Source organism: Loxodonta africana, chromosome 1, assembly GCF_030014295.1.
Source record: "Loxodonta africana isolate mLoxAfr1 chromosome 1, mLoxAfr1.hap2, whole genome shotgun sequence".
Taxonomy (NCBI): domain Eukaryota; kingdom Metazoa; phylum Chordata; class Mammalia; order Proboscidea; family Elephantidae; genus Loxodonta; species Loxodonta africana.
In genome coordinates, this window is record NC_087342.1 from 101,946,410 (window position 1) to 102,090,588 (window position 144,179).

A 144,179-nucleotide genomic window follows, 5' to 3' on the forward strand; every position below is an offset into this window, starting at 1 on the left:
ACTGCTCAGCTAAGTAACATTGAGCTCCTCACGCAGGCTATGGAGAGCCACTGAAGGGTTTACGCATGTAGGTGGTGGCTGAGTGGTGACTAGGGTCATGGAAGGGCACAGGAGCAGAGGTGGGGGGGCCAGTCTAGGCCGGGCACACATTACATGAGGGGTCTGCTAGGTGTACACTGTGAGAAAAGATATGGGGAGAACAAGAAGGAACAGTGTTCACAAAATTTTGTGAGAAAACATATCTTATTAGTTGAAACATCAGCTTATCAAATGTTATCAATTATTAGAAAATATCACCTCAATTAAAAAAAATCTCTAGTTTAAAAGCAGTTAATCAAAATTTACATATCTAACTACTTCTGCAGTACGTCAAACTCAGTTTGATCAAAATTGAGCTTATTATTTTCCTCTCAAATATATTTCTCCTCCTTCATTCTCTAGGGAATCTCTTCTGAGACTTCTCTCTATTATTCTCAATTTACAGATGAGTAAACAGGGCCTTAGAGAAGTTAACTAGATCAAAGTCACACATAGGAAGTGATAAGATTAAAGCAAGGTGTATCTAATTCCAAATACAATATTCTGTCTACTACGTTATGAAGTGGTGAAATAAACCTGACAATATTTTTTTAAAGCTCATAATCTAGTATATTCGTTAGAATCCTATCCAGTTAAACAGCAGAGTCAAAGCTTCTCTCCCCAGAAGTTGATAGGAAAAAAATAACATAAAAGTCTTTAAGTTTGCTTGCTTCGTTTTTTTTTTTTTTTAATGTGAAGGTTAATAAGAATAAACAACAGTGTTAGACTGTTGTATACAAGTAAACTAGCCATTTCAATACTGACCATTAATTCTTTTAAAATCATACATTTGTTGCTGATACTACATGTAGTAAGCATGTAGAATGTAATGCAGATTTACAATACTTTCATCTGGTACCTTGTTTTTCACTAATTATTTAGTAAAATCCTGCAACATACTGTTTTATGACATATACCACTAACTTGGATGGTTCCCAATGGCACACAACAGCAGGATGGTTAAAGGTAGGATAGAAAATTAACAACAAAAATCTGTGTCACCTATTGAGAAAGACGCAAAGGATGTGCCTTCATCGTCAACATGTTAATAATAGAATTCATAGCACAGAAAACAGAAAAGAATGGCTAATCTCTTGAGGGTTCTCCTCCTGGAGGCAGATATCAAAGGGAGAAAGTACCAGGGACTTTGGGGACAGACTCTAGAAAAGTCACAAGATTTAGAGCAGGCAAAGAAAAGACTCAGATGTTTTCATCAATTTCCTTTGATGCCTGACATCTAAAAATCCTTTTCAATTCTCTATCTGGAATTGCAAAGGCATTGCAACTGGTAATGAGTGGCTAAATATATTTTCCATAAAAAGGTGAGGTCAGGCTGCTGGAAGGCTCTTAAAGTCCTAGGGAGAGGAAACTGCCAGAGCTGTCCTCCTTCCCTTGTCTCTAACTTCACAGTTAGAGGACTGTGAAAAGAGGAACAACAGAGGGCTTTGTGGGGCTTGGACAAAAGAAATTCCATCGAATGGAGGGAGAGGGGCAGGGTGCTTTCATAGATGTCTCTGGGCAGAAAGCTGGGAACATGGTCCTCTGAATGCATAACTCCTTGCCGTTGAGTGGATTCCAACTCATAGTGACCTTGTAGGATACAGCAGAATTGCTCCATCTGGTTTTCAAGGCTGTAAATCATCATGGAAGTAAACATCCACATTTTTCTCCCATGGAGCGGGTGGTGAGTTCGAACCTCCCACCTGCCAGTTAGCAATGGAGTGCTTAACCACTGGGCCACCAAGGTTCCTCTGAATGCATGAAACAAACAAAAACCAAGCTCACTGCTGTCGAGTTGACTCCTACTCATAGCAACCCTAAAGGACAGAGTAGAACTGCCACAGAGGGTTTCCAAGGAGTGACTGGTGGGTGGAACTGCTAACCTTTTGGTTGGCAGCTGAGCTCTTAACCACTGTGCCACCAGGGCTCCCTAAATACATAAGAAACAGAAAAACTCTATTGAGTACAAAATAGGGAACACTAGAATTAAGGCAAGCTCATTTGACAGCAACTCCCAAGGAGCTTTCAGACATTAGGAATTGGTTCATTGGTATGAGCCAAGTACGACCTTGTTGTTTTCATGGCAGCACTGCAGAACTTGTGGGAGTACATGTGTCTTAGTCACCTGGTGCTGCTATAACAGAAATACCACAAGTGGATGACTTTAACAAAGAGGAATTTATTTCTTCACAGCAAAGTAGGCTCAAAGTCCAAATTCAGGGCATCAGCTCCCTGGGAAGGCTTTTTCTCTCTGTCTGCTCTGGGGGAAGGTCCTTGTCATCAATCTTCCCCTGGACTAGGAGCTTCTTGGCACAGGCACCCCAGGTCCAAAGGATGCATTCTACCATCTCGGTGCTTCTTTCTTGGTGGTATGAGGTCCCCAACTCTCTGCTTGCCTCCCTTTCCTTTTATCTCTTGTAAGATAAAAGGTGGTGCAGGTCACACCCCAGGGAAACTCCCTTTACATTGGATCAGAGATGTGACCTGAGCGATGGTTGTTACATCCCACCCTAATCCTCTTTAACCACAGGCAGAGATTATGATTTATGGCACACAGAAAAATCACAAAATGGAGGAGAGCCACAGAATACTGGGAATCATGGCCTAATCAAGTTGACACGTATTTTGGGGGACACAATTCAATCCATGACAATATGCAATGGCAGTAGCAAGCTATTCTTTATAGACGGAAAAGAGCTTGGCAGTAAGGAGATATTAATAACATTAAATGTGCTTGAGATGAACAGGTGAGAAGCCAGCCAGTCACATCTACTAATATCCATAGTAAAGAGAACAGAATGCATAGGTGGTTAGGACCCACACTATTTCCCTCAAGCCATTACTTCAAAGAGGAAATAGAGATCAGACAGGTAATTCCTCGGCTCCTCTCTCCAATGCCACCCCCACCCCCAAGTAGAAATTCATCTCCATTAGCCTCATCTCTTCCTCCTTCTCTGTGGCCCTAAATAATTTGATTCCTACTCCTGTTCAAAGCTAATGTCTTCCAACTGAGTTCTAGACTGCATTCTCTCTGACCTCTCCAAGGACATCTCCATCAATTAACTCCTCTCCAGTATTTTCAACTTCTCCCTTTCTATTGATGGCTTCCTCTTTAGAACAAAAGCAGGCTCAGATTTCTTCCATCTCTGAAAATGTTTTTATTTGGTTTTGATTATACAGGTAATTCATAAATGCATGCAAATGTAAAACTCACTTACCCAGTCCCCTACAGATGAACAATTGGATTCTTTCCTCTTTCTTGCCATCGCCAACAACTCTGGAAGGAACAAAAGCCTTTACCCTTTCCCTAAAGTACGTGTTACAAAGTGGAACTGCTGGATCATGGAGTAGGCATATCTTCAGTTTTGATAGATACTGACAATAATCTCTTCTAAAGTGGTTGTATCAATATATATTTACACCTGTATTGTAAGAGTGCCTATTTTCCTGTACCCTTTAATAATATTAATATAATTTATATTAATATATAATATATATTATATAATTATTATATATGATATATAATTATATATAAATATGTATAATTATATAATAATATATTAATATAAAAAAGCAGTATATAATATATATAATAACAATATATAATATCACTAACTCTTGATATCAAATTTTTATTTTGCTAATTTATTGAAGAATAAATAAATAAATTTGCCAATTTATTGGAGAATAAATATAGTATCTAGTATTTTTAATTTTTATTTATTTGATTGCTAATGTTATTTCCTATGTTTATTGACCAATTGCATTTCCTCTTCTGGGACTCGTCTGTGTCGCCTTCTACTAATTTTCTTTTTTTTATTGCGCTTAAGTGAAAGTTCACAAATCAAGTTGGACTCTCATACAAAAAATTATAAACACCTTGCTATATACTCCTAATTGCTGTCCCCCTAATGAGACAGCACACTCCTTCCCTCCTCTATTTCGAGTCCATTCGGCCAGCTTCTCACCCTCTCTACCCTTCAGACAGGAGATGCCAACAGAGTCTCATGTGTCTACTTGATCCGAGAAGCTCACTCTTGACCAGTATCATTTTCTATCCCATAGTCTACTCCAGTCACTGCCTGAAGAGTTAGCTTTAGGAATGGTTCCTGTCTTGAAACAGAAGGTCTGGGGACCATGACCTCTGGGGTCATTTTAGTCTCAGTCAGACCATTAAGTCTGGTCTTTTTACGAGAATCTGGGGTCTGCATCCCACTGCTCTCCTGCTCCCTCAGGGGTTCTCTGTTGTGTTCCCTGTCAGGGCAGTCATCAGTTGTAGCTGGGCACCATCTAGTGCTTTTGCTCTCAGACTGATGTAGTCTCTGGTTTATGTGGACTTTTCTGTCTCTTGGGCTCATAATTACCCTGTGTCTTTGGTGTTCTCATTATCCTTTCGTCCAGGTGGGTTGAGACCAATTGATGCATCTTAGATGGCCACTTGCTAGCATTTAATACCCCAGACGCCACACTCCAAAGTGGGATGCAGAATGTTTTCTTAATAGATTTTATTATGCCAATTGACTTAGATGGCCCCTGAAACCATGGTCCCCAAACCCCCGCCTCTGCTACACTGGCCTTCAAAGCATTCAGTTGATTCAGGAAACTTCTTTGTTTTTGGTTTAGTCCAGTTGTGCTGACCTCCCCTGTATTGCATGTTCTCTTTCTCTTCACCTAAAATAGTTCTTATCTACTATCTAATTAGTGAAAGCTCCTCTTCCTTCTTTCCTCCCTCCCTCCTCTTGTAACCATCAAAGAATATGCTCTTCTCTGTTTAAACTGTTTCTTGAGTTCTTATAATAGTGGTCTTCTACAGTATTTGTCCTTTTGCAACTGACTAATTTCACTCAGCATAATGCCTTCTAGATTCCTCCATGTTATGAAATGTTTCACAGATTCATCATTGCTCTTTATCGACGTGTAATATTCCATATTTATCCGTTCACCCGTTGATGGGCACCTTGGTTGCTTCCATCTTTTTGCTACTGTAAACAGTGGTACAATGAACACGGGTGTGCATCTATCTGTGTGATGGCTCTTCTCTAGGATATGTTCTAAGGAGTGGGATTGCTAGATTGTATGGTAGTTCTATTTCTAGCTTTTTAAGGAAGTGTCAGATCGACTTCCAAAGTGGTTGTACTAATTTATAGTCCTACCAGCAGTGTATAACTGTTCCAGTCTCTCCACGACCTCTCCAAAATTTATTATTATGTGTTTTTTGGATTAAAGCCAGCCTTGTTGGAGTGAGATGGAATCTCACTGTAGTTTTGATTTGCATTTCTCTAATGGCTGATGATCGTGAGCATTTCCTTATATATCTGTCTTCTTTAGTGAAGTGCCTGTTCATATACTTTGCCCATTTTTTAATTGAGTTATTTGTCTTCTTGTAGTTGAGTTTTTGCAGTATCATGTAGATTTTAGAGATCAGACACTGATTGGAAACGTCATAGCTAAAAAGTTTTTCCCAGCTTGTAGGTAATCTTTTTACTCTTTTACTGAAGTCTTTGGATGAGCATAGGTGTTTGATTTTTAGAAGCTCCCAGTTATCTAGTTTCTCTTATGCATTGTTAGTAATGTTTTGTATACTATTTATGTCATGTATTAGGGCTCCTAGCATTGTCCCTGTTTTTTCTTCCGTGATCTTTATCGTTTTAGATTTTATATGTAGGTCTCTGATCCATTTTGAGTTCGTTTTTGTGCATGGTGAGAGGTATGGTTCTTGTTTCATTTTTTTCCCCAGATGGATATCCAGTTATGCCAGCACCATTTATTAAAAAGACTGTCTTTTCCCCACTTAACTGACTTTGGGCCTTTGTCAAATATCAGCTGCTCATATGTGGATGGATTTATGTCCGGATTCTCAATTCTGTCCCATTGGTCTATGTATCTGTTGTTGTACCAGTACCAGGCTGTTTTGACTACTGTGGCAGTATAATAGGTTCTAAAATCAGGTAGAGTGAGGCCTCCCACTCTATTCTTCTTTTCAGTAATGCTTTACTTATCTGGGGCCTCTTTCCCTTCCATATGAAGTTGGTGATTTGTTTCTCCATCTCATTAAAAAATGTTGGAATTTGGATGGGAATTGCATTGTATCTATAGGTGGCTTTTGGCATAACAGACATTTTTACAATGTTAAGCCTTCCTATCCATGAGCAAGGTATGTTTTTCCACTTATGTAGGTGTCTTTTGGTTTCTTGCAGTAGTGTCATACAGTTTTCTTTGTATAGGTCTTTTACATCTCTGGTAAGATTTATTCCTAAGTATTTTATCTTCTTGGCGGCTACTGTAAATGGTATTGATTTGGTGATCTCCTCCTGGATGTTCTTTTTGCCGGTGTAAAGGAATCCAACTGACTTTTGTATATTTATCTTGTATCCTGATAGTCTGATGAACTCTTCTATTAGTTTCAGTAGTTTTCTTGAGGATTCCTTAGGGTTTTCTGTGTATAAAATCATGTCATCTGCAAATAGAGATACTTTTACTTCTTCCTGACCAATCTGGATGCCCTTTATTTCTTTATCTAGCCTAATTGCTCTGGCTAGGACCTCCAGCACAATGTTCAATAAGAGTGGTGATAAAGGGCATCCTTGTCTGGTTCCCAATCTCAAGGGGAATGCTTTCAGACTCTCTCCATTTAGAATGATGTTGGCTGTTGGCTTTGTATAAATGCCCTTTTTTATGTTGAGGAATTTTCCTTCTATTCCTATTTTGCTGAGAGTTTTTTTTATCATGAATGGGTGTTGAACTTTGTCCAGGGCCTTTTCTGTATCAATTGATAAAATCGTATGGTTCTTGTCTTTTATTTTATTTATATGATGGATTACATTGATTGTTTTTCTAATGTTGAACCATCCCTGCAAAGCTGGTATGAAACCAACTTGGTCAGGGTGAATTATTTTTTTGATATGTTGTTGAAGTCTATTGGCTAGAATTTTGTTGAGGATTTTTGTGTCTAAGTTCATAACGGATATAGGTCTGTAAGTTTCTTTTTTGTAGTGTCTTTACCTGGTTTTGGTATCAGGGATATGCTGGCTTCATAAAATGAGTTTGGAAGCATTCTGTCCTTTTCTACGCTGTAAAATACCTTCAGTAGTAGTGGTGTTAATTCTTCTCTGAAAGTTTCGTAGAAATCTGCAGTGAAGCTGGTTTTTTTTTGTTGTTGTTGGGAGTTTTTTGATTACCTTTTTAATCTCTTCTTTTGTTATGGGTCTATTTAGTTGTTCTACCTCTGTTTGTGTTAGTTTAGGTAGTTTGTGTGTTTCTAGGAATTCATCCATTTCTTCTAGGTTTTCAAATTTGTTAGAGTATAATTTTTTGGGTCTGTTGTAATATCGCCCATGTCATTTCTTATTCGGGTTATTTGCTTCCTCTCCTGTTTTTCATTTGTCAGTTTGGCCAATGGTTTATCAATTTTGTTAATTTTTTCAGAGAACCGGCTTTTGGTCTTGTTAACTCTTTCAATTGTTTTTCTGTGTTCTATGTCATTTAGTTCTGCTCTAATTTTTATTATTTCCTTTCTTCTAGTGCCTGAGGGTTTCTTTTGTTGCTTTCTATTTGTTTAAGTTGTGGGGCTAATTCCTTGATTTTGGCCCTTTCTTCTTTTTGGATGTGTGCATTTATTGATATAAATTCACCTCTGAGCACTGCTTTTGCTGTGTCCCAAAGGTTCTGATAGGAAGTGTTTTCATTCTCATTGGATTCTATGAATTTCTTTATTCCATCAGTAATGTCTTCTATAACCCAGGGTATTGTTCAGTTTCCAAGTGTTTGATTTCTTTTCTCTGCTTTTTTTGTTGTTGATTTCTACTTTTACTGCCTTATGATCAGAGAAGATGCTTCATAATATTTTGATGTTTTGGATTCTGCTAAGGCTTGCTTTATGACCTAATATGTGGTCTATTCTAGAGAATGTTCCATGTGCACTAGAAAAGAAAGTATACTTGGCTACTGTTGGGCGGAATGTTCTGTATATGTCCATAAGGTCGAACTGGTTGACTGTGGCATTTAGATCTTCTGTGTCTTTATTGAGCTTCTTTCTGGACGTCCTGTCCTTCACCAAAAGTGGTATGTTGAAGTCTCCTACTATAATTGTGGAGCTGTCTATCTCACTTTTCAATGCTGTTAGAATTTGTTTTATGTATCTTGCAACCCTGTCATTGGGTACATAAATATTTAATATGGTTATATCCTCCTGGTATATTTTGACTAATTTTCTAATGGATCGTTTGTCTCAATTCTATTGATTGGGTGGACTTACTTACATGTTATAGATATTAAGCCTTGTTTATTATATATTTGCATATTTTCTCCCAGATGGTAAACCCAAAAAAAACCCAAACCCATTGTCATCAGACCCATTCCAACTCATGGCAACTGTATAGCACAGCATAGAACTGCACCATAGGGTTGTCAAGGCTGTAATCTTTACAGAAGCAGACTGCCACATCTTTCTCCTGTGGAGCAGCTGGTGGGTTTGAACCACCAACCTTTTGGTTAGCAGTCAAACACTTTAACCACTGTGCTACCAGGGCTCCTTTCCGAGATGATAGTTTACCTCTCAACTTTGTTTATGGTGGTCCTTTTTTCTCTAAAATTTCTGAATTTTGATCAAGTCAAATCTGTTCACTTTTTTCTTCATATTTTTTACATTTTATTTCTTATTTAAGAGGGCCTTCCCTCCGCCAACATGATAAACATGTTTTTCCCATCTCCCTCTAATGTGTAGTTTTATTTCTTACAATTAGTTATTTAATTCATCTGATATTTACCTTTTGTTAATGGCATGAGCTAGAATCTAACTTTGTCCTTTCTTCAGGTAGCTAATTTCCCCCAAAAAATGTATTAAATGATCTATCCTCCTGCTCATTTGAAATGCCACCTTATTATATAGTAAAGCCGCATATATACATGAGTCTGTTTCTTAATTATCCATTCTGTCCTATTAATTTATTTGTCTATTCCTGTTCCAATACCACACTATTTTAATTATCAGATATTTATGACATAGTTTGACATCTGGTAGGGCAAGTCTTCCTATCTTTGTTCTTTTAAAAAATTGTCTTGGCTCTCCTTGAGCATTTTCTTTTCCTTGTGAATTTTAAAATCAGTTTTGTCAAGTTCCAATTGCTGCTAATTTATTTGACCACAGAACTCATTTTTCAAAGATCAGTGTTCAAAAGAACACTCTTCAGTGATACATTGGATTAGGTTGTATCTGGCCCAAAGATTTATTTTGTTTGGTCAGCATAGTATTGACCCATTCATGCTTTTAAACACTTTTGACACCCATCTGAGAGCCAAACATAAATAATGAATGTGCAAGAGGGTGTGTGTATGTGTGTGGTGGGGTGTCTTTGCCTTCCCAAATGACAACAACTGGCTGGAACCAAGTGGTAACTGTTCCTTTTATTTATACAGGCCTTAAGCCCAAGTTTTCCATTTTTTGAACTTGGCCAATTTCACTTATTTGTGTTACCTGCCCAGACCCTAGAAGGCCTTTGCCTTTGACAGCCCTGCATTATTGTAATACCATCCTAAATACTCTTGTACCCATCCAATTCATCCTCTTATCTATATTGCCACCGGTATGATTTTTCTGTAATATAACTGACTGAGCCACCAGTCTGATTTCAATTATTTGGCTACTTGTGGCTGCTTTCAGGATAAGATCCAACTTCTTCCTTAGGCCATATGAGGCCTTTCATAATCAGGAATACTATTCATGTGCCATTTCCCAATATTGCCACATTTTCCTTTCTCTAGCCATTTTGACCAGTGTATGGTTGCCAATAGGTTGTTCACATATTCATTCATATTAAATTCATGGTGTTATCTCTGTGTGGAATGCCAAGTCACCCCACCACCACAAGCCTCACCCACGCCCCCAGCTCTTGGCCCCAACCAAATTTCTTTTTTCCTCACATTCATTCTCTCGCATAACGCCTTTACCTCCAAGTCTCATATTCAATTCCATTGCCACCTACTCTCTAAAACTCCTTCTGACCACTTCCCTAAAATTACTCACCTTCCCAATACCATCTCAAGAAAGGACTGGGGCTCTTCTTCTGTGTTCCTCTTTCACTTATTACACCTTCCACTGAATCCATAATGACTGATTTCCTTGTCTATTTGATCCATAAGAATCTCCTTGAAGACAGAGAGTCTATCTTAACCAATTCAGTACCTCCTAAGCCTGGGGCAGAGTAACTTGAAGTCTGTAGGCATTCAGTAAAACCCATGGAATGAAGGAAGAGAAGCTTGGAGGGAGGAGCTGAGGGAGGAAGGGTTTAATGAATCAATCACTTCCTCTATTCTTTGGGAGCTTAGAGCTAGAGAGAACTCCGCTTGTTATTTAAAATAGTAACAGCCAACATGACCAAAAACTAAATTCCTAAGGACAGAGTAGAATCAACTTTGTCCTACATTTTAACAAATACCGTGGACATAATTTCTCTAACAAACTTAAAGAGTTGTCCATGGAAAGTAAATCCCATAAAGAAATTCCCTCTAAACTGAAATGCAAGATTCTTAAGGTTATTTTGTCTTATAGCCAAAACAGTTTTAATTTTCTTAAGGATATTTATAATTACAAAAAACATTTGTAATTTTCTTCATTTACAAAACAGTAAAGAAATGTAATGCGAATCAGTGACTAAATATACAAATATTTGCTATGCATATAGTTATTCAGCAGTCTTTAAAGTTACCCACATAAGACTAAAAGATGTTCTTGGGCAGATAAGAACATTCTTTTCATATACTAAAGAACAATCAGCTTTATATCAGCTTTGTTAAAAAACAAAGAAACAAAAAATAGGGGATCTCAACAAAATGCCTAAACCCTGTAATCACATTTATAGCATGTTCTTAGGTTCTGATTGATTGATCCCATTTTAGCATCTGTCTAGGAGACTTGTGCATATACATATATAACACAAAATTCCATTAATACAACATTAGGGTTTCAAATGTAAACGTTTGAAACTGAGAAGTTATGGCCCTTGTAACAACTTTAATATACTATGTGTATTATGATTTGATACTAAAAGGTTAAGCATCGAGCTAGAACACAAAAAAGGATACATATATAAACAGTCCAAATTTTCTCATCTTGCTAAGGATGTCTACTTTTATTTTAAATGGACTACGGGAAACCCTGGTTGCCTAGTGGTTAAGTGCTACGGCTATTAATCAAAGGGTTGCCAGTTTGAATCCGCCCGGCACTCCTTGGAAACTCTATGGGGCAGTTCTGCTCTGTCCTATAGGGTCGCTAGGAGTTGGAATCGACTCAACGGCACTGGGTTTGTTTTTTTTATGTAATGATATCGTTTTCCCTATACGTAACAGATACAGAGAGAGAGAATGTCAGAATTGGACTTATCTCGTTTAAATATTCAGATTGTTTGAAGTTGAATATTCACACTGCATTTAAAAACAACCTACACTCCATTAAAAAATGATACCCATTTTCAGGACATTTTTAGTTCACAAAATTAAAAGTAAAATAAAGCACCTATTTCCCAAATAAGAAAAGTATATGATCTCATTAGGTATCTTGAAAATTCTGTAATTGGTTGAAAAAGGAAAAAAAAAAAAATTATACCTAGCAGTCTTACAACATCTTTTCAGTTCTATTTATTATTTAATTTCTCCCTAAACTCTTTTAATGCAGATATAAGAAGAAATTAGGCCTAAACATAGAGAATTCCACATCTGAGTTCTGTCAGCTTGGAAATCGGCACCCACCTCTCCTGAAGAGCATAATTTGCTTCATACATAAGAAGAAAAAATGTTTATTTTGTTCTACCACTACTTAGCTCAGAATATTAAGTGCAGAGTTATACATTAAATAATTTCCCTGTGAGCTGAGCCCAAGCACACATATTTTCACCCAAGGGAATAAGTTTAGAGTGAATGAAAACAAGACTCGATAATGAAAGTCTTCACGCGGGGGGCAATCAGCCAAACAAGGGCTTAAAAGTCCAACATGGTGTGTGGCTCCTATGTGAACATACAAAAAAAAAAAAAAGAACTACTAAACTGCTTAAGCACTGGGGCTTTCTTTTGGGTTATAACGAGTCACACAAACTTTGGGCTAGAAAGATCAGTCTGGTTTGTCCTTCTGGTTTCAGGTAGGCCTACTCAAACTATCCTGGACAGAGGAGAAATTGAACTGTGTTTAGAGGCTGCCAAAAGGATCCACAATTGCTCCTAATAATTAATTCCAGCTTTAAATAGCTCCGTCAAGAAATCTTCCCAGTAAATCCTTTGTGCTAAAACTTAAACTGGAAAACTGCCCCCAAAGTGACTTGAACGTGTGGTCCTCTAACCTGAAGGTTATATTGTACCATAAAACCTCATACAATAAGACCAATTCTCTATGTGTTTTATGGCAATTTCCTAACAGTTACTTAAGAGTATCTGGGCCAAGAAAGTGCTACTTATAGAAAATATATGTCCTATTTTGTTACTGTATTTGGAAATCATCTCATTAATCTGGTTTTCTTTCTTCATAGTGACCATAATTCTAAGGCCAGCAAAAGCAGCAGATTATAGAACAAGAACAGTTCCACATATTGCCACTGCTCTGGCTAGTTGGCAGTCAAGCTGGCTTCGTCACTGTATTAATAGCTGATCAAGTCATGGTTGATCAATTCAGTTACACAATGATCTGAATCAGTGCAGTTGTATCTTATATGATCTACTCAGTCTCAAATGTCTTAAATACTGCAATGTTGAAAACTGGACAACTTAAACCAAAACTAATCCCACTGTCATCGAGCTAATTCCAACTTACAGCAACCCTACAGGACAGGGTAGAGCTGCCCCATAGGGTTTCCCAGGCCGTAAATCTTTACGGAGGCAGACTGCCACATCTTTCTCCCTCAGAGTGGCTGGTGGATTCAAACCCCTGATGTTTTGGTTAACAGCTGAACACTTTAACCACTGTACCACCAGGGCTCCTGTCACATTGTATTTACCCATATGTTCTCGTACATAGAATAAATGTAAAGTGTTTCATTAAAACCTCCATCAAAAATGATCTGTTGAAGGCCTATTATTTATTCCCTCATTCATCCATTCATTCATGAATTCATTCCAACAAACATTTATGGCAACTCTCTTCCTGAGTATCGATCTAGGTACAATATAGTACAAATAAGTAAAATGTATGTCTTACACCAGCCCATAAGGAGTATACAACCTAGTCTATACCCGGATGAGAAGTCCTATCCACTGGGTCCACAGTTCTAGCCACTTGGGGTTCCAATAACTCAGGCCAGAAAACTGGGTGAGTAGTTACCTATGAGCGTACAAGCTGTCAAGTTGTGCTTTCAGTGTCTCTTTGGAGGCTTTCAAAGTGCGGTTGCTAAGTTCAGGTATACAGGATACTCACATAACTTTGCCAGAAAAACTTTGCTTCAACACCAGAAACTTGGACTTTTTTTTCTTTAGGCCATCAAATATAGGCTTTAAAGAGCTAAATTTTTTTGAGCTAAGGAGCCTCAGTACTCCATTTATTCTATTCAGTGATCTGAACGTCATCAGCCTAAACACAATCAGCATTGTGTCCCACCTAAAAGAACTTTACAGCAACTTCAAAATACTAACAGCATGAGAAAATAACATTGTCTAAGTAGGCTGATGAAATGACATATGATGCGAAAGCTTCCGTTTTCTTTCCAAATAAGTAAAAAGTTAGAATTGTTTAATACAACTATTCTGATTAACAAATGTATTATGAATAATTCTATAATTACATTAACTTTTCTAAGGCAAGTGATATTAGCCTTTTCACTCCCTGAAAGCCCCTATGATAGCACCTTGTGCTGCTTCACATAAAAAGTTGGTGCTTACGTAAGAATTGCTTACTGTACTGCTGCTCTCTGGTGAGAACTGCAAAATTCAAACTGGCCTTACTTCTACTGCAATGACTGCACTACAGAATCAATCAGCCCAGAAAAGCTAACATACATAGGAACCGACACAGTGACTATCACAATCAGGATTAAAACAGACATCGAATTCTGCTATTTCAAAAGTTATTCTTACTCTACAATTATGTATCGACAGAAGATTTAAGAATAATGATAAATTTTTAAACAATTAGGCTCAATTCTTTATCATGATTCACATCTACCATCTTCATAAAGCCTTTTCTGATTCTACTGATTACTAATATCCTTCATCTACATTTATTTTCACTTATTCAGTTTTTTAGAAATTTCTCTGATTATAGAAATAAAATATGGTCCTTGTCAAAACACAAAGTGGCACAGAGTCATCCATAATCTCATCCCCCCAAAATAACCCAGATTAATATATGCTGTATATACTTCCAGATTTTTGTTTATGTGAATGTAGCAAGAATGTTCTCTTTCTTTTTTTACCCTCGCCTAAGCCTACTCCCATCCCATTCTCTTCATGGGGCCATATTCTCCTTCAGCCCCAGATCTATAGCATCTCAACCCACCTCCAGCAGTAGAACTGGAGGAAAATGAAAATCAAGGAACCAGAAAAGAAGTTAAAAGGGCATCTAGTAGGGGTAGGAACAGATGAGGGATGCAAGAGGGAGTGGAGTCTCTTGGTAGCTAAAAAGGAATACCCTGAGAGCACCAAACAGAACAGAGGAGTCACTGCCAGATCGCTACCTTCTCAGCCCCCTCAATCCATCTCCACCCAGCAACCAGGAGTGGTCTTTCAAACACATAAATGAGTCCGATCTGTGACCAGTAATTCACCATAGTGAAGTTTTCATTTTTAAACCTTGTAACCTCAGCCATCCAAAGATGGTAGAACTACTTATCTTAATTGTATTGGTGAATTTACCACCCCAGGAAAGTTAAAGGGGCAAAGTATTTCAAACCTATAATCTCAATACTTTTGTGGAGTATGTTTAAGAGTAATTTTTTTAATCATTGGGATATTCTGGGTGTGTTTATTAAAAGAGTTTGGAATACTTACGAGATTATAATTTCATTTTAAAATATGTAATTGATTTCACACTTGTGACATTAAAGCAAAAGATGTAAGAATATTTTATTTAATTTTTGAAAAAGTACTGAAATGTTTACGAGAAGGTGATTGCACGATGGAATTTGGCAGGACCAATGACTTATTTATTGTCAATGCCTTTTTTCAACGACATAAACAGTCACTCTACTGTGGACCTTACCAAATAGAAAACACAGGAATCAAAGAGACTGCATCTGTGGAAGAAGACATTGGAAAAGCTCGATATCATCAGTCAGAAAAAGGCCACGGGCCAACTGTGGAACAGACTATCAATTGCTCATATACAAGTTCAAGTTGAAGCTGAAGAAAATTAGAACAAGTTCTCGAAAGCCAAAGTACCACTTAAGTATATTTCACCTGAATTTAGAGGCCATCTCAAAAACAGATTTGACGTATTGAACACTAATGACCGAAGACTAGACAAGGTGTGGGATGACATCAAGGACATCATACATGAAGAAAGCGAAAGATCATTAAAGAGACAGGAAAGAAAAAAAAGACCAAAATGGATGTCAGAAGAGACTCAAACTTGCTCTTGAACATAGCGTAGCTAAGGTGAACAGAAGAAATGATGAAGTAAAAGAGCAGAGCTGAAGATGACAAAGGGCGACTTGAGAAGACAAAGTATTACAATGAAATGTGGACAGACCTGGAGTTAGACAACCAAAGAGAAGAACACGCTCAGCATTTCTCAAACTAAAAGAACTGAAGAAAAAATTCAAGCTTCGAGAGTTGCAATTTTGAAGAATTCTACGGGCAAAATATTGAACTACCCAGGAAGCATCAAAAGAAAACGGAAGGAATATACAGAGTCACTGTACCAAAAATAATTGATGGACATTCAGCCATTTCAAGAGATAGCATATGATGAAGAACCAATGGCACTGAAGGAAGAAGTTCAAGGTGCAATGAAGGCACTGGTGAAAAGCAAGTCTCCAGGAATCAGCGGAATACCAACTGAGATGTTTCAATAAATGGATGCAGCACTGGAGGTGCTCACTCGTCTATGCCAAGAAATTTGGAAGATAGCTACCCAGCCAACCAACAGGAAGAGATTTATAGCTGTGCCCATTCCAAAGAAATGTGATCCAACAGAATGCAGAAATTATCAAACAATATCATTAATATCACACGCAAGTAAAATTTTGCTGAAGATCATTCAAAGCAGTTGCAGCAGAACCTCAACGGGGAACTGCCAGAAATTTAAGCCAGATTCAGAAAAGGAAATGGAATGAGGGATATCATTGATGCTGTCAGATGGATCATAGCTGAAAGCAGAGAATACCAGAAAGATGTTTACCTGTGTTTTATTGACTATGTAAGAGCATTCTACTTTGCATAACAAATTATGGACAACGTTGTGAAGAAGGGAAATTCCAGAACACTTAATTGTGCTCACGTGGAACCTGGACACAGACGAAGAGGCAGTCATTTCAACAGAACAGGATACTACTGCGTGGTTCAAAATCAGGAAAGGCGTGCATCAGAGTTGTATCCTTTCACCATGCTTATTCAATCTGTATGCTGAGCAAATAATCTGAGAAGCTGGACTATATGAAGAATAACATGGCATCAGGATTAGTGGAAGACTCATTAACAATCTGCATTACGCCAATGACACAACTTTGCTTGCTGAAAGCAAAGAGGACTTGAAGCATTTACTGATAAAGATCAAAGACTACAGCCTTCAGTATGGATTTACACCTCAACATAAAAAAAACAAAAATTCTCACAACTGGACCAATGAGCAACATCATGACAAATGGAGAAAAGATTGAAGTTGTCAAAGATTTCATTTTACTTGGATCCACAATCAACACCCATTAAAGCAGCAAGTCAAGAAATCAAACAACATATTGCATTGGGCAAATCTGCTGCAAAACACCTCTTTAAAGTGTTAGAAATCAAATATGTCAGTTTGAGGACTAAGGTGCACCTAACCCAAGCCGTGGTATTTTCGATTGCCACATATGCATGGGAAAGCTGGACAATGAATAAAGAAGACCGAGGAAGAATTGATGCCTTTGAATTATGGTGTCAGAGAAGAATATTGAATATACCATGGACTGCCAGAAGAATGAACAAATTTGTCTTGGAAGAAGTATAGCCAGAATGCTCCTTGGAAGCGAGGATGGCGAGACTTCCTCTCATTTACTTTGGACATGTTATCAGGAGGGACCAGACCCTGGAGAAGGACATCATGCCTGGTAAGGTAGAGGGTCAGTGAAAAAGAGGAAGACCCTCAACGATATGGATTGACACAGTGGCTTCAACAACGGGCTGGAACATAGTAGCAATGATTGTGAAGATGTCGCAGGACCGGACAATGTTTAGTTCTGTTGTACATAGGGTATCTATGAGTCAGAACTGACTGGAACAGCACCTAACAACAACAACAAAATATTGTGATTATTGTTATTTTTTAAGTTGTTTATGTGCTTGAAATGATTTTCTTATTAGGGTTTGTAATTCTGCCCCACTAGGCATTCGAGGTGTTAGAGAAATTTAGATAAATTAAATATATAAATGAGGTTTAAAATGTTTAAGGGAATTGAATTACCTAAATTGGGATCAGAACTAATTGCTTAGGGAAATTTAATCTGTTAAATTTGAATTAAGTGAACGTTAATAAAAGAATAAATGAAAAAGACTGTTCTTATTTTTATATAATAATGACTAGATTCAAGAATAGAATCATAAGATTTGTAGGTTGATGTACATACATTTCAGAATGCACAGCTTTAATAGATTCAATACTAGTTTAAAAGCCAATTAAATGTAGAAGTTCTTTTAAAAATTCCCTTTGGACAATACTCAAACTGAAAGTAAGCTCCAAGGGTCTTTCCCTTCCTTGTTTACTCTGTTGTCCTCAAAGCCTCAAACAATGTCTGCACACAGCAGGCTCTCAAAAATGCTTGTCAGATGAATACATCGCTGTAGGGCTTTGAGCTGGGAATTCTTTTGGAGCAGCCTCTTCAACTTCAACTTGATACCATTCTGAAGATCAAGATCGAATGCAGCAACCAGTTACACCAATGTTTATGGAAAAATGTGTGTTCTAGAGTATTTTCAGATTCAAGGAAATTTAAATTTTGGAGCAAGATTTCCAAGGGACACTGTGGATAGTAAATACTGTAAGTATGGGACTGTAAGGATTTGTTCCTTGGGTGGTGATTGTAGATGGATCATAGGAAGAATGAAAGTAGGGAGTTAGGCTGTAAATTGCAGGATGGGAAATAAAACCAGCCCCAGGTTCCCTCAGGAAGATGTCCCACATGCTACTGAAACCAAAGCCAAAAGCACAGCCAGTCTCATAGTGTTGGACACTTGGGAAAAATCTGAATGAGATGAGAAGTTTTACAAAAAAGTATGTGGACGGGGGAAATTTATGAAATACGAATATAGCACATATCAAACTGCAGAGCATTTTAGAGGGATTGGGGCCAAGACAGAGTGGGCAGTCACTTCTATGACATAAGCTGAGAAGGGAAGAAATTACAAGGGGTAGGAAGTAAAAAATAAAGACAAGTCTGAAGAAGTAATTGCCTTTTTCTCCCTCCTTACAGGTATGAGATCTGGCTTCCCTTAAAGAAAACAGACTGAAGAGAAGACTATACAATAACAGCAAAAGAGAGAATGAGGGGACATCAGACAACAGAGTGGAGTTTTAAGGAAGAAATGTAAATCAGTTCAACGACCACTACTAGACACTTAAGCAGATAAATGAGCCAATAATTATGTTGAAAGATTTATCCCAAGTATCTAGTACGTGCCAAGCACTACTCTGGGAGCTGAGGATACGGCAGTGAACAAGGCAAACACGTTTCCTGTCCACCTGGGGCTTACATTTTAGTGGACCTGTGGCGTTACCAGCGTTGGGGCCACCCAGTGTGGTAACTCACGGTGTCACGCCTCCCATGGACCTCCTCCCGCATGAGATCATGCAGATCCCTTAGCAGTGTTCATTATCAATTTTAATCATAGAATAATACGTGATATAGTTGTAAATTGATTAAGTGTAATATTTCTTAGATTATATGAATACTAACAACAAAACTGCTTTGTAAAACCTTTCTGCACTGAATTACAACATTATTAGTTACATTATTAGTAACTGAGCAGAAGCCTTTTTTGATTTTTCTCCTTCTTGTCTTATTTACTATTTCGTTCTCAAAAAAGTTATTGATATTGGTTCACAAATACTAATTACCACAATGTTATAGCTAAAACACCAGAAAATATGACAAAATCAGAGGCTATAAAAACGCAGTCAGCAATGGAAACAACAGCCTGTGCCTGTAGCACCTGCAGGCAAAACCATGTGATTCGAAATATCCTTTTAATTGCGTAATCATGACAGCTCTGACCTGAGGGCATTAGAAGGTTCAAAAAGTAAATTAGCAGAGTTTTAACCTTGTAGATATATTGATACATGTAAGCTAGGCTTATGAAAAATGTTTTTGTTGTTAGAACTATAGGAATATTTTTATTAAAATAATAAACTGCTGAAACACTGCACAAAAATTTTATGGACAGTCATTTTGATGTCACTCCCTCTGACAGTGTCACCCAGTGTGGTCCACACCCTTCATGCCCTCTTAGTGATGCCACTGAGTGAAACTCGTTAGGATTGGAACAAATCTCGATAAAAAAGTAAATACTGTGTATAATTTCATATGGTTATACCTGTTATAAAGAATAATAACAAAGCAGAAGGAGAAGGACAGAGAATGAAAGAATTTTATTGGATTGTCCAGGACATTGGAAGGATCCTTGGTGGTTTGAACCCACCAGCCGCTCCACAGGAGAAAGACGTATCAGTCTGTTTCCGTAAGGATTACAGCCTTGGAAACCCTACGGGGCACTTCTACTCTGTCCTACAGGGTCACTGAGTCGGAATCAACTTGAGGGCGATGGCTTTGGGTTTTTGATCAGGGCACTGAGGAGTAAATCTGAGTTCACGCTTAGAGTCTTGAGGGTGAGACAGTATAGAAAAAGATGAAGAGATCAAAAATAAGGTACCCTGAGAATCACTATCTTCAGAAATACCACTCAGCTTTAGACAATGGTGTGACAATTACCTCTAATTTCCCCCACATGATGGCAGCCTTGATTCTGAGAGTGAAAACCGATTTTTTTTTTCTTACCCCTTAAAATCACACTGACAGATAGGTGCATGTGGATGGAGCTGTCATTATGGGCCCTTTCAAGCTAGTTCTAAATAAATTCAGATCTTCTGGACCCAAAATATCCAGTATTTTTCATGACAGTTGACCTGATGTAAAAATATGTGAATTATGTTTGGTTGTGAATCAGATACGTAAAAGAAGGAAGATGAGCTGGCTATGAGCAAGAGTCAATTACTTGAAGCACAGGAGATGTGGAGGAAAAAGTATTTTAAAACATGTTTATTTTCCTCCTCTCCAGTCTAAGTTTTGAGAGTAAGAAGAGTTAGGGGGCTTTTTTTTTTTTTTAATGACTTCCAAAATTCGAATAAATTCTTCGTCCCCATGTTATTTATATTAGCCTTAGTAAATTAGACAAAGTATGTGTTAAGCTGCATATTAATTAACAGCAATTCCTTTCACTGGTTCTGTTTTCAAAAGAAGAAAAGTGACAATGGGAAGAGTTCAATCATTGCCTCAAGCCAACAAAAAAACTACACACTTACCACAAACTGAACCACTTCGAATTTTTGTCCTAGAATCTAAAACAACCTCAGAAGTTATCTCCATACTGAATACCTCCCCACTGGATGTAGAAACCTGCCCAGTATCCCTGATGTGAAGTCATTCAGTTTTTGTTTGAGTTTGATTGTTTCCAGTGATGAGAAGCTCATAACCTCACAAAACTACCATTTCTCTTTTGGTCAAACTTAACTGCTGCACAGGCCTTCCCTCTGTACCCAGAATGCCATGCGTAGCTCATGGTAGTTTTCCCTGATTGATTTTGTTCTGACTTGCCAGGTCCTCCAAATTAAATTAATTCTCTGAATCCCTCAAATAAGGGAGACTCAAATATAAGTTCAAACCCTCCTCCATTCTAATTTTAAGTAACATGAAATATTGGTCTCAGGAACCCTGGTGACACGGTGGTTCATGCGTTCAGCTGCTCTGAAAGGTTGGCCGTTTGAACCCACCAGTAGATCCATGGGAGAAAGATGTGGCAGTGTGCTTCCTTAAAGATTTCAGTCGTGGAAACCCTATGGGGCAGTTCTACTCTGTCCTACAGGGTCACTGTGAGTCGGAATCAAATCGATGGCAACGAGTTTGGTTTTAATGCTGGTTTCAACATAATAACACAATTCTGTGGATAATATTATTTAAGCCCTTTTCCAGGAACGGACTGTACTAAAAATGAAATTTATCTTGAAAAAAAAAATCTAAAATTCTGGAAGTTATTAACGTATTTATTCCTAAGACTAAATATTTATCAAATTTGACTATACCATAAAAGGGAAGGGGCCCTGGATACGTAAAGCACTATTGAAGAAGAAAAATAAAGTAGGAGGACTCTCACACTACATGACATCACAGCACAGCTACAGTAGTCAAAACAGCCTGGTACTGGTACAAAGACAGGCACGTTGACCAATGGAACAGAATTGAGACCCCAGATGTAAATATATTCACCTAAGGTCACCTGATCTTCAACAAAGGCCCAAAGTCCATAGAATGGGGAAAAGACAGTCTTTTTAATAAATGGTGCTGGCAAAACTGGATGTTCATCTGCAAAAAAATGAAATATGACCCATACCTCACACCATACATACAAACTAATTCAAAAATGGATCAAAGACCTAAATATAAATCCAAAAACTATAAAGATTATAGAGGAAAAAACAGGGTCAATGCTACAGGCCCTAATACACGGCATAAACAGGATACAAACCATAACTAACAATACACAAACACTAGAAGATAACCTAGATAACTGGGATGTTCTAAAAATTAAACACTTATGCTCATCAAAAGACTTCACCAAAAGAGTAAAAAGGGAGCCTACAGACTGTGAAAAAAAATTTGGCTATGACGAATCTGACAAAGGCCTAATGTTTAAAATCTACAGGAAAATCTAACACCTCTGCAACAAAAAGACAAATAATTCAATTAAAAAATGGGCAAAGGAAATGAACAGACATTTCCCCAAAGAAGACATTCAGGCAGCTAACAGACACTCGAGGAAATGCTTGTGATCAGTAGCCATTCCCAGAAGCCCGTGCCCACGAGTATGCAAATCAAAACCACAATAAGACACCATCTGACCCTGACATTACTGGCAGGAATCAAAAAAAACAATAGAAAATAACAAATGTTGGCAATTGGAATTCTTATGCACCGCTGGTGGGAATGGAATATGGTACGACCATTTTGGAAAACGATAAGGCGCTTCCTTAAAAAGTTAGAAATAGAAATACCATATGATCCAGCAATCCCACTCCTAGGAATATATTCCAGAGAAATTAGAGCCATCACGCAAATAGATGTATGCACACTCATGTTCACTACAGCATTATTCACAATAGCAAAATGATGGAAACAACCTAAGTGCCCAACAATAGATGAATGGATAAACAAATTATGGTATATTCACACAATGGAATGCTATGCAACAATAAAAACAATGATGAATCTGAGAAACATCTCACAACATGGATGAATCTGGAGGGCATTACGCTGTGTGAAATAAGTCAATCACAAAAGGACAAATATTGTATTAGACCACTACTGTAAAAACTCATGAAAAAGTTTATACACAAAAAGAAACAGTCTTTGATGGTTACGAGGGAGGGGAGGGGTAGAGAGGGAAAAACCCTAAGTAGACAATAGATAAATGGTAACTATGGTGAAGGGTAAGAATTTACCCAACACTGGGGAAGCCAGCACAACTTGACCAAGGCAAAGTCATGGAAGCTCCACAGACACATCCAAACTCTCTGACGGACTAGCTTACAGGGTTGAGGCTGGGGACCATGGTCTCAGGGAACATCTAGCTCAATTGACATAACATAGTTTATAAAGAAAATGCTCTACATCCTTGTTTTGTGACTAGTGTCTGGGGTCTTAAAAGCTTGCAAGTAGCCATCTAAGATATTCCACTGGTCTCACCCTGTCTGTAGCAAGAGAGAATGAAGAAAACCAAAGACACAAGCGAAAGACTGATTAGTCCAAATGACTAATGGACCACAACTACCATAGCCTCCACCAGACCAAGTCCAGCACAACTAGATATACCTGGCTACTACCACCGACTACTCTGACAGAGATCACAATAGAGGGTCTGGGATAGAGCTGGAGAAAAATGTAGAAAAAAAATTCTAACCGACCAAAAAATAAAGACCAGGCTTACTGGTCTGACAGAGACTGGAGAAACCCTGAGAGTATTGCCCCAGGACTCCCTTTTACTCAGTACTGAAGTCACTTCTGAGATCCACCCTTCAGCCAAACCATTAGACAGGACCATAAAACAAAATGAGATTAAATGGGCATACCAGCCTAGGGGCAAGGATGAGAAGGCAGAAGGGGACAGGAAAACTGGTAGTGGGGAACCGAAGGTTGAAAACAGAGTTTTGGCATGTAATGGGGGTAGCAATCAATGTCACGAAACAAAATGTATATTGTTTAATGAGAAACTAATTTGCTCTGTTAAATCCTCATCTAAAATATAATTTTAAAAAAGCTTGAAAGACAAAAAAAAACTGACTATACCACAAAGTCCTTACTTTGGTTAATGACCAAAAAATAACTTGAATAAATATCCTTTTCAAAATTATTTACTTATTTTTACTTAACTTCTGTATAACCATTTGATTCATGAAATACAAGATCAAATATATTCTCTTAAAACTTTCATTTAGATGTCATGAGAAGTTGCAAGAGCCTGAGGAAAAAAAGAAAATAAATGAGTAAATCTAACAAACAAACCAACTTAAATGTTTCAAAAGTCATTTCAATTACTTCAGAAAGCATCCACACATCAACAAATCTCTGCTCCACTAGTCATGCTAGCACCTTACTCTGATTCTTAGAGGAAAAGGTTAACCTAATTCAAAGGGGCTCCTTTCTGTCAGAATACTACTATTAAATAATCTTTCATGAGTGTTACGCAAAGAACACAGAAGGATTTACACAAGACATAGAGGCTCTCCACAGAAGTTACAAACTGACCTGCATAATTCATCTAAGTTCCACGTCTTTGAGGTGGTGAATCATTTCCTTTGCTTTAAAATATTTTCCAGATCTCACACAGGTCCATTCTCAGTTTATTTTCATTTGAAAATGTTACTGTTCTTTCATAGCCAGCTACTTTAAAAACTTTAATTGTAATAATAAACTCACAGGCTTATTCTGCAGCGTTCCTGATCTCGGACGGGGTATTTGGGCTTTGAACTGCAAACGAGATGTTAAGAAGTACAGCTCCCAGGAGAAGATGCATGTAGAACCTTCTGCAGGACAGCAGGACAGCATGTGGCACACTGGCCCTTGGTGAAGATGGGGCCTGCAATCACTGCTCCCCAGGGACAGGTGAGCAGATGCTGCCGAACTACTCCTGTACATCTGGGCCTGACACCACCACACTCAGACTTCGGGAAACATAACCGGTAATGGCAAACTACATGTTGCATCTGCTTCTTTTCCCTTAAACTGCCTATCTGAGTAGGCCCAGCCAGAGTGAATGAAAAGCAGATGGCCAGCTCTCTCCCAGGAGCCACTGGGGAAGAGTTTTCTAGTAGAAAAAGCTATGCTGGGCCTCAGATGGGTCAGAATGCCCCCATGCCACATAGATGCTCTAAGGAGTCCATGTGGCTCTGCCTCACTCTCTCCATGACAGTGTATGGCTGCCGTGGAGAAGGAAGAAAGAACGGAAGGCCCATCTTCAAAGCAGGCTTGCTGAGCATCCAAACAGAATAGCCTGGTCTCTACAGTAATCATTTGGTGGCTAGATCATACCTAACATCATAATGCCTTTTTATATTACAGATATTAAGGTGGTGTGTTTCCACACAACAGTTTATTCACTTTAGGACCTGGCTCACTCACAAGAGTGTGGTGGGTGTTACCTTTAGTGAATCCCTTTTCTGTAGAAGTACTACATCACTATGAAGCAAACCTGTATTATCTTCTGACTCTGGCCCTTTAAATGAAGCTGGGCCTTGAGCATCTCCCCAAACCAACCATAAGAGTGCACTATGGGGAGCAGTGCCTTTCACACCTAAGTTGGTCCACTTTAGGAAACAGATGTTACCTGCAAGTCACCCTGACCACGTGCACAACGGAATGAAATGCTACCTGGTCCTGCTCCATGCCCATAATCAGTTGCAGATTGGACCCTTGTGATCCCCAGGATTTTCACTGACGAATTTTCAGAGGTAGGTCAGCAAGCCTTTCTTCCTAGTACTTCTTAGCTTGGAAGCTCCGCTGAAACCTGTGCAGCATCATAACCCAGAGGTTTCCCGCACGGAAGGCAAGAATGCTACCAATGACCCAGCACTGCCCCAGGGATACATCATCAACCACAATTACCACACCATTATCTACAAAATCACTAATTTGATTTTTTGTTCTACATGCAGGTGCACAATGCAAACAAAGCACTTTGCTAATTACTGTGGGGTTATATCAATGAATAGGGCAGGACCTCTGTTTTCAAGGAGTTTATAATCTACTTTGGGAAAAAAAAAAAAAAAAAGACCCACCAAATACGATAACCCCCATGTGTCTTGTCAGTATGTCGTACTGTGGGGGCTTCCGTGTTGCTGTGATGCTGGAAGCTATGCCACCGGTATTCAGATACTAGCAGGGTCACCCATGGAGGACAGGTTTCAGCTGAGCTTCCAGACTAAGACAGGCTAGAAGGAAGGACCCGGTAGTCTACTTCTGAAAAGCATTACCAGTGAAAACCTTATGAACAGCCACGGAACATTGTCTGATATAGTGCTGGAAGATGAGCCCCCCAGGTTGGAAAGCACTCAAAAGATGACTGGGGAAGAGCTGCCTCCTCAAAGTAGAGTCGACCTTAAAGACATGGATAGAGTAAAGCTTTTGAGACCTTCATTTCCTGACGTGGCACGGCTGAAAATGAGAAGAAACAGCTGCAAACATCCATTAATAATCGGAACCTGGAACATATGAAGTATGAATCTAGGAAATTTGGAAATCATCAAAAATGAAATGGAACGCATAAACATCGATATCCTAGGTATTAGTGAGCTGAAATGGACTGGTATGGGCCATTTTGAATCGGACAATTATATAGTCTACTATGCTGGGAATGACAACTTGAAGAGGAATGGTGTTGCATTTATCGTCAAAAAGAACGTTTCAAGAACTACCCTGAAGTACAACACTGTCAGTGAAAGGATAATATCCATATGCCTAGAAGGACCCACCACTGAAGACCAGTTAATATGACTATTATTCAAATTTATGCACCATGCACTAGGGCCAAAGATGAAGAAATAGATTTTTATCACTTGCTGCAGTCTGAAATTGATAGAACATGCAATCAAGATGCATTGATCATTACTGGCGATTGGAATGAGAAAGTTGGAAACGAAGAAGGAATAGTAGTTGGAAAATATTGTCTTGGTGATAGAGATAATGCCGGAGATCGAACGATAGAATTTTGCAAGACCAACGACTTCTTCACTGCAAATACATTCTTTCACCAACATCAATGGCGACTATACACATGGACCTCACCTGATGGAATGCACAGAAATCAAACTGACTACATTGTGGAAACACATGACAGAAAAGCTCAGTATCAGTCAGAACAAGGCCAGGGACTGGCTGTAGAACAGATCATCGAGTGCTCATATGCAAGTGCAAGCTGAAACGGAAGAAAATCAGAGCAAGTCCACGAGAGCCAAAATATGATCTGGAGTACATCTCACCTCAATTTAGAGACCATCTCAAGAATAGATTTGATGCATTGAACACTAGTGACAGAAGACCAGACGAGTTGTGGAATGACATCAAGGACATCATACCTGAAGAAAGAGGTTGTTGAAAAGGCAGGAAAGAAAGAAAAGACCCAGATGGATGTCAGAAGAGGCTCTGAAACTTGCTCTTGAGCATCGAGCAGCTAAAGCAAAAGGAAGAATGGATGAAGTCAAAGAACTGAGCAGAAGATTTCAAAGGGCAGCTCGAGAAGACAAAGTAAAGTATTATAATGACATGTGCAAAAAGCTGGAGATGGAAAACCAAAAGGGAAGAACACACTCGGCATTTCTCAAGCTGAAAGAACTGAAGAAAAAATTCAAGCCTCAAGTTGCAATAGTGAAGGATTCTATGGGGAAAATATTAAACGATGCAGGAAGCATCAAAAGAAGATGGAAGGAATACAGAGAGTCGTTATACCAAAAAGAATTTGTCGATGTTCAACCATTTCAAGAGATGGCATATGATCAGGAACCGATAGTACTGAAGGAAGAAGTCCAAGCTGCTCTGAAGGCATTGGCGAAAAAGAAGGCTCTGGGAATTGATGGAATATCAATTGAGATGTTTCAACAAACAGATGCAGCGCTGGAGGTACTCACTTGCCTATGCCAAGAAATATGGAGCACAGCTTCCTGGCCAACTGACTGGAAGAGATCCATATTTATGCCTATTCCCAAGAAAGATGATCCAACTGAAGGTGGAAATTATAGAACAATATCATTAATATCACACGCCAGCAAAATTCTGCTGAAGATCATTCAAAAATGGCTGCAGCAGTATATTGACAGGGAACTGCCAGAAATTCAGGCTGGTTTCAGAAGAGGACATGGAACCAGGGATATCATTGCTGATGTCAGACAGATCCTGGCTGAAAGCAGAGAATACCAGAAGGATGTTTACCTGTGTTTTATTGACTATGCAAAGGCATTCGACTCTGTGGATCATAACAAATTATGGATAACACTGCAAAGAATGGGAATTCCAGAAGACTTAATTATGCTCATGAGGAACCTTTACATAGATCAAGAGGCAGTTGTTCGAACAGAACAAGGGGATGCTGATTGGTTTAAAGTTAGGAAAGGTGTGCGTCAGGGTTGTATTCTCTCACCATACCTATCCAATTTGTATGCTGAGCAAATAATCCAAGAAGCTGGACTATATGAAGAAGAACGGGGCATCAGGATTGGAGAAAGACTCATTAACAACCTGCGCACGTTATGCAGATGACACAACCTTGCTTGCTGAAAGTGAAGAGGACTTGAAGCACTTACTAATGAAGATTAAAGACCACAGCCTTCAGTATGGATTGCACCCCAACATAAAGAAAACAAAAATCCTCACAACTGGACCAATGAGCACCATCATGATAAACAGAGAAAAGAATGAAGTTGACAAGGATTTCATTTTACTTGGATCCACAATCAACAACCAGGGAAGCAGCAGTCGAGAAATCAAAAGCATTGAATTGGGTACATCTACTGCAAAGGACCTTTTTGAAGTGTTGAAGAGCAAGGATGTCACCTTGAAGACTAAGGTGATCCTGATCCAAGCCATGGTATTTTCAAACGCATCATTTGCATGTGAAAGCTGGACAATGAATAAGGAAGACGAAAGAAGAATTGACACCTTTGAATTGTGGTATTGGTGAAGAATATTGAACACACCATGGACTGCCAAAAGAATGAACAAATCTATCCTGGAAGAAGTACAGCCAGAATGCTCCTTAGAAGCAAGGATGGCGAGACTGCATCCTTTGGACATGTTGTCAGGAGGGATCAGTCCCTGGAGAAGGACATCATGCTTGGCAGAGTACAGGGTCAGCAGAAAAGAGGAAGACCTCAACGAGGCAGATTGACACAGTGTCTGCAACAATGAGCTCAAGCATAACAATGATTGTAAGGATGGCTCAGGACCAGGCAGTGTTTCTTTCGTTCTGTTGTGCATGGGGTCACTATAAGTCAGAACCGACTCGACAGCACCTAACAACAACAACAACAACATATACAACAGAAGTTACAATAGAGGTCCCAAATCAAATGCTGAGAAAGCATGAAGGTAGGAGTGATTTATTGCAGTTATGGTGACTGAAGATTTCACCTAGGAAATGTCCTTTGGGCAGGATCTGAGAGGATTTATAGAACTTACATATTCACTATTTGTAACAAACACCCAATTGCCAGCTGCCTCGCCCCTCCCTGAAGCCAGGCATTGCCTTTTGCTGTTCTTCACAGGACTGTAATACCTGGAGATCCACAGACTTCTCTAGGCTCCAGTGATAATACCCAACAGCAGCTTCCTAGATGTCTCAGTGGGGAATACCGGTGAGAGAGCATTATCCTAGGTGTAAGTGCCTGGGCATGGCAGAGGGAAAGGAGCCCTGCCCTATAGCCCCAATGGTCAGCTGAGGCCTACATACCACCATCATTCCTATCAGGCTCGTTATCCCGGCACTCCCCTACTCGTGAGCTTTCTCACTTCAACCCAGACATCTCAAGCTGACTCCCCTGAATGACCTTACACTGAATGTGATGCTCCCACATTTTTGTTCTGTCCTTCTAAAGCTGTGCCTTCCTTTGTTCCTAATAACAATATAGTAATCATAATATAAGCAATCATTTGTTCAAAATTTACCACATGACAGGTAAGGTGCATGATTTTATTTAATCTTTATAACGACCCTATGAAATTTTCAGACTTCTTCCGACGGCACTGGGTTTCTGGGTAGATGCAAGTAACAGATACCAGTATCTATAGGCAGAGCTTCCCAAAGGGCATTCCAGGTTAAAGAAAGGTAATGAGAAAAATATAGCTGGAATGTAACCAATACATGTGTAACGAGATATGGATGGAGGTAGAAAGTAGCAAAAATTGAAGCTGCAAATGAAGATGGTAGTACATCATACCCACAAAAAAAAAAAATTTCTACTCTAGGTGAGATGGAAAGCCATTGGAAGGTACAGAGCAGAAGAGTGACAAGATATGGCATATTGTTGTAAAGTCTCTCTGACTGCTGTCTGGGGAATAGTCTATTGGGGGCCAAGACTAAATGAGGAGAGACCAGAGAAGCAGCTATCTCAGTAATCTATGGGTAAATTAATGTTATCTTGGCGTAAGATAGTAGTGGTGGGGTTTGTAAGAAGTGGTTGGATCTGGGAAGTTATTTGAAGGTAGAACAGATAAGTTATACTCATGGTGTAGAAATGAGATGAGACCAACGGAATTGTGCACGGTGTTTAGGTTTTGACTGAGCATCTGAATAAACGGAGATTTCACTTACTGAGCCAGAAAACATAGGAGGTTAGACATATTCAAGTACATCATAAAAAAAAAAAGACCTTAAATGCCAGGAAAAGTAAAATGTGTGTCTTAGTCATCTAGTGCTGCCATAACAGAAATACCACAAGTAGATGGCTTTAACAAAGAGAAATTTATTTCCTTATGGTAAAGTAGGCTAACAGTCCAAATTCAGAGTGTCAGCTCCAGGGGAAGGCTTTCTCTCTCTGTTGGCTCTGGAAGAAGGTCCTTGTTCTCAATCTTCCCATGGTCGAGGAGCTTCTCAGGCACAGGGACCCTGGGTCTAAAGGACGCCCTCTGCTCCTGGTGCTGCTTTCTTGGTGGTATGAGGTCCCCAACTCTCTGCTTGCTTCCCTTTCCTTTTATCTCTTGGGAGATAAAAGGTGGTGCAGGGCACACCCTAGGAAAACTCCTTTTACCTTGGATCAGGGAGGTGACCTGAGTGAGGGTGGTGTGACAGTCCCACCCTAATCCTCTCAACATAAAATTTCAATCAAAAAATGTAGGACAACCATACAATACTGGCACTCAAGGCCTAACCAAGATGAAACATATTTTTCGGGGTACGCAATTCAATCCATGCCAACGTGCTTTAGGAGATTACACTAAAAAGATAGTGGATAGACTCGAATGTTGTTCTTCAAACATTTTGACCACCACCCACAGTATGAAATGCGTTTTACATATACATTAATAATTAAAAGTTTCATGAACTTTCATTATATGCCATGGACTCAAATATTACATATCTCAAAAAAAAATTTTTTTTTTCTTCTATTTTATGTCATTAAAAACTATGATCTTACACAAGTAAATTCATGTCATAACCTGCTAGATCATGAATCACAATTTGAAAAACACAGGACTGAGACTGAAGCAAGGAAAAATGGAAAACATTTGGAAGGTTTTTCCATTTTCTGGGCATAAGGGGATGGACTAGGTCCCTAAATGTGGGAATAAACCATTGGGAACAGAACTTTAGATTCAAGTCACCAGATAAAAATTATACAATACATATGCTTAAAATTATTAAAGACTTAAGAATCAAAAAAATAAGAAAATTGCAATACATTATGTAAAATAAGAAAATAAGAAAACGACCAAATACTCCTAAAAATGAAGATATAGTTAGTTATAAAAAAAAAAAAAAAAACTCAATGTAAAGGTTAAATAGATAGAAAAAAATGACCAAATAGAATTTCTTAAAATGAACATATAGTACTGAAATAAAAAAAAAAAAACTCAAAGTAAGGGTTAAACAGAACATTAGACTCACGTAAGGAAAGAACTACCGAACTGAAACAAATCTGAAGAAATTATCTGAAATGCAACAAAGAACCATAAAATGATAGAAAATACACATTTAAAAGTCTAAGAGATAGCACTGAATAAAAAGGAAAATGTAAGTTAAATATGAATTAAAGAAGCTGGCACTAAAGAGAATGAGGGAGAAGAAATAATCAGAGAAGCAACAGCTGAGAATTTTCCAGAATTAATAATAGACATGAATCCTCAGATTTAGGAAGCACAATGAGGCCCAAGTAGAATAAACAAAAAGAAATTCACATATGAAATCACAGAACATATAAACAAGTAAAAAAAACTCTTAATAACAATGCTAGAAAAGGCACTGCCTGCAAAAGACCAATTAGACTAACAGTAGATTTCTCAAAAGCAAATTAAAAGAAGATGGTATAATATCTTCAAAGTATTAAGAAGACATAACTCTCAACTAAGAATTCCATAAGCAGCTAATATGTAAATCAAATGAAATAAATACTGAAAGAGTTAACTGCTAGCAGACCTTCTCTGAAGCCCAAACCCATTGCCCTGGAGTAGCGACCCTATAGGACACAGTAGAACTGCCCCACAGAGTTTCCAAGGAGTGCCTGGTGGCTTCTGGTTAGCAGCCATAGCACTTAACCACTACACCACCACGGTTTCTACCTTCTCTGAAGGAGCTACAAAAGCATGAACTTCAGGAAGAAGGAAACTGAAAACAGACACGAAAAAAGCAATACAGAGCAAAGAAACTACAAAAAATATGTGGAAAAATGTAAACAAACATTGATTTTTACAAAATAACAACAATAATGATAACTAATTTGGTTTCAAAAAAACAGGGTGGAATTAAAACATTTAACAGTGGGAAGAGCTTGATTAAAGTGAATCATATTGATCAGGAGAGAGATTAGAGATATTAATTTCAGACTCCATGAAGATAAGTACGCACATAAATTTTTTATGGTAACCACTAACAAAAGGAATAGAAAATAAGATTTCCAAATAAGTAGTGCAGAAAACAAATAAAATGTTGTTCAGCAAAAGAGAAAGTAAGAAGTGAATTCCTTTATGTACCCTTTTGCATTGGTTCTGTGGGGATAAAAAAAAAAAAAAGGCCTAGCTTGGGAGATTTTCTGAATAAACACCAAGGAGTTGTTAAATTGCCCTAGTGTTTTGGAGAAGGTTGTTACTTTAGCCGAGCAAGAAGCCAGTGCCTGCTGGCTGAAAATGTCAGTTATCACACAAATACGGAGCTACTGTCGGTCTAGAGGGGGCATTAGTCAGTTATTATGCAAATAGTGACTTGAAAATACACCCAATAGGATTGAGCCACTTGCCTATATGAGAAGCCGACTCCACAGAGATGGTCAGAGACAAGGAGAAGAGGCAAGGGAAAAAGAGAAGCAGAGAAAGAGAGCTGAGCGCCTTTGGGTAGAAAGCTTGCCAGTGGAGCTAAAAGTGCTGTAATATGGATCAAGGGCTGTAACACTGAAGATGGCTAGAGGCCTGAGAGAGAGAGCTCAGTGGCTTGCGAGGCTAAGAGGAGGCCTGTGCTGGGGGGGCCAAGAAGAGCCCTGTCTGGAGGGGGTGTAAATGGCCGAGAGTGGGTGCGTACAGCTGAGAGAGTGCTGTCCTACAATGAAGAAGGGAGGGATATGCTCTTCGCTTTGGGGGAGCCTTCCAGACCTTGCCTGTGTGCTTTCTGACACTGAGTTACAGCCTCTTACTTCCAAGCTGATCCTGATCCTAGGTTGTGGCCTGCTACTTCTCTAATAAACCATATAATTCTAAGTGCAGTTCATGAGTTCTATGAGATGTTGCAGCAAATTACTGAAACAGAAAAGAAGAGAGCTGAGGGGAGGGAGAGTGGTGTGTTAGTCATCTAGTGATGCTGTAAGAGAAATACCACAAATGGATGGCTTTACCAAAGAGAAGTTTATTCTCCATCGATCTTCACCTGAACTAGGAGCTTCTCTGCACAGGGACCCTGGGTCCAAAGGACACGCTCTGCTCCTGATACTGCTTTCTTGGTGGTATGAGGTCCCTAACTCTCCCTTCCCTTTCTTTTTGTCTCTTGTAAGATAAAAGGTGGTGCACACCATACCCAAGGGCAACTCCCTTTACATTGGATGAGGGATGTGACCTGACAAAGGGTGTTATATCCCACCCTAATCCTCTTTAACCACAGGCAAGGATTGTGATTTATAACACACGGGAAAATCACAAAATGGAGGACAACCACACAATACTGGGAATCATGGCCTAACCGTGTTCATTGACACATATTTTTGGGGGCACAATTCAATCCATGACAAGCAGTCAATGTCGGAGATGATGGAGTGGTATAGCTACTTGGAGAGACTGGAAATCTGGGACACTTTTAACCTCTGTCTGCCTCAGAAAAACCAGCTTCGTGCTGATTCTTATTAACGAAATAATACATTTAAAAGAAGAGGGAAATTTCTAAAAAGGTACAGAAAAAGCAGGGTAAGTAGAATATAAAGATGACAGAAACAAATATCAGAAATCACTAAAAAGATTAAAACTTGGATAAAAAGTAAAAATCATCCATGTGTCATTTACAAAGAGGCACAACTGAGGCATACAAATATAGAAATATTCAAAGTAAAAAGATGGAAAAATATATTTTTATATATAATACTTAGTATGAATCTTGACACATTCCTTTGCAATAATATCCATTTTTTCCCCCTTTGGTGCTGTTTTGTAATATTCTGTATATGTACTGTGGAGTTTAGATAAGATAATGTTGTTAGTTGACATCTAGTCAGCTCTGACTCACGGCGACCCCATGCACAACAGAACAAAATCTTGCCCCCCGGTCCTACGCCACCTTCACCATTGTTGGTATGTTTGAGTCCATTATTGTATCCACTGTGTATTGAGTGTCTTCCAACCTAGTGGGCTCATCTTTCAGCACTATATAGGACAATATTCTGTTGTGATCCATAGGGTTTTCACTGGCTAATTTTCAGAAGTAGGTCACCAGGCCTTTCTTCCTAGTCTTAGTCTGTCAGTTCCACTGAAATCTGTCTGCCATGGGTGGCCCTAGCGTATTTGAAACAACAGTGGCACAGCTGTCAGCATCATACCAACACACAAGTCATCATAGTACAACAAACTGATAGACAAGTGGTAGAGATAAGATACAGTGGACCTATATTTAAAAAAAAAATAGACTTTAAGATATAAAGAATGGTTACAGACAAAATCAATCACTACATAAGAATAAAAGGAACAATTCTCAGGAAGATGAACCAATTCTAAATTAATAACCTCAAAAACTATAGTATAAACTGACAATTACAAGTAGGAGTATATACATATATGAAACTTCTAACATATTTCTCTTGGTTCTTAATAAACGATTTAAAAAATTCATAAGGATTTAGAAAACTTGGACCGCAAAACCAACAAGCTTGATCCAAAGGACAAATGTGGAATCCTGGATGGAAGCTAAAGAGCTATTTATAAGACTTTAAACAATCTGAAATTGGTCTATGGAATCATGCATCAGGTGGAGGGTTTGGTCAAATGACCTCTAAACCTCAGCTATCACTGAGATTGTTTAGTCTCGTTTTAATAACTATTTCACTTAAAGAATTAAAATCTAGGCTGGGTTGTTTTTTTCTTTTCTTTCCAAAACTGAATACAGTTCTAGGATGAGTTATAGCTTGAGGTATAAACCTCAGCATTCCCACTGTATTCCACTTTGAGTTTGGTGTCGGGTGGGGATCACCAAACTAAACCCCAAGAAAATTTCATGGTGTAGTCCAAAGGGAACCAAATCAAACGAACCAACAATTTTGCACAAATTCCCAGGAGCCAAAACCACTGAATTTCACTCAGCAACAAAGACCTATATTAGACCCCTTCATCAGCTTGAGCCAAATTTTCCTAAACCTCAGACATGTCAGGACACTGTTAAGTTTGAAGGATGAGCAAAAGGCTAGATTTTTAAAAACTAAATTTGAATATCCTAGTTCTATAACATATTGGAGTCTGTACAGTGGAATAAAATTAGTAGAAATAAATCACACACGGTCCCAATACCCCTTGCCAGGCAGCAAATATTCCTCCCACATATTCACTATGGGGGGAGGGGGAGAAGAATTTGTGTACCGACGTTCAACAAACAAATGACAGCAGAATTGTAAAAGGAAAAAATAAATAACAAAGCGCATGTTGAAATAATGTAATGGGCTAAATTTACAAGTAACATCTTTGTCAAGACAGACTGGGTCCAAACATCAGTTTGTATATACAACTAGAGTTCTACTGTTGTAAAGACAGAGACAAAAGGAAGTCATCATTTAATTGGTTCATACAGCTCCTACTTGTGTGTTAAACAGTGCTATGTGTACAGATGTATGATTTTACATTTGCAAATTTATGATTTCTCAGTGTCCCTTTTTAGAGAGTCCAATTCATTTACCTTAGATCATTTTTAAGGTAAGCATTAGGGAGGTATTATCTTCACTGATGCTTATCTCAACAACAGGGGTGGGTGTCTGGGAATGGCAATGGTGGAGAGACGGCAAAGAAGTAGGAGAAAAGCTAACAGAAGAGTCACCTGTCCTATGAGCTTTCGGATCCTTTGTTTTTTTTTCTTCAAATTCCTTTAGGCTCCTGGATGGGTCATTCCATCTCCCCTGACACCACCCAGAATGCCCATGCTTCTGAATTAGAAATTAATCTTACAATCAAGGCATACATGTCACGTGGGTGGGTTTCTTTTCTTACATGAAAGCTATTAATGATGTATCTTACAAGTTCTGGCATCTCAAATAAAGCAAATCCAGCTAGCTTTGACTCCCCAAGCAAACTATCAGCTCTTTGACAGCAGACATGGCATGTAATCTTAATACTGGTCAGTACTTCCATAGTACCTATCTCAGTGCTGGTCTTCAGTCCTTCAAACAAGTTATTGTTGACTGTCCCTCAAACAAGTTATTGTTGAATAAGATGAACAAAACAAAACCAGCACAAAATGCACTGAAGCATATATACAAGCACAGAAGGGAGATGGGTCAGGTACTTCTTAGTGAACATATTAGGCCTACCGGTGGAGGACGACAGGATGGGCTTATCAATAAAGATCTTAATCTAAGACCTAAAAGAGGAAGAAGAATGCAACATAACAGGCAAAACAAAACGAAATAAAAACCACTGCCATCAAGTTGATTTTGACTCATAGTGACCCTATAAGACAGAGTAGAACTGCCCTATAGGGTTTCCAAGGCTATAAATCTTTACAGAAACAGCCTGCTGCATCCTTCTGCCAGCGAGCAGCTGGTGAGTTCAAACCACCAACCCTTCAGTTTGCAGCCAAGTGCTGAAACACTGCACCATCAGGCCTCCTCATAACAAGCAGGGAACAAGCAAATACCCCGCCCTACCTCGACAGCTTGACAAAGACTAGGAATAGGAGGCCCTTAAGCAAGCAGCTTTGCTACCAGGGCAGGATGAGATGTAGTGGATGATACAAGTAAATGTAATAGACTAAGGTGATATAGAAATACACTTACTACAATTCCGTAAATATGTACTTAAAACCTCTTCTGTCCCAGGTCCCTTTATATTAGTTAGGTAAGATGTAGAGTGGAAAGAAGAGTGCAAAAAATGAATAAAACACAGTCCTTGTCCTCAGTGTGTTCACGGTAAAGGATGCAGATAGACAAATACAACTACAATATGATAAGGGCCATATATCCAGTATTATGGGCACAGGGAGTAGGCTATAAATATGTCTGTCCAGGAGTGTCAGGAAAAGTTCTTAATAAATGACTTAAAGTAATGCAAGCCATTTTTACACCACAACACTTGAGACATCAAACACAAATCTGATGATCTGATTCACTGACACAATTACCGTTAACAATGAAAGAAAGATCTTCATAATATAACAAAGCTGTTGCCACATTTCAGAAGAGTATCCAATCAAAGACAAAACAGAACAAAAACCTTCACTGCTCTGTTTACAACAAACTGTCAGCACCAAATATTTCAGAAGAGTGACTACTGTGCTCTGTTTTGCGTTGCTTCCTTTTCTGGCCCTTGTTCATGTCATTCTCCTGCATAGAAACAGCACCTGATGTTGTATCTTTCTATGCGACACAAAGTGGAAGAGAACACTGTTTACCTCAACTCCTTTTAAAATAACTATAGAATCTTGTCACCAAATAATAATTACCTTTTCGTTTTTCTCTCTCCCTCAACTACTCCTTTTTGTTCCAATACTCAAATCATTCATCAAGAAACACACAAAAAAAACCAAAGCCCACATCCCATGCAAACTGTCGGGGCGCTCGGAGAAATGGAGGCAGAAGGCTCAATAGATCTCACTTCTCATTTCAGAGTCAGAGCTTTTCCTTTTCCAGTTCACAGAGAAATGGAGAATTGGCTGTTCCATATCTAGTTTCTGTGGACTGGAAAGGCGATTTCTGGCTTTGTGACAAATTCCACTATAACAAAGCCAACTGCATGCCCAATGGAATTTACTATAATGGGATTTTAACGGTACTGACATCATGTATAAACTCAAGGAAAAGTACATCTTTGGGCATGATGAATACAGAGGAAGAGATACAAGTTTAGAAAGGATAGAGTTTAAAAAATTAATTTTTTTCTTTCTTTCACAGAAAAAAAAAATATGTTCATGGGGGTGAAGTATTGTGTTTCCTTCAATTCTCACATTCTACAAATGTTTGTTCTACTCTGTCCTATACGGTTGCTATGAGTCGGAATCAACTCGACAGCAATGGGTACTATATACCAGGTACTGGTCTAGGTCCTGGGAAGGCAGCAATGAACAAGACAGAAAGGAGCCCTGTTCTCATGAGGCTTATATTCTAGTTGGGGAAGACAGATAATAAGCAAACAAGAAAAAGATCGGAAAGTATAAGTGCTATTCAGAGAACGAAATACATGCTAGAAAGCGACTAGATACATTAGTCTGGGAGGTCAGAGAAGGTCTGTCTGAGAAGATAACATATAAGCTGAGATCTGAGTGACAAGGGGGAAGAATACCTAGGGACCAGGTAATAGCTAGGTTTAAGGCAAAAACGGAGCAGTGGTTTAAGTGTTTGGCATTAACCAAAAGGTCAGCAGTTTGAATTCACCAGCCACTACTTGGAAACCCTATGGGGTAGTTCTACTCTGTCCTATAGGGTTACTATGAGTCAGGTTCAACTTCACAGCAATAGGTTTCAACGGGCAAAGCAAAAATAACCTTGGATTATTCTTGGAACAGAAAGGTCACTGTGGCTGGCGCAATGGGATAATGTCGTAGGTCTGAGAAGCCAATAGAGGCTAGATTATGTAGGGCTTTGTAAAAAGGGAAGGATTCTGGGATTTATTTGATGTTCAGTGAGGAACCATTATAGTACTTTAAATAAGGGAACGATCTGATTTTCATTTTTTAAAGCTCATTTTGGTTACTGGGTGGTGAATGGCCTATAGATGGACAAAAGAGCTAGGGGTTGAAGGGTTGCTTCAACTTGATTAGGGTGGCAGTAGTGAAGATGGAGAAAAATAGATCTATTTGAGAAATACGTGAATGTTCAGTCAATAGCACTTGCTGATGTGAGATGAGGAAAAGGGAGCAATCACGAATGACTGCAACCAATTACGAAGATAAGGACAACCGAGAGAGGAAAGACTTGGGGGGAAGATCAAGGTTATCTTTTAGGTGACCAGTAAATATCCAAGTGCAGATGTCAAGAACATGATTAGACAAAGAAGTCTGAGTTCTGAGGAGAGATCAAAGTTAGATGTACAGATTTTTGAGTCAATGACACAAAAGTTGTAGTTAAAGCCATGGAACTGAATGAGATCACAAAGGCATCAAGAAGAGAAGAGTTGGCCCAAGGACAGAGCTGCCAGTGTGAACAGCTCATTGAAGGGGGAAGAATAAGCAAAGTCTGAGAAGGAACAGCCAAGCAAGTAAGAGAACAGAATATTGTATGAGTGAATTTGGGTCCTCTGGGATTAGGTGTACAAAAGATGTATTAGGGAAAATACCTGTGAAGGATAAAGGAGGAGGGAACAGGAATACATGAGGAGAGCTTCAACCTGATGCAGGTCTGACACCTGTGAAAGGGGAGAGGGATGGAAGAACTGGATAGGAAAAGTCTTAGACCACAGCTCAGTTCTAAGAAAGACTTGGCCAGGTTGATGAGGATTTTCAGATCAACACTGCCCATTAGAGGAATCTCATATAGGACAAGAATGTCTACCACCATGCCTGCATTTCCACCACGATGGATTTAAAGATTTGGTAGCTGAAGGCTGTCAGTCAGATATCTTCCCAGAGCATACTCCCTTGAAGAGAGACTTGCATGGGGCAGCTCTATAGCTACCACAGTGTGATACTCACAGAAGCCAAGAGAAAAAGTGTATTTCATAGAGGAGGAGGAAGTTAGTTCTCTCAGATGCTGCAAGTAGATCAAATAAGACAAAAATGGGCACATGACCATTGCTTTTGACAACACAGAGGTCACTGGTGACTTAACAAGAACAATCTCAAGAGGGCAGAGAAGACAGAAGTCTAATTGTAAAGGGACAAACAATGAATGGGAATAGAAGAAGTGAAGACAAGACTATAGGCAACTCTGCCAGAAGTTTGCTAAGAAAAGGAAGCACAGAAATGGGGGAATAGTTGGACCGGGATGTGTGTCAATGAAGACTTTGTTTTACTTTAAGATTGAAGATATTAGAATGCAGTGATAGGAAGGATCCCACAGATTTGGAAAAATCAGTGATGCAGAAGAGGAAACCTCAAGCCCTGGTAGCACAGTGGTTAAGAGCTTGGCTGCTAACCAAAAGGTCAGCAGTTTGAATCCATCAGCTGCTGTGCGATATAGTTGAGAAAGCATCAAGAAACAAACGAAGGATTGGCCTTTGGCAGAAACAGGGAGCTCTGTCTATTCATAATGGGAAGAAAGCCACAGAGTTAGACACAGTCGAAGACTGGTAGATTTGGTGGTGGGAGGATGAGGTAGTACTTGTCTAATTGTGCCTATTTACTCAGTGAAATATGAGCTGAGAGCGAGGAGAAAGGGACAGAACATAGGAAGTTGGAGAAGAATTAACTCGGGAAATAATGGTAGAATGAGCATACCAGAGAAACATATTAGAACCTTAAGGCAATATTCAGCACTTGTTTGAGATGTGTGGACATAAATTTAGATTGAGACCAATTAGTACAGTTGGGTTTTTCACTAGCAACATTCAGTGGCCCACGTATAGGCACAGAGTAGGTGGATGATGAGGTTTAACCCCAGAAGAGATTTTGCTGAGTACATGGCAAGGAAGGAAGACGGAGGATTAATGGTGTTTCTTGGCCGCAGGGTCAATCCCACCTGGGGCACAGCAGCTGCCAGTAGACAGGACTGATGGCAGTTATGGTGGTTGAAAGGTTATAGCTCCTTGACTTTCCAAATCCCTAAAAAAATTTTACTCCTATTCTCCTACCAGTTGGACAATTGCTATACTTACTCTTCCTTTGTTGCAAACTGAATTCACAGATATTGCAGCTTATAATGATGCAAGGCAAAAATATACTGCATGGATTTTTTTTTTTTTAACTTTTAACAATTATTTTTTGAAATTTTGTTCTTTTATAATGAGGGCTGGATTATCAAAACATCCTTGTACTTAAATATCTCTTATTTGGATGACAGATTAGTTTCTTGATTAAAATAAACAAAATAGTTCAACATGACATCTTCTTAAATCTTTGCTAGGAAAGTGGAATAAATCATATTTTAATGTGGTTAGCTTTAAATACACATAAAACGATAATGTTTTTTTAACAAAAATGCTACCACATTGATTTCCTCTTGGCAACTTGCCCTAAAAAGTAGATACAACCGAAATTTTCCCCTTTTATTTGAGATGACTTTGGAAAATGCACTTAAAATATACTCTCTTCATACAAAAATATTTGATCTAAAAGATGCCATTTACACCAAACAAATGGAAAAACTAAAATCTTTTAAGAAGCAGCTTTCTCTTACAGTCTTAAAACTACAGTTTATTTCAGAATAAATCTTAAACTTAATACACAAGGTTAGTGGTTTGAGAAAACATAAACGATTGTTTGTGTTCAAGATTTGAATTTCTGGTCAAATTTCCTAGTTTGACAGTACTAGTCCATGGTAATATCGAATGGGATTCTAGTCAAGGAGAAGAGTGAACTGCAAGGAAATACTGGCCTTCTCCCATGACCCAGCCGCCCACATTAGAAAAAATGATTGTGAAGCAAATTTGTCAAGAACAGAACCTTTGCCATGGAATAACCACCCAAAATCCAAACTATAAACAGCCACTCATCCAAATGTACTATTTTTAACAACAAGAACACCTGAATCATAAATTATGTTTTTCTTCTTTGAGCTCCTAAAAATCAACTACATTTTTAAAGTTTATGTATACTTGAGTCCAGTATAATTACAGGCTATACAGTTCTATGAAGTTTTAATGATCCAAAGATCCCAAAGGGACTGTAACAAGGCTGCTTCTTTATTTTCAGGATTTTAGCATGAAGAAATGAAGTTTTACTTTAGGAAGCTGCCGTGTTGGAAAAAATTTCAGCTGCCAAATAAGTCATCCAGAGGCAGCATACTGTGGCAACCCAGGGTTCCTGGAGTCCAGAATCAACACACTGCAGCTGTATTCAATAGCAGCACCACAACACAAACCCAAGAGGATGGAAAATGTGAACAGGTTACACCACAGAGGAATTGTAAAGACAATGAACAATGAATAATGAGTGGTGAATGCAGGGGGCAGGGCAGAAGAAGACTTGTCCCCAACACAAAAGAGACAACAAAATGATGACTACATCAGTTCTGGGAACAAACTGACAGGACTGAAATTATGTAAAAACTAGGTCATTGTGAGAAATGAATACTAACCCCTAATGTTGGGCTCTCAAGAAAAGAAGCTAAATTTGAGCCTTTTGATGAGTTCATATTTTAAAGAGAATAGTTAGTTGCTGGCAAATAATTGCTTTCTAGTAGGACTGAGGATAATAAGTAAAATTTGAATTTCTGACTCCATAAAATCAAAGAATATTGTTCTTTTATCCTGAGTAGAAGAAAAAAAAAATCACTATCTTTTAAACTATTCAGGTGAAAGTGCTAGGTGGGGAGGGAGTACTGAAATGATAATTCGGCTTATCAACCCTTATTTGTCATCAATCAACATGACTAATTTGAGTCTATTTTGTTATGGTGAATGTTTCTAATGCAGTGATGAAATCACCATATTACTCATATTATCATACTTGGGTATGCACGGTGGTTAGAACATATACCTGGAGCCAGACTTCCTGGGGTTTGAACTCTGGCTCCATCACCTGTTAGGCCACTTGGTGTTTCTGTGCTCCATTTTCCTTTTCTACAAAATGAGGATACTATTTGTACTTACTTCATAGCAGAGTTGAGGGGATTAAATTAGTCCATGTAATGCGCTATGTCAATAAGGATTGCAGCAGGAAATAGATGACACACTAGTTTCAAGGAGGGCCCTTTTTTTTTTTTTTTCACAAAAGCGTAAGTAGTATATAGGAGGAATAGTGTAAGAACTTGAGGCTAGCTGTAGCAGATCTGTTACCACCTCTAGGACTGAAGATACAAGGGGGAGATATTACTGGAACTCAGAAGGAAAGAGAGTTGTATGTAGAGAGTGGGTTGCCTTGAGAAGGAAATAAGCTTTAGTAGACAGGAAACAGCCAGTTCAAGGTGACCTGGCAGGAAGAAAGCCAGGGAAAAACTACTTTTACCTCACTGTCCTCTTCCCCTCTGATCTGCTGAGCCTCTCCAATGGGTGAACCCACAAGGAAGCCAGAGGGCAGGGAACCGGTTGATGAGCTCACACAATTCAGCTTGCCAGGACAGAGCGCACGGGTGGAAAAGGACAGACAGTGGATCTGGAGGGGCAATTGGAAGAGATCCAGTTCAAGCACTTAGATGGTACTGAAACCATCTGATGATTTTAAACCTCTTAACTTTGACAAATACACATCACTCTAATTAGATCAGACCATTTAGAACCAATCATGAAGATCGGCTGAGCTATACTGCAATTCAAGATTAATATAATCCTATTTCCATTTTGACAGATAAGACCAGGAATCAGGAACTCTTTATTTACTCAATTTGTTATGACCCAAGGGAAAAGAAGGAGAAAAGGCATATTACGAGAGCCAGTGGTAGCCTTTCTTTCCCCCAAAGAAGCAGCTGCAGTGTTTTGTAACAGTATTTTGAATACATAAAGAGAAGTATGGTAAGGGACACATCTCAGATATATTCTCCAGAGCCTTGGACTCCTACCACAGAACAAATGGAGAGTCATGAGGAGAAGGGGGGAGGATGGTAAACAATCTGGCTTTTTATCTATTGTGAATAAAGACAATCTAATTCTGAAATATGTTTACTAGAAAATGCTTGGAAATGGCAACCTGAAACTTACTTTCTTATGTCATCTTTAGGAATACAATGTAAGAAAATATCAAAGTACTAATTCACATCACAATAAACATTTGGTCCAAAAGCCAAACAGAACGCAAGGTGTCACCTTCGTTTTTTGATAAATCATATTTTATTTCCTAATTAATTCAAAATACAAGAAAGTGTGTGTCACTTGTTAAATGGAAAAAAGTCAAAACATTTCTTTGTATTTATATAACTTGAATATTAAATTTTTGTTAGAATAAACTTTATAATATAGCACTTAATAATACAGTGATATAAACTAAGATAATACTTCCTTTTAATATACCATGCCAAAATAATTATATAATTTAAAATATGCCCAGGACATTTTTAATGTTATAGGTGATGGTGAAAAGTACGTGGACCTGAAAAGTTGATAAACACTGATACAAGGTAATGATGTGAGACTTGAGAAATAGGCAGAGGCCAGTTCTGAAAAGTCTTGCATGCAAGGTCTTCAATATGGAGCTTAAACTTTATTCTGTAGGTAACAGTGAGTCATTGAAGGTTTTCAGTAGAGAAGGAATAAAATTGGTGTCATGTTTTACAAAGATTAATCAGGTAGTGCAAATGGCCTGGGGTAGGAAAAGCCTAGAGGTTGAGGCTGGCTGGAGAAGCAGGTGGGTAAGGACCACTTGTGAGCAACGACCTAAAGACAGTATGGTCTCAGGAACGGATGGGATGGGGCAAGCAAGAGAGAGGGTAAGAGGGGGAGAAAGACAAAAGGAGAGAGGGAAAAAAGGACTGTGAAGGAAGAATAAACAGGACTTGTTATTGACTAAAGACAGAGAACAAGGCTAAAGGAGGACTCAAAGTAAACTCCGAATTTTAAACATAAACACTGCCATGCTGCTAACAGGAGAGAGATCAGGAGGAGTGGCAGACGGGTCACCGCAGTTAAGCTCATGAACTAGCAAAGGGAGAGCAGAATACTACCCAGATGGAAATAGCCAAAGGGACATAAAAATGCAGAGGCAGAAGAGGGTGGTCTGCTTAGTTCAGTTCACTAATGGGGAACTTCGACACGAAAAGTCTACAGACAAAGATCATAGGGGCAAGGGTTAGAAGTAGGGTTGCCAGGTAAAATATAGGCTCCCCAGCTAATTTTAAATTTTAGGTAAACAAAGAATAATTCTTTAGTATAAGTATGCCCCCATGCAATACTTGAGACATATTTACACTAAAAAATTATTCATTGTTTATCTGAAATTCAAATTTAGCTGAACGTCCTTATATTAATTTGCTAAATTTGGCAATTCTAGTTGGAAATAAATTAGAAGATAAACTTCTGAAAGACGCAGACTGAGCTAGAGACAAAGGCCCAAGTGGTAGAGGCAATGAAGAAAAATACTTTTGAGAGAAGAGGAAAGTAAGAGAGTCTGGGAGAAAAGACAGATATATGTAGGGGAGGCTGAAAGGGAAGGGTTCATGTCTGATAACCTCCTCTCTGATAACTTTTCTTAATAAAGTCAGTGTCAAAAATGTTCCATATAGGATAAAATTAAGCACCTACTCTCAAAAAACTCATTGCCATAGAGTCAATTCTGACTCATAGTGACCCTTCAGGGCAGAGTAGAACTGTCCCGCAGGGTTTCCAAGGAGAACCTGGCAGATTCAAACTGCCAACCTTCTGGTTAGCAGCCATAGCACTTAAGCACTATGCCACCAGGGCGTAAGCACCTAAGGACAGGTTAATACATATACATTCTTGTTCACTTTTGTAAATTCTAGTCATCAGAGGAAGGCTGAACCCTTGGAGTTCCTTTCAACTCTACACTGTTGTGATTCAGACTTTTCCCGTATGAGTGCTTCAGTATTCTTGGTTACATAATTTTCTGTATTAATACAATGTCTTCATCTAACAGTGTAACTATATTCTTTAATGTAGCAATGCAAAAGATAACCCTGCAAAGACTGCTTGGTAATAATTCCATTAATAAAAAAGAAAATGACTGTTTGGGCTCTTAGGAGAAAAACATGCTTACGTGAGTAAAACACATCGTTAAGAGAAAAGCTGTTGTCCGAAAAAAATATTAGCATCAAATGGAAACACTGAAAATAAGCCACAGTTTAAAACCATGCCACTTCTAGAGGGAAAAAAATACTATTCATCTGGCCTGGTGCCTCATTCTGAAGGCCTTGGGAACCTCGGACTTGCTGGGCTGATCCAGTTCCTGTAAGACTGTGATAGAAAATGAGATATGAACCCTCACTTCTTACAGTTACTGTGTGACACTGCAGTCAGTATAGTAGAAGGCAGACTGAATTTCTATTACAAAGATAAAACTAAGGTTAAACTGCATTCGTCAACAACACATGTTGCCGTCTTTTTTGAAAACATGGGCGTGTCAATAATTTGGAAGACACTACCCCACAAAAAAACACTGATTCCTCAACATTTGGGGATTAACTCCTTTGTTGGCGGAGAAAAACTGTAAGTCGCTGTCCTCAGAGCGCCTCAATTTGGGCTCTAAAGAACTTAAAGAGCAACCTGTTTCGCCTCCGTAGATTACTCACTTCTCCCTTCCAGTATTTCAGTAAAGTAAAAAAACAAACAAAAATCCAAACTTAAAACCAAAGATAATGGGTCTATGCTTAATCTCTTTTAAATCACCTAAACAGTACTATCCCCAAAGTAACTGCTGCCATTCTTTTCATAACATGATGGCCATACAGAGACACCATACATTTTGGATTAGTTTAAGGTCTCCATAATACCTCATTCAGAATCATGCTCAAGAATTTTATTGAGGAAGTTTCTCATTCACTTTTTCACCCATACTTCTAATCTTAGAGAGGTTGATACCATCAGGAAAATTGCCCAACAACTTTTTCAATGTACCAAAAGCTGATATAGGACTCATCACTGTGAGGTCTTAAACATATTTGAACATGTTTACAATTAAAATAAAATATCTTATGTATTTTTATATGTCTAACAAAGAAGAATGATGGCTATATCACCGAGATGTTTCCGAACCTCTGTTCATCAAGGAATCTCTAACGGGAAATATTTTTACCATAATAGGTACACTTTAATAAGTTTACCCGAGGCTATTTAATACACAAACCTCTTGTATTCTCACTGCTTTTCAAAAGATTTACAATAAGTGAGACAAAATAGGAGAGTTATACTCAATACATTTTTTTCATGAGAGAAGAGTACACTGTACTTAGTATATATAAACCTCACTTTTAAAAGTGACCCTACAACGCACCAGCTAGTTAGAACAGAAATGAAGAGGCTTTCAGCATCAGACGATAACTATCATAAACAACTCTCATCCATCCACCCACTTAGGGAAGAAGAGCAATAGTAACAGAAGGGCATATGAAGAAGCAGTTGTCAAACATGGTGTTAGTGTAGAGCTACACAGCCCAGATCAACATACACATAAAAAAAAAAAATTTTTTTTTTTTTTTTATACACATAAAAAAGCTACCAATAAATGTGGCATATCTTCTAGGACCCACTTTTTATACTGTGTCTATAGTTCTGGTTTACTGGGTTTATAGTCTTAGGCGAGGGAAGGAAAGAAGCTGTTAATGGCACAAATCCAGCGATATTAAGAGTTTCCTAACTTGGATCATGGAAACCCTAGTGGCATAGTAGTTAAGAGCTACCACTGCTAACCAAAAGGTTGACAGTTTGAAAACACCAGGCACTCCTTGGAAACTCTATAGGGCAGGTCTACTCTATCCTAAACAGTCGCTATGAGTTGGAATCGACTTGATGGCAATGGGTATGGATGGTAACTTGGATCATATAAGCTCCATGACCAAGAGTTGGTATACATCTTAGAAGATTAAGTATGTCTTATATCTTAGGCAATAAAGTATGAGGCAGAGGAGGTGGGACCAATATGGTGGAATAGACAGACACTTCCATCAAGCCCTCTTAAAACAAAGACCAAAAAATAAAAGAGGAACAAGCACATTTATGACAAGCTAAGAGCCCTGAACATCAAAGGCAAGCTTAGAAAATGAACTGAGGGGCAGGGGAGGAAGAGACGGTTCAGAAGCGGAGAGGAGTTACTGGACCTGAATCCCGGACAGCCCTCAGGCACCATTCCCAGGAGCAGTGGCGACGGGCTGGTACTAGCATTCAGCCACAGTTTCCTCAGGAAGAAGCAGCCAGCCACATAGCCTACTCACACCTCCGGAATCAGAGAAGAACGACACTCTCGACAAAAGTTAAGTACTTGCATATATTTTACTGCGCCACCCCACTCCCAAGCCAGCTTTAGCAGCTGATTTCCCCGGGCCTGAGATAGGCCCTATTGAACACCTAAAGCCAACTTCCCAGCTTTGGAGATGGAATAAATTTGAAATTGGGGGAAAAGATAATTTGCCAGCTCCACTAACTGAGGAAGCTCAGGACAGAAGCGGCTCCTGTCCAGGCATAAGCAGTCCATGGACTTTGAGTACCTTTCCCCTCTGCATGGACCTGTGTGGGCCTATTTCAGGAGAAGAGGCCCTTGTTGGCAGACTCCAACCATTTCAGCTGTGCGGTGGAGAGGTGGGTGTTTGATGTTCATCCTTGCTTTGCCTATTAAATAGGGTCCTCACCTACCCATATCAGGGGCCTAAGGACTGGTGGCTCCACTCAGGTTACCCAGCCACCTGCAACAGAGGTCCAAGGATAACTGGTATCTCCCAGTTCTTACAACCAAAAACACTGGGTGCCCGTGGTCCGTGTGCAGAACCCACCCATCTGTACGTTCTAGGGAACAGGGACACATTTTCCTCAGAGACATGGGGGGGATGATTCTAAACCTCCTGTCTTGTTCAGAGTGTGACCCCCTGCTACAGCCAGATGCCGGTACCTACACCAATCACCCCTGCCCCTCTAAGACTGTAGGACAAGGCCTGTACCACACACTTGATGATCAGCTACCTGGACACCTAAGCAAAATCCATACAAGAAAAGTGAATGGACTCCTAGACTGATACACCTGATAACAGCTCTAGCCAGCTGGGGACAGGACACCAGAGCTCCAAAGGCGAAAATAATCAAGTTAGCTCACTCAAGCAGCCTATTTGGGCATATCAAAACAAAACAAAGCAAAAAGCTATGACACAGTAAACAAATATAAACTAATACGATAACTTATAGATGGCTCGGAGACAACAGTCAAGTCAGGTCACAAAGAAACAGACCATGATCGCCTCAACAGACTCTCAAAACAAAGAAGCAAGGGAGCTTCTAGATGAAAGTGCATTCCTGGAATTACCAGAGGCAGAAAACAAAGATTAATATACAGAACCCTTCAAGACATCAGGAAGGAAATGAGACAATATGCAGAACAAGTCAAGGAACACACAGATAAAGCAACTGAAGAAATTAAAAAGATTATTTAGGAACATAATGAAAAATTTAATAAGCTGGAAAAATCCATAGACAGACAGCAATCAGAAATTCAGAAGATTAACAATAAAATTACAGAATTAGACAACTCAGTAGAAAGTCAGAGGAGCAGAATTGAGCAAGTGGAAGGCAGAATTTCTGAACTTGAAGATAAATAAATCACTTGGCACTAACATATTTGAAGAAAAATCAGATAAAAGAATTTAAAAAAATGAAGAAACCTTAAGAATCATGTGGGACTCTATCAAGAGAAATAACCTACGAGTGATTGGAGTACCAGAACAGGGAGGGACATCAGAAAATACAGAGAGAATTGTTCAAGATTTGTTGGCAGAAAACTTTCCTGATATTGTGAAAGATGAGAAGATATCTATCCAAGATGCTCATTGAACTCCACATAAGGTAGATTTTAAAAAGAAAGTCACCAAGACATATTAAAATCAAACTTGCCAAAACCAAAGATAGAGAAATTTTTTTAAATTTTTATTGTACTTTAAGTGAAAGTTTATAAATCAAGTCAGTCTGTCACACAGAAACTTACATACACCTTGCTACGTACTCTCAATTGCTCTCCCCCTAGTGAGACAGCCCGCTCCCTCCCTCTACTCTCTCTTTTCATGTCCATTTTGTCAGCTTCTAACCCCCTCTACCCTCTCATCTCCCCTCCAGGCAGGAGATGCCAACATAGTCTCAAGTGTCCACCTGATCCAAGAAGTTTACTCCTTACCAGCAGAAGAAAATATTCTTTGATGGTTACGAGAGGGGGGAGGGAGGGTGGGAGATGGGTATCCACTAATTAGATAGCAGATTAGAACTACTTTAGGTAACGGGAAAGACAACACACAATACAGGCGAGGTCAGCACAACTGGACTAAACCCAAAACAAAGAAGTTTCCTGAATAAACTGAATGCTTTGAAGGCCAACGTAGCAGGGCAGGAGTTTGGGGACCATGGTTTCAGGGGACATCTAAGTCAATTGGCATAATAAAATCTATTAAGAAAACATTCTGCATCCCACTTTGGAGAGTGGCTTCTGGGGCCTTAAATGCTAGCAAGCGGCCATCTAAGATGTATCAATTGGTCTCAGCCTACCTGGACCAAAGGAGAATGAAAAACACCAAGGACACAAGGTAATTATGAGCCCAAGAGAGAGAAAGGACCACAGAAACCAGAGACTGTATCAGCCTGAGACCAGAAGAACTAGATGGTACCTGGCTACAACCAATGACTGCCCTGAGAGGAACACAACAGAGAACCCCTGAGGGAGCAGGAGAGCAGCGGGATGCAGACCCCAAATTCTTGTAAAAAGACCAGACTTAATGGTCTGACTGAGGCTAGAAGGACCCCGATGGTCTTGGCCCCCAGACCTTCTGTTAGCCCAGGACAGGAACCATTCCCAAAGCCAACTCTTCAGACAGGGATTGGACTGGACAATGAGATAGAAAAAGATGCTGGTGAAGAATGAGCTTCTTGGATCAAGTAGACACTTGAGACTATGTTGGCATCCCCTATCTGGAGGGGAGATGAGAGGGCAAAGGGAGTTAGAAGCTGGTGGAATGGACACAAAAAGAGAGAGTGGAGGGAAGGAGTCGGCTGTCTCATTAGGGGGAGAGCAATTAGGAGTATATAGCAAGGTGTATATAAATTTTTGTCTGAGATACTGACTTGATTTGTAAACTTTCACTTAAAGCACAATAAAAATTAAAAAAAAAATTCATACCGATTATGTGTTGAGATGACTATATGTTGAACATATTGACCTAAATAAAACATATTCTTAAAATTAAAAAAAAAAAGTATGAGACAGAGACTGTAGTTACTTCTTAGAGACTCCTAGTGTCCTAGAAGCTCTTAGCTGCCTTCTAACTTAGTCACAGAATCCCAGCTTTTAGCTGAACGCATTACCACTCAACTAAAAGAATTGCATTTCCTTGCCACACACTGCTTGATGTGGTCATGCAACTAAGTTATGACTAATGAGAACTAGTAGAAGTGTTGTATCAATAATTCTCTTTAAAAGGGAGGGGCTGTAACCTTCTGCTTCGTCCTTCCTGTTCCCTAGAAGGTGCATGTGAATGCTAGAGTTCAAGCAACCATTTTGTGCCACATGTTGATGTGATGTGGAACAGTAAGAAAGAGGAGCCTGATGATGACGGAGCTGTCAACATAGCCCTGGACTGCCTACCTCCAGTTTCTTTTCATGTGATATAATAAATGCTTATGTGCTTAAGCTACTATTATTTTGAGTTTTTCTGTCACTCACAGATGAACACTGTTGTTGTTAGGTGCTGCCTAGTCGGTTTCAACTCAGAGGGACTCCATGTACAATAGAATGAAACATTGCCCAGTCCTGCACCATTCTCCTGATCGTTGTTATGCTTGAGCCCATTGTTGCGGCCACTGCGTCAATCCATCTCCCTGAAGGCCTTCCTCTTTTTCACTGACCCTCTACTTTACCAAGCATGATGTCTTTCTCCAGTCACTGATCCCTCCTAATAACAGGTCCAAAGTATGTGAGACGGAGTCTCGCCATCCTTGCTTCTAAGGAGCATTCTGGCTGCACTCTTACAAGACCGATTTGTTTGTTCTTTTGGCAGTTCATGGTATATTCAATATTCTTCATCAACACCATAATTCAAAGGCATCAGCTCTTATTCAGTCTTCCTTATTCATTGTCCAGCTTTTGCACGCATATGAGGTGACTGAAAATACCGTGGTTTGGGTCAGGTGCTCTTTAGTCCTTAAAGTGACGCCTTTGCTTTTCAACACTTGAAAGAGTTCTTTTGCAGTAGATTTGTCCAATGCAATGTGTTCTTTGATTTCTTGATTGCTGCTTCCATGGGTGTTAGTTATGAATCCAAGTAAAATAAAATCCTGGACAACATCAATCTTTTCTCCATTTATCATGATGTTGCTTATTGGTCCAGTTGTGAGGATATTGAAGGCTGTGATCTTTGATCATCAGTAAGTGCTTTGAGTCCTCTTCACTTTCAGCAAGCAAGGTTGTGTCACCTGCATAACACAGGTTGTTAATGAGTCTTCCTCCAACCCTGATGCCCTGTTCTTCATACAGTCCAGCTTCTTGGGTTATTTGCTCAGGATACAAATTGAATAAGTATAGTGAAAGGATACAACCCTGACACACATCATTCCTGACTTTAAACCACACAGTATCCCCCTGTTCTGTTCAAATGGCTGCCTCTTGATCTATGTATAGGTTCCTCATGAGCACAATTAAGTGTTCTGCAATTCTCATTCTTCGCAATGTTATCCATAATTTGTTATGATCCACACAGTTGAATGCCCTTGCAGACCCATGTGTCAGTTTGTCGTACTATGGGGGCTTGCGTGTTGCTGTGATGCTGGAAGCTATGCCACTGGTGTTCAAATACCAGCAGGGTAACCCATGGTAGATAGGTTTCAGCAGAGCTTCCAGACTAAGACAGACTAGGAAGAAGGACCTGACGGTCCACTTCTGAAAAAAATTAGCCAGTGAAAACCTTATGAATAGCAGGAACACAGATGAACATAATCCTTACTAATTCAACAAGTATGTATGCATATGTATATAAAATATCTCAGGGTGTTTACAGCCTGACACATAATGCGCACCCAATGAATATAGGTTCTTCTCTATTTGGTGTAACTGCAATCAACTCAAAACATATTGATATCTGTAAACCTCCTATTGTTAGATAGTTGAGCTAATTGTTGCCACAGCAGGGCACAGCCAAAATTAACAAACCCTGCTCTTTCCCCCCCACCCCCCATGGTCAACCTTGAAAGTCTCCAAATCTAAACATCACATAGGTATCTTCTAATTGATTTGGCTTTGTTTACTTTGCCTATTAATTCAGTGCAGAGGTTTATCTCCTCAGCATGTTTTATCCCTCTTCTGGTAACATCAGCTCCTGTGTCCAGGTGGTTTAGACAGGGCTATCAATCAGGCAGGGGATGTCTAGGCAAAGAGAGTACCCCATCCCCTAGGGACGGTGACTGGTTTGGGGATGGGCATGTGACTCTAGAATCCTCACTTGGACATTCTGCTGAAGTTCTCAGGAAAGACAATGTCCTATTTTGAGAGTCGTGGTCCTGCAAGGCTATAAACTTGGAGATGCTGGCCACAAAGAGGAAACTGAGACTGAAGTCAACACATTGTAGACTTTCTAGTTATGTAAGTCATGAATTCCTTTTTCTTTCCTTTAAGCTGCTTTGAAGTGAGTTTCTGTCTTTTGTCATTGAGAAAGTTCTGGAGACTAACATGCAGATCATTTTTCCTTGTGACCTAGCAGGTTCACTGGCATATTAAGGAATAAAATAGATGGGGGGAAACTACAAAATCAACTATTGCCTAGTATCTGTCTTAGTATCTTATAAGTACTCTAGAATTTTGATTCATATAATTTATATAATATTATTAAGATCACATGGAATCTGGGAAGTCTTTGGAACTAAGCCTCCATCTAATATAGGGTGACATATTGCCATGACTTTCATCCTTCTAATTAACTATTTTTAAAGAAGCGAATCAAGTTTTTACATTATATCCTCATTAAAAAATAGCTTGGATGCGCTCCTTAAGTGTTTCATTGTTCCAAAATCTGTTGTCCTGAGACAAGCACGACCTCTACAGAAACACAGGGACAGCACAGCAACTTTCAGTAACAGTTTCCTCCACTGAAGAAGCCATTCCATTCCTTTACAAGTGGCACACAGCATACATTAGTAAGTTAAAAAAACAAAGGCTACTTCCAAGTTGTAACGAGAATCCTTATTTTGTCTCAGTGAGAAGTAAATTTGTTGTTCTTGTGATAAACGAAACCAAAATTAAATCAGAAGAAAAAGGAATATTGACTGTCAAAGATCCTAGTGCTTAAGTGTGAACATAAAGTAGTAAAAAATATACTTGAACCTCTCAGAGCTGTGGATGAAGAAGAAAATTTTACCTATGAATAAGAATAGTTCCTATTATACTTTTAGCAACTTCATTTTCAATCAATATCAATGAAAGCAAAATTAGACGCCACAATGGGCTACGTACCCAGAGTAAAAATACAGATGGCCCTAAATGGAAACATACTGTACCGTACTTCTATTCTCATTTAGACTGAGGCAAAATAGGATCTCATGAGATATTTTTAACAAGCCAATAAATAATTCAGCCCCTGGGATTTTCTTTTTTATTCAAACGTTTTAGTTCTTACAACAAAGTTTTTAGTGTTCTAAAAGCCTTTTACTTCCCTAAATATGCTACAATTATCTAAACAACATTATTTAATTAGTATGCGATGAGTGCATGGCTCCCTAACGGGAATTTTCATTAATTAACATAGATGGAAATACAAAAGCATTAGCTGAAAACAATTTGAGGAGTCAAAACCCTAATCTGCCTGTTGCACAGCAAGGAAAAACACCTTAGAGTTACGTGAATACTTTGGCTTACACAGCAACTGCGTGTTTACCCAATAGTTTCAGACTTCGTTCATTCCACAGATATTCGCTGGATATCTACCGTGGGCCTGCACTATCACAGGTGTTTGGGAAGCATCAGTGAACAAAACAGAAAAAGATCCTAGCTTCACAAAGCTAACATACTAGCCAGGGAAGAACAAGATGATGGACAACAGTCGTTGTTATTAGGTGTCATCGAGTTGATTTCAACCCATAGTGACCCCATATGACACAGCAGAACTGCCCCATAAGGTGTCTTGGCTGCAGTCTCTACAGAAGTAGATGGCCAGGTCTTACTCCCACGGAGTCGCTAGGGGTGTTCACACTGCCAGCCCTTCGGTTAGCCGCTGAGCACCTAACCATTTGTGCCACCACGGCTCCTTACAACAGTCACAGCACATAAGGAAATTACTTTTTTTTTTTTTTTATGTCACGGCAGTGGGTTTATGTCAGAAGGTGATAAGTGCTATGGGAAAAAAGAAAATGTAAAGTTGGGAGTTCAGGACTGGCCAAAAGGTATGGGAGAAAGCTGGGCTGCAGTTTTAAATATGGTAGTTAGGATGGCCCTCATTAAGAAGGTGACATTTAAGCAAAGACTTTAAAAAGGTGACAGTGTGAGCTATCTGGGTATCTGGGAGAAGAGCATTCCAGGCAGAGAAAACAGCCAGGACAAAAGTTCTAAGAATGGAGACTTCCAGAATGTTGAAACCTAAAGCAGAATGAGCAAGGGAATGAAATTAGAAGACAAAGCTACAAGGTAAAGGGCTCCTTTGTTTACGGGAGGAGAGCAGCTCATATAAGTCCTTCCTGGCAGGGCAGGCTGCATTATTTGGGGGGCTCAGTGCACGACAAAAATGCAGGGTCCCCGTTCAAAAAGCAGGGAAAAGTATTGCTGAAGATACTAAAATATAAAGCTTTCTCCTTTAAAAAAAAAACCCATTTTTTACTATAGGGATTACTTATAATTATAGGGATAAAATGATATTTGAGTAATGACAAACTTAAAAATTGCAAAAAATAATATGTTGGTGTTATAATTTTATATGATACAATAAATAATAATATTTTATTAGTATGGTATCTTGATTAATCATATGATTTTCTTGGCTTGCTTTACTAAAAATTTATTTATTGGGTCACCAAAATTTATACTTTTAGCAACTTCATTTTCAACCACTATCAATGAAAGCAAAATTAGATGCCCTTGGTAAGTTTATGATCACAAATACTTTTTGGTGATTTTTAATCTTGAGAAGGATCTTTCTGCTGATGCAACTGATAACAGAGCTGAGCATTTTACAGGTTCTGGCAACAGTGAGATAAATTTCTGACAAATTATTTCAAAATATAAATTTTAATAGTATATCTAAACTTATGAGTCTTGCAAAAAACTTCTTTCTGAAAAGATTCAACTGTTTATACAAGTTAGTTTCATGTAAGTCTGAATTTAATTTTACATGTAAATATATACAGTGCATTTTAATGCTTCCTTTGACACTTTCTGTAACATGTGGAGGTTATACAAGAAACAGAAAGTAGCAAGATGATTTGTACACAATTCAAAAGGTCTATCTGGTCTATCACTGTATCTATAGCTAAAAGGGAATTTTTTTTAATTGTCTTCCCCATTAATCCTTGGTTCATCTAAAGCCTCATATAAAAATAATGGCTTTTTTTCTTTCATTGAATACAATAAACTTTACAGTTAATTTCTACTTCTAAGTCTGTGGACCTTGCTTTGCAATGCTGCAGCAGTTTTCAAACATAGAAATTCTAAGCTCTTTGAAGAAAATTGTTATGGATTGAATTGTGTCCCCCAAGAACACGTGTTAAAGTCCTAACCCCTGGTATCTGTGAATCATAAATAGGGCCTTGGAGATGCTATCAGGTAAGTTAACATGACTTCATACTGCAGTAGTGTGGGTCCTAATCCATTCTAAGTGGTGTCCTTATAAAATAGGACAAGAGGCACAAAGGGACAGAGGAAGATGTGAGATGCATCTACCAGTCAAGGAACTATCGGGGCTACTAGAAGCTGGAAGAGACAAGAAGGGACCTTCCCTAGAGCCTCCAGAGACAACATGGGCCTGTCAACACCCTGAATTCTGACATCTGGCCTCCAGAACTGTGAGACAATAAAATTCTGTTCTTATAAGCCACCTTGTTGGTGGTATTTTGTTATAATAATCCTAGGAAGCTAATATAAACACTAATAACTCCCCAATATGCTTTACTGCAATGCCTATATGTATGATTTAATTTTGTAATAATTTACTGATAAAATTTGCTTCCTGAGTGCCAGCAGTTCCTGTCCCAGCGCTCATACCAGAGGGTTATTATCAGACACCACAGGGACTGGCTCCAGGGGCCCATGAGTAAGCCAGCCTCCCATCGCAGGCTCCAGAGCTGCCCCTCACTCTCTTATGTGACTTTGCTGCCACTTCTGCTGCTGCTGCTGCAGTCACTAGCACCAATCTGGGTCCAGGTCCCAGTGTGTCTACCCCCTGGGGTGTCAGGGAGCCCTGAGCTGCCCCAACGTGTGCAGATGTGCAGCAGTAGGCCAACCACCACACTTGGCATGGCCTGCGGTACCTGACTGAGTCTGCATGTGGGCAAACTACTGCCAGACCACAACGACATGCACATGCTCCACGTATCTCTTCTGTTCAGGCGTATACCTCTTGTTCCAACAGACTTCATTTATAAGACACAAGTTCAAAGTTAAAATTATTAAGAAATTTCAAGATGGCAACAGCAAAGCATTAAACTAAGTGTGGGACCCTTCTCATTGCAGGGCCTGTGTAGCTGCCCAGGCTGCATACCCATGAAGCCCACCCTGCTTCTAGGGTATGATAAGGAGCTGGGCTTTTTCTCTAAGTGAAATGGGGAGCCATTGAAAGATTTTGCTAAGAGAAGTGACATGATATGCTAATTTACAGTCACTAGTGAAGATTATAAATTTTGCACTTCCCATTAAAGAACCAGGCTTAATAAATTGCTCCGATACAAGCATTAAACTTGTAACACAACTGATCACTTTGATTTTGGACAGTCAGTATGAACTCAAAAGTAATTTCCAAATGTGTTGTTATTTTATGTTTACTCAGGCCAACATTAGATACAAAGTATATCAAGTCTACTTATAAATATGACCCTGATTTAAATAGACGCATTTGGTTCTAATGAACAGAAATTGAAGGTGCAGAAGGTAATTGTAAGAATATGAGTGTGTGTAGACACAGGAATTTCCGCTAGGCCTCTAGATCTCTCAGGTCCCTTATCCTGTTTACCTTTGTCCAGGTCATAGTCTCTGCTGACTCACAACCGTCATGTCCTCGTAGTCCATGGTGATCTCTCCAGCCTTTCATTCTCTACCTCCCTTTCAGCTCCTGCTCTTACTGCTATCGGCCTGCTCTGCCCAGATTTTCCCAGCCCACACTGCCAAGAGCAAGGTTCTAACAGTCCCAGTTTACTTCTATTTGGGCAATGCTTTTAGCCTCTGATCAACCTCCTAAGCCATGGGCAGCCTTTACATTGCTGTCCTTCACTCATATTCCTTTGCTGACCCCATTATCAATGGCTGCAGGGACAATGTCACATAGTCAGAACATGGTTTCCTCTGATTGCCATCCCCATTGGAACCGCAGATGGGACAGTTTTCTCTTACCAGAGTGTGGCCATCATAGGTAAGGTGATGACATAATTGGGCCCCTGCCAAAAATGTCCTGTCACACAGCTGACTAGCTTTCATTGCCATGCATCATTGTGCCTGAAATTCCATCAGCCTTGGCCTAATTATAGTAAACAAGTATCTTTTTCTATAACTCAAATTCCTCCAAGGTAAGACTTATTTGCAGTGCTTGATACAGAGCTCCCACCACCCCACCCGCTGCCATCGAGTTGATTGGGACTTAGGGACCCCATAGGGCCTCCAAGGCTGTAAATCTCTATGGAAGAAGACTGCCATATCTTTCCTTGCAGAGCTGCTGGTGGTTTCAAACTGCCAACCTTTCAGTTAGCAGTCGATCGCTTTAACCACTGCACCACCAAGTCTCCTTGATACACAGCTAGAATTCACTAAATGTTGGCTAAATGAGTGGTGAATGAAACTCAATTTATCTATTATAATCAAATTAGCTCCCAAGTGTCAGTTTGTCGTACTATGGGTACTTGCATATTGCTGTGATGCTGGAAGCTATGCCAGGTACTCGGATACCAGCAGCATCACCCATGGTGGACAGGTTTCAGCTGAGCTTCCACACTAAGACAAACTAGGAAGAAGGACTGGTAATCTACTTCTGAAAAGAATTAGCCAGTGAAAAGCTTATAAATAGCAGCAGAACATGGTCTGATATAGTGCCGGCAGATTAATCCCCCAGGTTGGAAGGCACTCAAAAGATGACTGGGGAAGAGCTGCCTCCTCAAAGTAGAGTTAACCTTAATGGCCTGGATGGAGTCGAGCTTTCAGGACCTTCATTTGCTGATGTGGCACGACCTAAAATGAGAAGAAACAGCTGCAAACATCCATTAAAAACTGGAACCCAGAATGTACGAAGTATGAATCTAGAAAAATTGGAAATCCTCAAAAATGAAATGGAATGCATGAACATAGATATCTTAGGCATTAGTAAGCTGAAATGGTCTGATATTGGCCATTTTGAACCTGAAAATCATCTGGTCTACTATGCAGGGAATGACAACTTGAAGTGGAAAGGCATTGCATTCATCATCAAAAAGAACATTTCAAGATCTATCCTGAAGTACAATGCTGTCAGTGATAGGATAATACCTATATACTTAAAAGGAAGACCAGTTAATATGACTAGTATTCAAATTTATGCACCAACCACTACAGCCACAGATGAAGCAAATGGAGATTTTTACCAGCATCTACAGTCTGAAATTGATCAAATATGCATTCAGGATGCATTGATAATTACTGGTGACTGGAATGCAAAAGTTGGAAACAAAGAAGGATAAGTGGTTGGAAAATATGGCCTTGGCGATAGAAACGATGCTAGAGATCGCATGATAGAATTTTGCAAGACCAACAACTTCTTCATTGCAAATGCCTTTTTCACCAACATAAACGGCGACTATACGCGTAGACTTTGCCAGATGGAATACACAGGAATCAGATTGACTACATCTGTGGAAAGAGACAATGGAAAAGGTCAATATAATCAGTCAGAACAAGGCCAGAGGCCCACCATGGAACAGACGATCAATTGCTCATATGCAAGTTCAAGTTAAAACTGAAGAAAATTAGAAAAAGTCAACGAGAGCCAAAGTACAACCTTGAGTATATCCCATCTGGATTTAGAGACCATCTCAGGAATAGATTTGACACTTTGAACACTGATGACCAAAGACCAGATGAGTTGGTGCAAGGACATCAAGGACATCATTCTATGAAGAAAGCAAGAGGTCATTAAAAAGACAGGAAAGAAAGAGAAGGCCAAAATAGATGTCAGAAGAGACTCTGAAACTTGCTCTTGAACATCAAGTAGCTAAAGCAAAAGGAAGAATTGATGAAGTAAAAGTACTGAACAGAAGATTTCAAGGGCGTTTCGAGAAGGCAAAGTAAAGTATTATAATGACATGTGCAAAGAGCTGGAGATGGAAAACCAAAAGGGAAGAACACGCTCAGCGTTTCTCAAGCTGAAAGAACTGAAGAAAAAATTCAAGCCTCGAGTTGCAATAGTGAAGGATTCTATGGGGAAAATACTGAATGACACAGGAAGCATCAAAAGAAGGTGGAAGGAATACACAGAGTCATTATACCAAAAAGAATTGGTCAATATTCAATTATTTCAAGAGGTAGCATATGATCAGGAACCAATGGTACTGAAGGAAGAAGTCCAAGCTACACTGAAGGCACTGGCGAAAAACAAGGCTTGAGGAATTGATGGAATATCAATTGAGATGTTTCAATAAACGGATGCAGCCCTGGGAGTGCTCACTCACCTATGTCAAGAAATTTGGAAGACAGCTTCCTGGCCAACAGACTGAAAGAGATCCATATTTATGCCTATTTCCAAGAAAGGTGATCCAACCGAATGTGGAAATTACAGAACAACATCATTAGTATCACACACAAGTAAAATTTTGCTGAAGATCATTCAAAAACTGCTGCAGCAGTATAGTGACCAGGAACTTCCAGATATTCAGGCCAGATTCAAAAGAGGACGTGGAACAAGGGATATCATTCCTGATGTTAGATGGATCCTGCCGAAAACCAGAGAATATCAGAAAGGTGTTTACCCGTGTTTTATTGACTCTGCAAAGGCATTCAACTGTGTGGATCATAACAAATTATGGAAAACAGTGCGAAGAATGGCAATTTCAGAACCCTTAATGCTAATGAGGAACCTATACATAGATCAAGAGGCAGTCATTTGAACACAGCAAGGAGATACTGCATGGTTTGAAACCAGGAAAGGTGTGCATTGGGGTTGTACCCTTTCACCATACCTATTCGGTCTGTATAAAACCAAACCAAACCAAACCCAGTGCCGATGAGTCGATTCCGACTCATCGCAACCCTATAGGACAGAGTAGATAGAACTGCCCCATAGAGTTTCCAAGGTCAGTCTGTACAGTGAGCAAATAATCTGAGAAACTAGACTGTATTAAGAAGAACAGGGCATCAGGATTGGAGCAACACTCATTAACAACCTGGCATATGCAGATGACACAACCCTGCTTGCTGAAAGTGAAGAGGACTTGAAGTACTTACTCATGAAGATCAAAGGTCACAGTCCGCAGTATGGATTACATCTTAACATAAAGAAAACAAAAATCCTCACAACTGTATCAAAAAAGCAATATCGTGATAAACAGAGAAAAGATTGAAGTTGGCAAGGATTTCATTTTACTTGGATCCATAATCAACACCCATGGAAGCAGCAGTCAAGAAATCAAAAGACACATTGTATTGGGCGAATCTGCTGCAAAAGACCTCTTCAAAGTGTTGAAAAGCAAAGACGTCACCTTGAAGACTAAGGTGTGCCTGACCCAAGCCATGGTATTTTCAACCTCACCATATGCATGCAAAAGCTGGACAATGAATAAAGAAGACCAAAGGAGAACTGACACCTTTGAATTGTGGTGTTGGCGAAGAATATTGAATATACCATGGACTGCCAAAAGAAGAACAAATCTGTCTTGGAAAAAGTACAGCCAGAATGCTCATTGAGAAGCAAAGATGGAGAGACTATGTCTTACATACTTTGGACATGTTATCAGGAGGAATCAGTCCCTGGAGAAGGACATCATGCTTGGTAAAGTACAGGGTCAACAAAAAAGAGGAAGACCCTCAACAAGATGGGTTGACACAGTGGCTGCAACAATGGGCTCAAGCATAACAATGATTACGAGCATGGTGCAGGACTGGGTAGTGCTTCATTCTGTAGTACATAGGGTCCCTATGAGTCGGAACTGACTCAAGGGCACCTAAGAATAATAACAATCTAATTAGATAATTTTCTTTTGAGAATAGCTATACCGAATGAAGATGTTTTATGGACAGAGGAAGTAGTGTTGTTTGGAGCACACAAAAATGTAACAGAGGGTAGAAGAGGTGTACAGTATCTTAAGTAGCCAAAGGACCATACGGACAGCAAGGACATCCAGAGCACAGGATGAAAAATTCTAGGAGGTGAGAACTAAAAGGAAAATTGCCTTTCACCTCCTACCTCTGCCTCCACTGACCAAGAGAAAAAAAACCTATTTTGCCTATTTAAAATTGCCAGTAGGCAAGAGTTAGCACTGAAAAATGATGCTGGGAAGTCAAATATGATGAGGACTGAAAAATGCCCATTGATTTAGTGACCATGAACATCATTGGTGAATTTTTCAAGGACGATTTCCGTGAAATTGAATAAAACACATGTATCACCTGTGACACAGCAATTTAAAGATCAAAGGACTACTAAAGCAAGATCTAGTTCTAGTCACAGTTGCATAACCTGATTACTGTGTGACCTTCAAGAAGTCAATTTAATGCTCAGAGCTCTGTTTTACTCATCTAAAATGGGAAGGATAATACCTGTTTACCCACAAGGTTAAGTCAGGTAATACATATAAAAGAGCTATGAAATTGGCAAAACTCTATATAACATGGAGCCCTGGTGGCACAGTGGTTAAGAGCTGGGGTACTAAGCAAAAGGTCAGCAGTTCGTACCCACCAGCAGCTCCTTGGAAACCCTATGGGCAGTTCTACGCTGTCCTATGGTGTCGCTGCAAGTTGGAATCGACTCAGTGTCGATGGGTTTTTGGGTTCTATATAAAATAAAATGCATTCTTATTATTATCAGGTACCAATAAGTAAATTTTTTCATGTATTTAGCAAGAAGTACACTAAAAATTCTGACCAAAATCATATGCCAAACATAAACGTAAATCTCCACTTTGGGAGAGTCTGCTGAAACAGTTCCGGACCAAGTAAAAACCAAAAACCAAACCTGTTGCTGTTAAGTTGATTCCGACTCATAGCGACCCTACAGGACAGAGTAGAACTGCCCCATAGGGCTTCCAAAGAGAAGCTAGTGGATTCAAATTGCTAACCTTTTGGTTAGCGCTCAGCAAGTGATAGAGCAGTAGATAAATTTAGTGCTATAATCAATTGGTCTCAACCCACCTGGAGAATGAAGAACACCAAAGAAACAAGGTTAATTATGAGCCCAAGAGACAAAAAGGGCCACATAAATCAGAGACTATATCAGCCTGAGACCAGAAGAACTAAATTGTGCCCAGCTACAACTGATGACTGCCCTGACAGGGAACACAACAGAGAATCCCTGATGGAGCAGGAGAGCAGTGGGATGCAGACCTCGAATTCTCATAAAAAGACCAGACTTTAATGGACTGACTGAGACTAGAAGGACCCTAGTGGTCATGGTCCCCAGACCTTCTGTTAGCCCAAAACTAGAACCATTCCCAAAGCCAACTCCTTACGCAGGGATTGGACTGGACTATAAGACAGAAAATGATACTGATGAGGAGTGAGCCCCTTAGATCAAGTAGACACATAAGACTATGCAGGCAGCTCCTGTCTGGAGGTAAGACGAGAAGGCAGAGCGGGACAGGAGCTGGCTGAATGGACACAGGGAATACAGAGTGGGGAGGAGGAGTGTGCTGTCTCATTACGGGGATAGCAACCAGGAGTACACAGCAAAGTGTATACACATTTTTGTATGAGAGACTGACTTGATTTGTAAACTTTCACTTAAAGCACAACTAAAAAAATAAAAATTTTCTGCTATACTTCCCACAACAATTTAAACAACACATTTTAAGTATGGTTGTGCTTCTCGTCACAGCCAATTATAAATTTAAATACCTATAACCCACCAACGACCCACTGCTGTCGAGTCGATTCCAACTCATAGCGACCCGATAGGACAGAGTATATATTTACAGTAAAAAATTTGCCAGTTGTAATCAATCACTACACACTTGAGCAGGAAGGATTTTCCATAAGTTTTTGCATTCAATTTGCTTTCTTCGTGTATCATTCTTTGGGGGCATATTACAATGAATATGATCATTAGAAATATCTTTGGATCATCTGTGAATGTGCTCTAAAGTCCTGAAATAAAAATTTGTGATAAAATTGTATACTTGTGCCTCAGAAGACACCAAATCTAAAAAAGAGTCAGGGGAAAAAAATCAGAACTAGGTAATATCCTGAATTAGAATGAAAAATCTTTTTCTATAAAAATGTTGGTGGGAAGCAAAAAATGGATGATACCAACTTGTTGCTGTTGAGTCGATTTCAGTTCATAGTGACCCTATTGGGCAGAGTAGAACTGCCTCATAGGGTTTCCAAGGAGTGCCTAGTGGATTCAAACAGCCAACCTTTTGGTTAGCAGCCATAGCTGTTAACCACTATGCCACCAGGGTTTACTTATTGAGCATGTGCTGGGGCTGTTATAAGTGTTTTACACATAGGGTTCATTTGATCACCATGGCAACACAATGAGGTAGATATTACAGTATCATTTTCTCCATTTACAGATTAAAAAAAACTGAGATACAGAAAGGCTGTGTAACTTGCCGAAGGCTATAAAGTATTAAAGTTGGGATTTGAGAAACCCTGATGGCATAGTGGTTAAGCGCTACACCTGCTAACCAAGAGGTCAGCAGTTCAAATCTGCCAGGGGCTCCTTGGAAGCTCTATGGGGCAGTTCTACTCTGTTCTATAGGGTCGCTATGAGTCAGAATCGACTCAACGGCAGTGGGTTTGGTTTTTTTTTGTTTAGCAAGACCAGTCAGGGCCCTGGTGGCCAAGTGGTTAAGCGTTTGGCTGCTAAACCAAAAGTTTAGCAGTTTGAATCTACCAGCCACTCCTTGGAAATCCTATGCGGCAGTTCTACTCTGTCCTGTAGGGTCGTATGGCAATGCATCGGGTTTAGCAAAACCAGTGTGGTTACAAAGTTCACAGTTTTAACCATTTTATACAGTCTCCCAGAAATATTTCTTTAGAGAAAATGTTTTATTCCTAAAAAGGAGTCTGAATCTAAACAATTTCTGATTTCTCTGACATCTTTTTACCGCCCTATAAAAGTTTGTATGTTTTAGGCAAGAAAGACTACATAATTTGCAGTGCCCAGTACAAAGTAAAAATGCAGAATCCCTTGTTCAGAAATTATCAAGAATTTCAAGATGGCAACAACAGGGCATTAAATCAAGTGCTGAGCCCTTCTAAGCATGGGGCCCTTTGTGGCTGCTCAGGTCACACGCTCACAAAGCTGGCCCTGGTTTTAGGATAAGGTGCCTCAACTGATATTAGAAATAAAAACAAGAAATAGGTGGGATGTTAATTAAAAACACACACCAATTTTGGAGTTATAAAGCTGTTCAGGGTATCCCTCAGATCTCTGAGAAAGTCATCCCAAAAGACAGATGCCACGCTCCCCTCTGTCAGTGAATTTCAAACTTCGCATACATCAGAAACGCCTAGAGGGTTTGTTAAAACACAGATGGAACCCTCTAAAGTGACCGCTTTGCCAAAAAGCCAATGCTCCTCTAACGCACATATTTAAGGTCTGTTCCATAAACCTTCAGCTGTGCCATGAGTACACAGCCATTACAGAAAAGTCTGCGCTATCCCAGCGATAGAAGTCTATGGCCAGAAGAACCATTTTTGGAACAGGAAGCAGGGGAAGCCTTCTCTCCACAAGGGGCGAAAGTGTCAGGCCGGGTAATCCCAGCTACGGCATTTGGCCATGGCTTTTTTTTCCTTTGGCCAGCACACAACCCTGGTCGTGGGGCCAGCTCGCTCAGGATGCAGGTTTGTGAAAATCAACTTCTCTCGGGTACTATATGATTCTGGTAGTGACTCTAATTCTAGTTCCCGTCTTTAAGGCAGCAGCAGAGGCAAGAATGGTTGTAGGTTGACCAAATTGGCTGCCTAAGAACCAATGAGGGTAGAAGAGTGATAAAATATTAGCCAATGTTGTCACTGTTCTTAGGTGCCTTCGAGTCTGTTCTGACTCATAGCAGCCCCATGTACAACAGAAGGAAACACTGCCAGGTCCTGCACCATCCTCACAATTGTTGATATGCTTGAGGCCATTGTTGCAGCCACTGTATCAATCCATCTCGAGGGTCTTCCTCTTTTTTGCTGACCCTCCACTTCACCAAGCATGATGTCCTTCTCCAGGGACCGATCTTCCCTGATAACATGTCCAAAGAATGTGAGATGAAGTCTTGCTATCCTTGCTTCTAAGGAGCATTCTGGCTGCACTTCTTCCAAGAGAGATTCGTCCTTCTTTTGGCAGCTCCGTGGTATATTCGATATTCTCCACAAACACCACCATTCAAAGGCGTCAGTTCTTCGGTCTTCCTTACTCACTGTCCAGCCTTTGCATGCACATGAGGTGACTGAGAACACCCTGGCTTGGGTCAGGCACACCTTAGTCGTCAAGGTGGCATCTTGGCTTTTTAACATTTTAAAGAGGTCTTTTGCAGCAGATTTGGCCAATGCAATGCATTCTTTGATCTCTTGACTTCTGCTTCCATGGGTGTTGATTGTGGATCCAAGTAAAATGAAACCCTTGCCAACTTCCATCTTTTCTCCGTTTATGATGATGTCGCTCATTGGTCCAGTTGTGAGGATTTTTGTTTTCTTTACAGTGTAAGCCATACTGAAGGCTGTGGTCTTTGATCTTCATCAGTAAGTGCTTCGAGTCCTCTTCACTTTCAGCAAGCAAGGTTGTGTCATCTGCATATCCCAGGTTGTTAATGAGTGTGCTCCAATCCTGGTGCCCTGTTCTTCTTAATATAGTCTAGTTTTTCAGATTATTTGCTCACCAGACAGATTAAGTATGGTGAAAGGATACAACCCTGACACACACCTTTCCTGACTTTAAACCACACAGTATCCCCTTGCTCTGTTCAAATGACTACCTCATTATCTATGTACAGGTTCCTCATGAGCACAATTAAGTTTTCTGGAATTCCCATTCTTCACAACGTTTTCCATAATTTGGTATGATCTGCCAGTTGAATGCCTTTGCATAGTCAATAAAACACAGGAAAGTATCTTTCTGGTATTTTCTGCTTCTCGCCAGGATCTATCTGACATCAGCAATGATTTCCCTGGTTCCACGTCCTCTTCTGAATCTGGCTTGAATTTCTGGCAGCTCCCTGTCGCTATACTGCTGCAGCCACTTTTGAAGGATCTTCAGCAAAATTTTACTTGTGTGTGATATTAATGATATTGTTGAATAATTTTCTCATTTGATTGGATCACCTTTCTTTGGAATAGGCATAAATACAGATCTCTTCCAGTCAGCTGGCCAGGTATCTGTCTTCCACATTTCTTGGCATAGACGAGGGAGCATTCCCAGCGCTGCATCTGTTTGTTGAAACATCTAAATCGGTATTCTTTCAATTCCTGGAGCCTTGTTTTTTTGCCAATACCTTCAGTGCAGCTTGGATCTCTTCTTTCAGTACCATTGGTTCCTGATCATATGCTACCTCCGGAAATGGTTGAATGTCAACCAAATCTTTTTGGAACAGTGACTCTGTGTATTCCTTCCATCTTCTTTTGATGTTTCCTGTGTCATTTAATATTTTCCCCATAGAATCCTTCAAAATTGCAAGTCAAGGCTTGAATTTTTTCTTCGGTTCTTTCAGCTTGAGAAATGCCAAGTGTATTCTTTCCTTTTGGTTTTCTAACTCCAGGTCTTTGCACATGTCATTATAAGACTTTGTCTTCTCAAGCCAGACTTTGAAAGCTTCTGTTCAGCTCTTTTACTTCACCATTTCTTCCTTTTGCTTTACCTACTCGACATTCAAGAGCAAGTTTCAGAGTCTCTGCTGACATCCATTTTGGTCTTTTCTTTCTCTCCCATCTTTTTAATGACTTCTTGCTTTTTTCATGTATGATGTCCTTGATGTCATTCCACAACTCGTCTAGTCTTCAGTCATTAGTGTTCAACTCATCAAATCTATTCTTGAGATGGTCTCTAAATTCAAATGGGGTACACTCAAGGTCATACTTTGGCTCTCGTGGAGTCATTCTAATTTTCTTCAGCTTCAACCTGAACTTGCATATGAGCAATTGTTCCACAGTTGGCCCCTGCATTGTTCTGACTGATGATATTGAGCTTTTCCATTTGATTCTTGTGCGTTCCAGCTGGTAAGGTCCATGTGTATAGTCACTGTTTATGTTGTTGAAAAAAGTTATTTGCAATGAAGAAGTTGTTGGTCTTGCAAAATTCTATCATGGGCTCTCCATCATTGTTTCTATCACCACGGCCATATTTTCCAGCTACAGATCCTTTGTTTCCAAATTTCCCACTCCAATCACCCGTAATTATCAATGCATATTCGATCAATTTCAGACTGCAGAAGTTGGTAAAAATCTTCGATTTCTTCATCTTTGGCCTTAGTGGTTGGTTCATAAATATGAATAACAGTCATATTAACTGGTCTTCCTTGCAGGCGTATGGATATTATCCTATAACTCACAGTGTTGTTCTTCAGGATAGATCTTGAAATGTTCTTTTTTTTTTTTTTTTTTTTTTTTAATTTTTATTAAGCTTCAAGTGAACATTTACCATTCCAATCAGTCTGTCACATGTAGGTTTACATACATCTTACTCCCTTCTCCCACTTGCTCTCCCCCTATTGAGTCAGCCCTTACAGTCTCTCGTTTCGTGCCAATTTTACCTTCTTCCATCTCTCTCTATCTTCCCATCCCCCCTCCAGTCAAGAGTTGCCAACACACTCTCCCGTGTCCACCTGATTTAATTAGCTCGCTCTTCATCAGTATCTCTCTCCCCCCCACTGACCAGTCCTTTTCATGCCTGATGATTTGTCTTCGGGGTTGGTTCCTGTCCTGTGCCATCAGAAGTTCTGGGGAGCATTGTCTCTGGGATTCCTCTAGTCGCAATCATACCATTAGGTGTGGTCTTTTAATGAGAATTTGGGGTCTGTATCCCATTGGTCTCCTGCTCCCTCAGGAGTTGTCTCTTGTGCTCCCTGACAGGGCAGACATCGATTGTGGCCGGGCACCAACTTGTTCTTCTGGTCTCAGGATATTGTAGGTCTCTGGTTCAAGTGGCCCTTTCTGTCTCTTGGGTTCTTAGTTGTCGTGTGACCTTGGTGTTCTTCCTTTGCCTTTGCTCCCGGTGGGTTGAGACCAATTAATGTATTTTAGATGGCTGCTTGTTGGCATTTAGGACCCCAGGTGCCACAATTCAAAGTGGGATGCAGAGTGTTTTCATAATAGAATTGTTTTGCCCATTGATTTAGAAGTCCTCTCAAACCAAGTTCCCCAGACCCCAGCCCCTGCTTCGCTATCCTTTGAAGCTTTCATTTTATCTCGGAAACCTCTTTACTTTTAATCCTGTCCAATTAGGCTGACCTTCCTTGTTTTGAGTGTTGTCTTTCCCTTCACCCAAAGCAGTTCCCATCTACAGATTGATCAATAAAAAGCCCTCTCCCTCCCTCCCTCCCTCCCTCCCCCCTTTGTAACCACAAAAGTATGTGTTCTTTTCCGTTTTTTCTATTCCTCAAGATCTTATAATAGTGGTCTTATACAATATTTGTCCTTTTGCAACTGACTCATTTCGCTCAGCATAATGCCTTCCAGATTCCTCCATGTTATGAAATGTTTCAGAGATTCGTCACTGTTCTTTATCGATGCGTAGTATTCCATTGTGTGAATATACCACAATTTATTTACCCATTCGTCCGTTGATGGACATCTTGGTTGCTTCCAGCTTTTTGCTATTGTAAACAGAGCTGCAATAAACATGGGTGTGCATATATCTGTTTGTGTGAAGGGTCTTGTATTTTTAGGGTATATTCCGAGGAGTGGGATTTCTGGTTTGTATGGTAGTTCTATTTCTAACTGTTTAAGATAACGCCAGATGGATTTCCACAGTGGTTGTACCATTTTACAATCCCACCAGCAGTGTATGAGAGTTCCAGTCTCTCCGCAGCCTCTCCAACATTTATTATTTTGTGATTTTTGAATTAATGCCAGTCTAGTTGGTGTCAGATGGAATCTCATCGTAGTTTTAATTTGCATTTCTCTAATGACTAATGATCGAGAGCATTTTCTCATGTATCTGTTGGCTGCCTGAATATCTTCTTTAGTGAAATGTGTGTTCATATCCTTTGCCCACTTCTTGATTGGGTTGTTTGTCTTTTTGTGGTTGAGTTTTGACAGAATCATGTAGATTTTAGAGATCAGGCGCTGGTCTGAGATGTCATAGCTGAATATTCTTTCCCAGTCTGTAGGTGGTCTTTTTACTCTTTTGGTGAAGTCTTTAGATGAGCATAGGTGTTTGATTTTTAGAAGCTCCCAGTTATCGGGTTTCTCTTCATCATTTTTGGTAATGTTTTGTATTCTGTTTATGCCCTGTATTAGGGCTCCTAGGGTAGATCCTATTTTTTCTTCCAAGATTTTTATCGTTTTAGTCTTTATGTTTAGGTCTTTGATCCACTTGGAGTTAGTTTTTGTGCATGGTGTGAGGTATGGGTCCTGTTTCATTCTTTTGCAAATGGATATCCAGGTATGCCAGCACCATTTGTTAAAAAGACTATTATTTCCCCAATTGACTGACACTGGTCCTTTGTCAAATATCAGCTGCTCATACGTGGATGGATTTATATCTGGATTCTCAATTCTGTTCCATTGGTCTATGTGCCTGTTGTTGTACCAGTACCAGGCTGTTTTGACTACTGTAGCTATATAATAGGTTCTGAAATCAGGTAGGGTGAGGCCTCCCACTTTCTTCTTCTTTTTCAGTAATGTTTTGCTTATCCGGGGATTCTTTCCTTTCCATATGAAGTTAGTGATTTGTTTCTCTATTCCCTTAAAGTATGACATTGGTATTTGGATTGGAAGTGCGTTGTATGTATAAATGGCTTTTGGTAGAACAGACATTTTTACTATGTTGAGTCTTCCTATCCATGAGCAGGGTATGTTTTTCCATTTAAGCGTGTCCTTTTGAATTTCTTGTAGCAGAGTTTTATAGTTTTCTTTGTATAGGTCTTTTACTTCCTTGGTAAGATTTATTCCTAAGTATTTTATCTTCTTGGGGGCTACTGTGAATGGTATTGATTTGGTTATTTCCTCTTCGGTGTTCTTTTTGTTGATGTAGAGGAATCCAAGTGATTTTTGTATGTTTATTTTATATCCTGAGACTCTTCCAAACTCTTCTATTAGTTTCAGTAGTTTTCTGGAGGATTTCTTAGGGTTTTCCATGTATACGATCATGTCATCTGCAAATAGTGATAGCTTTACTTCCTCCTTACCAATCTGAATACCCTTTATTTCTTTGTCTAGCCTAATTGCCCTGGCTAGGACTTCAAGTACGATGTTGAATAAGAGCGGTGATAAAGGGCATCCTTGTCTGGTTCCCGTTCTCAAGGGAAATGCTTTCAGGTTCTCTCCATTTAGAGTGATATTGGCCGTTGGCTTTGCATATATGCCCTTTATTATGTTGAGGAATTTTCCTTCAATTCCTATTTTGGTGAGAGTTTTTATCATAAATGGGTGTTGGACTTTGTCAAATGCCTTTTCTGCATCAATTGATAAGATCATGTGGTTTTTGTCTTTTGTTTTATTTATGTGATGGATTACATTAATGGTTTTTCTGATATTAAACCAGCCTTGCATACCTGGTATAAATCCCACTTGATCAGGGTGAATTATTTTTTTGATGTGTTGTTGGATTCTATTGGCTAGAATTTTATTAAGGATTTTTGCATCTATGTTCATGAGGGATATAGGTCTAAAATTTTCTTTTTTTGTAATGTCTTTACCTGGTTTTGGTATCAGGGAGATGGTGGCTTCATAGAATGAGTTGGGTAGTATTCCGTCTTTTTCTATACTTTGAAATACCTTCAATAGTAATGGTGTTAAGTCTTCTCTGAAGGTTTGGTAGAACTCTGCAGTGAAGCCATCTGGGCCAGGACTTTTTTTTGTTGGGAGTTTTTTGATTACCATTTCAATCTCTTTTTTTGTTATGGGTCTATTTAGTTGTTCTACTTCTGTATGTGTTAGTTTAGGTAAGTAGTGTTGTTCCAAGAATTTATCCATTTCTTCTAGGTTTTCAAATTTGTTAGAGTACAATTTTATGTAGTAATCTGATATGATTCTTTTGATTTCATTTGGTTCTGTTGTGATGTGGTCCTTCTCGTTTCTTATTCGGGTTATTTGTTTCCTTTCCTGTTTTTCTTTAGTCAGTCTAGCCAATGGTTTATCAATTTTGTTAATTTTTTCAAAGAACCAGCTTTTGGCTTTGTTAATTCTTTCAATTGTTTTTCTGTTCTCTAATTCATTTAGTTCAGCTCTAATTTTTATTATTTGTTTTCTTCGGGTGCCTGATGGATTCTTTTGTTGCTCACTTTCTATTTGCTCAAGTTGTCGGGACAGTTCTCTGATTTTGGCTCTTTCTTCTTTTTGTATGTGTGCATTTATCGATATAAATTGGCCTCTGAGCACTGCTTTTGCTGTGTCCCAGAGGTTTTGATAGGAAGTATTTTCATTCTCGTTGTTTTCTAAGAATTTCCTTATTCCCTCCTTGATGTCTTCTATAACCCAGTCTTTTTTCAGGAGGGTATTGTTCATTTTCCAAGTATTTGATTTCTTTTCCCTAGTTTTTCTGTTATTGATTTCTAGCTTCATTGCCTTGTGGTCTGAGAAGATGCTTTGTAATATTTCGATGTTTTGGATTCTGCAAAGATTTGTTTTATGCCCTAATATGTGGTCTATTCTAGAGAATGTTCCATGTGCGCTAGAAAAAAAAGTATATTTTGCAGCAGTTGGGTGGAGAGTTCTGTATAAGTCAATGAGGTCAAGTTGGTTGATTGTTGTAAGTAGGTCTTCCGTGTCTCTGTTGAGCTTCTTACTGGATGTCCTGTCCTTCTCCGAAAGTGGTGTGTTGAAGTCTCCTACTATATATGTGGAGGTGTCTATCTCACTTTTCAATTCTGTTAAAATTTGATTTATGTATCTTGCAGCCCTGTCATTAGGTGCGTAAATATTTAATATGGTTATGTCTTCCTGATCAATTGTCCCTTTTATCATTATATAGTGTCCTTCTTCATCCTTTGTGGCGGATTTAAGTCTAAAGTCTATTTTGTCAGAAATTAATATTGCTACTCCTCTTCTTTTTTGCTTATTGTTTGCTTGATATACTTTTTTCCATCCTTTGAGTTTTAGTTTGTTTGTGTCTCTAAGTCTAAGGTGTGTCTCTTGTAGGCAGCATATAGATGGATCGTGTTTTTTTATCCAGTCCGTGACTCTCTGTCTCTTTATTGGTGCATTTAGTCCATTTACATTCAGCGTAATTATAGATAAGTAAGTTTTTAGTGCTGTCATTTTGATGCCTTTTTATGTGTGTTGTTGGCCATTTCATTTTTCCACATGCTTTTTTGTGCTGAGACGTTTTTCTTAGTAGCTTGTGAGATCCTCATTTTCATAATGTTTAACTTTGTGTTTATTGAGTCGTTACGTTTTTCTTGGCTTTTTTCTTGAGTTATGGAATTGATATTCCTTTTTGTGGTTACCTTTTTATTTACCCCTATTTTTCTAAGTAAAACCCTAACTTGTATCCTTCTATTTCGCCTTGTATCACTCTCCATCTGGCAGTTCAATGCCTCCTATATTTAGTCCCTCTTTTTGATTATTTTGATCGTTTAGCTATTGATTTCCATGATTTCCTGTTGTGTGTGTTATTTTGTTTATTTATTTATTTTTTAGAATTAGTCTTAATTTGTTTGTTTTTGTGCTTTCTCTGTTTGAGTTGCGTTGATATCAGGACGTTCTGTTTTGTGACCTTGTATTGTGCTGGTACCTGATATTATTGGTCATCAGGCCAAACAATCTCCTTTAGCATTTCTTGCAGTCTTGGTTTAGTTTTTGCAAATTCTCTAAACTTGTGTTTATCTGTAAATATCTTAATTTCTCCTTCATATTTCAGAGAGAGTTTTGCTGGATATATGATCCTTGGTTGGCAGTTTTTCTCGTTTAGTGCTCTGTGAAATGTTCTTTTTGATGATGAACGCAGCTCCATTCCTCTTCAAGTTGTCATTACCTGCGTAGTACACCATATGGTTGTCAGATTCATAATGGCCAATACCAGTCCATTGCAGCTCACTAATGTCTAGGATATCAATGTTTATGCATTCCATTTCATTTTTGATGATTTCCAATTTTCCTTGATTCACATTTTGTACATTTTACATTCCAATTATTAATGGATGTTTGCAGCTGTTTCTTCTCATTTTGAGCCATGCACATCAGCAAACCAAAGTCTCGAAAGCTTGATTCTATCCACATCATTAAGGTCAACTCTACTTTGAGGAGGCAGCTCCTCCCCAGTTGTATTTTGAGTGCCTTCCAACCTGAGGTACTCACCTTCCAGCATTAGATCAGGCAATATTCCACTGCTATTCATAAGGTTGGAAACCCTGGTGATGTAGTGGTTAAGAGCTATAGTTGCTAACCAAAAGGTCAGTAGTTTGAACCCACCATGCACTCCTTGGAGACCCCTGTAGGGCAGTTCTACTCTGTCCTTTAGGGTTGCTATGAGTCAGAATCGACTGGACAGCAACAGGTTTGGCTTCTTTTTTGTTTTGTTTTTTGCTTTATTCATAAGGTTTCTACTGGCTAATTTTTTTTTCAGAAGTAGACTGCCAGGTCCTTCTCCCTAGTCTGTCTTAGTCTGGAAGCTCAGCTGAAACCTGTCCATCATGGGTGACCCTGCTGGTATTTGAATATCAGTGATATAGCTTTCAGCATCACAGGAACAAACCCCCACAGTAAGACAAACTGACAGATTCGTGGGGGGTTAGCCAACAGAAGCCAGGAATCTGGGGTCAGGTGGTGAGATTGACAACAATGCTGACCAGTGAGCAGCATTTAGGGCCAGTTGGTCACAGGGCTTATCCCCCCTGTTCTGCCATTCTCACTAGTTGGATAGGTAGCAGGGGCAGAGAGCAGTCCCTTGCCATTGCCACTGCCGCTGGCTTAGCTACCATTACACCCCTGGAGGAGCCACAGCTGCTGCAGCTAGCCCCAGTTACATCACCACAACCATGAGCAGCACGGACTTGACCCAGCAGTTTCCTGCCACTGCCCCTGCCCTCAGCACTGGTGACACCAATCCCCGCACCTCAGGCAGCAGCAGTGGCCTGGGAAGCCTCACATCCATGGCACCTGCAGGCGGGGACAAAAAGGTTATTGCAACGGAGGTTTTAGGAACAGTAAAAGGGTTCAGTGCAAGAAACAGATATGGTATCATCAACAATGCTGTGCTGGGTGATAAGCCCCCTTGGTTGGAGGGCACTCAAAATAGAACTGGGGAAGAGCCTTATAAAATTAGAGTGACCTTAATGATGTGGATGGAGTAATGTCTCCAGGATATCCATTGGTAATCAGAACAACCAAAAAAAAAACCAAACCCGTTGCCGTGGAATCAGTTCCAACTCATAGCAACCATATAGGACAGAGTAGAACTGCAACATAGGGTCACCAAGGGGTGCCTGGTGAATATGAACTGCCGACCTTTTGGTTAGCAGTCATAGCTCGTAACCACTACACCACCAGGGTTTCCAACTGGAACATGGAATGCACAAAGTCTGAACGGAGAAAAATTGGAAGTGGTCAAAAATGAAATGGGCTGCATCGACGTCTATATCCTAGGCATTATAAGCCGGAATGGGCCGGTATTGGCTATTCTGAATCTGGCAATCATATAGTCTATTGTTCTGGGTACAGCCCATTGAAGAGCAAAGGTGTTGCATTTATTACCAAAAAGAACATTTCAAGATCTATCCTGAAGTACAAAGCTGTTAGTGATAGGTTAATATCCATATGCCTACATGCAAAACCAATTAATACGACTACTATTCAAATCTATGCACCAACCACTAATGCCAAAGAGGAAGAAATTGAAGATTTCTACAAACTGGTGCAGCCAGAAATTGACCAAATGTGCAAGAAAGATGCATTGATAATTACTGGTGACTGGAACCTGAAAGTTGGAGAAAAAGAAGTAAAATTAGTAGCTGGAAAATTTGGCTTTGATGACAGAAATGAAGCTGGAGATCACATGATAGAATTTTGCAAGACCAACAACTTATTCATTGGAAATACTTTTTTTTCCTACAACATACTCAACGACTATACATGTGGACATCACCAGATGGACTGTATAGGGATCAAATCACCTACCCAGTTGAAAAGATTTGATGGAAATGCTTAATGTCATCAGTTAGGACAAGGCCAGGGGCCAGCGGCAGAACAGACGGATTGCACATGTGCAAGTTTGGGTTAATGCTGAAGAAAACCACAGCAAATCCACAAGGGACGAAGTACAACCCTGGATACACCCTGCCTGAACTGACACCATCTCAAAATAGATTTGGCGCACTGAACACTAATGACTAAAGACCAGAAGAGTGGGAAGATACCAAGGACGTATCATACATGAAGTGAAAGAAAGATCATTTAAAAGACAGGAAAGAAGGAAAAGGGCATAGAACTTTTATAAAATAGTAAAATCTTTAGCTTTTAGTGGTGCGGAGGATGGGAGGAAAGGGGAAGGGAAGACACAAGGCTTAGAGGGCATTGAGCATCTATTGGTGACGGAAAAATGTGGGCATGGATAAAGGTGATAGTTGAACAACATGTTGAACATAATTAACTTCAATGAACTGTGCATGTCAAAAAAAATGTTTTGTTATATACTTAACGCAATAAAAACTAAAAAAAAAAAAAAAAATCCACAGATGGCTAGTCTCTATCAGCAGAGTTTCTGATTCAGTAGGTGTGGGTGGGGTCCAAGAATGTGCATTTCTAACAGGCTCCCAGATGCTACTGATGCTACTGGTCCAGGGACCCCACTGTGAGAATCGCTGGCCTAGACAAAGGAGCAGCTCTCTGTTTACTGTTAGTTTAGATTTACTGGGAAAGGCCTCTGCCAAAAAAAAAAAAAAACTTCAGAAAGGAATCAAAACTAAAAAGTCCTTTTACAAGAAATAAAGCCCATAACTGTGCATTTATCGAGAAAGAAAAGGATGATAGCTCCTAAAGGAAAATCGCCACCTGCTAATTCTCTCACTCAACAAATACTCATTAAGTATCTAGTATATGCCTGACATTCTTCGAGGAGCGAGGGATACAGCAGTGAACAAAGAGTCCCCCTTGTCTTCACAACATTTACATTTTAAAGGACAAAGATAGGCAATAAACAATTTAGCAAGTAAATACTGTGTATACTATGTTAACTCATAGTACATGCTATGAAGAAAAACAGAGCATGGTAAGGGGTGAGTGTGGGGCGAGGGGCTGTTATTTTATGTAGGGTGGCCAGGGAAAGTCTCCTTGAGAAGGAGATATCTGAGCAGAGGCCTGAACGACCTCAGGGAACACACCTGGGAGACCAGGGTTCCAAGTAGAGGGAACAGCAAGTACAAAGGCCCTGGGTTAGGAACGTGCTTGGTGTGCTTGAGGAATAGCAATAAAATTTTTTCGTAAAGTTTTAGATTATTTACAAATGGGAAGAGTTTCCTATTATCTTCAAGGATTAATGGGCAAAATGATACTACTGAGAATGTGAATTTCAATATATTGGGAAGAAATGAGGCAAGCTCTCACCCACACTCAACGTGCAGAGAATTTCTCTTTTCCATCCTGGTAGCATGATGTTTTGAAATTTCAGTCTCACATACAGATGTAGATACAAGTGACATCAGTTTTTGTTTTTCTTTTGGATTATGTCTTAAGCTCCTTTGTTATCAAGGTAATTGCTAAGGAGAGAAGCCCGGAAGTTTTCGGGCTACAACTGGGGAAATGTGGGTGTATTGTAGTTGAAGCAGTCAGTGCCCTGCCCCTATCTGCTCAGGACTTCCTGTTCCCGTTATGCTGATGGCTTCTTATAGACAGCATCTGTTGTTTCCAGCCTAAAGGAGCTCATTTGATTGATGCACAAGATTGACGCCAAGAAGTTAACTATATCAGTTTGAGCATTTGAGCAATCCTCTTTTTTTTTTTAACCTAATGGTGGACCAAACCAGTTACCACTGAGTGGATTCCAACTCATGGCAATCCCATGTGCACAGAGTAGAATTGCTCCATAGGGTTTTCAAAGCCATGACTATTTGGAAACAGACTGCCAGGCCTTTCTTCCAGAGCACTTTGGTTGAGGGTTGAGTTCGAACTGCCAAACTTTACAGTTAGTAATCCAGTACTTAACCATTTGTGTCACTTAGGGACCCTTTCAGGGATGGACTGGGGTGGTTAAATACCCCAGCTTCTCTGCCCCTTGGGTGGGACAACTCTGAGGCACGTTCCTCTCAGTTTCCCAGAGGACATCGATACCATTAGGACCAAGTCCCAGTTGCCCACAGTGGCAACCTGTTCTTTAATGTACCTAAAAATGTCTTCCCTTCCTTCCCTATCTCACTTCCCTACTCCCCTACAGGTACATTCTGGGCTCACCTCTCCAACAAACTACTTTCACTCGAATTCTAGTTTCAGGGCCTGCCTAAGACAAGTATCTTCTTGCTAAGGAGTCACATGGATTGTGTGAAAGCATCTCTGATCCACTGGTCAGTCCTTTTCACTGTCTCAGGGTTCCAGGGGAACCTGTTTTAATTCAAGCAATGCATTTTATTTTACCACTGATTCTGTCATTTTCATCACGTGTCAGAGAACTCAAAGTCCCCACAATCAAATCTCTCCATACAACTCTCAAGCTTTTTTTTTCTTTTGTAGGTCATTTTATCATGTGGATTATAAATAGCTTTGCCTCATAGTTATAATCCTAAACATGACACTATCGTGCAATTACTTGGTCAATTATTCTTAAGAGGTGACATCAAGCTTTAGACTCATTTGTTTACCTACAACAATAAAATGTGCATCCTTAGTACAATCTACGCTTGTTAGTTCGACTGCTCTTGCCTTCTCCAGGTTCACTAGTGGAGTGACAACAGTGACAATATTATCCCCTTCCTTGTTAAGATCTTGATGGAGCACCTCAAGGCCATCATCTTGTAGACTTTCTTTTTTTTAAGCTGAGATGTTAGGGTTCCTGTTGTTACCGTCGAAATCATTCTCTTAGTTGAAAATATAATTTAAAAAGTATTACACTTAAAAGTTAAATTTAACAATAATAGTAAAATCACAAAAGCCAGAAATGTAAGGCTTTCAGGAAATTCAGTGTAGCAGGAAGTGGGGCTAAGCACAGACACGTTTATAAACAAAACGTCTGGTCAAGTGTAATTGTGGCCAGAAATTGAGCTGATCTGTGGGAGTCTTTTTTTTTTTTTAATAATTTGATGGTAACCAGTGTTTTCTTCCTGAAAGCCAATTTAGGGAGGAAAAAATGTTTGCTGTCAGGCACGTTTTTGTGAATATCAAATGGGATTAGCCTTATTGAGTCCCACGTGGTAGAAGTTCAAGCCTAATAATCTAGATTACCTACCTTCCTAAAGAGAAGAATGTCACAGAACAAATGGCACTAAAATGATCGTTTCTGGAAATACTTTTAACTTTTTCTTTTAAAATAATTATAAATTTGCAGGAAGTTGCAAAGAGAGTTCACAGAGTTCCTGTGTATCCTTTACCCCCAAAACCAAAATCAAAACCAAAACCAAACCCGCTGCCATCTGGACGATTCCGACTCATAGCAACTCTACAGGGCAGAGTAGAACTGCCCCATAGAGTTTCCAAGGAGTGCCTGGAGGATTTGAACTGCTGACCCTTCGGTTAGCAGCCGTAGGACTTAACCGCTACGCCACCAGGGTTTTACCAGTTCCCCCTAATGGTCACATCTTGCATAACTATAGCACATTATCAAAACCAGTTGAGTTGACATTAGTACAACGTGTGCATGTAATTCTGTGCCATTTTATGACATGTACAGATTCCTGTAACCATCACTACAATCAAGATACAAAACTATTCCGTTACCACAGAGATCTGCTGCTGCCGACATTTTACCCGTTTGAGTGAAGTACAGAAAACTTACCTCCCTCTAAGTCCTTTTACCCTGCCCTGTTTATAATTGTCTTAAACATTTCCTCTATATACACTGAGATTCATGTAAGACAATGTTAATTTTTTGCTTCAACCATCAAACAATTTAGAAAACTTAGGAAGAGAAGGAAAGTCTATTGTATCAATCTGTATTTTTATGCTGTTGTTCTTTCTTCCTTTGTAATGTTCCGATTCCTTGTTTTTTCATTTCCATTCTTTTCAAGAACTTCCTTTAGCCAATCTTTTAGGGTAAGCCTGTTGGTGACAGATTTCTCCTAGTTTTTCTTCATCTGAAAATGCCTTCCTTTCCCCTTCATTCCTGAAGGATAATTACACCGGATGCAGAATTCTGGGTTGACAGTTTTCTTTCAGCGCTTGAAAAATGCTCTTTTACTTTCCTCCAGCCTCTGTGGTTTCTGATGAGAATCTACTGTCATTCAAATTGTTTCTCCCTATAGGCAGGATGGAAGCCCTGGTGGTGTAGTGGTAAAGAGCTACGGCTACTAACCAAGAAGTTGGAAGTTCAAATCCACCAGGCGCTCCTGGGAAACTCTATGGGGCAGTTCTACTATGTCCTATAGGGTCGCTATGAGTCGGAATCAACTCGATGGCAGTGGATTTGGTTTGGTTTTTTTAGTATAGGCAGGATGTTGTTTTTTCTTTCTCTACTTTCAAGAATTTTTTGTTCCTTCGTCTTTACCGAAGTTTGATTATGACGCGCCTTGGCATGGACTTCTTTTAGTTTATTCTGTTTGGGATTTGCTTAGCTTCTTGAATCTGTAGGTTTATTTCTTTTGCCAAATTTGGGAAATTTTTAGCTATTATTTCTCGGAATATTTTTCACCCCAACCTCTTTCTCCTCTCCGTCTGGGACTCTGATGACATAAATGTTTTATTATAGTCCCACAGATCCCTGAGGTTCTATTCCTCCCAGTCTACTTTCTCTTTCTTCTTCAGATTAGGTAATTTCTATTGTTAAATCTTTGAGTCCACTAATTCCTTCCTCTCTTCTCCCCATTCTGCTGTTGAGCCCATCCATCACATTTTTTAATTGGTTATTATACTATTCATTTCTACAATTTCCATTTTGTGCTTCTTTATATCGTCTTTTTCTACGTTGAAACTTTATACCTTTTCACTTGTTTTAAGAATGTTTATAATTGTTGAAGCATTTTTATGATTAAAAAAAGCATTTTTATGATAACTGCTTTAAAATTCTTGTCAGATAATTCCAACATCTGTGTTATCTAGGTTTTGGCATTAACCGATTGTCTCTTCTAATGCCAACTGAGATTTTCCTGGTTGTTGGTATAATGCATGATTTTCAATTGTATCCCGGATATTTTAGGGATTATGTTATGAGACTGAAGATCTTATTTAAATTTTGTGTTCTAGCAGGCCTCCTCTGATACCAGGCCAGTCGGGGAAATGAGGCAGTATATCACTATTGCCAGATTTGGGGGGGGGGTGTACAGGGTGAAAGCCCAGGTTCCCCACTTGGCCTCCCATGACACCCATGGAGAGACCTCATTGCTACCGGGTACAGGTGAAATTTCAGGCTCTCCTCTTGGCCTCCACTGACATCTCCCTGGCAGGGAGAGGGAGGACAGCCTGTTATTAATCCTCCACTGAAACCAGGGCTGAATAAGGAAGATCTTGTTAGGGATGGAGAGTGGTGAACCTTCCAGCTTCCTATTCAATCTCCTCTGACTCCACCTGGAAGGACGAAGGACATCTTGTTACTACTGGGTGGTGGGGGAAGTCCAGGATCCCCACTGACACTTGGTGAGGCAGGCGGCTGTAAGTGGCAATTAAAATCCCAGTTCCCCACTCACTCTTCTCTGCTATCACTCTCGTGGTGAGAAACAGGGTGCCTCACTACAGCCAGGCCTTTGTTGACAAGGGTGGTGGAGGACCTGTGAGTTTTTTCCATGGTGTTTGGATGGAGTAGGACAGTTAGTATCTAAAAGTTTTCTATCTTGCTAGGCTGCCCTTTTTCTGGTCCTTTGGCTGGAGAGAACAGTCTTTTCTTATTGCTTTTGTCTGATCCACTGGTGTTTCTGGGTTGTCAGTTTCTCAAGTAACCAATCTGGAATATAAGAGGCAAAAGAAAACCCTGGGAACTCACCACTGGGTCATTCCTCAGGTCCCAAGGTCCCTACCTGGTCTACCTTCTTCTCTCCACCTTTCAGAGTCTATGTTTGTTTTATGTATAATGTCCAGGGTTTTAGTTGTACTTAATGAGAAGTACATCTACTCCATCTTGGTCTGGAACCAGAAGTCCCTGGGCATAGTTCTAAAGTGGCAAAGACAATAAAGATTTCTAATTTCTCATCCTTTACCCTGAATGCAAACCCTGCTGGCATAGTGGTTAGGAGCTACGGCTGCTAATCAAAAGGCTGGCAGTTCAAACCCACCAGGCACTCCTTGGAAACCACATGGGGCAGTTCTACTCTGTCCTATAGGGCCGCTATGAGTCAGAATCAACTTGATGACAATTTTTTGTTTTGTTTTGTTTTTACATTGAATAGGGCATTTAATAGAGTACATTCATATGCATTATTTTATTTCATCCTCAAAACAACCTTGCCAACTTGGTATCATTTTCAGTTGGAATAACTGATTCAGAAGTGATGTATCTGACCCAGAGTCACATAGTCAGTTGTTGCAGGGCTAAGGCCAGAATTACACTATTTCACTAAACAAAACAAAACCAAACCCATTGCCATCGAGTCGATTCTGACACATAGCAACCCTACAGGACAGAGTAGAACTGTTCCATAGAGGTTCCAAGGAGAGCCTGGTGGATTTGAACTGCCAACCTTAATTTCACTAGAAGCCAAAATTTTTGACCCAGACAAAGTAGAAGCATGAGCACAAAGAGGTGAACAACTGACTAACATTTTTTTAAAATAACTTTTTGTGGCCTTCCTTCTCCCCTATCCTGGCTTCATTATCTTGAAGTTGCAGGATTTCTACTCTGCTTGGGCAGGTAGGACTGGGTGAGTTATACAACCCACAGAATCTTCAGTAGTGCTTGTTTCCTAAAGAGACAGAGGTGAAAACCTCATGGCTGCTCCACTTTTTGCTGCTCAAGGCCCAGGTAGTTCTTGACACTCAGAGACCCCAGGCCTGGTAGGCCCTGGCCCTGGCCCCACAGAAAATATGGTACTGCCCCTTCCAGGGGAAAAATCCCCTCTAAGTCCTGGCCTCCCACCCAAACAGACCGCATGTACCCAGGTATTCTAACACATCTTCCAAATCTGAGGTTGTAGCCCTAGGGGTTTTCTTTTTCCCTTCACCTTTCCTTTGTGAGTCAGAATTGACTCAATGGCAATGTGTCTCCTTTGTATAAACTGAAAGGCTGCACTTGATATTCCAACTCATAGTGGCCCTATAGGACAGAGTAGAACTTCCCCATAGGGTTTCCAAGGAGCAGCTGGTGGATTTGAACTACTAACCTGTTGGTTAGCAGCCAAGCTCTTAACCACTGTGCCACCAGGGCCCCTGTTCATCACTAGTGAAATTATAATAATGGTTCACAAGGTGACTAATCAGCTCTTCAAAAACCATGCTGGTTGGCCTTGTTGCTGTGCATGTACTTTGGCTACTAGGGCCTGTGCCATCGGCATAACTAGTGCTCATTGCAGTGTGCATCCTATTCACTTTGATGCAACCACACTAGTGAAACTACCATGTTCCGCCAAAACACCAAATTTCCAAATTTTTCCAAAATCACTCACTTCACGTAAACATCCCACATGCCAAGTTTTTATGTAAGATATTAGATTGGCTGTACTGGAAAACTGAGATTCTGCCAGACTTCCAGATACATGTGGCAAACCCTCATAAAAATCTAAAGACTTCAAAGGCTTCTCCCTAATCTTCAAGTAAAATTGACACTCCAGGATGATGTATCATGTTTAACTCGTGGCTTCAGGTCCTCCCTGGTAAACCATCACGTATTTCAGAAATCCAGATACTCCAGCTTGACAGGTGTAATGCCAGGTAAAATAGCAAATAAAACTACACTGTCTTACATACTGCAATACCACACACGTTTGTGGTCCAAACTTCAGTGAACAAAATTAATGTGATAAAATGTAGTTTGTACATGTCATTAATAAACATAGGATATATTCTGAGGAAAAAAAAAAAAGTTTAAAAGAGGCAGCATGATGAAGTACTTCCTAGTAGAGATGTACTAAATAATAGATAACTGCAAAGATTTCTTTACTTAATTTCCCGTGACACAAAATCTGTTAAAGCTTTAAAACTTCTCACCACTCTTTTGGACAGGCATACAGCATAATATCACTGATTTGGACAAAGTAGGAAAAGATAAGCTTAAATTACCAAAATTTCTGAATTATGGATTTTGGAAAGAAATGTGATTTACTGGTAGAGTTCCAGAGCTTTGGAACACGTGCCCCAGCAGGGCAGATGTGGACAGTGAGGTCCAAGGGGCCGAGAGGCCAAGGAACCTGGAAGCAGAAGCTGAAGAGACAAGGAACAGAGGAAGCAGAACTGCCTCAGTCTCAAAGGGTATGGCCACTACTTCTGGAGTCTTCACTCAGATGGACTAGGAGAATGGGGCAGCCCAAGAAGTTGCCATTCCAATAGGCCTAGAAAGCAGAGCTGAAGCCCAGGGTAGAGCAGCCTCCACTCAGAATCTGAAGAGTATAGCCAATACCTAGAGTCTGAAGGGCAGGGCCATTGTGTAAATGATCTCAGAGTACAGAGGATTATTTTCAAGCCTTGAGGGCTAATGTAATGTGTTCTGCTGACTTGCTTGGTTCTTTTTATCCCTTCTTTCCCTCCAATCTCTCTCAATTCTAATGGAAATGCCTAGCTTGTGCCTGTTCCACTACTGTACTTTGGAAGCAGATAACTTGTATTCTAGATTTCACAGATGAAGAGGAATTTTCACATTTTGGACTTGGAGTTGAATTAAGACTTTTGCTCTGACATGAGGGGGTGACTGTGTTTTACAGGTGGCAAGGACATGAATTTGGGGGGGCCAAAGGGTGGAATGTCATGGATTAAACTGTGTCCCCCCAAAATAGCTGTCAATTTGGCTAGACCATGATTCCCAGTATTGTGTGATTATCTACCATTTTGTCATGTGATGTGATTTTCCAATGTGCTGTAAATCCCATCTCTATGATATTAATGAGGCAAGACTAGTCACTGTTATGTTAATGAGACAGGACTCAATCTACAAGATGAGATTGTGTTTTCAGCCAATCTCTTTTGAGATGTAAAAGAGAAGCGAGCAGAGAGACATGGGGACCTCATACAACCAAGAATGCAGCGCTGGGAGTAGGGTGCATCCTTTGGACACGAGGTTCCTGCACAGAGAAGCTCCTAGACCAAGGGAAGATTGATTATAAGGCTCTTCCCCCCAGAGCTGAAAGAGAGAAAAAGCCTTCCCCTGGAGCTGGCACCCTGAATTTGGACTTCTATCCTACTAGACTGTGAGAGAATAAATTTCTCTTTGTTAAAACCATCCACTTGTGGTATTTCTCTTACAGCAGCAGTGGTTAACTATAACAGTTTTCATTAATGAGGTCTTTCAAATTATGTACATTACTTCACTGTGACTTTAGTAAAATATTTTATGTCCTACCACCCAAAGTCATACAATTTAATTGCATAAAGTGTGAACACAGTGTATATGACATATTTCAAGTCAATGAAAATAGTGATTTTCCCCCTGCACTCTTAATTTAGTGAGTTAATTTACTTAATAACCCTCTAATTTAGAGATGAAACAAAGGAAAAGAATAATCTGTCCCATTTGTCTATTCTGTCACAGCACACATTTCTGCATAGTGGGAGCTTGAATTAGTGACAGCACACAGAGGACTTGGTGGTCAGCAACACCCAGGAGGACAGAGGACCCTCACACCCAGCAGATAAGCTCAGGGCACACCCTGCCCAAAGCATGTGCCATCCCTTCCCCACAAACATGAGGGTGGACCACAGTGAACAGAAACAGTATCCTCAGGTAAACAAATGGTACTCTCAAAAGACAGTGAGAAGCCCACCACTAAGAACCACCAAATGTGTGGAAAAATCTATACCAGAAAAGCAAGGCACCAAACTCAACAGTAGAAGAATATGCACCTAAAGGGAAACATGCATGTATTTCAAAAGAATATAATAATTATCTTCAGAGGGTAGGAGAGGATATGGCATCCATAAACAATAATAGCCTGTTTTTTATTTCATAAAAATTAAAAATAAAATTGTAAAAATAAAAAATTTAAGAGATAGGCCATATAGCAGAATGGACACAGTTGAAAAGTAAATTACCATGCTGGAAGATTGAGCCGAAAGAGTCTTCCAGAACTCAGGACCAAAGGACAAACAGATGGGAACCATTAATTGATTGTTAAAATGTTTGAAGGGTAGAACTGGTAGTTCCAATGCCCATCTAACAGAAGTCCAGAAAGAAAGAATAGAGATATTAGAGGGAAGAAAATTATTGTTTAAATGATCAAATAAATTATCAATCTGATGACCCCTGAGCTTGAATATTGATTGCAATAGCTTGATGAGAGATAAGAAGAATTCATGAAAAATATCCATACTTAAATTCGTTGATGTGAAATTTCATAAAAACAAGAATTAAAAAAACTAAAATCTTCTAGAAACTAAAAACTAGTATTTCTTAGAAAGGAATAAGAATCAGATTGACACTGACATCTTTTCAGCAACACTGCATGCAAGAAACAATGGAGCAATATCTTCAAAGTTCGGAGAAAAGAATTTTCAACCTAGAATTCTATAACCAGTAAAACTACCATTTAACTATGAAGGGAAAGGGAAGGCTTCAAAAGGTTCCCCATTCTTGAACTCTTTCTGAAAAATTCCTAGAGGATAATTACCAGCAAAAATAAAAAGGAATCTATAAAATGTGCATGAGTACAAGAAATAGAGGTGGGCAAAGAAATCTTTTATAGCTTACAGTTAAATAAATGCTGATAATAAAAATGACAAATAACAATGCAGAATGAAATTTCAGTTGACCGCAACACTGGAAATGATGAGAGGATTAGGAGAGGCAAAGTAAAAGTATGCTAAGGTTCTTAATTGGTTAAGGGGGGATAGAAAAACAGATGAACAAAATTTAGATATTGAGAAAAATATAAATAAGCTTAAATAAAATATATATATATTTATTTTTTAATAAATACCTTAAATACCTTAAAATACCTTAAATAAATACCTTAAAAAAAAAGCTTAAATACCTGAATGTAAACTACAAGCATAACCACTAGAAGCATGCAATTTGAGAAAATGGAATAGCAGCACAGCAAAACAAAAAAGCACAAACTTAGAAAAAGCAGAAAATAAAAAGAGAGAAACTATGATAAGTAGAAAAAATATGATAGGCAGAACAGCTCCACACTGTAGTCATAATAAATACGAACAATTTAAATTCATCAATTAAAGATCAAGGAATCAGAGTTTGGCTAAAAAGGCCAAATATTCTATTTACCAGCCCCATACTTAAAAACTAATTATAACAGGGAAACTTAAGGAAGAGATGAAGAATGGTAAACCAGATAGGGCTAACAGGGGAAAAAAAAATATATATATATATAGCAAAAATAATTTCAGGGAAAATGGAACTAAAGGAGAAAAACATTGAAAAGACAACGAGGAATGTGTTGTACTGATAAAAAATATGATCCACTAGGACCAGCTTGAGCTTCTGGGGTTCAAATGGTTTTGCCTTTAATTTCTGACATCTTATTGCTGGATTCACAGGTGTGCTGTATTATAAATGCCCCCTCACGCTCTCCCTAGTTGCTAATAGATGTAATAACTACTAACAGACATAAAGTGTGCATGTGCTTTAGGGGGAGATAACTGCCCTTTGAAGAAACCCAGAACTCTATCTTAGTGCGGAAAAGGAGGAAGGGCTATTCTCTGGCACCAGTAAAGTAAATCTAGCCTACTCTGAACAGGGACAATAAATGATATCCATTGCCTGAAGAGAGCCTTCCACTTTTATTACCACCTTTTACCTTTTATTAAGGAGCCCTGGTGGTGCAGTGGTTAAGAGCCTGTCTGCTAACCAAAAGGTCAGCGGTTCAAACCCGCCAGCTGCTCCATGGGAGAAGGATGTGGCGCTCTATTTCCATAAAGATTTATAGTCCTGGAAACCCTATGGGGCAGTTCTACTCTGTCCTATAGGTTCACTATAAGTCAGAATCTACTTGATAGCAATGAGTTTGGCCTTTTTTTTTTTTTTTTGCCTTTTATTACCCCCATTTAGCTCCCCTTTCCCTACCTTTTCTCTCTACATGCTATTTGGTACATAGACATGACTGTCTAATTAGTATTTAATCCTGGAAGAGAGGAACTTAAGTGTTCTCCTCCCAAGACATGAACTGGGACATGCTTGGATGCGATCTAACTTGGATGACAGCCTAACTTCTAGGAGCCTAGGCTGCTGATGAGAGCCCTGGTGGCTCAGTGGTTAAGAACTCAGCTGCTAATCAAAAGGTCAGGAGTTCAAATCTACCACTCGCTTCTTAGAAATCCTCTGGGGCAGTTCTGCTCTGTCCTACCTATACGGTCACTATGAGTCAGAATCCACTCAACGGCAGTGGGTTTGGTTTTTCTTTTTTTAGGCTGATGACCATGTGTGCTGTTCTACTCACCCCTGTCCTGTTTATTCTGTAAGTAATAAATTCCTGTCGATCACACCACTGGAGCCCTGGTGGCATGGTGGTTAAGAGCTCGTCTGCTAACCAAAAAGTCAGCAGTTCAAATCCACCAGCTGCTTCTTGGAAACCCTATGGGGCAAGTCTACTCTGTCCTATAGGGTTGCTATGAGTTGGAATTAACTCGACAGCAATGGGTTTATGCTCTGCTCCAAATGATCCTTCGCTAAGAACTTGTGACTAGAGTGACACTGCACTTGTCATCATCGAGTTGAGTGTCTTCGCCTAGCCAGTGAACAAAACAAATCCCCTGCCTTTATGGAGCTTTTGTTATAGTGGAGGAGAAGACAGAAAAAAACTAATTAATAGTCAAACTATATAGTATGTTTAATGGTGATGAATGCTAAAGAAAAATAAAACAGGGAAGCATGATGCAGGTGAAATCTCAAACAGGGTAGTAAAGGAAGGCCTTACTGAGAAGGTGACATGTGAGCAAAAACCTCATGGTTGTGTGAGGAAGCAACCTTGCAGATTTCTGAGGGAAGAAAATTCCAGGCAAACGGAACAGCAAGAACAAATGGTTACTATACACAATTAAAGCCAAGTAAATTAAGTGAGAAGAAGTTGCTGCTAGTGAAGTAAGTAGAAAACCAGGATGATGTGGTATCTTAGAAGCCAAGTGAAGAAAGTGTTTCAAGGAGGGCACAGGAATCAACTGTGTCAAAATAGGTGACAAATCAAATAACACGAAGACTGAGAAATGACCAATATTGGATTTACCAAATGGAAGCCATACCTGACTTTGACAAAAGCAATTTCAGTGGAGTGGTAGGTCTAAACCTGATAGGAACAGGGTTCAAGAAAGGAACTGGAGCAGTAAATACAGTCAACCATTTCAAAGTAATTTTCTATAAAGAACAGCAGATAAAATGGCAGTAGCTGGAGGAAGAAGTAGGATCAAGACAGGAGAGATACGTAATAATGGAAGGAAAAACCAGGCATCCATGAAACAAAAAGGAAGCTTCTCTCCTTGAAGTTTCAAAATAAAACAGATGAGGCCAGCTGCCTGAAAAATGAAATAACTCAAATGATTACTAAAGGAAAGGGAATTTTAGAAATGTCTGGCGTCCAATCAAGGAGACCTGGATTTAATATGAGGTAAGTATATTGGATTGTGAGTATAACTACATAGCGTAAGCCTACTTGATTGTATTTCATCTAGTGTGAGAACTGTGTTAAAAGAGAAAGACCTGGTTTGAGTAAGATTCATAAAACAAGAGTTTGAGAGACAAAATGTGGCAATGTATTTTCAGCAATGTCCAAAGGGCAGGATATACTGATTAGTGGACTTGAAAAATGGGTTCCTTTTTTAGACATATTTTTTTTCTTTCATCATGAAGATGGGTATATCTGAAGGCTATTAGGTCACTACAATCATCCAAATGATGCCAGGACCATGTATTATTAGCGGTACTTTCCCATATAGATTCCCTACAAGAGGAGAGTGTGTTTATCAGAAGGCTTGAGTGTCTGCTCCTGAGGACACTTTGCCATTATATATTAGTAAATTGGCATTCAGGTTAATTCCATATTCTCAAGTGAGTTTTGTTCTGATAGCCAGCAGCCTGCAACTATCTGGTTATATAGAAACAAAAGGGACCTATGAAGCTAAGTGCTAGTTAGTAATTAGTTATTACACTGCGGTAGAGTCACCCTGGGCCAACCATCATTAAGCCTCCCAAGTGCTTGCTTACCTTATCCTTCACCATCTAACCATGTCTGAAATACTGTACTGAGGAAAGTGCACTGGTCTTAACACTTAAAAAGCCATCTAAGATTCTACCACCAATAGTCCCACAACCCCGAACAGTGTCATGCAATCTGTTTACATATCTTTTAAGATGGGAGTGACAATACCTATTCTATCTCACTAGTTTGTTTTGAGGCTCAGGATCTAAATAACATAGGTATGAGTCATTTGTAAGACAGTAAAGGGGTATATGAATAGAAGGTATTCACACTACCATCATTACATGCCCTGCAGCCTGAGCATATAATTGATATACTGAAGCACAACACCACGATTACCTGAGAATTGAAGACAAGATGGAAAATCACTAACCCACTGAACAAAATATGGGAAATCCTACCTTTCAGCCACAGGTTTGGCAATGCTTTCAAAAATGGCCTCTTGTTTTGCAGCCTGATCAAAAATTCTTTGAAATCTGCAAATGTGAAAATGATAATTATTTCACAGCTGAGCCTTCAAACACTACCAGATTAATAAATCTTGTTTATCTTCTTTGTAAATTGCCCCATATTTACATCACTGGGCTTACCTAACTTAGCACAATGTTTGCCCTGTCATCCCAATCACACTGCGCTGTTGTACTCCTGTATGCGAATGGCTGGTAAACAGTATTGCTTTGACAAGATCTGCACAATAAAGCCCTCTGAAAAGCTGCAGTGGCTTTGGACCAAATGATAAACTGTGTGTTGTTTTAGCTCTCAAGAGGGACAGTGTCTACAATTGGCATCAAATTCAGATCTAGATAACTGTAAGAAATGGAAACCCAAGAACAGGATATAAACAGCCAAAGAACTTGATGTCTGACCTGTAAAGAAAAGAAAGCAACTGTGAAATGTATGATTAGTGAACTCACTTTTTAAAAATTTTCACTGAGATTTATTTTCCACTATTTAGGTACTGCATCCTAATATTTAGTGGTCGCTTAATTCTCAGGATGGTTGTGTTTGTTTTGTTTTGTTGACCACTAATAAAAAGTCAAAAAGTAAATTAAGATAGATACGCCCTGCACAGAGAAGTATGTATCAGCTTGGCAATGGCTAGGGATGTGAGGAGGTGGTTTGGTGTCAAGTTCATTGCTTGCAAGGCCTTCTGACTTAGCTTAGTATAGGATCACAGCACAGTGGAATATCTAGGATAGGAAACATAAAACCTATTCTTTTACAGTGTGGTAAGCTGCTAATAGTCAGTGTAGCCCTTATGAAAGGATGATGAAAGGAAGGCAGGCAGGCAGGCAGAGAGAGAGAGAGAGAAACAGAAAGCAAATAAGGCAAAATGTTAACAACTGACAAATCTCTCACAATGGGCATATGAGTGTTGATTGGGCTGTTCTTCCACCTTCTCTGCAGATTTTAAAATTTTCAAAATAAAAATTAGGGGGGAAAACTTTAAAGTAAAAACTTTAAGACAAACACTTGTCCTAAGTAGCTTTCAGAGTGACTTAGGAACCTTTGATCTATGTGGCTGCCTATGTAAGTGAAAAATAAATAGTGATAAGAGTGAAAGGCAGGACTATGTCCACTACTGAGGAGTTCAGAAGGATGTCTGGGGCTGGACTGGAAATATAAAATGGAATGAAATCCATTGTCTTTAGTCAACATGAACCTCAAAAAATCCCTATAACTGACCAAGCCCTCCCCTCACCCCTTTTTGGAGAAGCAAATAAATGAAAGCGTACACAAAGAGAGATTCTAAAATACTCCGGATACTATGTCGCTTAGCAGGCAAGATTCCATTTTAGACAGCAATATTTTTACTGAGTGTTCATCGTGCCCAGAACACTCCTCAAAACCCTATAGGTATATCAGAGCCTTCGATATGGATGCTGACCTAACAGGGGCTGTGGCTACCCACGTGTTCCTCAGAGCATTGAACACAATGATTTCCTTGCACAGACTCTTAGCAGTGCCTTTGAGGATGATGATGATACGGTTGGTTTGCTTCTCTGCCAGGCTGGTGATGACTGAGCAGATCAATTAGTCATTCTTTCTTAGAATTAGCCATTCTTTTTTAAACAATAGGAATTACATATACTACCATGTAAACCAAAGAGGAACCCTGGTGGATAAGTGCTCAGCTGCTAACCGAAAGGTTGACAGTTCAAATCCACCAGCACGGGAGAAAGATGTGGCAATGTGCTTCTGTAAAGATTTACAGCCTTGCCCACTCCTTGGAATATATCTTAGAGGAATAAGAGCCTTTACATGAACAGATATATGCACACCCATGTTCACTGCAGCACTGTTCACAATAGTAAAAAGATGGAAGCAACCAAGGTGCCCATCCACAGATGGTATATTCATACAATCGAATACTACGCATCGATGAAGAACAGTGATGAATCTGTGAAACATTTCATAACATGGAGGAATCTGGAAGGCATTATGCTCAGTGAAAATTAGTTGCAAAAGGACAAATATTGTATAAGACCACTATTATGAGAACTCAAGAAATAGTTTAAACAGAGAAGAAAATATTCTTTGATGGTTATGAGAGAGGGGATGGAGGGAGGAAGGGAGAGGGGTTTTCACTAATTGGATAGTACATAAGAACTATTTTAGGTGAAGGGAAAAGACAACGCACAATACAGGAGAGGTCAGCACTACTGGACTAAAACAAAACCAAAGAAGTCTCCTGATTAAACTGAATGCTTCAAAGGCCAGCATAGCAGGGGCAGGGGTTTGGGGACCATGGTTTCAGAAGACATCTAAGCCAATTGGCATAATAAAATCTATTAAGGTAATATTCTGCATCCCACTTTGGAGAGTGGCGTCTGGGTTCTTAACGCCAGCAAGTAGCCATATGAGTTGCATCAATTGGTCTCAACCCACCTGGAACAAAGGAGAATGAAGAACACCAAAGACACAAGGTAATTATGAGCCCAAGAGACAGAAAGGGCCACATAAACCTGAGACTACATCATCCTGAGACCAGAAGAACTAGATGATGCCCGGCTACAACTAATGGCTGCTCTGACAGGGAACACAACAGAGAACCTCTGAGAAAGCAGGAGAGCAGTGGGATGCAGACCCCAAATTCTTGTAAAAAGACCAGACTTAATGGTCTGACTGAGACTAGAAGGACCCTGGTGGTCCAGGTCTCCAGACCTTCTGTTAGCTCAAAACAGGAACCATTCCCAAAGCCAACTCTTTGGACTGGACAATGGGATAGTAAGTGATACTGGTGAAGAATAAGCTTCTTGGATCAAATAGACACAAGAGACTATGTTGGCATCTCTCCTGTCTGGAGGGGAGATGGGAGGACGGAGTGGTCAGAAGCTGGCCGAATGGACTACAAGAGAGAGAGTGGAGGCAATGAGTATACTGTCTCATTAGGGGGCGAGCAATCAGGAGTACACAGCAAGGTGTGTATAAATTTTTGTATGACAGACTGACTTGATTTGTACACTTTCACTTAAAGCACAATAAAAATTAAAAGAAAAAAAAAAGATTTATAGCCTTGGATATCCTATGTGGCAGTTCCACTCTATCCTACAGGGTCAGCGTCAGCAGTGGCTTTGGTTTGGTTTAAACTGAAGAGATGGCCGAGTTTTAAACAAGGCACTGAATCAAACACAAAATCTATACTGAAAGGTGCTTTATTCAAAATTAATTACAGGATTTTCATTCACTAATTGATCTATTCATTTAACAAACCTGTACTGAGTGCCTACTTTGTACCAGGCACTTGTAACAAGGTTTAAATTTGGCAAAAATGTAATTTTATTACAATACCTATAAAGCATATTGAATTCCTTGGGGAAAAATGACATCTTCCACTACTTAAAATAACAGGCAATAGAACCACAAGCAATTGCAATTACCTCAGTTTATTGGCTTTTCCCCACACATTCTGGGAATGAAGATTTTAGCATCAATGTTTACAATAAATCCTATAATGCGAATTACACATCAAATATCATCGTCACAAGGTATTTCATTGTCTACAATGTGGTTACATAGTAATCTGGAAAGGCATTATGATCAGCAATCTTCTGAAAACCACCGAAGCAAAAAACTAAAATCACAGAGTTAGATGGAATTTTCCTAAATCCAGTCTAGTCTTTTACAAAGGAAGAAGCTGAGGCCCACATAGACAAAGAAATTTACCGATGTTCCTGAAGCTAATCAATAACGCGCTTGGTGACATCACTTAGATTTCTTGATTCTTAAGAGGTCTTTTCATTTATTAGGAAGTTGTATAACTTTTTTCTAAAATCTACTTAATCTCGGAGAAGATAAACATATTCTGATCTCCTCTCTCTCCAAACCTGTTCTCCCTGCAGTCTTCCTCACCCCAAGAACTAACAATTCCATCCTTCTAAATGCTCAGTTCTTGGACCATCTTGACTCTTCTCTTTCTCTTATGCTCTGTATCCAACTCATCAGTAAATCCTATCAGCTCTAACCTTCACGTTACATCCAAATCCAACTATTTCTCAATATTTCCACTGCTACCATCCTGCTTCAAGCTGTCATCATTTCTTGCCTGGGTTACTGAAATAGCCTAACTGGTCTCCCTTGCCCGCTCCTCCAGGCTGTTTTCCACACATCCCCAAGAGTGACCTTGGTAAAGTGTAAGTGAGATTATTTCACTCCTCAGCTCAAAACCCCGCATTGCCTCCCTGTCATACTTTGGAAAAAAGTCTAAGTCCTTAAGATGACTTACAAAGCTCTGTAAGATCTGGTCCCCTGCTACCCTCTGCTCTATCTTCTTCTCCCCTCCCCTTTGCTTACTCTGCCCCAGCCACACAGATCCCTCCATGATTCCTGGAACATGCCAAGCACTTTCCCATCTCATGGACTTTGCACTTGCTGTTCCCTCTGCCCGGACTTCTCATTCCTCAGATATCTGAGTGGCTGGCTTCCTCACCTCCTTCAGGTCTTTGCTTAAATAGCACCTTTACTGTAGCACCTTCCTTGACTGCTTTTTAAATATTGCAACTATCCCTCCCCTCTCCTACCCCTCATTCCATCCCAGTACTCCTTAGTCCCCTCCTCTGCCTTATTTTCTTCTGTGGCATTTATCACTTTCTGGCATACAATACCTTTTACTTATTTATCTGCTTGTCTTTCTCCTCCCACTAAAATTGTAAGCGCCATAAGAGCAGAGAGTTTGTTGGGTTTCCTGCTGTATTCCTGACCCCTATAACCCTGGTGGCATAGTGGTTAAGAGCTACAGCTGCTAAACAAAAGGTCAGCAGTTCCAATCCACCAGGCACTCCTTGGAAACTCTATGGGGCCAGTTCTATTCTGTCCTATAGAGTTGCTATGAGTCGGAATCGACTTGACGGCAATGGGTTTTTTGGTTTTATAAACGGCCTGGGGGCAGGGAGCATGCAGTGGGTGCAGCAAATATTTATTGATTAAACGAATCTGCTTGAGGGGAAAACATCCTTTAAGGTGCTTAAATATTTATCACTGAACATATGTACATGTATTTTATTAATTTATTTATTTTAAACATTAAAACCAGTATTTTTATTTTAGAGATTTAGAAAGAATAATTTCGAGATTTAAAAATAAGCAAATGGTGTTTTTTTCAATATGTGTATGTTTAGATGAACTCTGTTTATATCTATATAATTCAAAGACTACTCCGGAAAAAGCCAACAGATAGAGACATGGTCAATTGTTTCTTAATAATCAGATGGAACCCTGCTGAATAAAATGTTTCAGAAATTGTTGCTTTATAAAGACTGGCCTAAGCCTGCTGTCCTGAAGTCACAGCAACTAAGGTATGTAGCATGCTTATATCAATGGTAGAATGCTCCCTTCAAAAAAAGTACACCACACATTAATTACAGGCTACTCCTTAAAGGATATAGTGAAAGACAGTGGGGAGTCATAAAGGCTAGGTGAGGACTGCCTTTACTATGCAACCATGTACTAGCAATCCCGTTTGTGCTTATTGTAAAAGGGGTGCGACCAGAAGAAGGGAGGGAGTGGGGGAGAGAGAGGCATACATAAGAGACATACAAAGCGTGGAGTTGTGAAGACTAAAAAAGATTCTTTATGAGACAAAAAACTAAGAGCAAATAGTAATTAAAAAAAAAAAAAAAGAGGGACAAAAATCACATAAAGTATCTGGGATGGTTTTATCCAAAGGAAAAGGGGCATGAATAGTCTCAAAACAGGGCCTATGTAACACACGGCCTAGAGAGAAATGTGAGAGAGCAGTTAGGATTCCTTGAGCAGGACCCAGAAATCTGCCATAGAAGTCTGGACCAGAGGTCAAACAGGTTTAACTTGGACTCAAACATCTCCAGAAATTAAAGTGGCAAATAAAGGAAATGATTTCATCTAAAACTGGAGAATAAAGGTAATATGAAATAACCGTAATCCCCAAATTCAAGGCCTGACTACCAGAAGAGTATTCAGATCAAAGGCACTAATGACAACCCTTAAGAGCCCTGGTGGTGCAGTGGTTAAGTGCTTGGCTGCTAACCGAAAGGTCGGCAGTTCAAACCCAGCAGTCATGCCTTGGGAGAAAGATGTGGCAGTCTACTTCAGTAAAGATTAAAGCTTTGGAAACCTTAAGGGGCAGTTCTACTCTGTCCTATAGGGTTTGTCATGGATTGAATTATGTCCCACCAAAAATGTGTGTATCAACTTGGTTAGGCCATGATTCCCAGTACTGTGTGGTTGTCCTCCATTTTGTGATTTTAATTTTATATTGAGAGGATTAGGGTGGGATTTTAACACCACCCTTACTCAGGTCACTTCCCTGATACAAGGTAAAGGGAATTTCCCTGGGGTGTGGCCTGCACCACCTTTTATATCTCAAGAGATAAAAGGAAAGGGAAGCAAGCAGAGAGTTGGGGATCTCATACCACCAAGAAAGCAGCACCGGGAGCAGAGAGCATCCTTTGGTGATGGGGTCCCTGCACCTGAGAAGCTCCTCGACCAGGGGGTGATTGAGGACAAGGACCTTCCTCCAGAGCCAACAGAGAGAGAAAGCCTTCCCTTGGAGCTGACGCCCTGAATTTGGACTTGTAACCTACTAAACAGTCAGAAAATAAATTTCTCTTTGTTAAAGCCATCCACTTGTGGTATTTCTGTTATAGCAGCACTAGATGACTAAGACAGTGTTGCTATGAGTTGTATTCGACTGACAGCGCACAACAACAATCCAGAGGTTGCCATTTGGTGCTTTTCACCTGAACCATACAGCTCAGTACTATCTGATACAATGTGAGTGCATACATAATTTTAAATTTTCTAGTAGCCACATTAAATAGAAAGATACAGGTGAATATATTTTATTTTACTTGATATACGTGGAAGATATTATCACTCCACTACGTACTCACTATGAAAAAGACTTTGAGATACCTTACATTTTTTTTCCGTATTAAGCCTTCAAAATTCTTGATGTATTTTACATTCACACACACACACACACACACACACACACACAACCATTTCCATCAAGTTGACTCTAACTCATAGTTACCCTATAGGACAGAGTGCCCCATAGGGTTTCCAAGGAGTGGCTGGTGGATTCAAACTGCCGACCTTTTTTTTGGTTAGCTGCCAGGCACTTAGCTACCGAACCACCAGGGCCCCTTTACACAGACAGCACATCTCAGTCTAGACTAGCCATATTTCAAGTGCTCGAGATCTCCATGTGGACTGTGACTGCTATACTGGACTGCACAGATATAGGATACACATAACTGCACATGTGCTTCATGGATCATTTACATTCTAGAGAAAGCTCCCCTGTACAGGACACAGGTTGTTCCTTAAATTCTTATCTTCATAAAGTTTAGTCATGCACTGAACTTCCTGAAAGTCCTAAACCATAGTGGGCTAAGTAGGGAAAAGGGTAAGACAAGATAAACAGAGGTAGTAAAGAAGGCTGAGATTTTAGAATATGATCTTGGATACAGAAATACACCCTCTTTTCAACCCTGGGCCCAACTGTGAAAAGACAATTTGAGTTCTATCTATTAAATAACACAGGGAACCATACTATATTCTCCACAAGAAACGAATGACTACACAGTGGACATCGGTCTAGTACCAGAGTTAGCTCAATAATAAAACAGAAGCAATGGGGAAAGATAAACTTACTTAAATTTGTAGCTTTCTCGCTTATTGTTTACAAATCCATCTGCCAAATCACGTGGTACGATAATTTCCAAGGTAGGTATTAATTTTTCATCTTCGTCTATTGAATAAATCTGTAAATATGAACACAAAAATGAATAATAAATGGGAAAATTATGGCTTGACTTGACTGTGGTATTAGGACGTGCATTATAATGGTTTACAAATTGTACTTCTAAGATAAAAAGTCATAACGTACTATAACTTGGATAATTTTCCTCTTTGAACTGTGTGTGGACTCAAACAAATGCATGGAATTGAACAAAAGGCGAAACCTAAATAAATGCTCTGTCAAAGCTCAGGTCATCTTTGAATGAACTAATATTCAAATGTGGGCATTTAAGTGTCTCTGTTGTTGCTGTTTTTGAGAAGCCAATAGCCCTGATAGTAACACAGAACCTAAGTATTGCTTGGGCATTATATATTAGAAATTAACATTTTACTGCATCCAACAAATATTTCTGAACATGTATTATAAAATGTTAGACACAGAGATAAAAGGACTAGGTCTGAGCCTTTTCAGAGAGCTCACAAGAAAGCTCTAATTCAAGTTATGTTCAAAGAATCCTAAGCTTCCATGAGACATACTCAGGCATTTGATAAAAGAAGTGTGGTTTCAAAAGACGCGTATAATACATGTCTTTGATGCCTTTTTCAGGGTTCTCATCCCGGCTCAGCCACTAATTGGCAAGTGACCTGGGGGTAAATCACTTAACCTCTCTAAGCTTACATGGAAAGAGCGGCTTAATCAGCACCCGTACAACTGTACCATTCTCTGATTCTCTTCTTGGTTACTTACTCCTCTAGTTATTGGCCAGGAAAATCAAGAGTCAGACCTATGAAGAGGTCATGTGAAATAAGGAAAAGCATAATATTTGAGGTCAAAAGACTTGGGTCCAATGCTGATCTCAGTTCGCCAGCTGTGTGACCAGCCACTGCTTTCAGACTCTGTTCCTTATATGTAAAATGAGGAAAACGGAACTGCCTCCCTCACAAGATTGCTGTAGGGATCAAATGATGTAATAGAAATGGAAGCATTTTGTAATGCATCATAAAAATGTTAGTCATTAGATTTACAGGTTTTTAAAAGACTTCTTGACTTTCACCAGGAAATAAAATTCTTTCAAACAGGCAATACTTCCTGTTTAAGACCCATTTAGATGCTTGATTATGGGGGGAAACTCATATTCTTAAGCAAGTAAAAGCCTACCTAAATCTCCAGAAAGTCTGAATAATTTTCCTCATCAGATTTTTATTGAACACTCTCATTTAAAATGTGAAGACTCCATGTAGAAAAGTCATTCTATAAAAACAAATTGTAGATAGTAATGGCATCAGGTTCAAGGTTTTCTGGCTAGGCTTTCTTAGGAGACATTTAAAAATTATATTCTGTAGGGCACTACATTAAAAAAAAGTTCCATGGCTCAACAGGTGAGCGAAAGGGGTGTGTAAGACATGAAACACATAGGAGTGAAGAATGCCATTCAGTAAAAAATTCTGTATCATTCAGTACTCAGAAGACAGAGGCAGCCAAATCCACAGAAGACAGAAAGGTGAATCAACCCACGCAGGCACAGTGACCCTCCATCACTCTGTTGAAGCCATTCTTTGGAGTATTAAGAAAATCCCCTCACAAGCAGAAAACTTGTTTAGTGTAATATAGTGGCTACCTGCCGTTAGTCATAAAATATTTATTATTTGAGATAGGGTCATTAGTTTTTAGAATAGAAGACAATCGGAACAAATGTAATAATTATGAAAATTTTTGAAATGTACAAAGCACTGTTCAAAAGAAAGGCATTACCATTGTTAAAATCATCACAGAGGTTCATCTTGCATATCTTCTTTATTAATCTATAAATTATTATAATTTATTTTATAGTATCTTAAGGATCAAGACTAATAAAGTAATGGAGTCGCAAAATGAAGAGGAAAGAAAGAAAATACCTTTGAATCATTCCTGGTTTCCGTACAACTTTTGGAGGGCAAAAAGATAACGGTACTAAAACATGAGATTTCTATGGGAGAGGATGAATACGCTAATTCAATATTTATTCACCTATGTTCTCGCCTTTGTGTGTGTGTGTGGCATAATGTTGTATCTCGCTGAGAATCTGACATTATGAAAATACAATATGACACCTGAAAATAACTCCTGAAGAATCAGTCTATTCCAAACCCTCTTGCCAAAGAAACATGAAAAGAGGCACGTGACAATATCTAAGCACGATGTTTTAAGAAAAGGGAAAATTCAATATTAGATACAAGACTTTCCATTCACCCCCTCCCATATACACATACCCAACTCACCCTCTTACTTTACATTTCCTAGCACCTGCTCTGACTACTGAGTCCACGGAGACTCAGTTTCAACATTTTTAGCTAAGAATATGGTGGTGAGGAGACTGAGGTTACATATGATGCACTTTTTTTTTTTAATGCACATTTAAACACCCTTCTTTGTAAGTGCGTAAAAAAGGACAGAAAATGAGAAAATCTCCATGGTTCCTTTTCATACTGCTTTGTTCCTAAAAAAAAAAAAAAAAAAAAGCCAATATTTTCTTTGAAATCTTCTCATGCTCCTTCTTCTAAATGTATTCCATGAGTAAAAAGACTGATGATGATGATGAAGACACTATATTCTCCTTGTTTTAGACACATATATTACGTTAGACTAATACTAAATTATGAGATGTTATGAGATGGCATTACTCATGTACAGGAAAGTAAAGATTTGGGACAGAGATAAAATATTGTTAATAATATACCCGTTCCAGGCACTCATCAATATTATCCAAATTGTCTTCATCTAACGTTAGGAGGCAAAAGGTTTTGTCACAGGAGCAAGCAGCTTTGGAATCAAAAGACCTTAACAAAAATAACAGCTCTGCCACTCCCCAGCTGGCTGGGTGGCTTGGCTGCATTATTTAACCTCATTATTTAACCTATGTGAGACTCCTTTTCCTCATCTGTAAAATGAGATAAATGGCACCAGCCCTGCGGTGGTCTCAGTGAGAATCAGAGATAATGTAGATAAAGTGCCTGTCAAGTGGCAATTTCTCAAGAAGTGGTAAGAATGACTATGATCTCTTCCAGACAGAGAAAACAATGTTTTCGCTCATCTAAGAAACACACAAAGTAGAGCAAGGACCATTCTTTATACCCTCTGAGATTGAAGCACCTAGTAAATGCTCGGTTAATGTTTCTGCAACGAACAGATGTCAAGGTTCATGCTTATGTGGCAGAAAGACAATGCAGTTGGCGAACAAATTACTGAGGGCCCACTGTGTGCAGAGCACTCTGTACGTGCTTTGTGTATATGTGTACCGTATTGGGCATGTATGAACTTACATCTCTTGCTTACACGTGATTCGCCCAGTGCAAAAACTTAAGTCTGAGTACTGTATATCTGTGTGTTCAGGGCAAGAAGCCCTGGTGGCGCGCTGTGGTTAAGCCCTGGCTGCTAACGGAAACCCACCAGCTGCTCCACGGGAGAAAGGTGTGGCAGTCCGCTTCCCTAAAGATTACAGCCTTGGAAACCCTATGGGGCAGTCCTACTCTGTCATATAGGGTCACAATAAGTCGGAGTCGACTCCAAGGCAATGGGTCTCCTTGGTTGGGGTAGGACCCAGCGCCCCACAAAGAGCCCCTCATAGCGGACCAGGCCCCTCGCGTGCCGCCCCCGCCCCCGCGCCCGGGAGGCCCTACCGCGCCGGCGCCCTTGCTGCTCCAGCCCGTACCCCTTGTTGGTGCTTCCGGACAGTGGGCTTCACCCTCGCGAAAATCTGGATCGTCTGCTTCACCATCTCCTTCCCGGCACTGTACTGACCCTTGACCTCTCCAGCTCTGGCTTCCAAAACTTCTGATTGCCGGCGACGCGCAGCGTTAGCAACAGTAACTAGGGACACTACCCAAGTAGCACCGCGACAACCAGGACACCGCCTCCTCTCCCTAATTGGCCGGCAGAAGGAGAGGCGGCACAGGGGGGAGGGGCTTAAGGGCGGAGTTGGGGCGGGGCCGGGAACAGAAGCCGCGCGAGCGTCTGAGCAACGATGTGGACTTGGATTTAGCGCCAGACCTAGCCTGAACGCTGGTCAAGTGGGGCGACGGACGTGCCTTAACTCATCCTTTTCCTGTGCTGTACTTTTTTATTTTATTTTAACACTTCAGTCATTCTATCTCTGATATGCAACATGCTAGCTGGAAAACTGCATCCGCCCTCTTGAGGATCACGGTATAAGGAAGGAAACAGATTTTCAGTTGGAAATTACAACTGAAGGATATAAGCTATGCTGTGGTCAGGGTAAGCACAGGTTCTGTGGAAGGACACTGGTCTAGCTTTGGAGAATATATTGGAAGATAACACGCCTAGAGAAAGGGGGACGGTTTCCCACTTAATGACCATGTCAGGAAAGGTTGGGCTCCTCAAAAGACACGGTTAAACACATGAAAAGATGTTCATCATTAAAAGCAAATGATATATCATTACACATCTATCAGAACAGCTAAAATAAAAAATAGTGACAGTACCAACTGCTGACAACGATGCAGAGAAACTGAGTCACTCATACATTGCTAGTAGGAATGTGTAATGTATAATGTATGATGGTATAGCCTCTATGGAAAATAGTTTGGCAGATTCTGACAAAACTAAATATGCAGCTACCATGTTGTGTTGTTAGGTGCCGTCAAGTCGGTTCCGACTCATAGCACCCCTATGTACAACAGAACAAAATACTGCCCGATCCTGCACCATCCTCACTATCTTTGTTATGCTTGAGCCCATTGTTTGCAGCCACTGTGTCAATCCACCTAGTTGAGGGTCTTCCTCTTTTAAACTGAACCTCTACTGTACCAAGTGTGATGTCCTTCTCCAGGGACTGGTTACTCCAGATAACTTGTCCAAAGTATGTGAGATGAAATCTCACCATCCTCACTTCTAATGAGCATTCTGGCTGTACTTCTCCCAAGGCAGATTTGTTCATTCTTTTGGCAGTTCATGGTATATTCAGTATTCTTCACCAACACTATAATTCAAAGGCATCAATTCTTCTTCAGTCTTCCTTATTCATTGTCCAGCTTTCACATTCATCTGAGGCAATTGAAAATACCATAGCTTGGATCAGATGCACCATTAGTCTTCAAGGTGACATCTTTGCTTTTTAACACTTTCAAGAGATTTTTTGCAGCAGATTTGCCCAATGCAGTATGTCATTTGATTGTTGACTGCTATTTCTATGGGTTTTGATTGTGGATCCAAGTGAAATGAAATCCTTAACAACCTCAATCTTTTCTCCGTTTATCATGATGTAGCTTTTTGGTCCAGTTGTGAGGACTTTTGTTTCCTTTATATTGAAGTGTTATCCATACTGATGGAAACCTTGGTGGTGTAGTGGTTAAGAGTTCGGCTGCTAACCAAAAGGTTGACAGTTCAAATCCACCAGGTGCTCCTTGGAAACTCTGTGGAGCACTTCTACTCTGTCCTATAGGGTCACTATGAGTCAGAGTCAACTCGACGGCAATGGGTTTGGTTTTTGGTTTTGGAATCCGTGCTTAAGGCTGTGGCCTTTGATCTTCATCAGTGAATGCTTTAAGTTCTCTTTCAGCAAGCAAGTTTTCGTCATCTGCATATCGCAGGGTGTTAATGAGTCTTCCACCAACCCTGATGCCTGTTCTTCTTCTTATAATTCAGCTTCTCGGATTATTTGCTCAGCATACAGACTGAATAAGTATGGTGAAAGGATACAACCCTGACACACACCTTTCCTGACTTTAAACCATGCAGTATCCCCCACTCTGTTCAAACAACTGCCTCTTGGACGAAGTACAGGTTCCTCATGATCACCATTAAGTGTTCTGGAATTCCAATTCTTTGCAGTGTTATCCACTATTTGTTATGATCCACACAGTCAAATGCCTTAGCATAGTCAATAAAACACAGGGAAACATCTTTCTGGTATTCTCTGCTTTCAGCCAGAATCCATCTGACATCAGCAATGATATCCCTGGTTCTACATCCTCTTCTGAATCCGGCTTGAATTTGTGGCAGCTCCCTGTCGATGTCCTGTTGTAACCACTGTTGAATGACCTTCAGCAAAATTTTACTTGTGTGTGATATTAATGATATAGTGCGATAATTTCTGCCTTCTGTTGGATCTCCTTTGTTTGGAATGGGTACAAATATGGATCTCTTCCTGTCGGTTGGCCTGGTAGCTGTCTTCCAAGTTTCATAGCATAGATGAGTGAGCACTTCCAGGGCTGCATCTGTTTGTTGAAACATCTCAATTGGTATTCCCTCAATTCCTGGAGTGTTGGTTTTCACCATTATTTTCAGTGCAGCTTGGACCTCTCCCTTCAGTACCATCGGTTCTTGATAATATGTTACCTTCTGAAGTGGTTGAATGTCGAACAATCCTTTTTGGTACAGTGATTTTGTGCATATTCTTTCCATCTTATTTTCCCCATGGAATCCTTCAATACTGCAACTCGAGGCTTGATTTTTTTTCTTCAGTTCTTTTAGCTTGAAAAATGTCAAGTGTATTCTTCTCTTTTGGTTTTCTCTCTCCAGGTCTTTGCATATTTCATTATAATACTTCACTTTGTCTTGTTGAGCCTCTCTTTGAAATTTTCTGTTCAACTCTTTTGCTTCATCACTTCTTCCTTTCACTTTAGCTACTCTATCTTCAAGAGCAACTCTCAGAGCCTTTTCTGACATCCATTTTGGTCTTTTCCTTATTTCCTGTCTTTTTAATGACCTCTTGCTTTCTTCGTGTATGATGTTCTTGATGTCATTCCACAACTACCATTTGACCTAGCAATTGTACTCTTGGGCATTTACCCCAGAGAAATAAAAACTTGTGTTCACACCAAAACCTGTACACAAATCTTCATAGTAGCTTTATCATAATAGCTCAAAACTGAAAACAACCCAGATATTCTTCAATGGATGAATGGTTAAATAAATGGTGGGATACTACTGAAAAATCAAAACAAAAGAACTACTGGTACATGCAACAACTTGGATGAATTTCCAGGTGCATGAAAGAAGCCAAACTCAAAGGTTACGTACTGTATGATTCCATTTATATAACATTTTTGAAATGAGAAAATTATAGAGATGGAGAACAGATTAGTGGTTGCCAGGGGTTAGGGAGGCAGGGAGGAGGCTGAGGTGCCTATGGCTATAAAAGAGATCCTTGTACTGGGCTTTCTGTATCTTGACTGTGCTAGTGGTGGCCACATGAATCTACACGTGTGACAAAGCTGCATAGAACAAAGCACACACACACACACACACACAAGTGCATGTAAAACTAGTGAAAACCAAATAAGATAGATGGATAGACAGATGCCAATCCCCTGGTTGTGATATTTCACTATAGTTATGCAAGATGTTACTATGGGGGGAAACCGAGGAAGGGAGCATACAGGATCTCTCTGTGGTATTTCTTACAACTGCCTATGAATCTAAAATTATCTCAGAAAACAAAACAAAACAAAACAAAAAACAGTTAACGGAATGAAAAAATAAACCGCAGCCTGGGAGAAAATTTTTGCAAAATACATATCTGATAAAGGACTTGCATTCATAATATGTAAAAACTCTCAAAATTTAATAATAGGAAAATCAAAAACCAAACCCATTGCCCACCACCCACCCACCCACCCCCCTCGAGTTGATTCTGACTCAAAGCAACCCTATAGGACAGAGTAGAGCTGCCTCATAGAGTTTCCAAGGAGCACCTGATGGATTTGAACTGCCAACCTCTTGGTTAGCAGCCATTGCACTTAACCACTACGCCACCAGCGTTTCCTTAAACCTGGTGCAGTTGAGTCAGTTCTGACTCATAGCAACACTATAGGAGAGGGTAGAACTTCCCCATAGGGTTTCCAAGGCTGTAAATCTTTACAGAGAAAGACTGCCACATCTTTCTCCTGCAGAGTGGCTAGTAGATTCGAACCACTGACCTTTGGGTTAGCAGCTGAACGCTTTACCACTGTGCCATGTGGCGGGGGTGGGGGGGGTACTGTCTTAGTTATCTAGTGCTGCCGTAACAGAAATACCACAAGTGTGTGGCTTTCAAGAACAGAAAATAATTTTCTCACAGTTTTGGAGGCTAGAAGTCTGAATTCAGGACATCGCCAACCCTGGGCGAAGAATCCCTCTCTTTTGGCTTTGGGAGAAGGTCCTAATCTTTTTCCATCTCTGTTCCTTTGCTCCTTGGTGATCTTCATGTGGCATCACTTCTCTCCTCCCCATCTCTGCTTGCTTGCTTAATCTGTTCTTTTTTGTTTCAAAAGAGATTGACTTAAAACACACCCCATACTAATACTACCTCATTAACATAACAAAGAAAACCCGTTCTCAAACAGGATTATAGCCACAGGTGTAGCCAAAAATAAAATAAAAATGAAACTCATTGCCTTAGATTCGATTCTGACTCATAGCAACCCTATAGGACAGAGTAGAACTGCCCCATGGGGTTTCCAAGGAGCGCCTGGTGGATTCAAACTGCCGACCTTTTGGTTAACAGCCAAGCTCTTAACCATTGCACTACCAGGGCTCCAGCCACAGGTATAGGGGTTGCAAGTTACAGCACATATTTTTGGGGGACACAAGTTAATCCATAACAGGGGCCCAAGATTTGAACAGACACTTCACCAAAGAAAATATAGAGATGTCAGATAAGCACAGGAAAAGATGTTCAACACTATCAATCATCAACAAAATGCAAATCTAAACCACAATGAGATACACACCAATTAGAATGGCTAAAAGTAAAAAATAAATAAATAAAACTGGCAAAACCAAGTGTCAGCAAGGATGAAGAGCATCGCTAGTGAGATTGCAACAATGGATCGACCACTTTGGAAAACAGCTTGGTAGTTTCTTATAAAGTTATGCATGCACTTACCATATGTCCCTGTAATCCCACTCCTAGGTATTTACTCAAATGAATTGAAAACTTATGTTTACACAGAAACCTAAACATGAATGTTTACAGTGGTTTTATTCACAATTGCCCAAAACTGGAAACAAGGTAAATGTTCCTCAACTAGTGAATGGGTAAACAAACTGTGCTATGTATCATAAAACAAAAAAAACCTGTTGCCATGTAGTCAATTCTGACTCAGAGTGACCCTATATGGTATGTACATATATACAATAAAAAAAAGTGAATTGTGGATATATGCAACATGGTTGAGTTTCAAATTTGTCATGCTGAGTGAAAGAAGTCGCCTCATAGTAACCCCATTATCCAGGCTGTAATCTTTACAGAAGCAGATCATCAAGCCTTTCTCCTTCGGAGCTGCTGGATGGGTTTGAACTGCCAACGTTTCCCTTAGCAGCCAAGTACTTTACCATTTCACCACCAGGACTCCTGACTCAAAGATTTCATAATGTATAATTCTATTTATATGACATTCTAGAAAAAGCAAAACTATAGGGATCAAAAACAGGTGCCAGGTGTTAGGGGTGAGAAGAGAGGTTGACTACAAGTGGGCACAAAAGAGTTTTCTGAGGTGATGGAGCTGTTTCATATCTTAACTGTGGTTGTGGTTAACTCCCATATGCATTTGTCAAAACTCACGTTGTTGTTATTCTTAGCTGCCGTCAAGTCGACCCCCGACTCACGGCAACCCATGTGTTACGGAGGGCTTACCCATATATGCTCCATAGGAATTTCTTTGCTGTAATTTTTATGGAAGCAGTTCCTCAGGCCTTTCTTCTGTGGAGCCTCTGGGTAGATTCAAACCATCAACCTTTAGGTTAGCAACTGATTGCAAAACACTTGGCTTACCCAGGGTTGTAGAATTATCTATGCATTAAAATGTGGAATTATACTGAACATAAATTATACCATAATAGAAAAGAAAAAAAATTGGAGAATGGGATATGAAGTAGTGCAGCAATAGTAGGGATGGAGAAGACAGAAGCAAGTATTTATGAAATAGACCTTCAGATCTTTTTCATCCACTGGTTCTGGATGTTAAGGAAGAGATGACTCAAGATTGGGCAATTGGATGGATGGTGCAAGGTATACGTGGAAAACAGATTCAGATCGGGAGAAGGGATGAATGAGAAGTTGGGGACATACTAACTTTCAAGTGGCTGTGGGACCTCAGCAGGTAGTTGGATATTGTCTTAGTTATCCAGTGCTGCTATAACAGAAATACCACAAGTGGATGACTTTAACAAAGAGAAATTTATTTTCTCACAGTAAAGTAGGCTAAAAGTCCAAATTCAGGGTGTTAGCTTCAGGGGTAGGTTTTCTCTCTCTGTCGGCCTTCTTATCAATCTTCCCGCAGACTAGGAGCCTCTCCGTGCAGGGTCCCCTGATCCGAAGGACACGATTGCTCCGGCACTGCTTTCTTGGTGGTTTGAGGTTCCTCTATCTCTCTGCTCACTTCTTTTATATCTCAAGAGATTGCCTCAAGACACAATCCAATCTTGTAGACTGAGTCCTGCCTCACTGACACAACTGCTGCCCATCCTCCCTCATTAACATCATAGAGGCAGGATTTACAACACATAGGAAAATCACACAATACTGGGAATCATGGCTCGGCCAAATTCATGCACACATTTTTGGGGGGACATAATTCAATCCATGAATATATAGCTTTAAAGCTCAGGAGTAAATTATGACTGAAAATATAGATTTGGGAGCCATCATGAATTTTTTTTCTAGAAAGTGACCAAGTCACACAAGAGAACTGAGGCTGAAATCCTAGCACTGCTGATTGGAGGTGGAAAACAGACTGCAAAGGAGGCTGGAGGTAGCAGCCAGAGAGGTGTGAGGGAGAAAAGAGTGCTGTGTCATAAAAGCCAAGGGAAGAATGTTTTGAGAGGAAGGAAGTGTTCCACAGTGTCAAATACTAAAGAGGACACACTGAAAAATGTACATTCAATTTAGCAGCTAGGTCATTGTTGCTGTTGGGTACAGTCAACTCAACTCTGACTCATAGTGACCCCATAGGGTTGCCTAGGCTGTAATCTTTATGGGAGCAGATCGCCAGGTATTTTCTCTCACTAAGCAGCTGGTGGAAACCCTGGTGATGCAGTGGCTAAGAGCTATGGCTGCTAACCAAAAGGTCAGCAGTTCAAATCCACCAGGCGCTCCTTGGAAACCCTATGGGGCAGTTCTACTCTGTCCCATAGGGTTGCTATGAGTCAGAATCGACTCCACGGCAATGGGTTTTTTTTTTTTTTTTTTTTAAGCAGCTAGTTGGTTCAAACCATCCTCCTTTCAGTTAACAGCCAAGCACTTTAACCATCGCATCACCAGGGCTCCTTAGAAAGTCATAACTGCTGTGTCTCGTGGAGTCGATTCTGACTCAAAGCAACCCTATAAAACAGAGCAATCTGCCCGTAGGGTTTCCAAGGCTGTAATCTTTACAGAAAAAGACTGCTACATCTTTCTCCCATGGAGCAGCTGGTGGGCTCGAACTGCTGACCTTTCGGTTAGCAGCGTATTGCTTAACCACTGTGCTACTAGGGTTCCTAGAAAGTCATTAACCTCCTACCGCCCAAAACAAAAAATACTCATTGTTGTGGGGTCAATTCCTACTCATAACAACCCTATAGGACAGAGTAGAACTGCCTCGTAGGGTTTCCAAGGAGCGGCTGGTGGATTTGAACAGCCAACCTTTCTGTTAGCAGCCAATGTTTATTCATTCACTTTTGGTTAGCAGCTCTTAACCACTGTGCAACCAAAAAAGAAAGAAAGGAAGAAAGTCATTAGTACCAAGATTAAGATTTCAGTGAAATAGTGGGATCAGAAATCCGGCTGTAGGAAGCTGAGGAGTAAATGGAAAGTTAAGAAGTGGAGGCGTGGAGGCAGTCAAAATAGGTTACTTTTTCCAATTTGGTTGTAAAGGAAAGTCAAGACACAGGGTGAAAGCTGGAAGAGCCCAGGGTAAGGAAGGGTCTTTTGTTCCTATCTAAGTGGGGAAAGAAAATAAAGAAGGGGAGGCTGAAGGTACAGGAAAGAGAGAAGTTAGTGGTTAGAGAGAACTGGCTTCAGAGCCTAAAGGCAGGCCTCTGAAGGAGGTCAAAGAGCAGGCCCTTAGAAGGGAAGCACACAGAACTAGTAACAGGGGCCCAAGGAGGTCAAAGAGCAGGCCCTTAGAAGGGAAGCACACAGAACTAGTAACAGGGGCCCGAGGAGATCACGTCAGAGCACCCTAGCGTTTGCCCCCATTGAATCCCTGTCATTTTGCTGAGAGAGGAAAGAGGCCAGGGAGCTGAGGGTATTTGCAAAAGATCATTTCAGATGTTGAACCATGAGGTCTAGCCAACCAAAAAACCAAAACGAAACCCACTGCCATCAAGTTGATTCCGACTCTACCCTATAGGACAGAGTAGAACTTCCCCATAGAGTTTCCAAGGAGTGCCTGGTGGATTCAAACTGCTGACCTTTTAGTTAACAGCCCTAGCACTTAACCACTTTGCCACCAGGGTTTCCTAGCTAGGCTCCTTGAAAATGTTAGAGAAGTCAAGGGGGATAAGAGAGATTACCAGTCAGTAAACTCCTTAAAAGCAGAGCCTGGGTCTCATTTGTCTCCATTCTTCTTGTCCCCATTGTCTATCACAGTGCTTTGATAGTAAAATAAAATAATAATAAAAAAAAAACTCCAATTTCGTTTTCTGAGTTGAAAACAGTGCTGTCTTTAGAATCCCTTTATTCAACAAATATTGATTATTAGTGGTGGTGGACTACAAAGATTAATCACACCTGGGTTTTGATCTCAAGGAACTTAAACCCTAGCAAGGGATCTAGAGTCATCTAGATGTCTATGTACATGAAAAAAAAAAAAAAAAGATAGGTAGGAGGATACGGAGTTATCCTAGAAGGCTTTCTAATGGAGTTGGCTTTGGCACGGAGGAGTGTGGCAGAGGGAGGAGGGAAACCTATGGGTCCAGGATGTGGGCAGTTTACACTTCCTGTCTTGAGCTCCAGGCCATCATAATCAAATGTATCAGTGAGGAGGAAGTGTGGGCTGAAATCCTGCTCCTGTCATTCCTAAGGCTGTGACCTTAGGCACATAACTTTTTAAGTCTCCGTTGCCTCATCCAAGAAATGTGGATGGATGATAACAAAACCTACCTATTATAGTTGCCACGGAGATTAAAGGTAGACATGCACAGAAAAAAAGGTTAATATGGCATGTCTGGTGAATACAGTGTGCACAATATTCAAAAAGTTCTGACTTCTAGACTGGGTATCTTTGATTATAAATGCCTCCTAAACAGCAACAGCTGTGACATATACGTGTATGTAAGATATAACAGGAATTGCAAACTGAAATATCTCTTAGGGCTAGATCAATAATGTAAATGTGTGAAGCATACCAGTATATACCAACAGGGAGTGGTGGAGACCATAGTGAACTGAAGACTACCGTATTTTTAAGCAAATAATGCACGTGATATACCTTTTTTACTTTTTTTGCTAACTGTGCCCTTTCTTCTCTATTTTTGTAAATGGCTCTGCTAGTTATTTTTACAACAATGTGTAAAAATATTAGCATAGCACCTTTAAGAAAATACCTGGTGGGGGTGAGGGAAGGACATGGTTGGCAGAAAAAAAAGCATAATACATGCATAATTTGCACAAAAATATGGTATGTGCCTCCCAACTCAAAGTTTACATTCAAAATTGTGAAAGCACAATGCCACTTAAACAAAGTCCATCTGTGGGCCCCCAGTTTACAACCCCTGTTTCTGTTCCTGGTGTAGCAGGCTTCCAGCATCTCCCAGGCTCACTGCCTCTGACCTAAAAACCTACTGCCTCTGACAGGTTTACCTAAATCTCAAACAGATGGCTCTAATGGGTGTTAAGTCGGTTTTGAAATTAAGTCTCCAAATTAGAGTCTTTCCCACAACTGGATTCATAGTCAGTCTTCTTATTTGTGCCGTTATCTACTTGCTTAATTGTGGGAATTAGGATGCCTTTAAATTGTTTAAAAGATTCCTGAGTTCCATAGTTGCCAAAATGACATATAATTGCAGCAGGCAAATTAGCCAGGGCTTATAGGCCTCAAATCTGAAAGAAATTAAGCTGTGTCTGAAATGGATTAGTCTACAGGCAAGTGAGTTGGTTTTTGTGTGTGTGTTTTTTTTTTTTTTTTTAACAGAAGTCACAACTATGCTCCAGGACTAGTTCTCTTTAGCTGTTGGTGCTGCAACTATAAAACGCATCATTTTTCTTTATATGTCTGAAAAGGGGCCAGTAAAAATTTTATGGGCTGGTAATTTTGATATTATAAAATATATATATAAACATACTTAATTGCAGTAAACTTCCCCCTCCCCTCTTTTATATGTGGCTTTGGGGGGTATATGATTGTTCTAAAACCCTTCACATCCACAGCATGACAGGGATGGTGGGGGCTTCACCAGCAGAACAGAAAATCTCTGACGGGGTCTTCTATTAACTTACTCTAAGAAGCAAGGCTGGGGCCAGAACTTTGCTACTTAATAGTGAGTAGCAATATTAATAGAACAAAAGTCAACCACTGTAAACTGTCCCTTTACTCTCATGAAAGTTGCTCCTACCCACACCGAGAACTCAAGAACAAAGTTTTGGGGAAAACGGACAGGACATTAGGCACTGCATGACTCCTGAGTGTCCCCACTGAAGATTTTGTGGAAAGGAATTGAAAGATGAGGAAGAAACAGAATACCGTCTGGGAGGATACTTTCCTTAGGGATCCCCGTCTCACTGAACCTCTGTTCCTCAGTCTTCAGAGTGGCCGATACTAAGAAAAAAAGTCAAGTTAACTCCACTCATGGTGACCCCCATGTATGTCACAGTAGAACTGTGCTCTCTAGAGTTTTCAATGGCTGATATTTTGGAAGTAGATCTCCAGGCCTTTCTTCCAAGGCACCTCTGGGAGGACTTGAACCTTTAACCTTTTGGTTAGCAGCTGAGTATGTTATCCATTTCCACTGCCCAGGGACTCCCAGTACCAGAGGGCTCCCTGATACCTAGCAGGAAAAAAAGCAGGGGAGGAGGCTTTTATGTCATTGTTTCTGAACCTAGTGGAGAATACCCAGAGCGTTTTCTGGTACTCATTAAATGCTAAATAATAACAACATGCTGTTAAATTGCAGAGCAAGGATACCACGAAATCTGCAATATATAATTTCAGCAAAGAATTTTCTTTTGAGAATATGTTCAGCTAATTTAAAGCATAATTTCATTAACATAATCATCTTCCACACACAGCAGAGTGGAATTTGTAAAACTTTACCAGCACTTGGGTTTATAGGGTTACAGTGGAAATTGCTGGGGCTGTACAACATGTATAGCTTTCCCTTTCCTATTGGGTGGTGGATGCAGGTTTTTGCCGTCATACTGATTCCCTCTTATGTTGGTTCATATCCTCTCTGGGTGAAAGGCAGAGGCCCCTTTCTACCCATTCGTCTGATCCTTTTCCTGCAGCCCTCCTGGGGCTCCCCTTGAACAGCAACATCAAAGTCCTTTCAGGCTGGAAGCTGGTGGCCAGCCATATGGAATTACAGCCCAGGCTCTCGCCGGATTACAGAGTGTAGCATATGAACCAAATGACAGTGCCATGGCATGGAGGAAAGGCTGGTAAAGCCTCCAGCTGTGAATGGAAAGTATGACTGTGTATTTATACACAGGCTCCTTATAAACAACATGAAAGTTTCACCAACATCCCAATAAACCAGGGGATGGGCTGAGTTAAAAATACCTCGAGACCGCCTCTCTTTTAAGTAAATTACCCGCCGTGTCCTATCTTCTCTGGGTGTTTACATGTGTTTTTTTTTTTTTAACGTATTTTCCTGCAGATTTCAGAATAAGAAAAAATGCTTCCCAATCAATGCTGTTGTTAGCTGCCATGGAGTTGGCTCCAACTCATGGCGACCTCATGTACAACAGGATGAAACGTTGTCTGGCCCTGTGCCGTCTTATTGGACAATGTTCTGTTGTGATCCATAGGGTTTTTACTGGCTAATTTTCGGAAGTAGATTTCCAGGCCTTTCTCCTTAGTCTGTCTTAGTCTGGAAGCCCTCCTGCAGCCTGTCTACCATGGGTGACCCTGCTGGTATTTGAAATACAAGTGGCGTAGTTTCCAGCATTGTAGCAACATGCAAGCCACGACAGTCTGACAAATTGACAGATGGGTAGTGGTCACATAACACAAAATAAAATGGTTTACAGAGCCAAATTCCTTTACCTGGCACGTTATTATTGCCACGCAATCCAACCACAGCTCACCTACCCTGAATTTAGTTATTTAGCAACCTAATATAGAACGTAGCTGAGACTAAGAAAAAAGCATAAAGGGATGAGGTGGGAGGTTGGAAAGTGAGATGTAACGGATAAGCAAGCACAAACTATACAAGGAGCACGTCTCTAATCTCTAAAACTCATGGGCTTTTTTTCATAGAAAAAGCTTCCCAGGGTTTTACTATGAGCCAATTTACTTATTTCAAACACAGGTCTAATTAACTTGGTGATCTGGCTTTCGGACTCACGAGAAAACAAAAACGACTTAAATAGACAGAGGGGCTACTCTAGGCATATTCACTTACAGCAACAAGAACTAACGTTTGATAGGCTGACAGTAAGGAAGAACACATGAAAATCATAAAACACGAGCCCAAAACATCAACTTGGAGCATTGAAGTAAGACACAAACAACCCTTGAGGGAGGTTGGAGGCCTTGAGGGCATGGAAGAAAAAATTATTTTCCTGAAGAGCCTGAGTCATCAATGAAAAAAGCTGCCTTTATTTATCGTGTGTTTACTATATGTACTTTACAGGTATTATCTCATTTAAACCCTACAGCAAATTTATGAGATAAGTATTATTTTCATGTGTTATAAATGAGGAAACTAAGGCATGAAGTAGCTTGTTCAAGGCCACAGAGCTAGTAAACAGAATAGCTGGGATTTGAACCATCTGTGTTGAATCAGCCTGCTTATGAAGATAAATTAACACAACTTACAATGGTGTCTATATTAATTTTCTAGGGCTGCAGTAACAAAGTACCACACACTGGATGGCTTATAAGAATAGAAACACATTGCCTCACAGTTGTGGAGGCTAGGAGTCCAAAATCAAGATGTCGGCCATGTTGATTCCTTCTGAGAGCACTGAGAAAGAATCTGTTCTGTTCCTCTCTCCTCTCTTCAGGTGATGGCTAGAGATCCTGGGTGTTCTTTGGTTTGTGGATGCATCACTCCAATGTCTGCCTCAGTCTTCACATGGTGTCTTCCATCTCTGTGTCTCTTCTTTTGTAGGGACATCGATCATATCGAATTAGAATGCACCCTACTCCAGTATGACCTCATGGCAACTTAACTGACAATATCTTTAAAGACCCTATTTCCAAACAAGGTCATACTTATAGGTACTAGGGGTTAAGACTTCAACATATCTTTTTAGGGATACAATTCAGTCCATAACAATGTCTACTCTGAAACAATATTTTAGTCTGGAAGCTCTGCTGCATTCTGTCCACCATGGGTGTCCCTACTGGTGTTTGAAATGCAGGTGCCATAGCTTCCAGCATCATAGCAACACGCAAACCACCACAGTATGACAAATTCGATAGATAGATGGTGATACCAATAGCCTATAAACTAATTCATTTCAGACACAGCTTAATTTCTTTCAGATTTGAGGCCTTTAAGCCCTGGCTAACTTGCCTGATGCAATTATGTGTTATTTTGTCAACTATGGACCTCAGAACACTTTTAAATGAATAAACCCTTGACCGCTCAGAATATCTCATTTTTCAGGGGTTCTGGGCACTCCAAAGAAGTTCTCCTTCCCTACACAAGGAGTTAGAATACACTGATTGTTTCAAGAGCTTAGGCTGAAACTGTTGACAACAGGCCGGCTTCTAGAACTAGGATGTGGTCTACTTCTCTTAGAGTTGGAGTGTTGGTCCTCTCTGATTTTTGACTGAGCTGCAGCTTTTCAAGTGACATGTGACACAAGAGCTCTACAATGGAAAAGGACCCCAGCCCACTTCAATGATAACATTGACCCAAATTGAATCTTTAAGCCTCTGGGTTGACTTTGTGCCTCAGCTTCTTCATTTATAACTTGAGGAAAACAATCCTTAACTTCATAAGCTTGTTGTAGGAATGAAATGATACAGCACCTGCAAAGTACATATAAAAAAATAAAAGGCGACAAGCTTCTTGGTAAGCGACATTCATTAAGTATCCAATATGTTTAAACCTTTGTGCTTTATGGAAGTGGCTGACCCATTTCTAGCCTTTGCTTGTCCTAACACTGAATGGGAATTAAAGAAATAAATATTTGAGGGAAAAAAAAAAACAAAAACGGAAGTGTGACTATATAGTGGAAGGACTTTTTTTAAAAAACAAAGATGAGAATTTATAAGTCAAATGAATTTTTTTTCTTCAAAATAATCAACTTAAGGATCTATATTTAACAATGTTATTATAGCTCTAAATTTTGTTTTTAATTCTTCTTTTCTAGAATTTTGAAACATGCAAACGTGAGGCTAGTCTTCCCTTCTCATCGTTCTCTCCTTTCATAGAGCAAAAAGTCTTCCTCTTCCTTTACAAGTTATCTTAGTCCAAGTTCCACAGAGAAGAACTTTCATGTTACTGTTAGGATGTGAAGGATACAATCCGAGGTAACCAAGAATGAGGGAAAAAGGGTAATGAGGCAAGGAAAGAGGGAAAGTAGGAAAGCAAATACAGGGAGGGATGTCATTGAGCTGGCTACAGTTTTACAGCAAACACAAACGATGGCTCAAATAGAGGAGACATCTCCAGGGAAGCTGTATGGGAGCACAGCCTCAGGAAACAGTTTGAAGAGGAAGAGCGAACAATTTATCTGCTCTCTCCTTCCCATCTTACACTCCCATTGATCATAGCTCCACAAGGCATTTTCTCTCACATGTGTCCGAGGTTGTGTTACTCAGGTCCTTGGGTGACATCTGGGGAAGCCAGATTCTTAAGGGGCCAGTCTGGTCACTACCCAGGTGCAGTGGTTTCTTCTTGATGCTCAGCTCTACGTATGGTGGCTTCATAGTCTGTGGAGCAGAGGCTGGGGCTTTATACTTTAGACCATGAGAATGGCCTGAGCCATTGCTACAGATGCTCTGTCCATGAAGGCAAATGGCCAGGGTTCAGGGACACCTTGGGGAGGGCAGATGGAGCTGAGCAGATCTCGGGTGGCACATGCTCTGGGTCTATACGCAAGCCAGACCTTTCTTTCAACTGAGCACTTGATTCCATCCTTTCCAACTCCCTCCTGGAATTTAGTCCTTCAGTTACTTCCTCTTCAGAAACCTCAGCTTGCTCCAGTTGCTCCTTCCCTCACCATACTCCCATGTTTAAGTCTTCTACATTCTAAGAACCATCTTTTCCTTGACCACGCCTGTCCATCAGCTTGCCACATTTCTTTCTTAAAAGAATCGTCCACTGGTCTCCGTAATTTTTTATTACTCTCCTTCAGTAAAAAAATATTTTTCATTGCGTACCCTGATGAACACATATTTACTTATGTACACATGACACATATGTGTTACTGAACTAAAAAATTATGTGCATAATAGAATATAACACCAAACTGGATATTTTTAAAAGGATGAACTAAAGTGGATCATCTTGCGCGTCCCTTTTGGAGACAATTCTTTTTTTTTTTTTTTAAATAATTTTTATTGTGCTTTAAGTGAAAGTTTACAAATCAAGTCAGTCTCTCACAAAAAAAACCCTTATACACACCTTGCTACACACTCCCAATTACTCTCCCTCTAATGGGACAGCCCGCTCTCTCCCTCCTCCTCTCTCTCTTTGCATGTCCATTTCCCCAGCTTCTAGCCTTCTCCACCCTCTCATCTCCCCTCCAGGCAGGAGATGCCAACATAGTCTCAAGTGTCCACCTGATCCAAGAAGCTCACTCCACACCAGCATCCGTCTCCAACCCAGTGTCCAGTCCAATCCATGTCTGAAGAGTTGGCTTCGGGAATGATTCCTATCCTGGGCCAACAGAAGGTCTGAGGGCCATGACCACCAGGGTCCTTCTAGTCTCAGTCAGACCATTAAGTCTGGTCTTACGAGAATTTGGGGTCTGCGTCCCAGTGCTCTCCTGCTCCCTCAGGGGTTCTCTGTTGTGTTCTCCAGTTCTATTTCTAGCTTTTTAAGGAAGCACCAAATTGATTTCCAAAGTGGTTGTGCCATGTGACATTCCCACCAGCAGTGTATAAGTGTTCCAAACTCTCCACAGCCTCTCCAACATTTATTATTTTGTGTTTTTTGGATTAATGCCAGCCTTGTTGGAGTGAGGTGAAATCTCATTGTAGTTTTCATCTGCATTTCTCTAATGACTAATGATCATGAACATTTCCTCATATACCTGTTAGCTACCTGAATGTCTTCTTTAGTGAAGTGTCTATTCATATCTTTTGCCCATTTTTTAGTTGGGTTATTTGTCTTTTTGCTGTTGAGTTTTTGCAGTATCGTGTAGATTTTAGAGATCAGAAATGTCATAGCTAAAAACTTTTTCCCAGTCTGTAGGTAGTCTTTTTACTCTTTTGGTGAAGTCTTTGGATGAGCATAGATGTTTGATTTTTAGGAGCTCCCAGTTATCTAGTTTTTCTTCTACATTCTTTATAATGTTTTGTATACTGTTTTTGCCATGTATTAGGGCTCCTAACGTTGTCCCTATATTTTCTTCCATGATCCTTGTCATTTTATATTTTATATTTAGGTATTTGATCCATTTTGAGTTAGTTTTTGTGCATGGAGTGAGGTATGGGTCTTGTTTCATTTTTTTGCAGATGGATATCCAGTTATGCCAGCACCATTTGTTAAAAAGACTGTCTTTTCCCTATTTAACTGTTCTGGGGCCTTTGTCAAATATCAACTGCTCATATATTTTTTCATATGTGGATGGATTTATGTCTGGATTCTCAGTTCTGTTCCATTGGTCCATGTATCTGTTGCTATACCAGTACCAGGCTGTTTTGACTACTGTGGCAGTATAACAGGTTCTAAAATCAGGTAGAGTGAGGACTCCCACTTTGTTCTTTTTTTTCGGTAATGCCTTATTTATCCGGGGCCTCTTTCCTTTCCATGTGAAATTGGCGATTTGTTTCTCATCTCATTAAAGAATGTCCTTGGGATTTGGATCGGAATTGCATTAAATGTATAGATCACTTTTGGCAGAATAGACATTTTTATAATATTAAGCCTTCCTAGCCCCAAGCAAGGTATGTTCTTCCACTTATGTAAGTCACTTTTGGTTTCTTGCAGAAGTGTACTGTAGTTTTCTTTGTATAAGTCTTTTACATCTCTGGTAAGTTTTATTCCTAAGTATTTTATCTTCTTGGGTGCTACTGTAAATGGCATTGATTTGGTGATTCCCTCTTCGATGTTCTTTTTGTTGGTGTAGAGGAATCCAACGGATTTTTGTATGTTTATCTTGTATCCTGATACTCTGCTGAACTCTTCTATTAGTTTCAGTAGTATTCTGGAGGATTCCTTAGGGTTTTCTGTGTATAAGATCATGTCATCTGCAAATAGAGTTACTTTGACTTCTTCCTTGCCAATCTGGATGCCCTTTATTTCTTTATCTGTCCTAATTGCTCTGGCTAGGACTTCCAGCACAATGTTGAATAAGAGTGGTGATAAAGGGCATCCTTGTCTGGTTCCCGATCTCAGTGGGAATGTTTTCAGGCTCTCTCCATTTAGGGTGATGTTGGCTATTGGCTTTGTATAAATGTCCTTTATTATGTTGAGGAATTTTCCTTCTATTCCTATTTTGCTGAGAGTTTTTATCATGAATGAGTGTTGAACTTCGTCAAATGCCTTTTCTGCATCAATTGATAAAATCATGTGATTCTTGTCTTTTGTTTTATTTATGTGGTGGATTACATTAATTGTTTTTCTGATGTTGAACCAACCCTGCATACTTGGTAAGAATTCCACTTGGTCATGGTGAATTATTTTTTTGATAAGTTGTTGACTTCTACTGGCTAGAATTTTGTAGAGGATTTTTGCATCTGCATTCATGAGGGATACAGGTCTATAATTTTCTTTTCTTGTGGTGTCTTTACCTGGTTTTGGCATCAGGGATATAGTGGCTTCATAGAATGAGTTTGGTAGTATTCCATCCTTTTCTATGCTCTGAAATACCTTTAGCAGTAGTGGTGTTAACTCTTCTCTGAAAGTTTGGTAGAACTCTGCAGTGAAGCTGCCCGGGCCAGGGCTTTTTTTGTTGGGAGTTTTTTGATTACCTTTTCAATCTCTTCTTTTGTTATGGGTCTATTTAGTTGTTCTACCTCTGTTTGTGTTAGTTTAGGTAGGTAGTGTGTTTCTAGGAATTCATCCATTTCTCCTAGGTTTTCAAATTTGTTAGAGTACAATTTCTCATAGTAATCTGATATGATTCTTTTAATTTCATTTGGGTCTGTTGTAATATCGTCCCTCTCATTTCTTATTCAGGTTATTGGCTTCCTCACTGGAGACAATTCTTGATCTCTACTTCTTCATCTGCCACTCCTCAATCTCCTGCAGTCTGGCTTCCACCCCCCCCACTCCACTGAACCTGTTTGAACTTTGCACATCTGGAGCAATACCTTTTGTGTGTACATCCCAAAATAATATCATGGTAGACTAGGTTGCCTGGTTTGACCTCAGAGTTACCCCTTGCTGCTCCCTCTCTCTTCACAGCTCTATGTAGTTTCCAAGTCCTGATGATCCTGCCTCCTAAATATCTTTTGTCCCTCTTCTGTTGTCACGCTCACCGCTTATTAGTTTTGGGTCTTAGCATCTCTTGCCACAACTAGCAACTGTCTCTGAATTGCTTTTCTTGCCTCTAATCCTGTCTCCCTCTTTATTCCATCTTCTACCAGATTATGTTCATACAGTGCAAATCATTTCATGTCATTCTCTTGTTTGAAAACCTCCAATACTTCCTCATTACGAACAGGACTGAATCCAAAGATCCTTCATAGTCTGGTCTAAAATGATCTTCACATCAATTGCATAGCTACTATCATGTCCTCTGGAGCCTCTGGGTGATGCAAACAGTCAGTGTGCTCAGCTGCTAACCAAAAGGTTGGAGGTTCAAGTCCACCCAGAAGTTCCTTAGAAGAAAGGCTTGGCAATCCACTTTTGAAAAATCTCCCACTGAAAGCGCTAGGGAACACAGTTCTGCACTGACACACACAGGTCACTATGAGTCGGGATCAATTCTGTGGCAACTTTTTTTTTTTTTATCCTCCACCATGGCTTCCCCACTGCTGTACTCCAGTGCTGGACTTCCTGCAGTTCCCAAATATGCCATGCTTTTTCATCTCTTTGTTCCTTCTGCTTACAGTGCTATGTCCTACCTTTTCCATCAGGAAAACAGTACTCAGCCTTTAAGACCCAGCTCAAATATCACCTGCTCTGTGAAGACCATCCCCCAACTCTGTGAAGCTACTTCTTATACACTGCTCTGGAATAGCACTTACTGCATTGTCAATGTTGCCTGCGTGTTTCTGTGCCCCTGCTAACACTGGGGATTATTTAAGGCTGTGACTGTGCCCTGTTTATCTCCGTATGCGCAGTGACTAATATTTTAGGTACAACTGGTGATTTCTACATGCCTGATGAATGAGTAAGTGAATCCGTAAGTATTAAAATGATATTACAAGGAATCAATAAAATTCCTAAAAATTTAACATTTTACCTTGCTTGTATTTTCATGGAGAATATTACTTTCCCCTCATCCTCCCAGGAGGACAAAAGACAACCAACAGACTGAGTAGAAACTGAATAAGAGAAAGAGTTAGAAACAAATAGAGGATCACTGTTTCAGCTTCCATATTCCCATTCTTCCGGCTCGAAAAAAAGAGCACTACAAATTTCCCAAGGTGATAAATTGAGCACATTTACATTTGTCTCGATGGAAGATACCAGTAACAAGACCTGATGATAAGTATAGAAGCAGAGTAGCCCATTGTTAAATTAGTAGAGTTTCACGCAGGATGTCTGGGAGACATTTAAGGAATTCATGAATCAATTTGTTTTTCATTTAAAAAGAATGCACCCGGTATGAGAGGCGGGGCCAAGATGGAGGACTAGGTGGATGCTACCGCGGATCCCTCTTGCAACAAAGACTTGGAAAAACAAGGGAATCGATCACATACATAACAATCTACGAACTCTGAACAACAAGCACAGACTTAGAGACGGAAAACAAACAAATACGGGCAGACAGCGACCGTTTTCAGAACCAGGAGCCAGCGTACCAGCCGACTACCTGGAAAATCTAGTTTCCCAGTGATGGCTCGGAGACAGCAGTCCATATCAAACCACATAAAGAAACAGACCATGACAGCTTCTCCAACCCTCCAAACAAAAGAATCAAAATCTTTCCCAAATGAAGATACAATCCTGGAATTATCAGATACAGAATATAAAAAACTAATTTACAGAATGCTTAAAGATATCACAAATGAAATTAGGATAAATGCAGAAAAAGCCAAGGAACACACTGATAAAACTGTTGAAGAACTCAAAAAGATTATTCAAGAACATAGTGGAAAAATTAACAAGTTGCAAGAATCCATAGAGAGACAGCATGTAGAAATCCAAAAGATTAACAATAAAAGTATAGAATTTGACAACGCAATAGAAAGTCAGAGGAGCAGACTCGAGCAATTAGAATGTAGACTGGGACTTCTGGAGGACCAGGGAAACAACACCAACATAGCTGAAAAAAAATCAGATAAAAGAATTAAAAAAAATGAAGAAACCCTAAGAATCATGTGGGACTCTATCAAGAAGGATAACTTGCGAGTGATTGGAGTCCCAGAACAGGGAGGGGGGACAGAAAACACAGAGAAAATAGTTGAAGAAATCCTGACACAAAACTTCCCCGACATCACGAAAGATGAAAGGATATCTATCCAAGATGCTCATCGAACCCCATTTAAGACTGATCCAAAAAGAAAAACACCAAGACATATTATCATCAAACTTGCCAAAACCAAAGACAAACAGAAAATTTTAAAAGCAGCCAGGGAGAAAAGAAAGGTTTCCCTCAAGGGAGAATCAATAAGAATAAGTTCAGACTACTCAGCAGAAACCATGCAGGCAAGAACGGAATGGGACGACGTATACAGAGCACTGAACGAGAAAAACTGCCAACCAAGGATCATATATCCAGCAAAACTCTCTCTGAAATATGAAGGAGAAATTAAGATATTTACAGATAAACACAAGTTTAGAGAATTTGCAAAAACTAAACCAAGACTGCAAGAAATGCTAAAGGAGATTGGCCTGATGACCAATAATATCAGGTACCAGCACAATACAAGGTCACAAAACAGAACGTCCTGATATCAACGCAACTCAAATAGGGAAAGCACAAAAACAAACAAATTAAGACTAATTCTAAAAAATAAATAAATAAACAAAATAATACACACAACAGGAAATCATGGAAATCAATAGATAAACGATCACAATAATCAAAAAGAGGGACTAAATATAGGAGGCATTGAACTGCCAGATGGAGAGTGATACAAGGTGATATAGAACGATACAAGTTAGGTTTTTACTTAGAAAAATAGGGGTAAATAATAAGGTAACCACAAAAAGGAATATCAATTCCATAACTCAAGAAAAAAGCCAAGAAAAACGTAACGACTCAATAAACACAAAGTTAAACATTATGAAAATGAGGATCTCACAAGCTACTAAGAAAAATGTCTCAGCACAAAAAAGCATGTGGAAAAATGAAATGGCCAACAACACACATGAAAAGGCATCAAAATGACAGCACTAAAAACTTACTTATCTATAATTACGCTGAATGTAAATGGACTAAATGCACCAATAAAGAGACAGAGAGTCACGGACTGGATAAAAAAACACGATCCATCTATATGCTGCCTACAAGAGACACACCTTAGACTTAGAGACACAAACAAACTAAAACTCAAAGGATGGAAAAAAATAGATCAAGCAAACAATAAGCAAAAAAGAAGAGGAGTAGCAATATTAATTTCTGACAAAATAGACTTTAGACTTAAATCCACCACAAAGGATAAAGAAGGACACCATATAATGATAAAAGGGACAATTGATCAGGAAGACATAACCATATTAAATATTTACGCACCTAATGACAGGGCTGCAAGATACATAAATCAAATTTTAACAGAATTGAAAAGTGAGATAGACACCTCCACATATATAGTAGGAGACTTCAACACACCACTTTCGGAGAAGGACAGGACATCCAGTAAGAAGCTCAATAGAGACACGGAAGACCTACTTACAACAATCAACCAACTTGACCTCATTGACTTATACAGAACTCTCCACCCAACTGCTGCAAAATATACTTTTTTTTCTAGTGCACATGGAACATTCTCTAGAATAGACCACGTATTAGGTCATAAAACAAATCTTTGCAGAATCCAAAACATTGAAATATTACAAAGCATCTTCTCAGACCACGAGGCAATGAAGCTAGAAATCAATAACAGAAAAACTAGGGAAAAGAAATCATATACTTGGAAAATGAACAATACCCTCCTGAAAAAAGACTGGGTTATAGAAGACATCAAGGAGGGAATAAGGAAATTCTTAGAAAGCAACGAGAATGAAAATACTTCCTATCAAAACCTCTGGGACACAGCAAAAGCAATGCTCAGAGGCCAATTTATATCGATAAATGCACACATACAAAAAGAAGAAAGAGCCAAAATCAGAGAACTGTCCCGACAACTTGAACAAATAGAAAGTGAGCAACAAAAGAACCCATCAGCCACCAGAAGAAAACAAATAATAAAAATTAGAGCTGAACTAAATGAATTAGAGAGCAGAAAAACAATTGAAAGAATTAACAAAGCCAAAAGCTGGTTCTTTGAAAAAATTAACAAAATTGATAAACCATTGGCTAGACTGACTAAAGAAAAACAGGAAAGGAAACAAATAACCCGAATAAGAAACGAGAAGGACCACATCACAACAGAACCAAATGAAATCAAAAGAATCATATCAGATTACTACATAAAATTGTACTCTAACAAATTTGAAAACCTAGAAGAAATGAATAAATTCTTGGAACAATACTACCTACCTAAACTAACACATTCAGAAGTAGAACAACTAAATAGACCCATAACAAAAAAAGAGATTGAAACGGTAATCAAAAAACTTCCAACAAAAAAAAGTCCTGGCCCAGATGGCTTCACTGCAGAGTTCTACCAAACCTTCAGAGAAGACTTAACACCATTACTATTGAAGGTATTTCAAAGTATAGAAGAAGACGGAATACTACCCAACTCATTCTATGAAGCTACCATCTCCCTGATACCAAAACCAGGTAAAGACATTACAAAAAAAGAAAATTTTAGACCTATATCCCTCATGAACATAGATGCAAAAATCCTCAACAAAATTCTAGCCAATAGAATCCAACAACACATCAAAAAAATAATTCACCCTGATCAAGTGGGATTTATACCAGGTATGCGAGGCTGGTTTAATATCAGAAAAACCATTAATGTAATCCATCACATAAATAAAACAAAAGATAAAAACCACATGATCTTATCAATAGATGCAGAAAAGGCATTTGACAGAGTTCAATACCCATTTATGATAAAAACTCTAACCAAAATAGGAATTGAAGGAAAATTCCTCAACATAATAAAGGGCATCTATGCAAAGTCAACGGCCAATATCACTCTAAATGGAGAAAACCTGAAAGCATTTCCCTTGAGAACGGGAACCAGACAAGGATGCCCTTTATCACCGCTCTTATTCAACATCGTACTTGAAGTCCTAGCCAGGGCAATTAGGCTAGACAAAGAAATAAAGGGTATCCAGATTGGTAAGGAGGAAGTAAAGCTATCACTATTTGCAGATGACATGATCGTATACATGGAAAACCCTAAGGAATCCTCCAGAAAACTACTGAAACTAATAGAAGAGTTTGGAAGAGTCTCAGGATATAAAATAAACATACAAAAATCACTTGGATTCCTCTACATCAACAAAAAGAACACCGAAGAGGAAAAAACCAAATCAATACCATTCACAGTAGCCCCCAAGAAGATAAAATACTTAGGAATAAATCTTACCAAGGATGTAAAAGACCTATACAAAGAAAACTATAAAACTCTGCTACAAGAAATTCAAAAGGACATACTTAAGTGGAAAAACATACCCTGCTCATGGATAGGAAGACTTAACATAGTAAAAATGTCTATTCTACCAAAAGCCATTTATACATATAACACACTTCCAATCCAAATACCAATGTCATACTTTAAGGGGATAGAGAAACAAATCACTAATTTCATATGGAAAGGAAAGAACCCCCGGATAAGCAAAACAATACTGAAAAAGAAGAAGAAAGTGGGAGGCCTCACCCTACCTGATTTCAGAACCTATTATATAGCCACAGTAGTCAAAACAGCCTGGTACTGGTACAACAACAGGCACATAGACCAATGGAACAGAATTGAGAATCCAGATATAAATCCATCCATGTATGAGCAGCTGATATTTGACAAAGGACCAGTGTCAGTCAATTGGGGAAATAATAGTCTTTTTAACAAATGGTGCTGGCATACCTGGATATCCATTTGCAAAAGAATGAAACAGGACCCATACCTCACACCATGCACAAAAACTAACTCCAAGTGGATCAAAGACCTAAACATAAAGACTAAAACGATAAAAATCATGGAAGAAAAAATAGGATCTACCCTAGGAGCCCTAATACAGGGCATAAACAGAATACAAAACATTACCAAAAATGATAAAGAGAAACCCGATAACTGGGAGCTCCTAAAAATCAAACACCTATGCTCATCTAAAGACTTCACCAAAAGAGTAAAAAGACCACCTACAGACTGGGAAAGAATATTCAGCTATGACATCTCAGACCAGCGCCTGATCTCTAAAATCTACATGATTCTGTCAAAACTCAACCACAAAAAGACAAACAACCCGATCAAGAAGTGGGCAAAGGATATGAACACACATTTCACTAAGGAAGATATTCAGGCAGCCAACAGATACATGAGAAAATGCTCTCGATCATTAGCCATTAGAGAAATGCAAATTAAAACTACGATGAGATTCCATCTCACACCAACTAGACTGGCATTAATCCAAAAAACACAAAATAATAAATGTTGGAGAGGCTGCGGAGAGATTGGAACTCTCATACACTGCTGGTGGGATTGTAAAATGGTACAACCACTTTGGAAATCCATCTGGCGTTATCTTAAACAGTTAGAAATAGAACTACCATACAACCCAGAAATCCCACTCCTCGGAATATACCCTAAAGATACAAGAGCCTTCACACAAACAGATATATGCACACCCATGTTTATTGCAGCTCTGTTTACAATAGCAAAAAGCTGGAAGCAACTAAGATGTCCATCAACGGATGAATCGGTAAATAAATTGTGGTATATTCACACAATGGAATACTATGCATCAATAAAGAACAGTGACGAATCTCTGAAACATTTCAAAACATGGAGGAATCTGGAAGGCATCATGCTGAGCGAAATGAGTCAGTTGCAAAAGGACAAATATTGTATAAGACCACTATTATAAGATCTTGAGAAATAGAAAAAACGGAGAAGAACACAGACTTATGTGGTTACAAAGGGGAGAGGGAGAGAGGGAGGGAGAGGGCTTTTTATTGATCAATCTGTAGATAAGAACTGCTTTGGGTGAAGGGAAAGACAACACTCAATACAAGGAAGGTCAGCCTAATTGGACTGGATTAAAAGTAAAGAGGTTTCCAGGATAAAATGAAAGCTTCAAAGGTCAGCGAAGCAGGGGCTGGGTTCTGGGGAACTTGGTGAGAGGGGACTTCTAAGTCAATGGGCAAAACAATTCTATTATGAAAACACTCTGCATCCCACTTTGAATTGTGGCGCCTGGGGTCCTAAATGCCAACAAGCGGCCATCTAAAATACATTAATTGGTCTCAACCCACCTGGAGCAAAGGCAAAGGAAGAACACCAAGGTCACACGACAACTAAGAACCCAAGAGACAGAAAGGGCCACATGAACCAGACACCTACATTTATCCTGAGACCAGAAGAACTAGTTGGTGCCTGGCCACAATCGATGTCTGTCCTGTCAGGGAGCACAACAGACAACTCCTGAGGGAGCAGGAGACCAATGGGATACAGACCCCAAATTCTCATTAAAAGACCACACCTAATGGTATGATTGTGACTAGAGGAATCCCAGAGACAATGCTCCCCAGAACTTCTGATGGCACAGGACAGGAACCATCCCCGAAGACAAATCATCAGGCATGAAAAGGACTGGTCAGTGGGGGGGAGAGAGATGCTGATGAAGAGTGAGCTAATTAAATCAGGTGGACACGGGAGAATGTGTTGGCAACTCTTGACTGGAGGGGGGATGGGAAGATGGAGAGAGAGGGAAGATGGCAAAATTGGCACGAGACGAGAGACTGAACGGGCTGACTCAATAGGAGGAGAGCAAGTGGGAGAAGGGAGTAAGATGTATGTAAACCTACATGTGACAGACTGATTAGAATGGTAAATGTTCACTTGAAGCTTAATAAAAATTAAAAAAAAAAAAAAAGAATGCACCCTTTACAAATCACTAATTAAATGATTGTTCACCTTCTATTTCATGTCAAACTGGACTTTGTTGACAAAGACACTCTTGGGTGGTTCAACCAATTGCTCTTCCTCCTTTTCCATGGTTTTTATTCCTCAAAAACACTAAAGTAATGTTTCCTAAGTTATACAGCCTGTAGGACCTTTCATTCTGCCCTTTGCCCAACCCTTGCTCATTGCTGAGGCCACAGCTGAAAAATCACCTTCCCTGAGAAACTTCCCCTGACCATCTCAGACTAGGCACAGAGCTCAAGCTACTTGTGTCCTCAGCACCCTGTATGCCCTTTTGTGTACTGACGCCATTTTATCCTTGTTACTTATACCAGATTCTAGGTCGTATGAAGGTAGAGATCAATTTTCCTTTGTTCACTGTTGTATCCCCAGTCTATGTACATTAAAAAAAACTATTGCCATTAAGTCAGTTCTGACTCATAGTAACCCCATGTGACAGAGTAGAACTGCTCCATAGAGTTTTCTTGGCTGACATCTTTACAGAAGCAGATTGCCATACCTTTCTTCCATGGCACTGATGGGTTGGCTTGAACAACGAGCCTTTAGGTTAGATGTTGAGTGCAAACCATTGTGCCACCGGGGACTTTCTATATACATACAAAAAGCAAACCCTTTGCATGGAGTTGATTCCAACTCAGAGCGACCCAAAGGGACAAAGTAGAACTGCCCCATAGGGTTTATAAGGCTATAATCTTTACAGAAGCAGACTGCCACATCTTTCTTCCATGGAGCAGCTGGTGAGTTCAAAGTGCCTACCTTTCAGTTAGTAGTCCAGCGCTTAACCCCTGTGCCACCAGGGCTCATTTTTCTATGTACATAGTAAGAGATTAATGTTTGTTTCATGAAAAGATGATATATTTGCTGGATCGATGAAAACACGTTGGTGAGAAAAAAATCAACTTTGTCTTAGATTGCAGTTCACCCCAAACAAACCCCGAGACAAGAATTTGGGTGTAAAGTTTATTTGGGAGGTAATTTTAAGAAGACAGGGGAGGAAAGTCAATGGCGACTGCATTAATAGGTGGATTATCGCAGTGGGACACTAGGGCTCAATTCCAAGAACCCTCTGAAAGACTGTGAGATACACATCTCAGTCTGGTTTCCCTAAGGGTTGAGGAAGCTGGGCTACTGATCCAGCAACTCTTGTTCCTCTTTGAGACTGCTCCTGGGAGCTTTAAGACTCCTCCTCACCCAGGGGGGAAACCCTGGTGGCATAGTGGTTAAGAACTTGGCTACTAACCAAAAGGTTGGCAGTTCAATCCACCAGGCACTCCTTGGAAACCCTATGGAGCAGTTCTACTCTGTCCTGTGGGGTAGCTATGAGTCGGAATTGACTTGAGGGGAATGGGTTTGGTGGTTTGTTTGCTCCCCCATGGAGTTATTATTTAGGAAGTACTGTAGTACGTTTCTGTTTATGGCGACGGAAAATTTGGCAAAGATTAAGGGTGATGGTCGCACATGGTTAATGTAATTAATATCACTAGATTGTAGAGGCGAAAAATGCTGAATTGGAAAACATTGTGTTATATATATTTTTACAGCAATAAAAAAGTTATTTAACTAAAAATAAAGACTTTCCTCTCTAAGACTTGCAGCCTACTTGTATGCCAATACTTCAGCATCCAGAGAAAGCCCTTAGGCAGAGGGAGGTGCAGGTGTTTGAGAACGGTTGCTGTTGGTCTGTATAGGCATGTTCTCCAAAGCTGCAGTGACCTTGGGGTTGGCTCAGCTGTGAGCAGGTCACCCACTGAGCCTTTTACAGCACTGTTGATATTTTTCTTTTTAATTTCATGTTTTAAAAAATGTTATTAGAAAATTACCAAACACATTTGTATAATTTTAAGTCTTACTTAGTTACCTACCTTGAAGTAACATACCGTCATGTAGCCTTCACCGCAATTAAGATATGGGATAGTGCTGTCATCCCCAAATAAACCCTCATGTTGCCCATTTGTAGTCAAACCCTACCCTCACCTCAGGTCCCTGACAACCACTGACCTGTTCTCCATCCCTGTAGTTTTGCCTTATCATATAAATGGAATCATACAGTATGTAACTTTTGAGTCTGGCTTCTTTCACTCAGTATAACGCACTTAAGATTCATACATTTTTCTTTTTCTTTTATGGGAATCCCTGGGTGGCTCAAACAGTTAAGCACTCGGCTACTAACCAAAAGGTTGGTGGTTCAAATTCACCTAGAGGTGCCTCGGAAGAAAGGCCTGGCCATTTGACCATACACTTCTGAAAAGTCACAGCCATTGAAAACCCTGTGGAGCTCAGTTCTACTCTGACACACATGGGGTCGCCATGAATCAGAATCAACTTGGCGGCATCTGGTTTGAATTTTTTTTTTCTCTTATGACTCAGATTTTAGGTGTTGTGTTTAAGAACTCTTTGCCTAACCCAATGTCATGAATAATTTTTTGACTTTTTTTCTAAAAGTTTTATAGTTTTACATCATTAGGTTTGTGATCTATAGTCTTACATTTAGTTTTGTGACCCATTTTGATCTATACTGAGTTAATTTTTGTATAAGGTATGAGATGCATTTAATTGAATGTAATGTCTTTACCTTGGAATACTCTGCTTCCCGTTCTACTAGTGGGAATTTTAAGATACGCCATTCTCTTATACCAGGATTATAACTCCAGTGAGAATTCCCTTTGAGGATGGACAAATTTGAATGGAAGAAAGGCTTAAATTTAATCAGATGGGCTGTCTGAAATTAGTGTTGATTAAGAAAAAATAGCTCAGATACTGAAATATCTAGTCCTTGCTCTGGTAAGTATTGATTGACAAGATCAATATACAGTATGTGTGTTTATTCATCCATCCATTTTCTCTCTGTCTCTCTCTTTCTCTCTTCTCTCACATACACATCTATAGACTCTTAAATACGTCTGAGTTATTGCCTCTCCCTAGAGCTTTAAGCCATAATTTTATTTATTCAGAAATTCCAACTACTCTTCTCAGAGGCAGGAGATTTTGTTTAGTGGCTTTAGAGTTTCTCACAAACTGTCACATTATTCATTTTGTAAAATATCCTTGACTTGGGTAGACCAAAGATGTACAGTTTAGCTTGTTCTCTTGTGCTCCTGTGATCACCATGAGAGGATCATGGCCCAACTAACTTCCATCTCTTGAGCACAGAATAAGACACACGAGACAGACCCGAACCTGACCTGCAACCTGGAGCTAAACTAGCCAAAATGCAGCCTGAAGCAGAGCTGTCCTGGTCAATTCACAGACAAGTGAGCAAGAGAAAATAAGTGCTTGTTGTTTATAGGAGCCCTAGTGGCACAGTGGTTAAGAGCTGAGGAGAGTACAGCTGTTAACCAAAAGGTCGGCAGTTCGAATCTACCAGCCACTCCTTGGCAGCACTATGGGGCAGTTCTACTCTGTCCTATAGTGTCGCTACGAGCCAGAGATAATCAGGCAGCAACAGGTTTGTTGTGGTTCTTTATAAGCCACAGGATTTTGGGGTGGTTGGTTACATAGCATTATTACAGCCATAGCTGACTAATAAACTTACCCAGATCTCAATCACATTGCCCATGGACAGTAAAGTCAATATGAACCCTTGTCCAAATCATTATTTCCCAGGATGAACGAACAAGTAAATATTTGAAGCTATGAATTCTAGTGAATTTTTCTCCTGCCTGACCTATTCTTCAAGAATCTGTTCTGAGCACATTTTCTGAGTTTCCTTTTGGTAGGATTAGTTCATACCGAATTATAGAATATAAAGGCTGCAATTTCTTAGTTGTCCTTATAAGTGCTAGATCTCAGCAGCTGTAGCATCTATCAAGTTGTTAAATTATGATTTATGCTTGGAATGATGGGCAGTGTCCAAGCTGTAGGAGCCAAATTTCTTGGCAGTAAGAAAAGCCGTTAAAATTCAGCCTTTCCTCAATAATATTAAGAAGCCCTGATCATTTAGGAGTTGCTAAAGTGTCCATTGCAATGTTCAGTGAGTATCAGCATAGAATAACAGACTGTTCCTGTTTCACCTTTATCCTCAAAAGATTATATTTTCTGGCATTCCTTACTCCATACATCTAGGTACATTTTGCAGTTACATTGTTGGGATTGAGCAGGCCTCACAAGTACACATTTTTACACTTGGATCTTGAGCTAGGTAGCATTAATTGTCCTTTTTTAAAAGCATGTTGCTTCAAAATCTACGAACATAAATTGATATTCTCTTTACAAACCATATCTCAGAATAAAATGCCTTTGTCTTACCAGCAGAAATTCCTAGGCCACACTGAACCTCAGATTTGTATCTTTATACAAGATCAAATAATCTTTCTACATTTAATGCATAATATAAAGTCCCAAAATTTTTAAAAGAATCTCCAAGTCCATAAAAATCAACCTATAAAATACGTGTTTGTTCAGTTCATTTTCTCAAAGTTTACCTCCCTTCTCCACAATGACTTTTTCTGTTTCTCACCCCACTGATGCCTTCTTCCTTGAATCAGGTTGCGTCTCCTTTGACTATCCGGACACAGGCAGATTAGGCAAGACTCAATTGCGTAAGAGATGTTTAGCCTACGATAGCAAACACTAAAAGAAGACCTATGGTTGCTTCTAATATTTGGTGTTCTGTCATGTAGAAGAGGGAATGTGCTTGTCTAGTGTTGCCATGGAAAGAACAGAACTAGGATAGATAATAGCAAGTCATAGGAAGGAAATTCAGGCTCAAAAAAAACTTTCAAACAGTTGTGAATGTCTAACAATAAAGCAGAAAACAGTGATCTCCCTGTCCGTGGATGTGTTCAAGCTTCTCAGGCATAATAGCGAGGAAATTCTGATAAATCTGAATGCCTTCCAATCATAAAATGCTCTGATGAGTCTATTTGATTCTCATTCATTTATCAATATGAATGTTTGTGCTATGTAGCTGGGACAACATCAATCATTAAGTAAGTACCATAAATTTTTTATGAATCTATGATTAAATGGAAAAGGCAAGTAGAATTTGTAGCCTCGAATCCAATATGCCCTTCTAAATAGTCCTAGCTTCTGTGGAATCCAGATTAAAAGATAATATTTGAAATAGAAAGCATTTCATTTCTTTGCCTTCTGCTGCTTGGTTTTTCACTGTACCCAATAGCCTGATCTCCACCGTGTCTAGACACATAAATACATGTGTACCTTTATGGCTGAAATAATGCTAATTTACTACTTCGTAGCAGTCCTGAAAGGGGCTTGTTACTCCCTTTTCTATTTTCTGGCAGCAATAACTTTTGGATTATGTTCTTTTAATCTAGTTATGTTAATACGTAGAGAGCACTCAGTGTACCACTTTCTATATAGACATTAAATCAGGAATAAAATTCAAAAGGTACAAAAATGATACATAGAGAAAATTTACCCTTCTTCTCTTGTCATTCAGCCAAAAAAAAAAAAAAACCCCAAAGATCATATTAAAATTTTATATATGTGTATATATACCTGACTTTAACCTGTTCACTCAAAAGATTTAGTTTGAGGTTTGGGATTATTTTCTTCTGCCTAGAGACAAAATTTAGAGTTTCTTTCAGTTTGGTATATAATTGGTGAACTATCTGTTTTTACTGAAAATGACTTTCTTGAATAATTTTTTCCTGGTGAAGAATTCTAGTTTACAGCTATTTATTTATTTATTTTCCAGCACATCAAAGATATCAATCCACTGATTTTTGGCTTCCATTGCTTCTGTTGAGAAGTCAGCTGTCAGTTTAAGTGTAGCTTAGTGAAAGGTAGTCTCTTTTTCCTCTCTCTAAGCTTAAGATTTTCTCTTTGTCTTTGGTTTTCTGTAGCTTCTTTCTAATGCATGTAGGTGTGAATTTCCTTTGTTTATTTTATTTGGGATTAATTATGCTCCTTGAATCTACAGATTGATGTTCTTCATCACTTCTGAAAAATTCTCATCCATCAGTCTTTAAATATTTCTTCTTATCCTTTCTCTCTATTTTTCTTTTTCAGGCCAATTAAACATAACAAAATTTCTCATTATATACTCTAGGTCCCTTATCCTCACTTACACATGCTTGTAAGACCTCCATGCTTCATTCTGAATATTTTCAATCCATCTTCCAATTTTCTAATTCACTCTTCAGATGCTGAATTTATCCATTGAGGTCTTAATTTGGTTATTATACTTTTCAATTTTAGAGTTCCTATTTGATTCCTTTACAAACATGCCAGATCACTTCTTATGGTTTCCAGTTCCATACCATAGTTTTCAGTGTGTCTTTTTAGTTTTCCAGATATATTAAGCCTAGTTTGTAGTCAGTCTCTAGTAATTCTACCATCTAGAAGAGTATCCTACTCTTTTTATGTCATATTATATTACACACATAAAGTAACTTAGTCTTCTCATAATTTCAGTATCTGTGTAATAGTCTGTTGCTTAAAGGACTGATAGTTTCCTCATCGGTAAAATGGGAATATTTCTACTTCTTGGGGAGGCTACCTAGTTACCAATGATTAATCTTCTCTCAGAGCAAACCTCAATTGATTATTTCTGTCCTCCTGTACATTAAAAATACTGTTTGTGTGTAGATGGGGCCTTGAAGAATACATGGAAAAATAAGTTGATAGGGTAATGGGATTGTGTATATTTTAAATTTTCTATTGTTTGTATTGTAATACATTTGTGCAATAAACACAAATTTAAAAATAAACAATAAAATAAAGGGGCTTAAAGGTAAAATAATAATAGCTGATATTTTAATGAGTACTTACTATATACCAGGCCCTATTCCAAGCCCATCATATAGGGCCGCTATGAGTCAGAAAAAAAAAAAAAATTTTTTTTTTTTTTTTTATGAGTCAGAATTGACTTGATGGTAATGGGTTACAGCTACAGGTTATTCTAGGCCCTTTAAATGTATTAACTAATCCTCCTTGCAACTCACTTTGATAGGTACTATTTTGCCTATTATACAGATGAGAAAGTTGAGGCTGAAAAAGTTAAATAATTGTCCATGGCCACACAGTTACTAAAGGGTAAGTCCAAGATTCTAACATAGGCAGCCCGGCTCCAGAGTCTACTTTTTTAAATTATTGGTTTGTGAAAAAAAGAGGCAGAGACGAAAAAGAACCAAGAGTAGCAAGAAGTACACATCCACCAGACTTATCATATATTCTACGTCATTCCAGCACTACTTTGTATTGGCCTTAGAGGATCAGGAAAGAAAAAATGGAAAGAGAAAAAGAAGGTTGTTTCAAGTACTATGGATGCATAACATATTAGTGTCATAAAACAACCATTTATTTTGCTCATGGATTCAGTGGGTCAGGAATTACAAAAGGGCAGAGTAGGCAAAGCTTGTCTCTGCTTCACAATGTCTGGACCCTCAGCCAGAAGACTTGAAAGGGATAGGAATCACAGATTCATTTTAAGGCTCCTTCACTCACATGTCTGGTTATTAATGACTGCTGGCTTGAGGCCTCAGTTTCTCTCCATTTGGACTTTCTCCATTGGCCAGTTTGAGCTCCCTCATCAGTCAGAGCTACTTCCCTCAGAGTTAGCATTCCCACAGAAAGGCAGAGAAAGAGAAATACGAGAAAATAAGAAAAAAATTCTTTTGGCCTAGCTGGGAAGTTACATAGCGTCTTTTCTTCCATGCTCTGTTGGTCAAAGCACTCACAAGGAGGGACAATCACGTTGCAAGATGACCATACAAGATATATATTGGAAAAGACAATATTCCTCAAGAGGAACATAAAAAAAGATTCATTTCTGTGTTGTGTTGAAGAGTTGGACCCTAAAATATGAATTATACTCTTTTTGAGTTATAAATTTAGTTAACAGAAAAATAATGCATCTTCCCCAGAGTAATAGCCAACAGACATACAAGTTTAAATAAATGCAAACGACTTTAAAACGAAGAATCTTCATAAATCTACTTTGGATAATTTATAAACTATATCCAATATTTTATAGTATAATACTCATTCTTAAGGCAGAAAAATCTGGTTTTACATATGATGACTGGTCTTTACATTCAAAGACCAAACTGAGAGTGCAGCTGTGTGGGTAATGCTTTTCATCAAGCAGAAGGAGTCTTTCATAGAAAGAGTTTATCTGGGGTGACAATTTCGTTCTTAAGTGTAAGTTATAACACAGACACATACTTCAGAGAACATAAAATTGGTCTTTAGTGACACTGAAAAATGACAACGACATAAGATGAATTTTAAGAGAAACAGATATGATCTTTCAGCAAAAGTGGCCACTGGGACCAGACTAGGCATTCCATTTACAAGGTGATACTATACCTATACCTATAGAAAATCAACAGACTATAACATACTGTGTCCTTTTATATGTTATAGAAAAAGCCTGAAATATCAAAGAATGTTCTATGTTTGCTGGCTTTACCTAAGAGTCTGATTTTAAGGGCATCCCTATCCAATAATCTGGAGTTGCTGGATGGCACAAACAATTAAGCAAAAAGACTGGTGGTTCAAAACCACCCAGAGGCATCTCAGAAGAAAGAAAGGGCAATCTGCTTCTAAAAGGTCACAACCTTGAAAACCTTATGGAGCAGTTTTACTCAGCACACATGGGGTCACCATGAGTTGAAACTGACTCGATGGCAACTAATAACAACAACCTTATTATGCAGAGAGCACTGGTGGTTCAGTGGTAGAATTCTCACCTTCCATGTGGGAGACCTATGTTCGATTCCCTGCCAGTGCACCACATGTGTGGCCACCTCTCCATTACATGGGTTCCTTTCCTTGTCACTGGAGGCTTGCGTGTTACTGTGATGCTGAACAGGTTTCATCAGAGCTTCCAGACTAAGATGAATTACGAAGAAAAGTCTAGTGATCTGTTTCTGAAAATCAGCCAGTGAAAACCCTATGGGTCGTAATGATCCAATCCGCAATCAATCATAAGGATGTTGTAGGACCCAGCAGCATTTTATTCTGTTGTATGTGGGGCTGCCATGAGTCAGGGCCAACTTGGTAGCAGCTAACAACAACCCTATTGTGCATCAGATGAGTTTGGACAAATTTCAAACCAAACAGGCTCAGGAGAATCGTATGCAACAAGGAAATCAATACATATTATAATAATACTGAAATCTTCAACACATGCTTGGCTACTAGCAAGATTTTTCTTAAAGAATAAGATCATAGTTACAGAATTCAGAGGTGTCAAACCAGGCATAACCATAAGAATGCACAGCCCTGTCCAGGGCAGATGGATATGTCGGTTGAAGCAAAGTGCTCTATGGGAGCCTCAGTAATGAGCTACTCAGATAGTGGGAGGGAGAACCTGGAAGAATTGGGGCCTCTCACTGGGCTATTTCTCATGCTGACCCGAGGCCACAGGAATCAGTGAGCTCCTTCACCTCAGGTAGGTTGTACTGTGGTGGTAATATTTTTAAGAAACAACAACAACAGAGATAATTCTTAAGCAAAATGTGGTGACTTTAACTGTGTAAAAGCCTCTTTGTGTTCCTGTTATTTATCCTATAGCTCTGGCAATTGGAAAGTTTATATAGAGATTTGTTGTTGTTGTTGTGTGCCATTGAGTTGATTCCGACTCATAGTGACCCTATATGACTGAGTAGAACTGCCTCATTCCCCACTTGTCTGTCAGTTTGTGGTAATGTGAGGGCATGTGTGTTGCTATGATGCTGGAAGCTATCCCACTGGTATTCAAATACGAGTAGGGTCACCCACAGTGGACGGGTTTCAGCTGAGCTTCCAGACTAAGACAGACTAGGGAGAAAGACCAGGTGGTGTTCTTCTAAAAAAAACTAGCCAGTGAAAACCTTATGAATAACAGCAGAACATTGTCAGATACACTGCCAAAGATGAGCCCCTCAGGTTGGAATGCACTCAAAAGACGACTGGGGAAGAGCTGCTCCTCAAGGTAGAGTCTACCTTAGTGACGTTGATGGAGTCAAGCTTACGGGACCTTCGTTTGCTGATGTGGTATGACTCAAAATGAGAAGAAACAGCTGCAGACAGAATATGGAATGTACGAAGTATGAATCTAGGAAAACTGGATATTGTCAAAAATGAGATGGAATGCATAAACATTGATATCCTAGGCATTACTGAGCTGAAATGGACTGGTATTGGCCATTTTGAATCGGTCAATCATATGGTCTATTACACCAGGAATGAAAACTTGAAGAGGAATGGCATCACATTCATTGTCGAACATTTCAATATCTATTCTGAAGTACAATGCTCCCAGTGATACGATAATATTTACACACCTACAAGGAAGACCAGTTAATAGGACTGTTGCTCAAATTTATGCATGAACAACTAATGCCAAAGATGAAGAAATTGAAGATTTTTTACCAACTTTTGCAGTCTGAAATTGATCGAACATGCAATCAGGATGCATTGATAAATACTGGTGATTGGAATGCAAAAGTTGGAAACAAAGAAGAAGGATTGGTAGTTGGAAGATATGGCCTTGGTAATAGACATGATGCCGGAGATTGCATGATAGAATTTTGCAAGACCAGCGATTTCTTCATTGCCTTTTTTCAACAACATAAAACACTGAAGAAGGGTTATCATTGCTGATGTCAGGTGGATTTTGGCTAAAAGCAGAGAATACCAGAAAAACGTTTACCCGTGTTTTATTGACTGTGCAAAAGTATCCAACTGTGTGGATCATAACAAATTACGGATAACACTGTGAAGAATGGGAATTCCAGAACACTTAATTGTGTTCATGAGGAACCTGTACATAGATCAAGGGGCAGTTGTTCAAACAGAACAAGGGGATACTGTGTGGTTTAAAGTCAGAAAAGGTGTGAGTCAGGATTGTATCCTTTCACCATACCTATTCAATCTGTATGCTGAGTAAATAATCTGAGAAACTGAACTATATGAAGAAGAATAGGTCATCAGGATTGGAGGAAGACTCCTTAAAAACCTGTGTTATGCAGATGACACAACCTTGCTTGCTGAAAGTGAAGAGGACTTGAAGCACTTACTGATGAAGATCAAAGACCGCAGTCTTCAGCATGGATTACACCTCAGCATAAAACAAAAATCCTCACAACTGGATCAATAAGCGACATCATGATAAATGGAGAAAATATTGAAATTGTCAAGGATTTCATTTTACTTGGATCCACAATCAACACCCATGGAAGCAACAGTGAAGAAATCAAAAGACGCATTGCATTGGGCAAATCTGCTACAAAACACATCTTTTTTTCTTTTTTTTTTTAAAGCAAAGATGTCACCTTAAGCACTGAGGTGCAACTGCCTCAAGCCAATGGTGTTTTCAATCACTTCACATGAATGCAAAAGCTGGGCATTGAACAAGGAAGGCTGAAGAATTGATGCCTTTGAATTATGGTGTTGGCGAAGAATACCGAACACACCATGGACTGCCAAAAGAATGAACAAGTCTGTCTTGGAAGAAGTATAGCCAGAATGCTCCTTAGAAGTGAGGATGGTGAGACTTCATCTCACATACTTTGCATCAGTCCCTAGAGGGTTATATTATACTTGGTAAAGTAGAGGGTCAGTGAAAAAGAGGAAGATCCTCAGCGAGACGGCTGCTACAATGGGCTCTAGCATAACGACGACCGTGAGGATGGTGCAGGACCTGACGGTGCTTCATTCGTTGTATACAGGGCTGCTATGAGTCAGAATCTACTTGGTAGCACCTAACAACAACAGAGCTGTCCCATAGGGATTCCTAGGCTCTTATCTTTATAGGAGCAAATCACCAGGTCTTTCTCCCATGGAGCTGCTGGTAAGTTCTAACTGTCAGCTTTGTGGTTAGCAGCCGAATGCTTAACCATCGCACCATCAGGACTCTTTATACAGAGATTAAACCAAACCAGATCCATTGTCTTCAAGTCAATTCTGATTCATAGTGACCCTGTAGCACACAGTAGCACTTCCCCACAGAGTTTCGCCAAAGTTGTAATCTTTATGGAAGCAGGAAGCTGACTGCCACATCTTTCTCCTGTGGTGCAGCTGGTGGGTTTGAACTGCTGACCTTTTGATCAGCAGCTCAGCACTTAACCACTGCACCACCAGGGCTCCTTATGCAAAGATTAGCTGCCTAATTTTTTAAGTCGTGAATGTTCTCTTTTACGGTGGCCAGGGTGCATTTAAAATTTGTAAGCAATAAAAAAAATACTGCATACATAATTTAATAAAGTTGGTATAAATCAGAAATAAATCCAAATTTACATCTGGGTAAAAAAAAATCACAGAGTCAATACACAAAATTCTTCTTCTTGAATAAGTGATTTTTTAATAACTTAAAATATAATCTTGAGCTGAAAAACTTTGATTTGGGGAAAACCCATTTTGCATACAAAAGGAAAAAGAAATTTCCAAAGATGCTTATACATTTTGCTGTCTTGTAGTGTATTCAACTGCCAGAGGCAATTTTGAAAGTGTGTCTTTGGAGACATATATATTTTAGTGGGGCACCCAGGTCTGGCACCTACTGTAGTGTTATGGATACTGATATGGCAGTATCCTTCTTCCAGGTCATTTGGGACCTCTTCACTGACACTCTGTTGGAGGGCAACAGAAGCTTGATGTCTTTTGGGAACAAATCTGAAGAATGACATTCTACCTCAAACTTGCCCATAGTCAACACAGACCTTACACGTATACACATTACATGGGTTCCTTCCCTTGTCTGACAGTGGAACCAGCGGTCCATTCCAGCCCTCTTCCCACCTAGCTACATTGTCCTCATAGCAGTCTCTTGGGCTACGGTGGGAAACCACCCACTGACCAACATCATCAGAATATGTTGTCTCTCTGTATCTTCACTTCTAAAGGTTGCTTCTTTTTCTCCTCCACAATGGCTTTCAAAAGCCTCATTAACAGCTTGCCAGTCTCAGCCAATAAGCTCCATTCCTCTGGCCACAGAGTTAAGGAGCTGCCTTTCTCCCCCTTCCATAACTCAACTCCCTTGTCAGACGCAGATCAAGCTCCTGCCTCTGTATTTCCATGTAGGGAGATTTATTTATGAATGAGCCAAGAGGAGCCTGCCTCATTTCTCCATAGTCTGGAGCACACCCGTCTTTGCAAGGAATTGCACAACATATTAATGGCTTCTGAAAATAATATGTACCACACCTCTTGGAAAACCAGTATGAAATTCACTTCAAATAAAATGACCTATGCACGCTTAAAAAAGAAACCCACAAGAACTAACTTTTTTGAAACAAAACAGAGCCCTTTTGGCCTGAGCAACTTCCTCAAATTTACTTCCATTTAAGCGCTTACTATACAGCCAAACAACCCAACAAATCCTTCTAAACTTTTCCTTAACTTAAGAGGATGGTGGCTTCTCCCGTACCTTTTCCACCATTTTTTGCCCCAGGATCCATATGCTGCAAAAAGCATAGAATCTATAGGGCCAGATTATAAGTTTCTTGATGTCAGCTTCTAAGTTTTAAATTGGCATGGCAAAGAAATTTAAGACTCAGAATAGCTAGCTCAAAGTTAATATGTCTGAAGCTAAACTCCAAATCTGCTCTTCTTCTCATTCCAAATCTCACTTATAACATTACCCATCCTATTGGCTCCTAACCAGAAACCTTGGCATTATTCTTGACACTCCCTTCAACTTACCCTTCAGGTTCAGTCAGTTACCATATCCCATTCTATTTGGCTTCTTAGCTCTTTTTATTTTATTTTAACTTTTTTTATTGTGCTTTAAAAGAAGGTATACAGACCAAACTAATTTCTCATTAAACAATTAATACACATGTTGTTTTGTGACACTGGTTGTCAACCCTGCAACATGTCAACACTCTCCCCTTCTCCATCTTGGGTTCCCCTTTTCCATTCATCCCACCTTTCCTATCCCTCTTGCCTTCTCGTCCTTGCCGCTGGGCTGGTGTGCCCATTTAGTTTCGTTTTGTTTTTATGGGCCCGTCTAATATTTGGCTGAAGGGTGAACCTCAGGATGGACTTCAGTGCTGATTTAAAAGGGTGTTGGGGGCCATACTCTGTGGGTTTCTCCACTCTGTTAGACCAGTAAATCTGTCTTTTTGTGTGTGTGTGTGTGTGTGTGTGTGTGTGTGTGTTAGAATTTTGTTCTTCATTTTTCTCCAGCTCTGTCTGGGACCCTCTATTGTGATCCCTGTCAGAGCAGTTGGTTGGTGGTAGCTGAGCACCATCTAGCTGTGCTGGGCTCAGTCTGGTCGAAGCTGTGGTAGTTGTGGTCCATTAGTCCTTTGGACTAATCTTTCCCTTGTGTCTTTGATTTTCTTCATTCTCCCTTGTTCCAAACAGGGTGAGACCAGTGGAATATCTTAGGCGGCCGCTCACAAGCTTTTAAGACTCCAGATGCTACTCACCAAAGTAGAATGTAGGACATTTTCTTTATAAACTATGTTATGCCAGTTGAGCTAGATATTCCCTGAGACCATGGTCCCCACAACCCTCAGCCCAGTAATTCAGTCTCTCAGGGAGTTT

General features: G+C 39.7%; 1 protein-coding gene across 1 annotated transcript; it reads right to left on the bottom strand.

The window, feature by feature from the left end:
- Positions 1–46,007: 46,007 nt before the first annotated feature.
- Positions 46,008–102,877, bottom strand: LOC135231432 (kinesin-like protein KIF6). Its single transcript, XM_064285540.1, has 4 exons — positions 102,812–102,877; positions 99,036–99,145; positions 91,301–91,375; positions 46,008–46,313 (listed from the first exon to the last, which is right to left on the bottom strand). The coding sequence occupies exons 1-4, from the start codon at positions 102,875–102,877 to the stop codon at positions 46,202–46,204; spliced, it is 363 nt and encodes a 120-aa protein (XP_064141610.1). The 3' UTR covers positions 46,008–46,201.
- Between the last annotated feature and the right edge of the window lie 41,302 nt (positions 102,878–144,179).

Bases quoted from the DNA above. Each gene is read 5' to 3' on its own strand.
- LOC135231432 (XM_064285540.1), bottom strand. From the start codon at position 102,877: ATGGTGAAGCAGACGATCCAGATTTTCGCGAGGGTGAAGCCCACTGTC. The intron at 99,146-102,811 runs GTACGGGCTGGA...TCATATTTACAG, and splicing joins TCCGGAAGCACCAACAAGGG to ATTTATTCAATAGACGAAGA. The intron at 91,376-99,035 runs GTAAGTTTATCT...TCACATTTGCAG, and splicing joins CGAGAAAGCTACAAATTTAA to ATTTCAAAGAATTTTTGATC.